Raw genomic sequence first — 144,179 nt, 5'->3', positions numbered from 1 at the left:
ACAGGGACCTTCAGATGAGCAGCTCTTGTCACAGCTGCACCTCATGACACAGCTTACTCATCTGGAGCTGTTGTCTCTCTCTCAGTCTAAGACAAAAGGCAAACTTCCATTCTCTGGTTTCTATGGAAACTCCACACAGGAGGACTTTTTTTTGGGCTATTTATGGGCCTCTCGACGGTGCCGTGAATCTTATGGGAGAGAATCATTCAGAATCCAGCCAGTGTCCAATTCTGGCACCCAGGGCAGTAGTGAAGTTAATGGGCTACCACCTCAAAGAGACAGTTTGACATTTTGGGAAAAATGCTTCTTTGCTTTCTGACCTAGAGTTAGACGAGAAGATCAATATAACTGTTCTCTTGTCTGTTTGCTAAACATAGGCTAAGATTACGGTCAACAGCAGGTTAGCAACTTTTAACATAAACACAGGGAACCGGTACTATGGCTCAACTAAATCCACATACCAGCACATATATAGTTCATTAATTACTAAAAAAAATAATTAATACAAAGTAGGAAGTCTTTCTATCATTATGAAACCTTTAGGGTTGCAATAATTAGTCCATTAAGCGATCAATTAGCTCTTCGAAAGGCAATTAATTTTGATAATTGATAATCAATTAATCCTTTCAGCAAAAATGTCAAAAATTTACTGTTTCCATCTTCTTAAATTGAACGATTTGCTTCCTGTTGTTGTCCCAAACCAACAATAAAGATCGACACATCAACAAATGCTTAAATGTTAAATTAAACTAAAAAGAACTTGTGCACTATATAGTGAGGGAGCTTTTCCAATAATCATCTAGTTGTATTTCAGCCAACAGGAAATTTTGTATATTAATGAAATTATTACTGTGTTATGGCAATATTGGATTAGCAGGATTAGTGCATCAGTGTGATAAATTACTTAATTTGCCAGGTATTGATTTCACTGGCAAAAAATATTTTTCCATTTGGTGAAATAATGAGCCAGAATCAATCTTTGCCTGGCAAGTTTCCATGTTCTTTGATGGACCATGCTCCACTACGCCAGTACCAGAATTAAAAAACAAGATCAAGCAGAAATCAGAATCAATAAAATCTAAGCAACACCCCGCCCATGTGTAGTGGGAATCATTTATCTACTTGACTGCATTTTGTAAGGAGGGAAATAGGCAATAAACCATTCAAGCTTTCCAAGAGCTTTACCCTCAGACAACTCGCTGTGCTTGTTTGTTTCCCTCACTACATAGCAAATGAGGTCCCACACATTAGTCTACAGGCACGAAAACACTCCGAGCAGTCTGGAGGCCAGATGGAAGTTGGATCACATGTGAGAAGAACAGGAAGTTTTCAAAGGCCCTTGAAACTCTCCTCCTGTTTCTCCTGATGTTCTTCCATCTTCCTAGGTCAGCGTAAGCATCTTTCAGTTAGCCTAATACTAACAATCTGAGAGAGACAATATCCTCCACACCCTTGAATGGCAGTTACAAAACACGTCTCAAAGGTAAACACTCACTGACCGCAGCAATCTACAAATTTAATGCCACCTTGTAGGTGTAGCCTGCAGGCTCACAGGGATATAGCTGCTAGAATATCTCAGCTCTAAGAGGTATGACTTTGATCATACAGTCTCTGCAAAGCTGGCATGTGCAAAACCAGGAACTACATTGAGACGTCTGTCTTGGTGGTAAGGTCTACAAAAACATTTCACCACATGGATACACAATCAAGATGTTTCTGAGCTGGGTGCACTTAGTAAGCTATAGATTAATCATCAGAAAGAAAGCATTTTAGCAGGAAGGGAGTATGGATTTATGAGAAAGCATATGCACACACTGTAGAGCTGTCACACATGCGGTTTTCATGAAGCTCTTGTGTTTGGGTGTATGTGTAGGCTCTACTGTGAAAATGCAATTGCACGAAACCACTTACACATGAGCTGGCACATCTCCTTGTGCAGCATAATGTGTATGGGCTGGTTTCTTTACCTGGCTGGCCTCAGATGAGGAGTGAAGGCTGGTTCTGGGTGGCCCTGGGATCACCCAGTCTGCTTGTCTGACAAAAAACTGAAAGAACACAACTATTGAACTCTGTGCCAGTTCATACACTGGGCTTAACTCCTGTTCTCACAGGAACTTACTCACATTTCAAGGCAGACAGAGGGAACAAGGAAGCTAGATGCAAGCTAGAAAGAGAACAGTGTGAGATTAAAAGACTGGAAAGAAAATGAGGCAGTGGAAGCAAGGCACTACACTGGGTCAGTAGCCCTAACTCATCCAGTAAAGGAAGAACAATTGGGAGAGGCAAGAACTGTGGTACATGTGATGGATCACTGAAGACAATCAGACAATTAAAAGTTTATCTTAAAAGTTATATCAACCAGATCAAGAAATCAGTCACACAAATGCAAGCTGTAAGTGCATGTTAGAGGACATCATCCGCCTGATATCTATTTTCATTTGTGACACTCTTTGAATTACACAACCTTTAACCAAACTGTAACTATTTAAATAGGCTGGACTGAAGACAGTGTTGCCTGCAATTGCACTACTAATGTTTTCATGGACTACACGTGGCAATAGCTGAGAAAGCACCTCACCAATCAATATAATATTTGGGTAATCAGCAATGAGACAGTATCAGAGTTATCTTGATTTGTCAGGTATCTAATAATTTGGATTAGCAGTGGGAGAGGAGTTGCACATAGTAAGTTAGCTTGTATCCAAGCTACAGAGGGATTAGTTCACAAATGTCACAGTATCTGTGTATTGAGTACCAGTCAATATGAGCTGAATACTAAGCATTTCCTCTCATTACTCTCCACTGTGCTGGTGAAAGCGTGCAGTGTCTGTGGCCTTTTGTTTCTCTTAGTCATTCAGGGTGAGCCACCTGCTCTGCTCAGGCTGACTTCGATTTATGTGGACAGTTGCAAGTTAAGAGGAGATTCAACAAGGAACTTTAGAGCTACCTACTCTATAACCAATGAATCTCAAATAAAACCTGCTACAGTCACTGCTTTGTTGCCTCCCAGTTATCTTCTGTCTGTTTCTATTGCCTCCGAATTTTTCAATTGTCCAGTGTTGCATGTGAGACTAGTGGGCAACTGAAGATCATTTGCTTGCATTGGCTGGTATTTGTACGCCTCTACAGTGGACAAACAAAGCCAGGATATTGACACAGGACTGGCAAAGGGCCAAAGCACAAACACTGCATCTGTTCTCAGACTCTAGAAGCAGCACAGCACTGACCATTTTTCACTTTCTTAAGAAAGTGTGTGAGTGTTTGTCCATTCCACCCTTGACTCAACCCAGATGTAACATGTAGCTGCTAGGTTTCCTTTATGTCCACTGAATGCCAAGTGAGGCATCACGTACCGGAGCAAGACTAGAGGAGAAAATCTGACGTGCTTAGAGTTAGAGATCCTCACTAGTTTCTTGTTCCACTGCCAAGGTTTGCTGAATGGTTAGTCCTCAACAAGACTACGCAATTAAAGCAGTTACTCCATTTAACTAGTTTGTGTCAGTCCTACTCAGAAGCGTCATGGTTATGCTTTGCAAGTACAGTTCTGTTTTTACTTCACACTTCTGTAAAGTGCCAAACTGTGTCAAACTGTTATTTGTGTTGTGCAGGAGTGAATCCTAAGACCTGGTTCTCTCATGTCAAACTGAATGTGTTTTCAGTTGAATGTCTGAAAGACAGTCTGCAGTTAAAATTTTAAGAGAACTTTATGTTTTTTTCTATGATATAAACTAAATCAGTCATTGCGGTAGTGATGTGTAAAAGTGTATATCATCATAATGGCAATGATATATGAATTATATAGCGCTCAGGTACTGTATGTTCTTTAACATTATATAATATTGTCCTCGATGCTTTGGCAATATTGTTTACCAAACATACACAGCAATGAAGCCAAATGAATTGAATGAATATCCCATATGTGAATTTTGAAGCTATCATATGTCTTAACACAGGTTGTTGCTAACAAGTGGCTAATTGAGACTACTTAGGTTGTCATTGAACATTGGACATTGAACACCGTTTGTATAGCCTAATGGTAGCTTCTAGTGATTGCATTTACGCTTCAAAAATCTTTCATTTTTCAAGATCATCTTGCTGAACAAAATGTGTCCTTATCATAAACTTTTGTTTGCCACAGAGCTTATTTTCTGCACTAATCCAAAATCCATGGAAAAAACCCATTGGCTTTTCACGGAGAGAACCAAAGCCATGCTAACTTACAGTTTGGCCTACAAAAATCCACCGTCCCTGTAGCAGTCTACAGAAGAAAGTATTTGTAAGGAATCTATGATATTAATGTCTATCATGGAGTAAAGTGGCTACTACCATATTGGCCATTGGAGGCAAATACATGAGCAGGGCTCATACGACTAGAGACATTTGACAGCCAGACAATTCTGTTGGCACAAACTCACATTACAAAAATCCAGGTTGCTGTGGTTACTCAGCCCACAGTAATACCAATAAGCACTGGGGAGAAAGGAGAGACAGATGATGGTGCCTTTTAAAACTAATCAGGATGTCTATATAAATGGGAGCTAATGGGCCTCTCCTTGACATGATCAGCGTAAAGATTACACCTTTCTACCATGGAGAATAAAAATGCAGGCTAGCTGGCACAAACCTGCGCTGACATTTCAACACAGTGTTGTCACGGATCTGTTTGTGTACTGACTACACACCTGTGTTTTTGTGGGTGTGCACTGTATGAGGGCGCTTGCGGATCTAAAATCAGTCTGTGACTCATTAAAACAAACATTGCCCTGGCTTGGTCAGGCCAAACTCACAGAGGACTAGGTTTGTGTTTGTGTAAAACAACTTGGCTCAAAGTACGTTTGCCTATAATCAGAACATTTATGATGGGATACACGTGTGAATGTAGTTTTCTAGCCAGTGCTTGTGGGTGGACGTGTGTGCAGACAGCATATTATGGATGAAAGAAACCCCAAGTCTTTGTCAGTGCTCACCTCTATTCAAGTCCACTTCAGTAATTAATCACACACTGTCAGCAAGAGACACCACACATGCAGAGTGACTGAAAACACAGGTTTTCAGAAGCTGGGTTCTCAATATTACGCTCTTTGTTTTACAAAATAAAATACAGATGACTCACTTTCTAACCATCTGGAAAAGAGATTAATCGATCGACACAAAATTAATGAAGTATTTTGATAATTATATTATTTTTTTTGTAATTGATTCCACAACAAATATTCTACATTCCATCTTCTAAATTGTGACCAGTTTTCTGCTTATCTGTAATTTATATAAAAAACACAAAACAAAACAAAAATAACATCTGAAGGCATCACCTGGGGCTTTAGAAAATTATGGCAGACACTTTTCACTTTTTGAAGGAAACTCCTAATTGAATAATCAAAAAAATAATTGCCAGATTAATCAATATCCATTAGATATTAGAGGATATGGGGATCTTGATTAAGTTATTCTCTTCAAAAATACACATTCCTGCATTTGAGTTTCCCATTTCAGTTCTGTAGCACTTTTACATCCAAATCACTTGTCACTTACAACTTGAATTTTTAAGTTATGGTTTAAGGAGCAGTCTGTAGTTCCTTTCGACTGTGACCACTGCTCTGACTACAAATAAATGTGTTGTGGTAACCTGCAGTGCATAAGATGTGGCTAGAAAGTAACACTGATTATAGCAGATATGTGAAAAATACTGCTTTGAATTTAAGTATGCAACAATTCATTCTCTGGGCTCAGTACCAGTTATCCAGTGTCTTCTCACAGCTGAGACAAAGATGTCACTCAGGGGACAAACACAGATTAACTGCACCTCTGGGCCTCAAAGACAAACAGGAAACTTCTCAGCACATATCAGAGCACCAAACACACACAGCTTACAGAAAAAAGCCAAAGATCTGAGGAAATAATTTAAAATATTTGATAGAATCATTTTTCCATAATCTCAGAAGGAGGTCTGGGACCACACATCTCTCATGCAGCAGCAAGGTGAGCAAGAGGCAGCCGCCACTGCTTGAAGATGCATGAAAAGCCAGTAATAGTTCCCAGGTCAGAGGTCAAACAACTGAAAACGAAAACTCCCAGCAAATCATGATTCTGCCTTAGGGATGGGAACTAAACACTTAACATGCCAGCAGTCAAACGGCCCATGGACGACCAGTCCTGGCCCACCAATCACAACACTGGGTGAGAGGTCAAACTGCTCTGTTAAGGCCAAGACAGGTATTAGTGGCAGTTTGGGAATAAAGGAGGGGCACAATGGGACACAAGTTGTCAAACAGCTGACAAAACAATCAAAAGAATAAATTCAACTGAAAACATTTGTAAAACAAAGTAGTGTCATCACTTAACACCCATGCCAGGAGACTAGGTGACATAAACATACAGAAATTACTGGCAAAAACTACATTATGTGAGAGGAATCACACTCAAAGTGATCTATTAAATAATGTATTAATAAGAGCTGGTTCACAAAACATTTTGGCCACTGGACCACACATATAAAATGAGTGCTAAAGACAGGCTTTAAACAGACCCCACAGGTGTGACAGGCAGTGGTAAAGAACGTCATGGCTGCTTCCCTTACTTTTGTCCTGCTGACAGACTTGGCAGGAGGTGAGATATGGACGGAAGAAGCAGGGGGCTGTGAGCCCTTAGTAAATGTGGCCTTTTTGGCAGGCGGACCACCCAGAACTTTGTGGTAAAACCACTAGAAATAACAACAAACACTAACACATCTCTGTTAACAAAAAGCTACACCATGAGGTAAAATGTTATCATCAGTCCTTATAAGAAGCTAGACAATCAAACCTGTCCAGAAAATTATGGCCAGATGGGTAGGACTTAGACAGAATATGAAAATATGTCTTGTAACAAGCTACAACTGCTACAGCTGGGTCTGCCCTGGGGGTTTCAGGTGCAGAGGCACATCATTGCAAGCATGTTATCAACAGAACTTCAGATGTTATGCATATGACAATCACAGGCCTCTACCATCCCTCCAAATCACCACATTTACCTCTGAGTCAAAGAGCAGCATTGCATGTCTAACAGAAAGTACACACAAATATGTGATAAGACTTATAGATGGTTTAGAAGAAGGTGAATGTGAGCAGGCAAGTGGGACGAGACTAGACAAGCCCAATGTTTAGAAGAGAAACAGTGACCTGCAACTACTCAGGCATTCCTCAGAGACACGCTCACTCACTAACACAAAACATCCTCCTCTGTGTGGGGGTTAAAAGAAGACTAAGCAAAAATCTTTCCTCTGTGTCTGGTATATCTTGAAAGCCCGAAAAGACAAAGACATGCACACACCCTTCGTCAGGGGAGCACTGTTACCACAATGAGGAGGACATGGCTGCACCTTAATCACATGATTAGGTCTTTTGAACTTTGGAAATATTCTGTGGGAATTTACTGTCCTCCATGTATGGATTTACATAACTGCCCCCTTGTTCATTCACTGTATGCTTTCTAAAACATGTGTTCGCCTATGTACGTTAGCAGTGCAATAGACTGCCAAACATTTCAAGGTGCCTGTCAAGGTACTCCTCTTGCTCAACAGAGGCAAAGTCCTTCCCCTACCAGTGGACCATCATGGGACCTTACTTTGGATAAAATATGAATAGTAATGAATGGCGAGAGACTAATAATTTTTTTCCTTTTAACTGGCGCTGTGAATTTAAAAGGTATTTTTACAGTCAAGAAAGTTGCAGTTTGTTGTAAAACTGTTGAAGTATAAGACTGAAAATTAAAATATGTAATTAGTAATAAGAAAGACTATACACCCAGAAGTCACGCAAGTGATGTCATGACTTTCTCTCCCCAAAAGCTAACATTAGCCACTTAAGCTAAAAATGCCTGTTTGATGTCCTGTCCTGTGTAGTTCACTGCATGCTTACTGATTGGTTTCACACATATCCAAACTATAACAAACTAATGACAAACTGTGACTTTCTTGCTTTGAAAAATAATCTTTTACATTGATGTGTAATTCATGACAAAATTTAAATGGGATCAAAAAATGAGTGGTCTCTCTCTTTTCCAAAGTAAGGTTACATGGGGCACGGGGGAAGGGGAGGGACTTCGCCTCACAATGCATCATCATTATGTTCCACGTAAAAGTTGGTGGTGTGAAACTCTCTCATTAACTACCTTCTTCTTTCTGCCACTGAAAAACTGCACTTGTCAACAAAGAACAAAATGACTTAAGGAGTATTTGAGAAGTGTGTATAAATGTACAGTGGCAACAGGAGATGCAGACACACAGGTTACTAATAACAACTATTTTGTTTCCTCAGAATGAGAGTCAGCAGTCAGCAGTAAGAGGAGAACGGGGAGCAGTGCCGACTCACTGTCTAATAAACTCTAATCTCATTAGACCTTTAACAGGCTCCAGCCTGGATTTAGACAGCAAAGAGGGAGGAGGTACGCAGCAAAAATATGGGAAAAATACAGTTTGTGTCAGTGTCTCACAAGAGAAAATTACAGGTGGCTCCCAAATCTCTGACACACACTGTCCAGAAGGTCACGGCTACTTGTAGACCTCCGTGGGAAATACAGAGGAGGCAGGAGAAAAGTGTGAGTGTGTTGAGAGAGCGGGAATGAATAGACCAAAGCCCTCTTGAAAAATTCCCAGTGGAAAGCAGTAAGTATGTGTTTGCCAGTATGTGGGCAGTGTGAGGGTGTAATGACGGGGTTCTGTCGCGCAGGCAGAGGTCAGCCAGCCGGCCAAGAGGAAAGGCTTCAACAACAATATGATGTCATCAAAGAGGGCCAGCGTGACTCATCGACCTCAGACGAGGGAGGTGCACAGGAATTTTAATGAGATACCTCTACATAAGGAAGCCATAAACAGCATTCTTCTCTGAAGAAATAAATCAAACTCAAAGGGATAGGACGAAACACACCACAACTTTAACTGGGAAACAAAATAAAATGGCAATGTTTTGGGGGTAATAGTACATTAGACAACTTCCTTCAACCAGCAACAAATAATACCAAATTAAAAGGCTGTGTTTTGCATCTTGTTTGTTTGGAATCAATTCAGTAGATTTAAAGATAATGAGAAATACGGCATGTGGAGTGGGCCATCAAATGTAAGAGGTCTATAAAAGGAAAAAAAAACCTTTCCTTGTATAAAGCTCTCATTACCAAAGAAGAGACAATGACCTAATTACACCCCCAAGAGCTTAGGAAAGAATAGTGTCTCATTTCCCATCAACTAAACACACAGACACACACACACTCACAACCAAAAGGTAGCTGAGTAAAGTTATTATTATTGTTAATTACCGCCTTATTTCATAAACACTATAAGCACATATTAGAGCCCTGGAAGGCTTAACTGTGGCTATTGTACAACACCATTAAAAATGAACACTACAGCTTTATACAGCACTTAAAGCTAAAGGTTTGTTTGTTTTTTTTACTTTTCTTGTTGGGCAAGTGGGTCAGAAATCTACTTGCCCAAAGTCAATTTTTACTTGCCCCTGTACAAGTTGTTTTTATTTATTATTGAGTATTAAAAAACAACAAAGACTAAAATTACTTGTCATGTTCAATATAGGGCTGCAACATTTATAAAATGTCTGAAAAATGTGAAAAATGTCCCTTCCAGTTTCACTAAGTCCAAGTTAATGTGTTTTACATGTCTTGTTTTGTCACCCTAAAACATAAGATATTCAGTTTAATATGATAAGCAGGAAATCTTCATACCTGAGAGGCTGAAAAAGCCATCAGATATTTTTGCATGAAAAATTACTTTGCCCATGAATTAATTATCAAAATACTTTAACAGATTTATTTCTTTTTACCACTTACCCCTTTGTTCAACTGAGTTGTTAGACTTACTAGCCCAACACGGCAGAGTGTCTGCCTTAGGAAAACTGGCAACTCTTGTAGTGGAGCTCTGTTCATGACAAAAACAGAAATTATAATAAGAGCTATATTTTAAATCCGGCGGAGTTGTCACCTTAGCAGGATTTACAACTTTGATACATTACTATTATTCCAAAAAAAAAACATCCCTTTTTGCCACAGAAAAAAGGGGGGAAGGGGTTCTAGCCACACAAACTAGGATAATTTTTTATTCTTATTTTTTTAATTAACAACCTGTACACAGTGCTGTTACAGAAAAGGTCTGTGCTGCGATCATGCAAAAAGGCAGGACAACAAAAACTGAACTTAACACATTGGTCTAAAATGAGTCCTTCGATCTTTTGTCAGATCTTAATAGCTTTTCTGTTACTTTCGATACTGTAATTAACAGATGCTGTAACCTTTTAGATATGGGGTATTGAAAAAGTATCACTATACCAATACTTTTGACAATCTTTGTGGGAGTAATGGCTTAATTCTCCAGAGGGCCATAATGATAACTGAAGACATCCACAGAAATCCTTCTTTAATTCTTCTCCCCTCTCCCTCGTTGGCTCCGACCCCTGACTGCCATGACTCCTGAACCCTGACCTTTGACTTCTAGACAGCTCCAATGGCTTTACTCGCTGTCACGCAAAAATACCACTGAGCTATCTGTGCTCAATCTGTGTGGACAAAATACTGTGTTATATGAGTCAAGAAGGCCAAGGGGGAAGACAAAACATCCATGTAACGGAGCACCACGGAGGTGAGTCATCAACCTGACTGTGAAGGGCCAGACAACCACAGCACTACATTCAAGACGCGCCTTTTCATTCCCTTCTTCAAAGAAATGCCATGGCAGAGTGTCAAACAACTGTTGCAACCCTGGAGATGGTAAGAGGAGGGGCAGAAAGCTGACTGTGCAAGGTTACACACCAAACATTTGTCCCTTTAGGTCGTGACGCCTTCACTTAACACTCATCAGCCTCTGTTACTGGTAGCCCTCCACACACACACACACAATCTCTCGTGGCCACTCTACACGTGTCGGTCAGTCAGTAAGATCAGAGGCGACGCGAAACAAAACCCTGTTGTGCATCTGTCAGGCAAAACCCCCCACCACCCTCCCCTCCTGGCCATTCTCTAGCCATATAAGAATTGGAGGTGGAGCTCTGCTTGAACAGGGGGCACTGCACCAGAGGATCTGCTTCGAGCCTCGAGATACCTCCCAAAAATTGGAGGACAGACGACAAACAATAAAGAAGTGGGACTGAGGGTGTCACCCGGGGGCAGTGAAGCGCTCAGTCCCCATGAAGCACCAGCCAGAGATCAGACTAGGCAATCAGCAACAGCTTTGATCTCTGCCTTTTATGTCCTGAAAATGTTACACCTGCACAGCCATTTTTTTCTTGTCATCATCATCAGCAGATGCCTTAGAACAGCAGAATAGACTTGAGAGACACTATTAGTCAATAAAATGACATTCTACGTAATAGTCGGAAACGCAAGGAAATAGAAAAAATCATTTGAATGCATGTCACACGTATACACACTCAGACAAAATGCTTTCATACCCTGTGTGAGTGGGGGAGGGTTGTACCCTCCATGCCTACAGTGAGGGAGATAATCAACTATCAATCATAAAACATGAAATAATATAGTAGTTTCAAGTGTCCACCTTGTTATCTCCAACAAACAGGCTTTTCAGAATTAAGGGAAATTCCACAATGAGCCAACAGCTTTGAAATGAGCACGGATCCTCTGAAGTGATACTATGGCAAATGAGGCGGGTCCCCCAGTAGCGATTTACAGTGAGGTCTCTGATCCTCATACCTGCATGGCTAGGCAGATACATTATCAGTCCTTTGACATTCCAGTGATTCTACACAGGACCCTGACATCTTTTCATCTAAACTATCCTCCCTACGTGAAGACCAGAGCTCCTCAAACAGGGGGCCCACACGTTTTCCACATTTTTTTGCTCTCACATTTTTTGGAGCCAGGTTTTCAACATGTAGCAATGTCAAAGAAGTGTGAAGTGCGATTTGGGTATATTTACAGCAAAAATGTTAAGAATCTCAAGTCAAGATAATATTAAAGGTTAAAAGCAAAGGTAGACTGAGTCAGTTGCTGATGCTTTGGGTTGTTAACGCTAACAACACAGCAAAATAATCAGAAAATAAAAAGATACAGGCAGAGGGCACGGTCTCTGTAGATACAGACATCACCACACAGTTCTAGTGGATTATCAGTAATAATTAAGAGGGATTTTTCAAATTTAATTTATTAATTTATTTTATTTATACTAGAGATGGAAAAATTTCATATCACGATTACAGTGAACAAAATCACCACAGTTACCATTATTATCGCAACCCTGCTGCTGAAAAAGGTAAAAAGAAATCATTTCGCCAACTTGAAAACCTCTTGACAATTTGAAGTGTCACCATGTCCTTTGCGATGTTAATGTCCTCACGGACTTACTAACAAACCCATGTTGCATGCTATGACTGTGTTTGGGAGATTGCTGCTGATTTGGTTAAAGCTCATTGGTATTTACAATTAGTTTGTCAAAGCGCAGAACTCAAATATGGTTACAATGATAATTAAAATTTCAAATGGTAACATTATTCTTCAAGACTTTTATCACGTTTAATCATGAAATACAAGGGGCAGTTCAAAGAAACTAGCACATTCACACAGTGTGATTTTTAATTTTCTAACTAATAAACTGATAGCAGCAAAAATATACAGAGTACTGACTTTCCCAGAAAGGCCTGTAAATAATAAAAGAAAAAAGCAGGTCTTGTTGAAAGGTAAAGGTTCAATAAATAACACTGAACTGACACAAAAACATTAAAGCAGGACATGCCGTAACATTTGTTGGCCTCAGCCCCTGCTTTTATCATGTATGGGTTTTCACATGAACATTAGGGAAAAACACAAAAAAAAAATCAACCTGTTTCCTTTAACTTACAAAATCTTACATAAAGATAAATCTAAGATATTATTTTCCATGTGTTTAAAAGCTCATCTCACTCTACCATCTGTTTATGTAAAACTGCTGAATCACAGGTCCCCCACATTTAACAGCTTTCTTCTGCTTCTTTAACTAGGCTATACTTTACAACTCTTCTCAGTACTGCTGATAAAACAACCACCCTGTAGTCCCACCCTCCATTTCTCACCTACATTCACAAGCAAAACTAAAGCAGGAATCTCAAGTGCAAGACAGACTTTGGCATATGGCATTGTCAGCAACCGAGAAAGAATTGACAAGCCCTCTTACAGGAAAGGCCCAGCTGCATTCAGCACAGAGCAGAATCATTTGTTGGCTCAACTATTAACTGCTCTCAATCACTGCCATTACTAATGTTGGGCTGTTAGTCAACTGGCTGGCTTTGGGATCACCATGATAACAGTTAATCCGCAGCAAAGATTAGAGAGCCAGTAATGCAACATGCTGCTTTTAATCCACACAGATTTTCTCTGTTTTGTTTCAGCTTGACCCTAACAATGGGAAACACAGGTTCGTGCTCACTGATCCATGCTCAGTCACAGTGAGTATACTAACCCGGACAAGGGTGCTCTTAGCCTGAGCTCGCTGGGGTTGTGCTCCTGGGGTGCCCTGGTCCCTGGTTCCACTGCTGTGTGCTCTGGCCACGGCTCCAGACGTACCATTTGTGCAGACTCCTGCCCCAGGACCAGCCCTTCGAGGCCTCTGCTTGATGCCATCCAATAGGCGCACAAGAAGGATGTTGCTGGGGAGTTCATCCACGGCACACTCCACCAACGTCCGGCACTCCGGGCAGCGCAGCTCTCCACGTGAGCCTAGTATGCCTTGGAGGCATCGGCGGCAGAAGGTGTGCTGACAGGGAAGAACCTTTGCTGAGGCATCCAGTCGCTCCAGACAAACAGGGCACTCAAGCAAATCCAACAATACTGACTCGTCCATTCTCTGTGTGTTCTGCTACTACTTCAGCAGAAAGTCATGATGCTGAGGAGACTTGTGTTTGGAAGCAGGACTAGTACTGTCACGTCACTCCCATACCTCAGCTGTGGCCATGGCATCTGCATCAGCTATAAAAACAGGGCGAAAACATGCAAATGAATCAATTCCACACATCATATATGGGTGAAACTGTTTGGTGTTGCTTCATTCGTCGAGCACAGGACATGTTACATTTCAGTAAGCACACTGAAAAACACATTGACTCCAAAATGGATATTGCAGGTAAGGCTATGTTCACATCGCAAGTCTTCACACTCAATTAGATTTTACTGCTTTGATCTGATTTTTGTTTGATTGTTCACAATATTTTTTAAATGTGGCCAATATCAGATTCCAGTGTGGACAGCAATGGTCCTGAAATGTGCTGTATGTGCAATAGAACAAAAACAAAGACTTCACACTGGCGGTATAAGAGAATATCGATACACTTGAGTATTGCAACATTATGCAGGGTTCAATGTTAATATTTTGGGGGTTTTTTTCCAGTTGCCTGACCAGGCAAGTGGACCAGAAATCTACATGCCCAAAGTCAGTTTTTTCTTGCCCCTGTACATATTGCTTTACTTAGTAGCAGTTATCAAACAACAACAAAGACTAAGGTTAATTGTCATGTTTAATCTAGGGCTGCAATATGTCCAACCCAGTTTTTTAAAGTCTAAGGTGATGTCTTTAACTGCCCTGTTTTGGCAATCCAAAACCAAAAGATATTCAGTATAATAATATAATAAACAGAGAAAAGCAGGTCATTTCCATATTTGTGAGACTGAAAACAGCATTTCCTGCCCATTTTACATGAAACATTAGCTTATTGCTTAATCATTTATGAAAACAATTGACACGGAATTTTACTTGCTTAGGACGAGCAGGCAATCCTTGTGGATGAGCCCTGTTATGTTTTGTGATACTGCATCGATTTTCATAAACACTGTATCAGGATATCGTGATACATATAAAGAATTTTGGCAGTGGTTCATTCTGTGCTGTGTGTAAACTGCCAGTTGCTAGAAAGCAGTGTTATTTATCTTGAGTTATGATTGCATAAAAAGTTAACTAAGATTTTATGCATATGGTGGTGTGTCTTTTATACTATGACAGTTTTCCTAAGATTAGATTAAAAAAAAAAACAGCAATATATCACCCCGCTTACAGCAAGGTATACTGCAATATATTGAATCATAAACCTTGTATCGTGATATGTATTGGATTACCAGATTCTTGCCTAATGCACACCCTTATTTCATATAAAGCAGCTGTTGTACAAAGTCACATTTACACTTTTATTTTAAAGTTGTTGTGCAGTGAAAGCCAGTAGATTCATGAGCAGGGGAGAAAAAGAGCAATGTTTTTTATTTATAGCTTTTTGAGGATACCAGGTTGAAGCCAGAAAAGATTTTATCTAAAATTTCATGATGTCAAGGGCTACTACATCTGTCTCCACAAGTCTTCCAGCAATAAACTTCAGGCGAGTGACTGATATCACATGAATTCTGACCAGTACCAATATTAGAGATTTTTAAAAATTACAATATTAATATATCAGCCATTACTCTTCATTTATATATATAAATCCTAAAAAATATCATGGTCTAAAACAGTAAACTTTAATTTAAATGATTAATAATAAATAACTATTTAAAAAACAAATCAAATATTCATAAAACAAAAAAATTTAAATATTACCTCTAAGATGTTCTGCAAAAAAAAAAATCTGACAACATATATGCTGTTACTATGTAGACCAATGTAGCTGTGCTCGGCCAATATCAGGGTGATAATATGGTCAAAAAGAGGGGAAAAAAGGAGCAAAATATCATCTTTGGAACACTTTTGCCTGCAGTCTGAACGCACCTTAAGTGATGAGCTGACAAAATAAAGCTACTGTCCAGGTGATTGCCTGCCACTGGATTAACGAATACGGGATTTAAGGACACGTTTAACTGACTTAAAAGCGGATAATTACACCTGGAAACTATAATCTTGGATCCTTGGACGGCAGAACATTTTCAACACGCCACCGCGACAAAAAAAAGAGAAACCTGCAGCAATGGTTCAAGAGTGACAGACTGTGATTTGTCTTTCAAGAGGGAAACACGGAGAAATACACCAAGAGTGCTTGTGAACTCACTTTGTCTGGATATTATTAGGAAATACTGCAGCTAAATCGGCTTGTTTTATAAATGCTGACATCACGAGAAGATATTTTAATGGCAAAATCCAAATATTTCGAGCTTATACAGCAATAGTGCAATGTTACTCCAAGGAAAATGTCAATATTACGTAACACTTAACAGCACGAAAAACGTGTACTGTCACCTATGAGACTTTTTATGACAGTAGTAGTCAGCGCAGTGGTGTTTTCTCGGTAAAGCGAGGAATTTAAACCACCAAACATGTAACTAAAGTAAGTTCGCTAGCAGAGACCGCTCGTTAACGTAGCGAGGAGCTACTTTAATGTCGCCACTTTCAAAGTAACTAATAGAAGTTTTTTTTACAGCATTCCTACTTAGAAAAGGGCGTTTCAGAAACTTCTCGGACGAAAGAAATTCATCTCTAACACACAGAAAAACATTCATCCACTAGTCTAACTGCAATCCAGCTTACCTCTTCCAAAACAGGACTCCTCCTCTTGTTGCCCCGTATCTCCCTATTTTTGCTTTCTTGCTAACGTTACTAGTTAGCAAGCTACTTGGAATATACTAGCCACTTCTCTGGAGTATTCGCCAAATACTACTCTTCCTCCAAGAAAGGTGTTCTTTAGATGCGTACAAGGTATAGTAAAAACATACCTCTGTCAGATACTGAAGTAAAACCGAACATGAAAAGGACACAGACGAGACAACGGAACTCCAACCGCACCGAGCGCCATGCTAGTCCGCTACTTCTGTTCTGCTGCTGGACTGTGCTGCCGCCGCCGCTGCTGCTGCTGCTGCTGGAAACAAGCAGCGAGGGGGAGGGAGTGTGTGGGCTTCAAGTGCTGTCGGGAAACGGAGAAATTACGGGAAGTAAGTAGTAATTATACATGAACGAGCCACCAAATTATACAAGCTGTAAAATTTACACACCCAAAATTGTGTGCAGTGTTAGTAATCGATACAATAACTGCTAACATTTAAAAAGTTATATGGTGAAAAAAAATTACCGAGTTGACACGAATGTCATCCGTGTTCTGACAGAGATGGACTGGACATTACTGTCACTCGCCATATTATGTCGTAATGAAAACCCATACAAATAATTACTTTATATCAATATTGAAAATTCTACATCATACCTGCTAACACAAGTACTTTAAACCCATAACGTGCTGAAGATTACCACAGTTGAAATGGGAATTTCCGAGGCCCATAAGAAGGCGTCGTGAACGTTGTCAAACGGGCGTGAACTAAATCGTCTAATGATACGTAATGATGTGTCAAAAAGTAGTGTCTTTTCCCAGACGGAGTAGAAAGTGACTTGTTTTTCATTTTATTTGGTGACACCTAAGGACGTATGCTGAAAGCCAACACTCCCGGAACTATAGTTAAACGGTATACCCACTTAAAATATCTCAGAAATATGTTTTTTTTTTTTTTTATCCTTTTGCAATTGAGCAGTAGGGCTATACTCTGTCCAGTCTGTTATAATTAAAATGCATTCAAAATTTCGCTTAAAAGTTCAAAAAGTACGCATGTATTTGAAGTAAAAGTATTTATTATGCAGACTGGCAATTATAATTATTGATGCATTCATATGTACATAACTTATATGATGGGGTATATTTCTTACTTTGCATACTGTCATGGAGCTTGTGAATTTCGCCAATGGGATCAATTAAATTATATCTTCATTCATACTGTAACTGTAATTACTGCACACATTATATTTTTGGGTTATTTTTATTACTTAAGTTATTGTGTAAATTTGTGTTTCTTATTAAGCAGTACAGCAGGTATATTATTTATATTTAAGTAGTAATATTTTTACAGCATCATTGAGTTACTTGTAAATTATTATTTCATTGTCGTTTATATTACTTTGTATATTGTTTCATGTTGTATGTTCATGTGCAGTGTTTGAGTAGAGTATTCCCTTGGTTGAGTTAATTGGTTCCTACCTGCCCTTGTTTTGTAGGGACAGGTATAGGTGACACACACAGAGAGTGCCTCATGCTTAACAGTGTAGAGATGTCGCTGTACCCCTAAGTTGGAGTGTGTTTTATACTGTGGTGCCATGTTGGTGAGAATTAAATGAGAGAAAGAAAGAAATATTGTAGCCCGCTTATTACCCACAGCCTGGAAGAACTGGAGAACACCAACAAACAAGAAAAGAGGATTACAATACTAATACATCATAATTCATTTGTTGATTATATTTTGTATTATAAATCTGTATCTGGAAAGTAACTAGTAACTAAAGTTATCAAAAATGTAATGGGTAAAAAGTACAAAATTTGCCTCTGAAATGCAGTGAAGTATCATGGCTGACTCAAGGAAGTACCTTAAAACTGTACTTAAGCACAATACTAAATAATGTACTTAGTTGTTTTCCAAAGCTGCAGTTTTTGAACTTTCGATGGAAGGATTTTGCTTTTGTTTGTGAAGGAGTACCAGAGAGTGAATAAGGACATCTAGTGGTCACATTTCCCAGTATTTTATAGTGAAAGCAGGTTGATTTTCTATATCTCACTATCTTTCTTCAGCAACAACAGACCCTACCCAGCAAACTAATACATGTCCCACATACAGGATGTTGATGCTGTAGTTTTTTAAGTATTGCTGCACAAAATTTTGTGTTTCATGAAATTACAATCAGCCATAACTCATTTAATATGATCTTTACATTGCAGAAATTGGATTATTCAAATAACATGGTTCTCAACTTGGGGGTTGGGACCCCCCGCATGGGCCAGAAGTTCATTTCTGGGGGTTGCCAAATGATTGTCAAGAAAAAAATGAAATAAAATATTGTGGCAAGCAGCACAGAAGGTGAGCCAGGAAACACCTCAGTCACCTTACTAAGGGTTAAAACTATTACCCAGTAAAAGAATGACATAACTACTTATGAACAGACACAAACACTGACAAAAAGTAACATTTACATTTTGTAACATAAAATAGCAAACTAAACAAACTACTCAGTCTAGCATTGGCATGATGGGAAATGAGACTGTATTTTAGACTGAGGAATGGTTTTGGTCTGTACCATTGCCTTAGAATATAGATTTTATAGAATATGTGATTATTCTGGGGGTCTGCAAGTTGAAAAGGTCGAGAACCTCTGCCCTAATATATGTTGCAACACATAGTACCCTGCTTTAGATGATATCATCCTGTGTCTCCTCTTGAGGCAAAAACAAAAAGATGGACCTGTCAGCGACTGATATAAAAATAAACAAAAAGGCCCATAGGGAGAGGGAGAGCACTTTTCCAAAGCTGCAGCTTTTATTGCAAAAAGTACATTTGGAATAGACCTTTGACTCCTAATAACCTTCACAGCCAAGGCACAGGCACAACACTACTTGAGGCAGAAGGAGAGCAGAGTGAGACACAGCCAAACAATAAACATGTGATTTATTTTTATCTCATTCGGAGGACACTGCATATTGAGCAAGCAGGAGAGATGAAGGGGAGGAAGAAAAGAGCAATAAAGAAGGAGATTTATACGGAGGTGGCTCTCTTCTGTCACATGTGATCCTATGGGAGCTGGCAGGAGCCCTCAGGTCATATTTCCTCACTGTGAAGAGGCAGCGAATCCGCCCCTCCACCTCGGCTGAGACAATGGCCCCTGCCCTCCTTTTCTGCTTGACCCCCATGTATTACCACACACACACTCACATTCTGCACACATTCCATGCTATTCAGCGAAAAAGGTTTCAGCAGACGTTGCTTCATGTTATTCAAAAAGGCAGAGGCAATGATTTGTAGACTTTGAAAAGCAATAATCTCCCGTAATGACTGCACCTAAGGGCAAAAACAAGATCGCTGTCCACATACACACACCCAGAAACACACACACGCCCTCATATGATGGAGGTGACAGCTGGGTTACTGCCTATAAATGGGGACAAGGAAAGCAGGAGAGGACACGACAAGACATATGTCCCAATTTCCATGAAGGGATAAACTTTGACAGAAATATTGCCCTCTCTTGTGCACTCCAGTACTGTAAATAGATGTGCAAGGTACATAGTGTTGAAATGCAGCAAATACCAAAGCGGAAGACCATTTTTAAAAAGCAAAGTGCAGATTACAGAGCTATCATTTATAGTGTTGTTCACAAGCTGACAATACTATAATTCACTTTTAAAAATAACAATGTCTGAATCTGAAACCAGACCAAAATCTTGGCGGCTTAATATGCTATTAAGATCCGGACGCTCACGTCCACTGATCTCCATTTGTATTACTTTGATAAGGCTTTCAAACTTACAAACTCAGCCTGAGGCAACCTGCTTTTAAATTAGATTAGGGACCATAGCTGAATGTCAATGAATGCTGCCTGATAACGCTTGAGTGCATATATTTCTCTTTTGGGTGATTTTTCCCTTTGAGAGCTGGGATCAAGCCAGACACAGGGCTTTTGGATAATTCAAACCAAGAATTGAATTAATTTAATCTCAAGTATAATGTCAAACAGAGAAAATAGGTGGGTGTATATGAGACTGTACCCTAAATCATATTCTGAACTGTCTTTTTGTTTTCGTCATGGCACTGTCTAATTTAGTGCAGTTACCATATCTAACATATTCACGAACAAAGAACTGAAGAGATCTGTTGCCTTCTTATAAAGATGAAATTATCGCTATTTATGTCTCAAGGCCAAAGAAACAAGTTGATACATTTTGGCAAGTCAAAAATACATCTCTGAATCAGTCATTTTTATAGTGAAAAGATGACATCCTAACAAAACAGACAGCAGTGGTGCTATACCATGGCTCCAAACTGAACATATAACGTCCTCATTAAAGGTCCAACATGTAAGAATTGACCCTTCACTAAGTCCTGTGCTCCTTAGTTACTGTTGTTATGTCTGCCAAGCTTTCCATTCTCACACCACATATTATGTAGTTTATAGTGATAATGGTGTAACATTGAAATAGAAAGTATTTTTTGAGCTAAAAATGGGTCAGCTAAAATGATGACTCTTACTAGCAGCTTTCATAGGTGTAGTTAGCTAATGTAAGATAATGCTAATGGTTGAACTCCATCTGACACATTTTAAAATGAGAACCCTGTAAAAGGGTCTGAAATATGTAGTTAGATAACAGCTGCATACATTATATTATGTTAATGCAGAAAGACTTGTTAAAGCGAGTTTACATCCCAGCAAACATTGGTGAGATGGTGAAATACAACAGAAATGCATATGACAAGCAACAGAAATACACTTATTAATGTTGGAAAAGAAAGCGCAGGGGTAACATTAAGTGCAACAGACCTTGAGACAGTCTGTCAGCCAGTCCAGCCAAACCGCCATCACCTCAGGAACACAGCCGGGACAAGAACTAAGTTAACCCAGCTGAATGGCAGAGTGATTGTCATTGTGAGTGTCATTGTCATCAGAACACTTTGATCGTGCTGGACATGGTAACATTTGCAATTAGTGCAAATAAATCCATTCCTCACACGTTTCCTCTTGTGTTTTACTTGTGTTTATTTGAAAGAACCCTATTAAGACTAAAAAGACGCCACTGTCCAAAGTGATGAAACAGAGTATCGTTGGTCTTATAGCCCCAAGCAACATGTAGTGAAATGCAAAGCTTGACAAGCCTGCAGTGCAACCACTAACAGCTGCTAACCATAGCTGCCATTAGCTAGTTAGCTCGGTTTTCTGTACCACTAACTGTCCTCTTAGCTGGTTTTAGTTTGCCTGGACCATAGATGTATCAGCCTGGATTGGAAGTTCAAAGCACGTGGGGAGCGTTGGTGTTCACGCCACTAGCACAGGAGCTTTAGTTGCTATTTTCTTTCTTGACATTTTGTGAGTTTTTTTTTTTACTTATTTATTTGACTTATTTGACTAAGCTAATAAAGCTTATGTAATGTAGCAAACTTGTCACACGAACACATTAACAAAGCTGAAACTAGGAGGGAAGCCTGACATATCTCGGACTACTACCTCTTGTGGTACAAAGTGGTATTATGAGCAGAACTGGTCCAGGGGTAGCTTCAATAGAGATGTCTACAAGACAATACATACACATCTAAACTACATAACGTCAAAACTACAATTTAGGAACTTTTAAACTACAATTCTTACATATTGCACCTTTAAATACTTCAGAGAAAGCCATAAGTATTTTGTCAGAGCCCCTCATACTCTTATCATGGTTATGAGCGGACAGTTGCCTAGCTTCCTCTGCTGTATATTCCCCTGAACAAGTAAAATGCAAATCAGTGCTGAGATATACTACCACCCATGCATAATACAAGTCATACAGTAGGACATAAAACAGAATGACTAACTCTGAAGTGGAACAACAAACAGTCACAACGCCACTACGCAGCATAAATATTAAATTAACTGCTCTGTTGTGTATGGGATGTAACGGTGTTAAGTGCTATTCCTTTCTGGCCTTCGACTAACAGCCATACAAAAAGGTAAGGGTGGATAGTATGGAAGCCCAGAACCAGTGTTTTAATGTAACCAAGTACATTTACTCAAGTACTGTACTTAAATACAATTGTTAGGTGCTTACACTTAACTTGAGCATTTTCATATGCTTCTTGTACTCCACTACATTTTGAAAGCCAGAACTGGACCTTTGACTCCATTGCCTTTATTTGACAACTTGAGTCACTTGTACCTTTTTAGATTAAAATTATTAATACAAACTACAAATCAACTGATAAATGATGATGTTTTTTTGGATTGAGATGACCAGAAGAAGGAAGAGTAATTAAAATGAGCTCCAACTTTACCACCTGCAACATTAAAGCGATGAACCTATTAATGCTGCACTAATTACCATCCACTGAAATATTTATTATGATAATAATATACTTCAGAAAGATTTTGAATGCAGGATTTTTACATATAGAGGCGTTTTTACACTTACTTTTGCTAAATATGTGTATTTTGTATAGCAAAATCAAACTTCTAAATACCACATTAAAAATGCATCATTCCTACCAAGTGTTTTCTTTTAAATAAGTTCAAATGCATTTTGCATATTTTTACATTATAATGCAGTATCTTACATTGCCATGTTTAAAATGAAATCTAATGTGAAATTGAATTGGCATTTGCATATTCACTATGGCATACGACATGCAAACTCAGTTTGAAAATACATTTGCGTATTTATATTTGAATTTAATCATGCCATAATTTTTGCACACATGACAGAGGGCATCTTCCAGTTGATGGTTTAATGTCAGTAATGGCAGATTCATGCCAGGGTTGGTGTTTGAAATCCATCACAGCTAGTGGGCGAGATCTAAATAAGTCATTGTGAGCTTAACAAAATTCCCATCCCCATTTCAGAGCTAATGTCATGGATAGATTCTGCTCCCCATTACCTCCAATGTCGGTGCCACTATCTAAAAGTTGGAATTATATTACTTTTTTTTAATGTTGTAATCATGGCTTTTTAATGAAAATGTACAACTACAGATGAAGTGCTGACTAGTTCATAGTTTGTGTAACTGCTGAGGACAAACATGGAAATAAAGACACAAATCGGATTAAAGTTGGGTTTTGTCACACATAATGACCACAGATATGTGAAAAGAATGTCGATGAGTTATGGACTATCATATAAAAGTCCTAAATTACTGCAGCATGAGCCATGAATGGCAGCAAAGCTCCACTATCAAATGTGTTTGTTTATTCTTATTGGAAGAACGCTACAATCAATTACTTGGTTATGTTCCAGCTCAGAGGAAACACACCGTCTCGCTCCTGTTACACTAAATCAGACGTGGTGTTAGAACGCAGGAGGCTCTTGTTATATTATTCCACAGGGATTGCAACTACAAATAAATCTTGCTGGCTGACAGATGGGTGGGTGGCCTGTTGAAGGGCTGTGTGTGAAAATAGTCTTGTGCACTCACCAGTCACACCACAGTCTGAGAACCTGTGAAAAGCAGAATTGTCTTCTTTTTGACTTTTTAGACAGCTAATTTGCATGCACTGATGTGACCACACTTAACAGTGGAGGAAATGGTAGAAAGAAATGGAAAACAAAGTCCTGAAGTTCTTAAAAAAGTGTTTATTTCATATAAAGATTTACAATATTTAATTTAGAATCAAATATGCATTATTGTTAACATCTTACCATTGCTTGCATTACCAGCTCTCACTCAACATCACTCTGACCTGCCCCACTACATCACACCCACCACTCTCATGCCTCACTCTTGCTACAGTACCTTGTCAACAACAAACAGCAGCCTCACAGAAACCTTTAATTCGGGTTAACTGAAACAGTAAGAAATGTGGAAAATGTATTAGATAATATTTAACTTCAAGTTTGGTGAAAAGAGTTGTAAGAAAAGGAGGTTCAAGTGGTTCTCTGTAGTAAATCTTGGTACTTTTTTTGTTTTGAGGGTGACCTGGTGTATGTTTTGAAGCTATGGTCGAGTATGTGACGATTAGAAAGAGAGCACCTGAGAGGACCAGATCTTTACCTGCCAGAATAAAATGCCACTGTGAATTCGGACTGAACCATCCACAAACTGAAACATGTTTTATGTTATTATTAAATGTGACGATACATGTGTTTCTTTAATTCACAGACACGGACTTGACAGACTTGCAGATAACTTTGGTTAATAAGAACATGTACTTGATAAAGCACTTTTGAATGAACACTAGTGAGAAAATAGTGTCAGGTGCTGATAGTCAAAAGTAAGAAACGCAGCCTCGAGTGTACTAGTTATTCATCATGCAAGTGTTCCTCAAACACTGTTAGATGCGTGGCTGCGACACCTCATGCATAGATCCCTCTGCCAATGATGTGCGTCATGGGAAGACATCAGATAGCTAGCAGATTGTCATAGCTGCCAGCAGCACCATTGCACGAAACATTATTCATCATTATCTAAAAGAGAGAGAGAGAGGACAGAGAATCATGTTGGGACAGCTGATTCATTAATGAGGCAGAGGTCACTGGTTAGAACATGTGTCCTAATAAGAAATGACAGAACAGAAGCAGATGGCTCCAAAATGTGAAATGACATATGTTTAATCCCACTGTTGTAGAATACAGTCAGTCAAACCAAACCTTTAATTTAATTATATTTAACATACATTTGAACAGTTTTTTAGCCATACTAATGGCATGGTTCTGTAGGGAAGGAGTTGTCAGCTGATAGGCAAATTTTTTCTACTCCCCAATATCGGAACCAGCCTCAAAAATCCAGTATCAGTCAGGTTCAAATTTTTACTTATCCTGTGAAATATCTTAACATATAGTTTATGGATTGACTTCAATCAGCCATCAATCATCAGTTTTTGAAAAAATGACATATTTCATTAACTCTTAGATGGATTGCCATTAAACTTTATGCCACATTCAGGTTCCCTGTTAGGTGAATTTAATAACTTTGGTGAGCCCTTCTTTTTCTATATACAGCACCATCATCAGGTCTAAGTTTAAAATTGTCTGATACTTTGGTTTATAACCAAATATCTGCTGTTCCTGTCAGCAGGGTTTTATGTTTAGTGTTAATCAGCAAATGTTAGCATGCTGTAAAGCTAAACTAAGGTGATGAACATCTGATGGTAAACATTATACCTGTTAAACACCAGGATGTTAGCATATTGTCATTGTGAGCATCCTGATGATATATTTAGCTGAAAGCACTTTTTAGCACAAAGCACTACTTACTGAAGATCAGTGAGAGCATGTACTTCTATCACACCGATGGGATTCATATTTGTTCAGTTGACCCTGCTCACTTCTTGATGTTTATTTCCTAAAACATAAATGCTAAGCCGACATTTAATGGGAACAACAGGCATCAGAACTGACCTAAAAACCATAGCAAAGTCCTCTCAAACTTGGGGCTTGGATGTGATGGATAGGTTGTTTGTGACTGGAGCCAATAGACTATTCTCCATTACCACAGTGCATGGCTTTGTTCTCTCTTAGACGCCTCTAAAATACTTCAAAATACATTGAGTGTTATTGCTGTATGGATGGGAGCCATAAGAAACATCACAGATCTTGAGATGGGTCCTCAAGGGAGATATTTGACATTTGCATTCTCTATTTCTTCTACTGAAGACAGTAAAAATAGAAAACAAAAGAATTGTCAAATTGAGATATTCAGTGAGAGACTTTATCTGAAGAGTGCTCCCATCCTGAGGGAAACCTGTCAAACTCAAAAGAAATACTCCCCCCCGCCACCTCTTTCTGTATCTGCTGTGGCCCCAGTCTGACAACTAGCTCGGCACAGAGCGAGAAAAAGCAGACAGACAGTGTTAAGGGTGTGTTTCACATCTACTTAGTTTCTTCACAGCCTGGTTGTAATGTGAGGAATGAATATCTGATTTTAGATATTAGATTAAAACATTCACTGATCAAATCACGTTGCCTTGTCTGGTGAGATCATGACATCATGAGAAAATCATGAGATTATGAGTTCCCACTGTGAAAATGGCATGGCCAAATGTCAATTGGTGGACACATTTCTACTGGTGCACGGTACATACCAGCCATTCTCTCTCTCTCTCTCTTTTTTTTTTTAAGTCTTTTTGGGCTTTTGTTGCCTTTATTGTGGTGGGCAAGAAAGAGGGAGAGAGACATGGTGACATGTAGCAAAGGGCCATGGGCTGGAATCAAACGCATGGCCGCTGCTGAGGACTAATGGTCCCAGTGCTTTTGCAAATCCAGCTACCTCTCAAGGTAACATGATTTGAGCAGAAGGACCGCTCACGACATTCTCATGTGACGTCAGAGCAACAGTTGGTGATGGGAATGCACCTCTAATAGAGGAAGAGAATGACAAGAAAACAGAGGAGCCCAATAAAATCGTAAAAATACAGAGCAGGAGGCATCCCAACCAAAGAAGCCAAAAAAGCTATTCAGTTTCCTTGATCACAGCCAGGCTGGTATTAATCTGCACCTGATAACCTTAAAACCTGTAACACTTTCTTGTTCTCATTTGTAACCTTAAAGCTTACATTTGAAAAGACTGTTCTACTGTTTTGAGTGTCAAGTCAACTCAAGTGCAATTTCTGTTTGTATGAAAGTTCCAAATAAAAAGAAAATAAACATGATTATGATCCGGTATGGTTAGTTCAGCTGAATTGTATTATTACTGTATTGTGATATATACTGTTAGGATGATATAAAATTACTTATACTGTGGTAGAAGATTTTGGCCACATCGCCCACCCCTACTGCAGAGACAGTGGTACTGCCCAATGTTTAGATTAATAGTAAATACATTTTTTTGTTATTTTCTTTGGGATATTTTTGAAATTTATTTGGGAAGGTGGTCGTCGTCGAAGTTTGAGAACCACTCACATATATCGTCATATCACCCAAACTACTTACTACCATCACTAACCTTCTTGGTATGCTCCGTCTGCCATCACTAGATGAAGGATGTTGGGATACAGATGCTGGTGCTCGGTTCCCAAAATGCTCAACACCAAACTGGAGCCCAGGTCAATATTCTCATCTTCATCTTCATGTATAGCCTAAAATGCCAAACAAGAAAACATCTGTTAAGAAATCTGTTCAACCAGTTTTTATAGTGTCAAAACTTAAAGTGATAAAAAACATTTCATACTTTAATCTTATTATAAGCCTCAATGAACTTCTCAAAGCCCATCTGCTGCTCCAGGTTGAAGCGAAGTTCTTCCAGGCGACTGAAGATGCTGTCATGATGAGCCGCCTCGACGCCTTGGTCATCTCCACTGCCATCTGCGGTGCAGCGGGATTTATCAGTTCTCAAAATAGCTGCTCAGTTTGCAAAACCGCTCATTTATTACACAGCAACTTATTAAAGACATGAATCACTTGACATAAATTATTCATTAAAAAATATTTTTTTTCTACAAGCGACATGTTTTTTGCCAGCGTTGTTGGTCTTGCACACTATTGTGCAACCGAGAGTTTGTCAGCAAAACTGATAAATTAATGTGAATTCAATTAAATGGAAATAAAATACTTGAATGTTTTCCTGGTACCTGAATGCCACTCTTCATTGAGCTGGCTGTGATGACTGTGGGTCTCCTCTCCCACACCGTTGGAAAGCAACTCCCCAGCTTCCTCATCACCAGGACTCCCATTAGAGCATTCCTCATCCTCGTCTTCCTCATCCTCGCCTTCTTCCTCCTCCTCTTCATCGTCATCATCATCATCATCATCGTCATCTACAGCCATCTGATTGTTGTCCTGATTGATCTCAGCTGCTATCCTGTTGAAAAGCTCTTGGTCTTCCCCTTCTGGAGGGTTTCCATTTAAGTCGCCCTCTTCTTGCAGCAGTCTCTCCATGGAGGCCCGGATGTCCCGCAGGTCTTCATCCTCATACGCACTTTATAAAGGGAAATATTGTGATTACAAAGTATGCAATACTGGATGTATTTATATTTTTTAAGGAAAATGAAACTGGTGACTTTTTCTAATGTTGTCTCTCATGTCTAGGAAATGATTGAGAGTATCAGGGTAAGGCATGATAACAATCACTGTTTAAACTACTGGCCATCTCTAGACTGCAGCAGTTTATGATTAGCCAAAATCTTACAATGTCACACAACATCTTTGCTTTTGAGATTTAATTTATGTTCATCTTACTCTTCAGGCTCTGACTGGTCATCATCTTTAGCTGCCTCATCCAGGTCCTCGATTTCAAGGTTGTTTTCTGGCGCAACAATAGCATTAGTCACTGCAGAGTCCTGCTGCGCGCTGAAGAGACGACTGAGGTCTGGTAGAGAGCACGTCCGCAGCATCTAACAGAACAATGCAAACAGAGCAATACATTATTTTGACGGGGCTAAGACAGGAAGTCTTGAATGACAAAATGATAATCAGTTGCAAGACATATTGTCTACAGGCTCTGGTACTGTGAAACAATACATGCAATAACTCTGCCAGGCAAAAGATGGTGAAGCACCTACTGCAATGCCACCACAACTGTCAGATGCAACCAGCTTGTTTTTGTATTGTATAGTTTCAGTTTTAACAGTTTTAACCGTCTAAACTTAATAAGGAAACAATAAACAGAATGATAAATCCAAACATCTCAATTCAAACATTGTCATTTATTTACAACACTGCAGCCACATGGCTTTAAAACAATAGATAGATGTAGGAATCTACATTTCTGGAATAACTCAGAAAAGATTAAATTCTAAATAATTTACGCATTAGATTGCATCTAGTAACCAAATTTATTTCTAACAAGCAGCCACTATCATGCACAATTTATAAAGTTTATGACAAACCAAATGTCATGACAATTGATTCAGAATTAAGCAAATTAGAGAGGATTTTTAACGAAGTCTGCATCGCTCTTCTGTTTACTAGTATATCTTGAACACATCAATATGGCAACCGTGCAGACATATAGTGGGATTGGCAATGAAGCTAACAAAACAGGGATTTATTCATCTTGTATCGTTTAGTGGATCATAACATAACCGGTTATCTGCTGTTGCTCCGGTTTACTATGAAATAAAACTTTTCCTTGGATGCCACGATGAAGACCAAAATGTGGCATGAAACAGAGTAAGTAAACCTTGTTTTTAGCCTTGCAGTTGTTGATGACTTGCAGCCCCTACCGACCGGTTTAGAGGAATGAGGAGTCAGCAGTTGGTAGAAAACATAGCAATCAATAAAATAAGATTTTCCACGTTTTTCAAAAACTGTGAATCACCGCAACCATGAGACATCAGTCGTAAGTATGCACAAAAAATATTAGGCTGATGGCTCCAGTACTATGTGAGATTAGGTGCAGATAAGCGCCAGTGCCGTTGGTCACTCACATAAATGGATAAAAAGCCAGGAACAACCAAACACTGACAAACCCACATTCATATTCTACGTAGTTCTTTCTGCGTTAAAAATGTTGAGCTGAGTTCTGCAGAGCCCAGTGTCCCTGATGAAGGTTATGAAAGATATAGGTTGATGGATGCTCTTTCTGTCCTATCAGACCCACTGCAGGTTCAGACTATGTGATTAATGGCTCTGGCTCTATTCCAGACCCTCTCATTAATAAAGAAGACTGAAAACCTACCTAAAAATACTACACAAGCCTCGACATCACACCAGCCACAAGAACAAGTGTGAATTTCCTCAACCTCTGCAAGAGCCACCTGATTATATTTAATAATGTCACTGATCTCATGATGCTATGAAATATGTTTTAATTACTTTTAGAATTTTCCTCATTAAACCATGTCATTCCCAGTCAAAAAACAAGTGTGTTTTTTTTAATTCAAGCTCTGCCAGCCATCACCTTGGGGTTGTTGGCATCAAACATGCCCGTAGAGAGTCCAATGAGGAGGGCGTCATGGTGTTTGGAGCGCAGAGGTGAGACAGAGCGTGAGCGAGAGGCCAGAGAGGAGGATGATTCATCCATGGAGGACTGGGCAGACAGGATTGCAAGGGCAGCAGTGCGTCGGTGGGCCGGGGAGCACAACTTCATAAACAGGGGCTCTTCGCACTGTGCTGAACCTGGGAGATGGAGGGCAGAGCAGATTTAATTAAGATAATAATCACGCTGAAAAAAAAAGAAAAAGAAAACGTGGCTTCGACTGACTAAACAGTAACCTCACCACAAGATTCAGCTGGTTTCTCTGCACTCTTCTCAACCTCCTTAGTGCCTGCTGGTCTTGTGATGCCCTCTGCTGGCCTACAAGAAAAGTACACTCTGTATGAAGTCTTGACATGTATTGAAGGAACCGTTCACTCCAATCAACATTTAATACCTCTACCATTTCTAACGTATGTTTTATCACTCAATTGTCAAAGATAAGTGGTTATTTGATTTTATTTTGAAATACAATGCTTTTTGGATGGTCAAAAGTGGATGAAAAAATGGTTTGATTTTCATTTTCTATTTTGCATGACAAAAAAATAAAATCATTAAAAAACAGAAAGCAAAAAAGGCCAGATGTGGTCATTCAAGACATTTTCTTTATAGAAGACATTTGCTGAAATTTTGAATCATATCCTGTTCAAGGCAACCCTATAATATATACTATATAATAACCTATAATAACAATGTAATATTTGGAGTTATTTTGCTGTATAATTTTTCAAAAATTTACAGGAAAGTCACGTCAATCAGGATTCAGGATTGAGAATTTCAGTTGAAACATGAAAAAAAGTATGAATAGTATAATGTAATTTGAGCTGGTCTTCCCTTTAATTTTCTATTTTGGAAATGTTTTTTATCTAATTTGGACTTATTTAATGACGCCACATTCAACAAGACTGAATCATGACGTGTAATATAACGTGACAAATGAATGCCATAATTAGGGATGTTAATGATTGATAATTATCATTACTCTATAATCACCATTAAGAATTTAACCTATTCAAATTTATTAACTGACAACAGGCTGACAGGCTTTGTGTACCATTCCTCCAGGGCTCTCAGGTTTTCTCATGATTTCTTTTTGTCTGTCTTGTTGATCTAGAAATGGCAGTAACTGATGTTGTTGTTTCATTGGGAGGAGCCATTTATTAGATGAGGACAGGAGTACAAGAGCTGCCATTTCAAGTGAGAGCCTTATTGTTTTATTATTATAATTGTTGTTTAGATTGTTTGTGCTTCATAAATTAATGTTTCAACATAACTAATGTGCTGCCAGAACTGTTATTTTAATTTACATTGATCAGTTATTAATGATTAATTGAATATCCATGTGTTCAATCATCAATTAAGGAAAATGCACAAAATTTGAAACCCTAGCCATAAGTCTTTATATGAGACTGATATATAAGTCTCTTGTCCTTTTTGACCACTCCAAGCACGGGTATCGTAACAGCATGAACAGACACACATGAAAATCCAAGTGATGGCTTCATCAGGTTTTTGCAAATTACGTCATTTTTAAAAATTTTACTCACCCCTTTTTGATCATGAATAAGAAAAACACCACATATTTCAAACTGAACATGTTGGAGCTGCTGACATTTATCTAATTTTATATTGAGGTCAGTGAAAAAATGACTATATAGAAAATGACTATTTATAAGTATAAATAGTATAGTAAAGATGAAAATTCACTTTCGCTGTTGGGCTTCCTGCTCCCATGCCTGTGCCACACCAGTTGGGGGACGTGAGGACTGTTTAGGTGCCTCTTCCAGAACCACTGACTCCACATCTGCTGCATCTGGAAGAATTCAGACCAGATGGGATTGTCTTATACTGAAAACATACTTTAAGAACTTAAACATCTAATCAACATCAGGTTTAGTGTCAAACACTGACCCTGTGTCTCAGTAAGGTTGGGTGGCAGTGTCTCTCTTTGTACTGCACCGGCCTCAGACTTCTCCTGATGTGAGGCCTTCGTGATCTGTGCAGCCTCCTTCTGAACCTCAGCAGATGGCGTCAGCTTAGACATTAATACTTCTTTGGGTGTCTGTACAATCTCAACTGCCGCTGTCCGGTTAGACTTATCTGAGGAGAATACGGCATCATCAGTAAGTGAATATACTCCAGTAAAATCATAACCATCCATGATTTTATACTGTGATGTGATTGGCTAGATTGTTTAGCAAATGCAGAGAAGAATGGCAAAACACTTTTAACACTTATATTAATGATGTCAAACTTAAAAATAAAGACCAGGGTAAAAATAGTTGAGTAATGCCTTCTGGTTTACACTATTTCTATGGTAGAGGATGAAAAATGAATAAGGACTAACCAGGGCTAGAAACGTCTTCGTCACAGATGGTGACACTCCCCAGCTGCTGGGTGAGAGGTTGAAGCTCTGCCTCCTGCAGCACTTTCAGCACCTGAGAGTCTGGACTCGCTCCCCACACCTTCCTCGGAGCTTCCTCATGTAGGCCACCCATCTGAATAACCTCACCTGCTGTTTGCTCTGAGACATAACACGTTACATAAATAGAGAGAACGAGAACGAGAGACAAAGGAGGCATATGTTTTTTCATGTGCTCACTGCAGATTGTTTCGACTCTTAGGAAATCTACATATGGCTAACTCACCAATGGTTGTGAAGCATGTTTGCTCTAGAGTTTGTTGGGCAACAGGAAGGACAAGTGGAACTCCTGCCTCCCACTTCTTCCTGTCTCCACCAGAAGCTGGTCTGTCTTCTGGAGACATGGAGGAGGCTAGTGACAGAATGTTGGAGGGAAAAGCTCAGCAAAGTTTATTCCAAAACCTGCAGATATAAGCACTAACATGGATAAATTCTTTCCAAACCTAATTTTAAATTGATCACAACATTTCCATAGCACAACAACTGGAATGTGATATTTAAATTTTTACTTACTACATAAATACAAACTAAACAATTTTGAAAGCTTTCAATTCTAAATCAGCAAACACTACAAAAAAATACACTAAGTGCACCAGCATGTACTTTGTCAATGTATAAAACACAAAATAGTGAAATTATTATCTTGTAAATGTAACTTCTGTTAATTCGTGAGAGGTTGTTTTTTTTTACCAGTTGCTGTAGCAGAGGTTTCCTCTAAGGTTTTCTGAGCCACAGGAAGTACAGGCACATCTCCTGCATCCCATTTCTTCCGGTCTCCGTTAGAAGAGGGACGTTTCTCTGTGTCAGGCTGTATTGGAGCAGGACTTGGTTCTGAGGGGGGTGGAGGCGACTCCTCCACCTCCTCCACTGGACTCTGGGCTTTCAGGTTCTGGTTGAGTCTGCGCAGAATCTGCTTTTTCTCACTCTGTTACGTGAAAAGCATTAAGTGATATTATCTTTGTAAATACTGACTCAGAGAAGATTGCACACTGTCACTTTTATAAGTGATTACAGATGTGTCATACACTCACCTGGATGACCGCAGCAGTCTCTGGCTCAGGCAGGCTTTCTTTTAACGGTGTAATCTGTCACACAAAAAGTAAAATTGATACAGTTTACGAATACTTACTCTAACAATACAATGACGTACGGTGTGGTGGACTTTGTGAATGTTTACTGACTGCTCCGACATTCTTCAGGGCAGCAGTCATGGATATAGCCGGGGTGGGTTGGGGTTTGGATGCAGGCAGGGCTGGAGCTTTGGCAGTCGGGTCTGGGAGAGAGGGACTGGGCTGCGGAATGGGACTATCAGAGGTAGATGATACTGCTACTGCTACTGCTGCTGCCGCTGCTACGTTTCCTGCTGCCATGCCAACCTTCACCCCCCGAGCTGCAAGCTTACAAAACACACAACACACAAGATCAGACTTAAACTAATGCACCAGTAAGGCCATACGATGGTACTGGCTGAGGAACGTGACAGAACTTACATGCTCCTCCCAGGCTCTCTTTTCTCGCTCATATGCTTCTTTCCTCTTCTTCTCTAGTTGCTCTTTCAGCACAGCAGCACGGGCATTTGCTTGGGCCTGGCAGGTGTATACAGTATATACAGACAAATGAACAAGAATGAGGCTATGGCCCAGCATTTTTCTGGACGATCAAAATAAGCTTAATGAGATGCTATTATGTCACCTCATTATGATAATTCACTGTTTCTATTCCTGTCTCACACAGACTTCACACTTCATCAGGAGGTAGAGCAGCAAGCAGCAGCGAGGCTTTGAACTCTCAGAGGTGAGATAAGAATAGCCCTGTTTTATTTTCTCTAGACTGGTTGCCAGGTAATTGTAGGATTGATTATAGGATTGTGCTGCTTGCTTACAGGGCTCATGCTGGTCGAGCATCTAGCTACATGCCTGACCTTCTAACCCTCATTAAAACAACCAAGACAACAAGTCACAGGCTGACGTAGTCAGGAGAGGAGCTGTCAGTCAGTCCACAAACCAGCAGTGATTGGAAAAGCATTGAGATCCTTAACTTCAGTAAAAGCACTAATACCACACTGTGAAAATACTCCACTACAAGTAAAAGTCCTGACTTGAAAAGCTTACTTCAGTAGAAGTATGTAAGTGTTATCAGTAAAATGTACTTTAATGTAGATGTTGCATTTTACTACAAGAGATGTTTGAGTTTGAGCTAATTTTAAACTACTTTATATATCAGGGATGTAGCAATATATCGAATATCACAATAAAAAATGTGACAAGATCTACTGTGACTTTATACAGTTAATTATTCTATTAGATTTTTGATAAAGGGCCTGCTGCATTGTTTTTCTTTTATAATTGAACATAATTTAATCATTTATTACCAAAGACAGTTGCCAGATGCCAATTATGTGCATATGCTGAAGGCTGGTTACTTTTATTTTATATTATTAAAAAAGGAAAGCAAAAGCACTTAAATTTAAAAAGAAAAACTATTTTACTAACAGAAATGCTGTACACATCAGATTTGTTATTACTCAAGCACATTTTTGCATCATAATTTTTCTGTTTTTTAATATTGTAATAAATATTGTATTTTGGACTTTTTATCAGTGTATTATTGTACTGTCACTTTTTGGCACTGCAGCATCCCTGTTATATACTGTTGGGTAGTTTAATCTACAGAAATTCATCATATTCTATAAGATCATGACATGTTTGCTCCATGGCTGTCCAGTGAGAAGCACGTACCTCTAAACAGTCAACTTTTCATGCGCACAGAAAAACAGTCTTTGGCTTTGTGACATTGTATTTTACAGCTAATCCAAGAAAAAGTAAAAACTACAATATCAACCTCTGATATAGAGTGAAGTAGAAGTAGGAAGAGGAATAAAATGGTAACACTCAAGTAAAGTACAAGTACTTTAAATAAATGTACTAAGTTACATTCCACCACTACAACCCAGGGGTTTGACTCACATCATATTTCACTTTTGCAGTAATTTTACTGAGGAGTCTTCTCTAATTTTTAAGGGAAATAAATGAATGAAAATACTCAAGATCGCTGAAATGTCATTTAAAATAAGTTTTGTCTTTCCTGTAATATTTTTATCCATTATCAGCCTGTAATGTGAAGACAGTGTGGCAGTGCTTGACTGCAGTCAACATTAAATTGTCTTATTAGGAATAAACCTGCTTCCTGCGTGAAATGACCATAGCTGAATGCAGTCAGCTCTCGAAAGCCTAAAATTTTTTGAGATGGTATGTGGTGTAAAGAGTTTGAGAAACACTGATCTAAATGTTGCACATTGTAAAATGTAAGACCTCTTTTTCTAGACAGACTCACTTTTAAAGCCTCTATCTTCTTTCTCCTGAGCTCTGCCTCCTCACTGGACTCCTGGCTGTCAGAGCCATCGCTGTCATACTGAAACACACACCAACAAGAGCCAGGAGACGAAACGTCAAATGAAACTGAAAAGACGCAGTAAAGGTGCTGTCAGAATCTGAGAGTGGAGGACTGTACCTTCTCTCCTCTGAGTCGGGCTTTGATCTGCTGACGCTCATTAAAGTTCTGCAAGCGGATCTGCCTCAGTCTTGACAAGTACTCCTGAGAACAAATACAGAAATGTTACATACTGTATGCTCAGCACACCTGCACAGACACAAACAGAGTGGAATACAGTATTGATATCGACTATACAAAACAAAAAAATGTGTACATTAATAGAATTTATAGAAAACAAGGTTTCACTTACAACACAGTATGATGTTAACATCTGGTACATTGACACATGCTATTCAGCCAGAATGAAAATAACACATTTTGCGGTTTACAGTGCAATACAGATGAATATATCCATGTATTCCATTCAAAGCAAAAAAGCTGCAAAACACAACTCAAAACTGAGGTGGTGAGGTTATTTGAAATGGGACATTATGCACAATAAAAAAAACAAAACAATGGTATTTACTGTTGTGAATAACAGCCATTATTGGGAGGCGAAATAAACAGTAGAGCAGCTCACACTGGACACTGGAACACCACACATTGTGCAAGGAGTGAGCATGGGTTTGAGCTGCTCGGTTGAATTATGGGTGCATCAAAGGGAGTTTTGTGCAGACACATGACGGAAAACGAGCCAAGCCAGACGTGCTATGAGTGAGGTGGAGGGTGTGAGTCTGGGAATTCAGGCCTGGGCTCCTACCTCCTCCTCTTTGTTGGCTCTGGGCCTCCTGCACCGAAGCGAACCAGCCCGGCTCCCATAGATTGCAGACAGGTTTTGGCGAGTACCCTGTTTACCGTTCAATTTAACCACATTTTAGAAGGACGCAGCCCCTAACATTTATCAGTCATGAGCTGGGGCCAGGAGGTAAAGTTGCAATATTTTTATATTAACACTGAATCAAATGCCTACATGTAACCACCACCACTGCAGATCTGCATAGTGTTTTAGCTCATTGCTCCGGCAGCATATGACAGCTGGTTTTGAGAAAAACAAAAAAACGCCCAGCACCATGCAGCATACAGATAGGTAGCAGCAAGCTGGTGAAGAAAGGCAACTCTCTCCACGGTTCTTAGTGGTTGGCAAAGACTAAACCAAGCCTAGCTGGATATCACAGTGAATTGTCAAATCGTTACACTTCATTTCCATATTCAATCAACTCAGTGGAGCGGACATAATCAAATGTCTGAACCCAGGCAAAACCAGGCCAGTAAATATTGGACTTGCATTCTTTGTGGCTGAAAATCATGTGTTCTGTGTTAGCAACCAATTGCTTGTGTACACATCCAGCTGAACCAAAGTGAACAACCATCAAATTTGAGTCTTGCTGATGTTTTAGCTGTGGCTTGGTCAACCAACTCATACGTCCATTTGTATTACTTTTTCTAAATGCTATTTCTACATGGCTTTACATGGGGGTGGAAGTTGGGGCTGTTGGATCTCAACCTTACAAACAAGTGAAATGAAACAATGGGCTGAGAGCTGACTGATTCTTAGTGGGTTTGGCAGAACTAGCAACCCTTTTATTATACATGGAGACATTTGGTTCAGTATTTACATAAAGAAAATGCTTAGAGAAGATTATCTGCTAGAAATCAATCAGTTTCACTTTTCATCTCTGTGCATATAAAATCATACCCAGTATGTGAGGGGTGTAATCACTATGGAGGAAAAGGTTGAGTATTTTAGCAACAGGACTCAGTATTTTCCCTTAAAGAGACAGCTTGGATAATTTCATGGGGGGGGGGGGGGGCTATATGAGGTACTTCAATAGTCAGTTTATTACCTCCAGTAGATGACAGCTGGCATATCCTCAGTTAGGAGAAGCAGGAGGAGGTAAAATTACTGTTTTTGCCAAAGGATGACACTTGACTTCTATAACTGCCATCAGGTAGCCTTTTCTGATGGGAAACTACAAAGTACAGCTGTGAACATATTCTAAATATAGAGTACATGATTTGATTATTTTTTTAGGTGGACCCTTTTTTCATTGCCTAAAATACACCACCTCCAAACTGGAGGTGTGTCGACCGCCATCAGCTGTAGATAACTGACTACCAGTGAGTACCTCATATAACTCCACTGCAAATAATAAGTCCCACTACGTACCAGCTGTCCCTCAGCACGAACTTTGTTGAGCATGGCTTCTCTCTTCCTCTGCAAAAACTCCTCAACCTGATAGGCCCGTGCAGGAGGCATCTGGCCGCACTGCCTGAAAATAGAATAACCTAATTAATACTTAAACTATTTTTCGCACTAAGAAAAGAAGGAGAATGCAAAGTTTTAATTTACTGACCTACTCAAATGAGCTTGTTTAGAAACGTACTGCAGCCTCTGCAGTTCTCTCTTGATTGCATCAGGGTTTAGGAGTCTGGCAGGGCCGTTGGGCAGCACTGGGCCAGCAGCAGCCGGCACACCTCTTTCACACAGAGGTAACACCATTAAAACATTCAATTAATACATCAAAATCACCTAAAATACAAAGACATTTGAACTCACCGAATGGGACTGCCTGGTCCTGCTGAGGATCCCTGCCCGCTGATGACTTTAGGCTGTGGTTTAGCCATTTGGTCCAGAGCAGCATAGTAGTGTTCATATGGGCTTTTACTTGGGACAACGGCGGGAGGAGGACCCTGAACAGAGCTGGAGACAGCTCTCTTTCCACCACCTGCATAACACTGAGTCAACAGGGCAAAAAGTAGTTGTGAGCCAGAGGGAAGAGCTGCATTACACTATGCAATATAAAAATGTGAAAATACTTAAAATGTAAAAGATGACATGAGTAAGACTTTGTATGATAAAAAAGGAAATCCAGTACCTTCCTCTCTGGGCTGCTCCCTCCGCTAGAACTCAAGACATGCTTCCAGCCTTGTTCTCTGGCTTGGTTTATACGATTGATCTGATAAAGATCACACATTCATTACTTTTTCTGTTTTAGATGCAGAATTGCAGTACCTTAACCCTTTCTAAAGTGTTTTCCATTCCAAAACTGGGGCCATATTACAGACACTTCCTATCTCAAGACTTAAGATGTGATGACATAAGATTGGATTCCTAAAGTTAGTTAAGTCTGTAATGCCATAGTAATACTGTAGTCTGTAATACCAAATTGGGGAAAAATCCATCTTAGACTCCTCCTATCTTAACTTATCTCAGGTTAGGAAATCCTAAATACTCAACCTGCCATCCTGATCCTCCTTTATGTCTGTTACCTCACAACTCGCACTACTTTTTTCATCTTGCCAAGCTAAACAACTTTACTGTTGTTTTTCTCATTATTGAAACATACCAAAAATAAATCAAAAACAACAGCAGGCACTTACATTAACTTCATGACACATGAATTAGAGTTGTTGTTAGAATCTGTAGAGATTTACACAGATATTGTTTTTGGGAATCTGACAACAAGCCTAACTTGGGGGATAAAAAAAGGAGGCTAAGATAGCAGATGCAGTCTCTGCTGGATTAAAAAAAAGTTTGCCAACACCACCTGGTGGAAGAGTGAAAGTTAGGACAGCTTAACAGTTATCCTAAATTTGAAAAGGCTTTATTTAATTTTGGGAGGTCAGGATGCTTGTGCAATGCACTTTTCCTTTCTTAAGTTAAGGTAAAAACAATGGGCCTCATGCATGAGTCCATCATATGCACATATTTCATCTTAATTGTTTGGAAACAATTTAAGAACTTTTGTGGCATTCATTAGCACTTTCTTACTTTGTTTGTTTTTTCTTTCTTTTTGCAGCCCTTTTAGCACTTTTTTCTTTTCTTCTTCTGAGTTTAATGTTACCTGTGAAATGTAAGTGACTTGTTGGTTTGATGTTTACATGTGGCAACTAAGTCTACTGCCCTTATACAGATTTACTGGGGCATTTCTATATGCCAAGTGCAAATTTCCTGGCATGCACAACCATTTTAAGATCAAATATTATTCATCAACATAGTCAGGTGAGAACAGGCTTCACTGTTCATGAATGTTTCATGAATTCCACGTGGAATTTTCTTATTCATTATTATTCATTCATCATTTATTATTCATTTATTTATTATTCTTATTTATTCTATTTTTTTTTTTTTTTCATCTTGCAGTGTTGTGCATGAACAAACAAGGGAGAAAATGAGAAACATTCATGCATGAGGCCCATTGACTTAGGAACTGTTCATGTGTAATGCTTGTTTCTTAAATCAGATCCTAACCCTAATTACTGTGGTTATCACACAGTTATGATACGATCTTCAAGTTAGGAAGTTCCTGTAATTTGGCCCCTGACACATATAAGAAAATAACCAGTGGTGGACAAAGTACTCAACCCCAGTACTTGAGTCAAAGTATAGATACTCCTGGTCAAATATTACTCAACTACAAGTGAAAGTTGCTCGGTCAAAAGTTAAAGTACTAGAGTACTTGCTTTTAAAAATACTTAAGTATGCAAAAGTACATGTTTTAAAAAATACTTAAGTATTCAAAAGTACAAATTACAAAGTACATTTTTTAATATCAATACATGCTGTATTGTTTTCATGATGCATTTAAAGAAGCTTGTAACTCTCTGAAACCATCTAATGATGCACTGACTTGCTTGTAGAACCACTCTGCTCCACAAAGTCTATAGAAACACCTAAAAACTTCAGCATAGAAATACAATCAAAAATAAAAGGGACAGTTATTGTCATTTTCTGATCTAAATGTATTAAAATCGCATCATAAAATTAGATTGAAGATAACTGTAAGGAGTTCTCCAAGTCTGTTAAATAACTTCAGAGGCAGTATATATACATAAATTATGTTGTATTTTTCACCCCAATAAAACAATCCAACTTTAAAAGCTACCTGGAATAATGAATAATTATAATAACATCTTGAGATTTAATTTTGTCTTTCTCCTGCTGTCACCATTACTGCTTTTTGTTTGAATGAAAGAGGGAGAGCTTGCTTGTTCTTGTTACAGAGAGCGCCTGAATGATCTATTTCCACTTTTACATCAGTCCCATTTGAGAGGAGCTACTGTGATTGTTTTCCTTCTGTGAGGAACACAGCATGTGACCAACTGCATTTTAGAAAAGAAAAAAACACAGACAGCTGACTTCAAAGCTCAGTCGAAAAGTAACAACAACCTTCCTACAAATGTAGCAGAATCAAAAGTACAATATTTGTCTTTGAAATGTAGTGGAGTGAAAGTCAGAAGTTTCCAAAAACAAAACAAACAAATACTCAAGTAAAGTACAGACACACAAAGAATGTACTTCAGTACAGTACTCAAGTAAATGTACTTCACTACTGTCCACCACTGAAAATAACTAACAATCCCCACGAATAACAAATTTACACTCACTTTTTCCTTCTCGTATCTCTTCATTTGGTCTGCTTTCAACAGGAACATCTGAAGGCAACACAGATCAGGAAAACACTGAAACTACTGAAGACTATCAGAAACTTTACAGAAGGACTAAACAAAAAGCACCCACCTGCTCTCTCTGTTTCCTTTCCTTTTCAATAAGCTCCATCCTTTTCTTTCTGATGCCGTCCTGCAGCATGAGGCAAAAACATCTCAATCAAAAAACGATATTTTAAAAGACAACTGCTTTCACGCATGAGGCAGCTGGACTGCTCTGTCGCTGGGCAGGCAGGTGAGGAGGTAAAGGTTGGTTAACAGAGAAAGCTGAAATCAGGCACAACACTCAGAATGAGCTGAGAACAGGTGAATGAAGGGGTCAAGCGTAATGAGAGGGAGGAAAACTAAAAATGCTGGTTTGGAGGGACCTTCATATGTGAGTAAATGTGGAGAGAAAAGGGAGGGAGATCTAATAGTAAAGTCAAGTCATGTGGGGCTCTCAGCTGTACCTCGGGTTTTTTCCTCTCTTCCTCCACTTGACTCACTCTTCTCTGGGGGGCTGCTGGGAGAGGGGCCTGAGCAACATATGACACTGGGGTTCAGAGGTAGCCAACACACAATGATGCAAAAACACACTCACTCACACACACAGATGAGAGAGGCTTCCAACATGCCAGAGTAGGATCAAATAGAGCTCTTTTTCTTTTCTTTCTTTTTTTATTTTATTTTACACACACAGAGCAAAGAAAAAGTGAGTGACGCTAAAAACAAAAAAATCACTGCAACTTTTCATCAACAATCTACTAACTGGTTTGTGCTTCACGGCTGGTTTCCGCTCTCCAGGCTTTTTGGCTGCATCTGACACCTTTCTCCCACTTAAAGGCACTCCGTATTTGCTGGCTGGTTTGGTAATCTTCTGGGCTGGGGCGAGTGGTATGGAGCCAGGGGCAGAACGCTTGGCTAATCACAGAAGCAAAAATATAAAAACAAAATGTGCAACTAGCTAAACCCATCCACTACTGTAAAGCCACACTTCACTGTTAGTTCATAGGTTGTAGCGGCCATAAGTAGTAGCGTGTTTGGATATTAGTTTGAGTAGATTTACAAGAGAGTGTGATTTAGGTCTGGTTCATACATTTCTCTCTCTCTCTCATTCTCCACCCCCTGATCTAATATTGTGGGTGAGGGAGGCGTGGGTTGAGGTCAACAGTCCTCTACAGCCCTGAATCTCTCTACAGCTTCTGAGCATCTAATCAAATCTGAACAATTTCAACAAATCCTCCTCATAACTACCCCACCCACTTATTCAGTTTCACATGGAAGTACATCATGCTACTGCTGTTTAACTAGGATCTGATGTGGATCAAATAATCAAGTTTTATGTTTTTTTGGTGGGTGGGGTTTGTTTATATTGGGTCTCCATTTGTTTATTCTCAGTATGCATCTCTTTTTTTCTGTGTTAATGAAAATACCTTGTTTAAAGCAGAAATGTGTAATAAATTCACTGTACTAAATCATAAATCATAAAGTGTCATCAAGGATTAAGGAAACATGCTAAGTTTAAATATTGGCTTCTCCAACAACAAAGATACAGCCAGTATGTTCTCCTTTGAAATTTCTATTTCTCAAATTTTTGTTTGCTTGATTCATGTTCAGTAGAATCATAATTAATGCCGAATGTTTGCCGAATGGGTTTGTATTGATTTATGAGTTGTAGGAAAGCAATCGGATTTTGTTTTCAGGATAGCATGCTTAACTTTACATTTACAGACAATTTACAGTTATAAACAGCTGATCACCTTACATTATTGTAAGACTTGTGGGACTCATTCACTTGTCATTGTTCAGTTATCATGTTGTGCTCGTCTTCTGCTCTCTGTCCCTGCAGTCTGCCAGGAAGCTGCCTGAGCTTCGAGTCCGGGGAGGAGAAGGCCGGGTGAAATAACTCGCTCCAACCATAAACCTTATATTAAATAGGGATTCAACCTTTTTAATATAATGTTTATAGCTCCAACTTGCTATTTGGACCTCAGTCATCATATTTGAATGGTAAGGTTTTACATATTTCTCCTTCAAAATCAAGTTTTACTAATTTAAACTGACTGCCTGTTTATCAGAGTATTTAAACATAATGGATGCCATTTTCTTTCCACACATTTGACCCCTGTGTTTAACACTTCAAAATAAGTGGATTCATTGATTCCCAGTCGTAGTATCTAAAGAGGAAACTGTGGTGGTGGTGTTGTGGCATACCCATATTGATTTTAGAAAGTCTTGACAGCAAAAAACACTACACATTATATGCAATTTTTTGCAAATCAGAGCCAAGCCACATTTGAAAATGGTCTGAAATCTGATTCTGATCAGATTTCTACACATGCATCTCAGTCCATTCGCTCTGGCAGTTCAAATCCGATTTCAGTGTCTTTCACGTTACTTGCAACTCGACAAACAGCAACTTCAAACCCAGAGTGATGGAAGTGCATCAGAGCAGCTGATGTGAATCTATGCTGCTACTGGCAGGTAAGGAGAACAACAGTGTGTGGACAGATGGTTTTCTTGTGCAACAGAGAAGTTCTGCTCTGCTAAACAACCGCGCAATTGTGTAGAGGGCAAGATGATAGATTACTTTCTTTTTCTCATGTGATGGAAAACCACATCACCGGTGTATGTTTTTATTGATGACTGGACAGACAAATCTGATCACTTGCAAATAACAGGGTGGAGAGTCCATCTTAATTATCTGATTTGAGAAACAAATTAGATTTGCCTGTAGTCTGAACAAAGCCATAGAGTTTAAGTGCATTTCCCATGGGTCCAGGTTACCCCATTTTAATCGTGCCAAACCAGGTCATGATGACATGCATTTCCACTACTGCCTAACAGACGGGGACAGTGGTGCTGAGCTGCTGTGAACTTTGCTTACCTGGTGGCCCCTGCACCGCACCCAGTTTAGGCTGCTTGTGAAGAAAAGTATGGCGGAATTCCTGAGCAATGATCTGGAATCAGTAGAGAGTGCATGTTTGATTTTTAAATAACACAGTTTGGTTTATGTAAATTCAATCTGTATCAAAGATACCTGACTGTGTGCTGTACCTGTGGTGTGAGGAACCTCTCTATCCTACAGGTTAGGAAAGGTTTGTCCAGTATGCTGCTGACTGAGGGCCTCTCTCGAGGGCTGCGTTTAAACAGCTGTGCCAAGAGAGAGCGCAGTTCTTGGGAGTAGTGGACAGACACGGGTGGGTACGAGCCACGGATGATCTTCAGGACGAGGTTCTTCATGTTGCCAGCCTCAAACTAAGGAGAAATACAAGGAGAACAGGTTTGTAACCACTGCAGAGAAATTACTGAGGACAATCATACTTGATCATAAGCAATGACAAACTAAAGCAGGGGTTATTGAAAGGGACATTTCATCCCTAAATAGTACCCCCTGGTGTACTATTTAACCTTCTAGATAGTTTTAGACCTTGTTTCATGTAGGAACTACTTTATTTCTACAGTAGAAAGTAAGTACTTCCTACATGAAACAGCTAACAAAAAGGTCTGTGGATTATCTTCAGTAACTAGGTCATGGTTTCTTGAGAAATATTCTTTCTGAGATTTTCAAATATATTTTTTGGAATTATGAGCACCACAAGCCAACTGCCATCTAGTTCCATTATATTTGAGAAAAAGCAGACAACCCTACAGCCAATATCTCCAAAACTCTAAACTTAAATCAAACCAATCTGGATGGATAAACAGTGCAACAAGCCAGAGGAAAAACAGATATTTTTGATTGCTGAACTGTTCCTTAAAGGAGTGGCAGAGACTTGGAGAGATACAGATTTGATTATGATACTCGGGAAAAATTACTCACTCTTTGGAATCTAGTTTGTCAGCCATTACATACTGGGATTCAGTATGCTACAGAGCATTGAAATGACGCATAAGATGTACATTAAATTCACATCTATTAGCAAACAACTCACACACAGAATACTTACTGCATGCTTAAGAGTGCACATTTCATATAGCACACACCCTAGGGCCCAAATATCACTGCAGAGGGAGGGACATAAGGGAAAGTGAGAGGACAGAGCATACAAATGGACAGGCAGGGATAAGGAGTAGGGTAGTTTTACAATTGCTGCGATGCTTTTCCTGTCTTTATCAGTAACAAGAGTAAAAATGACTTCATTGCTGAGAAAACTCCATTCTGAACATTGAGATACTGCTAAATTTACTCCATTGGTTGCAACTTAAGTAGATTACATTACATGCATACTTAAAATAGTTAAAGAGGAAATCAATACCAGCTTCCTGTTGTAGCCACACACAAGCAGGTTCACTCAATAAAGAGGGGACATGATACCTTTATGTCACCCAGAAGCCACCACCTAATCCTGCATGACTCTGTTTGGTGAGAAAGATCTTGTCCTCTGGATTATTATAGAATATTAATTTATACTACAAATGTGACATAAACTAAAATCATATTATTCCAGAACATCAAATTAGTACCTTTTGTTGTTGTACGGTTTGTTTTCGCAGATCTCTGGTGACAGATAATATGGTGTTCCTATACATGTTCTTGCCAGTTCTACAGTGCTGAAAGTGAGAAGAAAATTGTGTTATTTTTACTATTCCCTAATCTGGGCTTTATAGAGCTGCATATAATCAGATGACATTTTAACATACCTGTTCAACACCCTTGCAATTCCAAAGTCTCCAAGCTGTACAGTTCCATCTTTTGTCAAAAATATGTTCTGTGGGATATTATGAAAAGACGTGTTAATAAGGCAATACATGGCCCCAACAAACTCTCTGAGGGACGAATAACCTGTTTTTGAAGTCACATGAACCGAAATGTATGGATCTGGGGGATTTTAAAACGGCTCAAGTTATGTATAGAGCAAGAAATAATTTACAACCTGACCAAAATCTGTTCTTGGTCGGGGGGTGGCGGAGGTATAACTTAAGAGGCAAATTCAATTTGAAACAATGTTGTTTTCACACCACTCTGAGAAGTACGTGCATATCAGTTTGTGGGGTGAGTTTGTGGAACGCACCGGCTGAAGAAATCAGACAAAGTAAAGATATGAGACGGTTTAAAAAGACGTACAAATAACTGTATTTCCACAAGATACAAAAATGATTAGAGGGAAGGTAAAACACACTCAGGGTGATATTGTTGTTGGTTTTCTTTTTTTCTTCATCTTGTATTTTCATATTTGTTTTATACATGGGGTAATATTGGTTATCTAGTATAAAGAAGTGCAGTGGTGTAAATGTGGGTTTGATCGATGGAGAGGAGAGTTTATGTATGAAATTGTTTGATTAGTGATGGATTAGTATAGAGTGAGAGTGGGGGTAGGACTGGACAAGCATGTTTCTTCTTCCTACTCCTTTTCGGACATGAAGCATTAGTTTAGGTTTCTCATTGTAAATGTGTTCATTATTTATTGTTTTGTCTCTGTTTTGTCTGTTTTTTTCCTATACAAGATATTTTGTTTTTTTATTGTTTGAAATAAATAAATATCAAATCAAATTTTTTAATGCACAAAGCAATACCTGTGATTTGATGTCCCTGTGGAGGATTTTTCGATCGTGTACGTGCTTCAGTGCCAGGCAAATCTGCACGAACCAATCCAAGATCTAGGAAAGGGAGAAGATGATAAAGCCACATTATACAGTATCAACTTCTTATCTAGATCAGCATGAGTAAAATGCATTTCAAAGAAGAAGACAAATATATGGAATAGCACCAGTTAACATGATAATTCAGTCCATGTGCTGTATGTCCTAAGCATGCATGATTGTCTCAAATAGTTAGTGGCTTACTTGCTCTTCTGAGAACAGTACTCCTTTCTGAGAGTTGATCTTCTTGAAGAGGTCCCCCCCTTCACAGTAGTCCATCACAATATACAGGCAGCCCCCCTCTACAAAGAATTCCATATGGCATTCAGAAAAAGCAAAATCTTGTTTAGGGCCACCAAAATCCTAGGGCCGGCCCTGATCAGATATAACTGCAAGAGATAAACTCTGTGATTCTTTCAACAGATGGATAAAAAGTTCGGATTATGTGAATACCTTCAAAAGATTCCTTATACTGGACAATGTTGGGATGACTCATGTTGGCAAGAACTGCAACTTCTTTTCGAGATTCCTGCCTCTCTTTGCTTGACATCTGTGAAAATAGAGAAACAGAAAGTGTTATAGAAAAAGCTAGAAAACAGGAGCTCACATTAATATATGAAATGGAAAGCTTGTGTATTACGCATGGGAGCTTACTCCAGATATGCCAATCTCCTTGATGACATACTGGCGTCCATCCTCTTTAGATTTGACAAGGACGGCCTTTCCAAATGAGCCTTCTCCAATTTTCTTCACCTTTTCGTACTTGTCCATGTTAGTGCAATGATTGGCTCCTCATGCTGGGTCTGCAGAGAGATCAAGGAGAATAATGCAAAGGCATGCACGAGCTGATAATGCTTTGATCATAAAGCCAAGGGTTTAATGACAGTAGTTTTTGTCAATTTCAGTACCGATTATTGTGAATCGTCCTGTAATTATACAATGATGTTAGCTTAATCGTAGAGTATTGTCAAGACAGAAAAGGCTGTCTTCACTCAGACGGGCTGTGATGCTGAGACAACACACGGTACATACAGCTGGTAGCAAGACAGCTAACGTTACCATTACTGTTACATAGTAGGTAGCAGAAGATGGAAAATGAACACCACAAAACAGGAAATATTTGTGTACATAACACTGAGTGATATAATTAACGTAGTAACTAGGTAGCTGTATGTAAGTGCAATTACGTGGCTAACACTTGGCTTACCATTAGTCTCTTTCGCTGCTGTCTCACGGCTCTGTCTGATACTTGTTACCGCCCTCGCGCTCTCCATCTAACTACAGTCTCTTTTTGCTGCATTTTGATTGGCCGTCGTCATATTTATCGATTGCGGATTGGTTGATACTCTTGTCTATCATCTTTTACTGTGAATGACAGCTCGAGTCTCCACCCACATTGGGACCGTTGCTGTGGACGTTTTCCATAGCAACCACAAGCCGGTTGTGTCTAGACGGGAATCCTTGATTTGCAAACCTCTCGCGAGAACTTTACGCCTTGTTTCTTCATTGGGCATCTTGTCAAATTAATTATGTTTAACAATGTGACAAACCTACGATTTAAATTATGGGTTGGTTTAGGGACGGAAAACACTTGGTTAGGGTTATAGCAAGATCATGATTTGGGTGAAATTATCACTCTCGCGAGATCTTTCGTCGTTCTGGAGTTCCCTTCTTCCCACGACACCCCAAAACAAACCATAGAGTTGTAGAGACTGGAATATCTGAACATTTGATATTTGATGTCTTGGCCATTCAGAAACATTTTGTTCGTAATTCGGAGAGTGTATTGTCTTACTTTCTTCTCCGACTGTTTTGGTATTCACTTACCCAAACATAAAGCTTTACTTTACTTGAATTAATAATGTGTAGTAATGGTCAAAAAATGTCTCGCGAAAACAATATTTAGCATTAAACGTACCTTAAAACTAAATTCACAAAACAACAATTTTAACTGCAACAAGCAGTACTTTACTATAGAAAAGAGAATATGAGACAATGTGTAGGCAAAGAATAGTCAATAGACATTTTTCACAGCAGCCATGAAATAGTAGGGTAAGCAGGTGTTACCAATGATGCTATAATGTTACCAATAATTAAGGTCTTGTTCCATTCAGGGCGGAGTCAGGGTGCTGCTGTTTTGCATGTTGGCTCACTGGCAAGGTTCTGCTTCACTAAATGGAATAGGACCTTATTTAAATTTGTATTATTAGTATCACCTGTGTTTACCCCACTATTCCATAACAATGTGGCTGCCTTGAAAAGCGTCTATGAAAAAGAAAGACCGTAGATGCAATTTAAAAAAAAACAACCCAAAACATAAAAATGTGAAAAGCATGACACTAAAACTAACAACAAACAAACATGAAGCCCCTGCCTGATAACCTGAAGCCTGATAACGAGCAGATCATTTGAATCAGGTGTGTTTGAGCAGGGAAACATCTAAAACATGCTGGACAGTGAGCTCTGAGGACCAGGATAAGAGAAACACTGTTATATCCAAATCTTTTTCCCCATAATAATAATAATAATGATAATGATATATATTTTTCTAAATCAATTAATTAATTAATATGAAAACATTTTCAATCAGGAGAAAAATAACATAATTGCATTCATAAAAGAAACATACAGTCGTTTCTGTGTCAGTATTTGAAGCTTAGATAACATTTTGTCCACATTTATAACTGGTGGTCACGTGACTGGCTTGTTTGCTTGTACCGCTGTGTCTGGCTGAGCAGATGACGCACTGATCTCCAATGTGCGAAGATGGCTCCCTTTCCGGACGAGGTGGATGTTTTTACTGGCCCACACTGGCGAATGAAGCAGCTGGTGGGCCTATACTGCGAAAAGGTTTGTATGAATAAATGTCGGTCATTAATTTGGAGTTTGACAAAAGATACATTGCGGTTTATGGCCAGTGGATGAGTGAACGCCAGTTAGCACGTCAGCTAGCTTGTGTGTATAAGCTAGGACTGAGGATTGAGTCAGGCGAAGCAGATGAACAGTCGGATGATTGTCTCACGACTACAGTGGGACCGTTTGATAGCTCCGCTGTTTAATTTATGGGCGTGAAGTTAGCATTATATATGGGTGTTTACTTAACCAGCACTTTGAATCATATATTGGATTGCTCTTAGTAAACTTAAAATAACCCAGCATCTAACTGTACCCAGCTAAGGTTTGCTAAATAGTGTTAGCCAGCTAGCTTAAGTAACTTGCAAGATAGCTTGTTATGTAACATATTTTAAGTATCATCACGCAGTGTTTATTGTTCCCACAAACCGTGTAAAATATTGGAAATGTCCAGACTGGCTGTTAAAAGTTCAGTACATGTGAGATAAGCTACACTAGCTAATACACGGAGGGTGTGTTAACGTGAGCTACGTGCAACCTACAGCTGCTGTAATGTTAGCTGTCTGACTTTACAGTCCCTGCCTTACCGCAGCAGTTGTGTTGGGTTATATAAAGGACAAGCCTATGCAATTACTTTTTTCTTCCACTTCATTAGCTTTCACAATTGGGAAAGAAACATGATGATCTAAGCACAGAGAAAAATAAAGCACCTGTGTAATCCTAGATTAGAAATGGCCTGTTTTAATATACGCAATGTTGCATTTAACATGTTGTTTTTTTCATTCAGTTTGACTCCTAACTTCCCCCTGCTTCGGCAACTTTTTAAATAACGTGTTTCTGTGCTTAACAACACATAACCAGAGAATTTGATAATTGGCTTACTAATAAAACGATTATGTTATAATAAACTGTGTAAACACCTATATAGTTTTAGTAGATTATTGAAATAAAACCACAATAATATATATATTTTACGTTTCTAAGTAATCAAAGGGCTGGATTGAGATTATTGAAGGGCCAGAAGACTGCCAATTGAAGAGACTTGCTGTAGACTACCAATTATTATGACATAATGGTGCCAGCAGAAGTGCTGATGATTATATTTATCACATGGATCTCAGTATAAACAAAGACTATGAAATAACAGTTTCTTTTGTTTTCCCACAGCTGTCAAAGACCAACTTCTCCAACAACAATGATTTCCGCTCATTTCTTCAGTCACTGTGCGCCACCTTTAAGGAGTTCAAGATGCATGAGCAAATAGAGAATGAGTACATCATTGGCTTGTTGCAACAGCGTTGCTGCACTGTGTACAATGTGCACTCTGACAACAAACTCTCAGAGATGTTGTCCCTCTTTGAAAAGGGGTTGCACAGCGTTAAGGTAAATATGCATTTTATTTTTATGCATTTTATATTTATAATATGTGTGTTTTAAAGTATAGTTTATTGTTATGCCATAGCTCTGCATGGCAATTGTTGCAGAAAAAACTAGGCTTTACTTAAAGAGAAAACATGCATGAAATCTGCAGAGCTCAGCTGATACTTGATGCTCAATGACAGGTTAACATGCTGTCATTAGAATAACTATTATGTTAGCCACACAAAGATTACAACAGCAGCAACACCAGAGATTTTCTTTTTCATGTATCCATGCTAATTGTAAAGATGAGATTATATTCTGTATGTCTTTTCATTGTTTGTGTGTATATACGAGGCCCTTTCACGAGCAGTATCCATTTCATATTAGATAAAACCAAGATTTGTTACTTTTGTATGGGGTTACAACCTGATATTTTATTTATTAAGAAAAGGCCAGAAAGAAGTGGACTAAATTGTGTAATAAGGGCAGGGTTGTTTTTGTGATCTGCTTAACAAGAGAGAAGAGTTATTGTTCTCGCTCATGGGCAAACCCAAAAATGAGCTTTCCAGAGTGATGCAATTGTGTAAATCTTAACTTCCGCTCTGCAATCAGTTTGTAAAACAGAAATGAACATTCTGTTGCACTCTCTCAGGGGCAGGATGTTTCTTGTAAGCTAAATGATATTTTGTTGATTTTTTTTTTGGGGGGGGGGGGCTTTTGCCTTTATTTTGGATAGAGACAGCTGAAGATATGACAGGAAAGGGGGCAGAGAGAGGGGGGATGACATGCAGCAAATGGGTCACAGGTGGGAATCGAACAAGCGACCGCTGCAGAGGAGTAGTTAGTTTGCTAGTTAGGGGATCATATTTTGAATTTTAACAAGAGTGCAGAATTTTAGGTTTGTGAAGATTATACATTATAACTGCCATGTGTAATAATCTAGCTACTAAAAACAGGCAAATGCATGTTTTGTAATTCAGTTATGAAGAGACCAGACTGTTAGATGTCGTAGATGGGATGGTAAAGAGATCTGCCATGTTTTTTAAGGGATTCCATGAATAAATGATTGTTATGTGTTTTTAGAGTGAATATGAGCAGCTTAACTATGCCCAGCAGCTGAAGGAGAGACTAGAAGCTTTCACACAAGACTTTCTGCCCCACATGAAGGAAGAAGAAGAGGTATAAGATGTTCAAATTTCATTTATTGTTGATAGAAATATCTTTTAATTAATTGATTACCTAAAAATGGGTAAGACTAAATTGTGTTCATAATCAACAAAGGCTAAAGCATAAAACAAAGGAAAAGTTTTTAAAAATGTGTTTGTTCATACCCCAGTGAACTTGACTGTTGCAAGCTTTTTATAAACTAAGGAGATTCGTTTCAGGTGTTTCAGCCTATGCTCATGCAGTACTTCACCTATGAGGAGCTCAAGGACATCAAGAAACAGGTGATAGCACAACACTGCAGCCAACAGCAATGGGACTGTGCCGCTGAGGTGCTGAAGGGCTTCAGTTTGTGGAGCCAGGCCGAGGAGCTGCAAAAAGCCTTTAAATATGCCGATCACGAGAAGACAGATTACGGTTAGTGGGTATATTCCTAACTGTTTTTATGCAAGCAAGCCAGATGTCATAAGTAATTTGAAGAAATGCTTCATATGCTTCATGCGTCCACATACCTGAAGGGAGGTTATTGCATATGTGAGCCTTGAAGGAAGCAGTTGGTACATGAATGACTAGTTCTCCCAGTACGTTTGTGTATATTAGGCCCCCAAAGAGGAAGGTCTATATATTTTTCAAATGTAGATTCATAGAAAAATTTGTCACACAAATGCAAACAGGGCTGGGGACTAAAACTTAAAGCTGCTATGAGGTATTTTTAACTGGTCATGAACCAGTCTGAGTTTGATATGGATGTCTCTTTATCTGACCTACATAAGCAAATGAGACCATTCATCAGAAGATCAACAAATTTTATATAGTTGTTCTTAATGTCTGCCACCAGATCCTCCCTGAAATCAGATGAAACAAGCCTTTGTTTACATTTTCACAGGCAAAGTTACAGTGAGGGGTATGTAAGCCAGTTAAAAGGAAGCAGAAAGAGAATTTTGTGCAGATAATTTTATTTTCGGTGTTATATTTTGTGGTTATGGTGGAGGAAACACTGCCACACAATATGCAAGCTCCTTGTATCTTTAATGACAAATTTAATACTTAATTGTGTAATTTAACATGTCAAAATACAAAATGCACTTCAGCTTTTTTCTTAATACTATTGAATTATTTGAGTATGGGTCAGTCAAAATAAACATCTTAATGATATGTCTTCTGGCTCTGATTATTTGTGAGTGCCATTTGTATTATTTTCCACATTTTATGCAATAACTCTGATTTAAAAGAAATAATTGGTTAAAATTAAGTTATTGAAACCCATAGCAGCTGATGAAACAGCAACTATGAAACATCAAAATGTCGTCTTCTTCTTGTGTCTAACCAGTGGTGTGTTTAGTTGTTTGTTATGACATTTATGTCAGTTATAAGCAAAGCTGTTTTGTTCTCTTCCTCAGAATTGGAAAAGAACGGGAATTCTTCAACCCACATCTCCCAGCTTCCTACAGAAATCATGCTGAGGCTTTTCCACTATTTGGGCCCTGAAGATCTGTGTCGCTGTAGTCAAGTGTGCAGCTCTTGGTCAGAGCTGGCCAAGACTGGCTCTCTGTGGAGGCACCTCTATCCTGTGCGCTGGGCCAGAGGTAGGCTGCCGATAGCTGCTTATTACCTGAAGGAACAGAATATTGTTTACTTAGCTGAATTTTCCCTGCAAAAAAAGAAAAAAAAGACTTAATTGCATGAATTTAAGTATGTAGTGGTGGTGCACAGTTGACAAATGTTTTTGTGTCTCTAATGTAGGTGATTATTATAATGGTCCCCCTGGGGATCTGGACCAGGACCCAGATGAGGACTGGGTGAAGAGTCGGCAGAATGAGGGTCGTGCCTATCAGGAATGGGATGAGGATGCTGATGTCGATGAGTCTGGTGAGGTTTTATCTTAAGCAGTGTTTAGTGACTGTAACTGCTGTTATCAATGCTCTGTGGTATAAAGTATATGTCAAAGATTTGTTTGCACTGGTTGACTGAAAAAGGAGGTAAATGTCACAAGCATCAAAAGGCATGGGTGTTTTTGACATTTCTAGTATTTGGTTTTGAAAGTCGAGTGAAACAAGTGCACAATAATTCTGGCTGGTTATCTTGTTGATATAGAGTAATGAAAACATATCATTATAAAATCTAAATGTGTTTGCTCAAGATCTTAAAGCAAGGTACTCCACATTTGTTCACATGCTCTTACTATACTATCAACTGTATTCACCTTTTTAAGAGTTTGGACTGAAGCCTTCCAGATCTCATGCTTCACAATGGCATAAAGGCAGGCTGGGCTGTGCCTAGTAGTCCAGTCTTTGAAGGTGAAGATAAAAATTAGTTTTCTATCTAAAGGGAGTAAATTGTGTCTTCCATGTTCCTGTTTGTTGTCTTTTTAGATGTGTCAGACCATACACAGGGCTCCCTGGCAATAAGCAATGCTCAGCGAGAGAAGAGGCTTCTGAACGGGATTATCCAGAACCTCCTGCCAGCCGTGGGTCCGTCTGTCAAGTCCATTGTTCTGGCATACAGTTCTACAGTTTCCAGTAAAATGGTACGCAGCGGAAAATCTTTGTTTTGACACCGTAATCGCACAATACCCGACTATGAAGATCTTGTCTGAATTGTCATACTTTTGTCCTCTTTTCAGGTGCGCCAGATCCTCAGTCTTTGCCCCAACATCACTCACCTGGACCTGACCCAGACTGATGTTACAGATTTTGCATTTGACAGGTAAATATTAAAACTGTCTCTAAAATGAAAGGTAAGTTATTTCTGACATTGACAAAGTTTATGTATGGCATCCTCAGTGGATTACAGTTTTTAATACTTGCTAATACAAGTGTTTACATATATGTAACTCTAAACACAGTAATGCACCTCCATCACATAATTAGCCAAGTAATTAAATTTCTGCTCAAAACCACATTTTGTTGATTAAATACCTACTCTGCATTTCAAAATGCAAAAACATGTGTTCTCTCTGGAGACAAGTGTATCAAAACATGCCAAAGCTGGCACAAACACGAGCACATTTCTCTGTTAGGTAGTCAACCAACTACTTTCAAAATACTGACAGTTGAGAACTTTACAAAAACTGCATTACTTTTCATGTTTTAGTTCTGCCCAGATATAATGGACAATATGAAATCCATTTTTCTAATAATTCAGTTTCCTTTCACTGCAAAACACATCAAGCACACCAACACATTTTTTGGTTGAGTGTCGCATGTGTGCATTTTTGACAACATACTATGTAAAAGTGAGTTTTTTTTATGGAATGTGCAGTAGAAAAATGTGTTAGAATTGCTATGGTAAAGGCTTTATTCACAACAAAAATCCACCATACATGTCCTTTGGTTCCAAATGTGTAAAAACAAAGTATACAAACTCAGTAGAAAAAAAACAAAACAACATTTGGCCACATGTTCCTCTCCACTGAGGTGCTGTTACTGATTAGATGTGTACATCAGTGATCCACAACCTTAGTTAACTCTCAGTTCCACAGTTCAGGTCAGTCCTGCTGCTTTCTGCCCCTTATACTTTATTTAAGGTTTTTAACATGTTTTCATTTCCTGCATGCTGTGCGCAAGCATTTGTAAATAAGACATGAAAGATCCATAATTTTCAAATTCAGTAAGCTTGTATGTAAGGAAAGCATTTTGGAAATGGTTTAATTGACTGCATATTCTGTGAAAACATGAATTGTGTTAGTGATATGCTCCGGATGTGCGCTTATTGTATTTTGAGTTTTGAAAATGTGACTACAGATTTGACAAGTGATGTAAAAGTGACTGTAAGAAACAGTAAGATGAGTTAGTTTTAATTTGCCCTGGTCACTTTTTTATGTGGAGGAAACTCAGTACTCATCACTTGTTTGCTCTCCTTTCTCTTTCAGCTGGTCGTCACTCGGAGCCTGTCTCTCTCTGGAGCACCTGGATTTGTCGGGTTGTGAGAAGATTACTGATCACACCCTGAAGAAGTTGTCGGTCGGGTTGGGTGACCTCACGTCCTCCACCAGCTCTGACAAACGCTCAGACCGACGAGCCAAGCTCCTTAAAAGTTCCCCAATACCCATCACGCTCATGGAGGAAAGGAGCCTGCATCCAGTGGAGCGGAAGCGGCAGGCCATCATTTTCAAGCAAGGGACCAGCCGCTGGGGCGCTGCCTGCACCCCCACGCGAGTGTGGGTCTTGGACTCTTCAGACCTTGCTGATATCGAAGATGCTGCAGAGTGGAGCCGTCGTGATGGGATGTCTCATCCTGAAGCAGAAAGCTTTGTAGAGACACAGCTTGTGGGAGTCTCATGCTGCTGCAGGAGGAGTAGGAGGCGCGGGCACAGGACTGGCTCAAATTCCTCCTATTTGCATCAGCAGTATGCCAAGTCTGGAGAAATGTTCTGCGGTCACTCCACCTGCTGCACTAATGACATGGCCCTCAGGACTTTTAGTGGGCCCCAGTGTGAGTCAGGCCCCACCAGAAGCAGCACTGCAGAGTTTTGGACTAAATGCTCCTCGTTTGGGAGCCTGCAGTGTGTGGGACGTGAAAACAGGACTGACCAATCAGAGGCAAAACGCTCACTGAGGTTTCTCAGTCTCTCTGGATGTTATCAAGTCACAGATTTTGGCTTGAGGTAAAGATCATACACTCAAACAAAAAACAACACACTATTATATTTAAAATAGCTGGCTATTTTAAATATAATAGTAGGCTGGGTCAAATTATTTTGAAGTGTAGTCACTAAATACAAATGACATTGCACTTTTTCTAACTACTAACCTAATTCATTGGATTACATAAATGTAACCTAATGGGAATTGTTTTGGATTACTTCAGAATCAAACCTTAACACTGCCAAAAAATTGAGTTTCAAAAATACTTTTTAAAGATCAATTAAAATAAAAGCGTTTTTGCATAGGGTTCTGTTTTCTGGAGCACTTGTCTCAGAAACGAGAAAAGAGCACTTGTTATTATAAATGTCAAGTGCCAGAATTTTTAAAGATGTGATCAAGTAATCCTTGACAATGTAACTATAATCTCATTACACGTTTTTCAAATCTAATCTGGTCTGATTATAGTTACGTAGTTTATAGTTTTTGTAATCTAATTGTGTAATCCCAATCACATGTAACCTGTTAGTACACAGTCCTGGAGCATGATTTCACATACAAACCCGGGTTTACATGGATTTTTTTGATTGTGTAGTGTCTTCAGAAACAGATGAGATGAATGAGTCATCTTTGATCAGCTGACGAATATTGCAATATTTGGTCATGTTGCACTGATGCAGTTTCAAAACTCCATGTACGTGCCGAGTGCAGTTGGTGTCAGTGTCAGCTGAAAACAGAAGAGGGTGTAATAGCATGTGTGGGTGTCGTCATTTGTGTGAAGACTCTCCCACTTATCTTGGTCAACTCTTCCCTCCCGTAACCTTTCTTATGTACACAGTTTGGGTGAGATCCAATCTGAATGGTCATTCACATGGCAAAAAACACAAAACTGTAAGGTAGAAATACTGATTATTAGAGAAAAGCATTGTATATTACATTTGTTGTAGTTAACAGTATTTCCTTTTATTAGACTGGATTATCAGTGCTCATCATCTCGACTCTCTCACTGCTACTGTGCATGTTTCTGTGCCTATAACAAAGTTAAACTGTGTGTGTTTCAGGGCTCTGTCACAGCGCGGCGGGCTTCCTTTCTTGGAGCATCTCAACTTGTCGGGCTGCCTCTTCATCACTGAGGTGGGGCTACAGGAGCTGGTGTCAGCCTGTCCTTCCCTCAATGATGAGCACTTCTATTACTGCGACAACATCAACGGTAACACTCATAAGTGAAACTGTTAAGGCTCCTTTTCCTTTTAAAACATACATTTATACACATTGATGATCTTGTGAGGTGCTTTGGCTGTGTTGTGTTAAAGCCACTGACACCCAAACCCACAATAGCCTTCTAACCATGTCATTTAGGGTCTTGTGTGCAAATTAGTAAGAATTTAAGTATTGAAATATTGTCATCTCAGTTTTTGTACACTTTTGTACACTAGAAGAAGCACAAAATGATGGCTGATGACATTAAATGAATGGCATTTTTCATTGCCAAGGCAATATAAAAATCAATATATTAACTGCAAACAGTTTACAGTACAGTAAAGTATATCAAATCACTTAACATTCTCATAACCCAACTACAATAACCTTACATTTAATTATGAACGGTTACAGTAATAATAACTGCAAAATAAATGTGGCATTATGCAGTTGGGTATCCTTGGCATTCTGCGAACTCCAGCTTCAAATTTCAGCAATTCTTTTGCAGAAATATCATATATCTGCAAAACTGAGGAAAGGCTGTTATCATCATCATCAATGTTCTCCCCATCACAGATATAAATGCCAAGTCATCGTAACACATCGCGTCTAGTGTTTTATTTCTATGCTTCCCATCTCTGGAACCAGGGTGGCCCACACGGCCGCCTAATGTGCACAAACAGTCAACCCTGATGCATCCCGTCTTCTTATCTGTCACAGGCATCACCCGATGGTGGAATCTTTTTGAGTGAAATACAGAAACTTTAGACCCTTTACCTTGGCATTGTAACTGTGTTTGTGGTAGCTACGAGCTAATGGAAGGCTACCTGCTGCCATAATGTTAACTAGCGGTTGGGCGATGTGTCTATAACATCCACACCATAGGGCAACTATGTCCATAGACAGCTCAGGTGTGTGGCACCAAAAGGGGGCATCGTAATATGCATGATGTGGTCCAGTAGTTACCAGTTGTATAGGAACCGGTGCCAGATTATTACCGTGTTTTGGTACTTGACTTAAGATAAAACACCAATGTCACAAACAAAATAAGAGATCAAAGCAGCGGTAGCCCAGCTATTCCTGTGTTTTGTGAGTTCAGTTTTTTTTTTTAAGAAGTCTGGTGGCCTTAAAGACAGCATAGACAGCAGCTTCAGTTTTCTGTCAGAAAAGGCTGTCTGACAACAACATTAAAGCAGTGAAAATATTCTAGTGTAGAATTAAAATGAGCAATTTTTATTTTCAAGGTGTCCTTTTTTAGGTGGCTAAAATATTTTTTGCTGTTTCCCCTGTTCACAACAGTTCAACTCAGTGTCTGTGCTGGGTGTCAGTCAAACATGATGTCATGCCGACACGTTCTTGAGAAATGGTCTGAACAGCAAAATGAGCTGGGCCAGGTTTTCTAATAGTTATGATTCTTTATTTTCACTCAGATTTTTGTGGATGTTTAATGAGACGCTCAACCTTCATATCATATATGCATTTTTACCATTTCAACCCAAATTTCCAGAGCTTTTAAACTGTATGTGAATATGTCATTGTAAATGTAAAATATTTATTGCAACATGTGGCAACTGTATCAAACTAACCCCACCTGCATAGCATGTGTCCTAGTGTAAGTAACAGATGCTACTGAGGTGGAAGGTAAGTGAGCATCACAGGAGCCAGCCAGTATTCATTTCATTTTATTCATTTTCCTTAAAATATGATAATTTGTTTGGTGTTGGTTGTGCATACATGAGATTTTTCACTTCTCTCCCAGCATGCACTTCATTGGATGACCACTGTGTGGTGTTTCTCTCCAGGTCCTCACGCAGACACGGCCAGCGGCTGCCAGAACCTGCAGTGTGGTTTCAGGGCCTGCTGCCGCTCTGGAGAGTGATCCTGCCAAGCAACCAACTCTCCTAAAAATGTCACGTCTCCTTTGTATTGCACTTTATCCTGGGAATACCGGTTGCTGTATTTCGTGTCACTTCAAAATGTTTCTGGATGAAACTGTAATTCTGCTCCTGTTGTTCCCATTTCCATCTATATTAAATGGAAATAATCTTTTAGAAGAGGAAGACATTAAAGGGGTAATAATGGATTTGAGGTGTCTGAAAATGCACATTAGAGTTCCTTTTTTTTGGATGTGAACAATTAAAAACTAGAGAAGCATAAACACCAAGTACTTTGTGTTTTCTGTAGTTAAACCCTGTTTCTTTTCTCACTAAAACTATACTGATTCACATAAGTCTCCCCCCCCTGCTGTGTTTAGTTGATCCATTTATAATTAGCGTAGTTTAGACTGACAGATTTCATCAGTGATGTTTTACTTTTAAAAAGAAATCTTAAACAAGCTTTGTCATTCAAGAGGTTGATGAAACAGGAGTGAAATGATCACTGCCTCCACCGAGACTGGAGCCAATTATTGTGGGTGGCTGTCACGTTTTTGACGGTTACAGGTCTGGATGATCTACATATAGTCCAGCTTTTCCCTTACCTTGATGTTCAGTCCACTGCTTATGCTGGCACAGCTACCTTTTAAGTTACTGGGACACCAGTAAGGATGTACAGACATAGGAACTGGTACATGATGCTTCAGTGTAGTCTTAAACATTTTGTCCCAACTTTGTGATACCAGATATTCAGTCACCAGAACAGTCTCTTTGATTTTTATTTTTCTTTATGCACTCCAATGTTGTGGGCAAAGAAATGGACCAATGTTCATGTAAGAGGGATTTTAATATGCCCAACACTGAAGAGCTTTTAGAGAAGCTGAAAGGGGGATTCAGAATAAATAAACCCTCCGACTGGGAGAAGCCTACTGTGTACTTGGTCAGTTTTCAGTAGATTGTGCTTCATTTTTAATCATTCTGCAGCAGGATTGATTTATTTGCTTGTTCAAGTCTTGCATGAGGAGTTCTATTGGAAATGTTCAATTCATAAACCAAACAATAAAAGTATCTTGGGGTTAAACGCTCTGTTGTTGAACATTTATTTTGTGGACTCAAATGAGAAATGTAATAAACCCTTCTGTCTTTTTTGATTTTATAAAGGTTGTAATCGAGTTTATGTTAGTGTTTTAAACTGTTTGGCATATTTCAGATTGTGTAGTAGTCGTGGTGTTTGTCAAGTCAAACTGTGATCCCCATAATCATGCAGGGTAAAGGACAGAATAAAACAAAACAATTCAAAACGATTGAGTTTCAAACAGGCCGTCACCTGATTGAAGCTGGTGGCGGCCTGTTAGAAACTCTCACGAGACATGTGCAACTGGAGGCACCAACAACAGGAGAGAGGCAGCCAGTAAGACGGCAGGACTAGAAGCCTGTGCCAGACAGACCCCACTTAAGTTTAATACCTGAACTCCCAAACCAGTCAGTCAGAACTGAAGAAGCTTCTTGAATGAGTCCAGTTGCCTACTACAAACCTTGATACGTCTACTGATGTTTTACATTTTGATCTAGTGCACACAGCCTGGTCCAGGTCACTTAAGACTTTGTTTGTTCTTGTGTTTTATAGAAGGACCCAGCTGAACTACTGAAATCTTTTCTGGAGAATTAGGCTCTAGACATATCGTGTGAACACTGGCAGACAGACACACTGTCCAGCACGAGCAGAAAGAAGCTTGTCAAATTAAGCATTCGTGACCTTGTGGAGAAACATTGATTGCAAGTTGTTCATACATATATATATATAATAAATGACTTCAGCAAAACTTTGTGTTGTGCATGCTATTTTCTAAGACAGGGGTATTCAACTAAAATTCAAAGAGGTCCAGTTAGAGGAAAATTTCCTAAAGCAAAGGTCCGGAACATCCTAATGTCTAACTTGTGTTATGAGAGTGATATATACTGAAGTAGTGTAGTAGTTGTATCAACGTCTACATCAGGGGTGTCAAACTCATTTTAGTTCAGGGGCCACATACAGACCAATTTGATCTCAAGTGGGCCGGACCAGTAAAATAAAAGCATAATATATCATTTATTCTGGTGATTAATCGAGTAATCAGATAAGAAATATTGCATGTTATGCATTTTTTTCCTATTACATTACTTTTGCTTTATTTAAGAACAAAAATACTCAGTAAAGTAACTTTACTTTTACTGTAGATTTACTTTTACTGTTTTTACTTTACTTTCTACTTTTTTCCAAGTACAAAGGTAAAAGTAAAGGTAGTAATGTCTGCAGAAACCACAAACAGAAGATGAAACTAACTCTTTTAACTGAAACAGTCACCAGAATGTTTTGTTCACATGTTAAAATCACAACATTTTTCTTCTGGAGCAGGACAGATGCTCCCAGACCCCCAGAGGACAGGAGACTGGTTTACCAACGTGACACCTTTTTCTCCTCTTATGAGTTTGCAGGTCTGTATTTAGTCATCAAAAAATACCAATAAGAACACCATTAAAGTACAACAACAGCAATAAAAATGTAAAAATCAACAACCTCATCACGGCTTTGGTCATGAAGCTCATCAAAAAGGCCGCTGAGTCCATGGAATGCCTTCATACAACAGACATCAATGGCCTCATCGAGCGTCTGTCAAACAGGGCGCTGGATGAGATAAAAATCCCTCAATCTGCTGTTAGAAAAACCCAAGACAAGATGAAAAAAATAAACAAAGCCATCATTAAAGACCTTGGCCAGGAGTTTGGCCCTCCAGAACAGCTGCTGAAGGCCGCAATGGCATCAAACAATCCATCTTTTGATGATGCTGTTGTGAAGTATTTGAAAATCCATCTGGATGCCCTCTTCAATTCCCCAAAGAAGTCCAGATTTGCCAGGTTCTTTTCAGTGGTGGGTAAATCTCTAACCAGCATCTTCAGGTCTTGCATTGCATGTAACTGCGACAATTAAATGTCCAGACAGCATAGATGATCACTTAATTGACCATCTGCTGTAAGGAGTTTCTATACTCCTCCGTGTCGGTTTTCTCCGGGTGTTCCGGTTTAGGTCTAGTGACGCCCCTGAGTCACACAACAGCTAAAACGGATAAAATAAAATGGTACAGAGCAAAATAGGAAGGTAAAAACATTTTTAAGAAATAAAAATAGTGCACAACAGTTCAAAATGTTGAATGTAGGTGCGACACTGACAGATGTTTTTTTTTCCACCACTTTATTTACAACAAGAAAGTACAAAAGTCCAATGATAAAATCTTTGGGCAAATTAAACAAATCTCTTGTTCAGAGTAGATTCACACCTCCAGAAATCTTGCATAGTGCAGTATAACACATTCATCTTTGTGCAAAGCCACAACAAAGAGATAAATAGTAAACAAAATAAAAAAATATATGAAAAATATAAAAAGAAAATAAATAAATATAAATATAATAGATATAACTAATAACCTTAATATATTTTTTTCCAAGTTAAGTAAATCAAATCAAGGATATTAAAACGATAGTTCACCCAAAAATGAAAATTCAGTTATTATCTTTTCAACTTCATGCTGATGGAAAGTCAGGTTTAGGTTTTTTAGAGTTTGAAAACTGGTCACCCTTCACTTCCATTGTTTGGGAGCTTCTGCCACAGTTTTCCTGTGAAACTCCACAAGTGTTTTGTGGACTAAAAAAAACTAAACCCAACCCTCAGTCGGCACGAGGGTGAGTAGATAATCACTGAATTTTCATTTTTGGGTGAACTATCCCTTTAAGGTACTGAGAAAGGGGGCTCTAACAGATGTTGTCAAGAAACAGCAACATCCTGCCTGATAAAATCACTGCGTTTCAGTAACTAAATCTAATTCAGTACGTAAAAAATAATATTCATCGTTGTTTTTGTTAAGTAAATATTGTGTATTTTGGGTGTATCTCTGTGGGTCGCGGGGGTGGGAGGAGGGGTGCATGATGTTTGACAGCCTCGCTCGCGCTGCATGCCGGGATATCTCGCGCCGTTGTTTACAAGATGGTAGAAGAGGGTACAATGCTCTGACTTACAAACAAAAGTATTACGGCTTCCTCACGTCGTCGCGCTTCAATATTTTTGGGCTACGTGTCGTTAAATAAACTGGCGGTGTTTTAAAAGGAGCGACGCAGACTGCAGCGGACTGAATGTGTGTGAAACAGCAGCAGCCGCTCTGACACACTGAAGAGGCTTTTTGCACTGTCACTGACACACACACACACACACACACAGACACACGACTGTAACGATACCCCTGTTCAAATCACAGGTCAGTACATGAGACATGACACTGAATTTAACAATGTTGTTTCATGTTGTGTTCACATACTCAGCTTGTTTATAATGTGATATTAAGCTAACAAGAGGCGGTGACAGAAGGAAAGCACCTTACTGTTAGTTGTTCCTATAAAACAGTGCCTTGTGTGTGTGCGCGCGCGTGTGTGCTCGCGTGTGTGATGTGTGCGTGTGTCAGTAGTCAGCTGTCATGACCACTGAAATGTTGCTAAAAAGTAGGGGAGACATGGGGCAATTGTAACATTTTTTCATTTTTCTTCCATAACTCACAGACTACTTAAAATACACTAGTCATATTTTGATATAAGACAGTTTGTGTGTGCACTAATTAATAATATAATTGATCTATTTTCACTATTAAGGAAAAGTCGACCAAATTATTATTAGTGGGGCCAATTGTAACAATGGCATGTCATCGTATAGCATACAGTGGGTTATCATCATATTAACTCACTGTAAGCACACCACAAATTAATCACAAAAAAGTTCTCTTATTCAAGCTTCTTAAATGTGAAGGTTTTCTGGTTTGTTTACTCCTCCATGACATTAAACTGAATATTTTTTGTTTGTGAGAAAAACAAAACATCTGAGGAGTCCAACTTAGGGCTTAGGAAACATTGATCAACATTTTTCTCTTTTCATTTTCTGCTGTTTTGTAGGCAAACAACTATTAATGGATTAATTGAGAAAATAATCACCTGATTAATCAACTGTGCAAATAATCATTAGTTGCAGCCCTAATAGTATCTAATGATGTTAGCTAAGATTTTTTTTTACATGTGGTTCAAATTCTTATAGATGTCAGACATTACATGCATTCGGAGTAAAAGTCTGTTTCTAATTTTGCAGACAACTAGGAAACTATTCTAGTGATAACAATATCTAAATTATTTGAATTGAGTTGAAAGTTTATTTGCATTTAAATATGTAAACGTGTTCATTTTCTAACAGAAAAGTATGTTAATATAAACAAACAAGGTGTTTACATTGGGTCATGTAACCAAGATAAAATTGATGCAATTTTAAATTCACTGTAATATAAACTTTAGACAGAAAAAAAAAATACTGAACATCCACAAAGAAACTTTCTTACCTCCAAATCACTGTTTTTGCTGAAAACATCCTGTTCCAGCTCCATAGGCAGAGAGAGAATTACTCTGAGCATGTGCAGAATAGGTGTCATCTCTCTGGCTTGTTTCTGAGGAGGAATTTGTGTGTTTCACAAACCCCTTGTTACAGTTGCCCCTCTCCTGTAATACATGTAAATTAACCAGACTTAATATAACCTATTGATAAATGAGTTTTGTTTGTGTCAGGAAAACATCTGAGCCCAAGTGTGTTTTTTCCGCCTCTGAGATTTTTCCATAAACATTACAGGAAGTGTAAGAGCCAAGCTTTAATGGCTAATGCATGACTTTGGTTTGTGTGCGCACACACAGACGACACAGTGCAACATTACAAAAAAAAAAAAACCTTGTTCGTTGAATTTAGCTTTTTGTGCACTTTGCTGAGTCTTATGTTCACGTCACTGAATAATATGTTTATTATTAATTATTAAATACCTGTAGCCTTCACACTGCAGCAGCATGACATAAGTGTCTCCAAATGAAGAATGGTAATTTTTACACACGTGGCACAGCACTGGCACCTTTATTGATTATTTGTAAGGGATGAAATTGTGGAGAGGGGAGGGAGGTTAAATCTCAAATAATACCCTAAAAATAACTAGCTATATATTGGATCAGACGATGTTGTAGCCTGATATGCATGAAATCAGATATCTGGCAGCCTGTCATAAATCAGAACTAATTACGTAATCCCTAGTTGCATGTCCAGTCCTTTTGGAGAAGTTTCTTCCATACAGCTGGTCCAAAAGAGTGCACAGTTAAATGTCAATATGCACATTAATCCTGTCAGTAAACTGAAGTTCAGCACTCACTGATGTGCAGAAGAGAAAGATAAAGCTGTATGTTGATCAGTAAGCTCTTTTCCGCACAGTTCTTTATAGACGATGACATGAACTGTTGCTACTGCTGTAACTGACTGAGTGAAACAGGCACAGGCACCCTGGAATCAAATTAATACAAATAAATATGAATTAGATTAGATTATACTGTGGCCTGATACAGTATGACAACTGATATCTCATTCTAATTATCTGGCTAATTATCAAAAAAGCAACAGCCTTCTTATAATACAGGTTTTATGTACACAGTAGGATAGGGCTGCAACTAAGGATTAGTTAACTGAATAGTTGTTTGGTCCATAAAATGTTTGGAAATGGTGAAAAACGCTGATTGCTGTTTCCTAAAGCCCAGGATGACATCCTCCAGTGTCTTGTTTTGTCCACAACCCAAAGATATTCAGTTTGCTATCACAGAGAACTAAAGAAGCCAGAAAATATTCACATTTGAAAAGCTGAAATCAGAGAATTTGGACATTTTCTGTTTTAAAAATGACCGAAAATGAAAATTTTTACAATTTTGCTGAACTTTTCTTTCAGAGCACTGTAAATTGGGCCCTCAGGAGGATACCTGAATCCAGCCGAATGTAAGTCACTCTGTCTGCTACTGCACTCAACTAGGTAGCTAAACTAATGTACATGTAATTAGTTAAACTAATATTTCTATCTGAAGAGCTGCACCCTCTGATGTTCTGTATCTGTGATTCTGTGTCATTATGTTTTAGTCTTTTAAAATAAGAATGTAAAAAAGCGCTTGTTCAATATTCAGCTCTGTTGGGTAGCGAAATTCATTAGATATGTTTTATTATTTGCATTGCAAGAATGTGTTTCTGCTTGTTTTTCTAACCATAGATGACTTCTACGTCTGACTTCCTGTTTAAATATCTTATGCAGGAACAGAGCGGCTGCAAAGCATCTAATTGAGCGCTACTTTCGGCAGTTAACTGAAGGCTGTGGAAATGGCGACTGCACGAATGAGTTTTGCGCATCATGCTGTAATTTTCAGCCCTTGGATAACAATTCAGCAGCTGCCAAAGCACTTGAGCTCTTTAAGATTAATGCCAAACTCTGCAATCCTCACCCCTCCAAGAAAGAATCAGACTCCAGTGCCAACGACAACACTCATCTGGACAGTAAGATGAGCGAAACGGACCTCTTTCCCCCCAAGGAGGACTTCTCAGGTAAAAGTTGGACACTGACTATGAACAAATTCACTGTGGGGATGCCCATGTTTATGTACCACCAGTAGTTTTTTGGCTGAAGGTCATTAAAAAAATCTCATTTGGAGATTGGAATTGATACTTTCTTGTTGCCAATCGTGAAAACCGATCAGTGACCCAAAGAATTCAGTTCTCAGCTGAGTTGGTGTCATTGTTGCATGGTAACTAACCTAAAGGAGGACTTGATCCGCAAAATGATTTTTATATCAATTAATCACCCAATCTTGCCTTTAATTCCTGAACGATTTTTGGTACCGCTTTATTTGAAGGGGTGTGCATAAGACTGTCATTACGCTGTCATAACCATGTCGTGACACCTGTCATGCACATGAGGGAATCTTTATGAATGTTTATGACTGTTGTCATTAAGTATCATTCGGTCAATTTTGTAATTTTTAATGTAAAGGTAACATTGTTTGGGATGTCTTTGTTATGACAACTTGAAATTAATCAAGCCAATGATAATTTGACATTATTCAAGACAGTAATGTCTTTGACATCACTTGACATTATTAGACTTAAAGAAACTGTTTAGCTTTATGTTTTAACATGACAAACTGTCATATGTTGTTGGTTTTGACACTGGCCATCATGAGACCACCATAAGTGTGTCATGAATATTTTCCTGACCTCAAGTAAGGTGGCATATTTTGGACTTGGAAGATGTCATTAAGTTTTATTTCACTGTGACATGCTTATGTAAAGGTGTCATGAATAGTCTCATGGACTTCAACTGATGTGAGTCAGGGGCCTTTTTAAGTGAGTGTTGCAAGGACCCCTGATTTTGCAGCCATGATAAAATCCTGTCTGCATAAGCTGTTCATGTTAATTTTCAACCAATAACCTAAAGATAAAATTGATGTAACTTTAAACTCTCAGTAATCTAAATTTTAGACAGCAAAGGATCATAAACATGTCATTAAATGTTATAAGGCCACTTTGACAACAGAGCACAGTACCAAGGTGATTTATCTTAGAGAGTTGGTTAATGAACAGACAGTGGTTAGCTAGTTTATTTGCTGCTGAAGTCGGTTAACCGTCTGCTGTTATCTGTAGCTGGTGTTAGCTGGCTAGCTCGGTTAGCTGTCCACCTAGTTGCCTAATTAGTTTTCTCAGCCATGCGGTGCTAGGAACCAAATCCAGCAAGAAAACCACCTCTGTACTATATTCCCCTGTTCCCCTGTTGTCTTGGTTAATGTCAGGTTGTTATAACAAAGTCATTATTGTAAAATGAGAATTAACATGAAGACTCCTTCGTGTTCATGACAGGTGTCATGATATGATTATGACAGTGTAATGACAATCTTATGAACACCCCTTTAAGTTTTTTTTTTTTCCCTTGCATGCCAGTGCCTCCATGTGAATGAAAACAGATCAGCGTGACTCATAAATAATCGTTAATCAGGATCAGAAGGAAAGAAACATGATTGGGTCATTCCTGTTTCATTGTTTTAATTCCATCTTTCTTGTGCCATTTGGTCCAGATGTTCATTACCTCACAGAGAACACTGTATGTATGATCCTGAGTTTCTGCGAAGAGAAAGGGGACTACTCTGCTCTCATCCGCATCATTGGCAGGATTTTCTCCAACGCAGAGGCCCTGGTGAAAAGCTTCCGGACGGATGAACCCAACACCACTGAAAACCTTGACTCCTTAAAACCAACAGATGTGGACAAGCGTGAGAAGCAGAGTGAGCGAACCTCAGAGAAAATGGGAGCTGCGTCTGCTGCTTTGCCAGATGAAGGTCCTACTGAAACGTCCAAGCCTTGTGAGGTTACCGTGGACATCTGCGCCGTGAGGAGGGTCTACGACCGACTTCTATCCATCGACCAGGTGGAGGCAGCTCTTGTAAACGCACTCATTTACCTCACTCCAAATATAGAACTTGACCTGGAATACCTTGATGTGTACGAAACAAACCCAGATTACCTGAACATCTTCATCATCGTGATGGAGAACACTAACCTCCACAGTCCAGAGTACCTGGAAGTGGCACTGCCGCAGTTCTGCAAGGCGATGAGCAAACTGCCGGTGACTGCGCTTGCCAGGTTGTCAAAGCTCTGGTCCACGTATGGCCTCCCACACATCCGCCGTATGATGGAGACCTTCCAGCAGCTCATCACATTCACAGTCGTCAGCAATGAATATGACAGCGAAAATCTGGTAAATGACGATGAGACTGTGGTGGCCGCGACCCAGTGTTTAAAAGTTGCCTTCTACGCAAGTATCCAGGCTGGCGATATGGATGTAGAGCACAACGAGGAAGATGAGGAAGATGAGCAGTCCGATGAGCTCACCCTGCATGAGCTGTTAGGTGAGGAGCGGCTCTATAAGAAAGGTCCGCGGGTCGATCCTCTGGAGAAAGAACTGGGTGTCAGACCTATAGATAGCATCAAACCCCTCATCCCCTTTGAGGATTTTATTAATGAGTCGCTCAATGAAGTGGTGGAGATGGACAAGGATTTCACCTTCTTTAAGGTGAATGCTGAAACCAAGTTTTCCTTCCAGAGCTGCCCCTTCATCCTCAATGTCATCACCAAGAATCAAGGCCTGTACTACGACAACAGGATCAGGATGTACAGCGAGCGTCGCCTCACAGCGCTCTACAGCATGGTCCAGGGCCAGCAGCCCAACCCCTATCTCAAGCTCAAAGTCCGCAGAGATCACATCATAGACGACGCCCTCGTTAGAGTGAGTTACAGCGCGATATGTTGCATGAGCATGGGATGTTAAAATTTAGCTTCAGTGCTGTGTTTGTCCTTTAATTCAAAACACTCTGTGTTGCAGCTGGAGATGATCTCCATGGAGAACCCGTCTGATCTGAAGAAGCAGCTGTTTGTTGAGTTTGAGGGGGAGCAAGGTGTAGACGAGGGCGGGGTTTCAAAGGAGTTCTTTCAGCTGGTCTTGGAGGAAATTTTCAATCCTGACATAGGTGAGGCATGAACAAACAGTTTTTCTTTATGTTAGCTTCCCATGCATCGTGATAATTTTATATCATATTACTGAACTAGCTAGACATTTTGGATAATATGCTAATTCGCCCTCTTGTCCAGAATTAGATGAGAGGACCAATACCATTGACATACACTATAAACCCCAGTTCATCCATTACAACATTTTAGTGTCCACACAAGTGTTCAGGACTGTCAAAATAACAAGAAAATTTTATGTTCATTCAACACAAACACTCATCCTTGTAGGATTGACAAAATATATGTATGTGTGTATATATGTATATATATATATATGTATATATATATATATATATATATATATATATATATATATATATATATATATATATATATATATATATATATATATATATATATGTATGTATATATATATATATATGTATATGTATATTTTTTTTTAGTTCATTTTACTTAAAGCCATAAATCCGATAAAAATCGTAATTAGTTCAAGACATATTAACAATACATACATTGCACACTTAGCGTAAATTTTGATAGTTGAATTAACTAAAAATTTTAAGATTTTAAAAATGTACTCTATGTTTTTATGTTCATATGGCATATAGTCACTTTCTTGTTCATTAAAACAAATAATTTGTTTTCATTTAACATAACAAAAACATACTATTTCAACAAAAGTATTAGTGAACAGAAAAATGTTTTGCTGTTTCACATTGAACTGCAGAAATTTACCAACTCATTATTTTCTCGTGCATGCAGTTTAGTAAAAATGAGCCAAATGACTCTTTTTTAGAGTGGAGGTGCAGCATTTTAGCAGACTTCCCAGCATGCATTGTGAGAGTTAAAACTCTCCTGAGACTGTTCTTTTTTGTAGTTTGAAGTAAACATAAATGCTGTATGTCTCTAATATTTTTTTAGATAAGTCAGAGTTGTTTGTTTTGACAATAATTACAACATTGTGAACTATGACGGAAGTTAGTATAAGTCTGTATCCCCACTTAAAATTTAAAACATTCACTGGGAGCAGTTTCAAATATTGTCTTTATGCCAGTGCTGGAACAAAGTAGCTCTGACAGGAGCAGCTGTAAGTTCTCTAAGTTGGGTTAACTTAAATAAAACTTAAAACTAATTATTCAACCTAAGTTTAATAAACTTTCATTTTTAAGTTGAACAACTCAGAATTATTAACTGTGCATATGAAAAGTTTTGTGTCCCAGCTGTTTACAATAAACTTTTAAGTTCAGTGAGCAAATTGGCATTTACAGTGAGAGCTTAGCTTAACATTGTGACTGGAAGCGACTAACTCTGTCCAAAGGTACAAAAAAAATCTGCCTACCAGCACCTCTAAAGCTCACAAATTATCACATTATATTTTTCTTGTTTAATTCATACACCACTTAAGTGTAAAAAGGCAGGTTTTATGAGGGGTTATGTGCAGGACTAGGTCTTGGGCATGGTGTGGCCACTTCCTGTTTTCAGCTTATTGCAACAACAACAGCACAGTAAAGGCGAAACTACAGGAAATGTTTTGGTCTGATCAAACCAACAAGCTTCTAGTGAGCTTTAGAGTGCCATTTTTTAACTTTGGACAGAGCCAAGCTACCTGTTTTCCCCTGTTTCCAGTCTTTGTGCTAAGCTAAGCCAATGACTTTCAGGTCAAGTCAATTTTATTTATGTAGCAGCAAATCAAAACAAAAGTTATGTCAGGGCACTTCTCATATAGAGCAGGTCTAGGCCATAATATTTTTAATATTACATACAGAGGCCCGACAACTCCCACCATGAGCAAGCACTTTGCAGCAGTGGTGAGGAAAAAATGCTTTTTAACCCGCAGAAACCTCAAGCAGAACCAGGCTTTGAGTTGGCACCCACCTGCCTCGACCAGAGACTATAGCTTCATATTTATTGTACAGACAGAAGTAGTATAAATCTTTTTAACTCTCACCAAGAAAGCAACTACGAATTATCACAAAATTTCACAAAATGTCTTAACTATTCCTTTAAGTGTTTCCTTTTTCCATATGTGTGATTCTCTCTTTCTGCTGGACTTTCTGAACAGGAATGTTCACCTATGACGACGAGACAAAACTTTTTTGGTTTAATTCATCCTCTCTGGAGAATGAAGGGCAGTACACTCTTGTTGGACTTGTCCTGGGGCTCGCCATTTACAACAACTGCATCCTGGACGTACATTTCCCCATGGTTGTCTACAGGAAGCTCATGGGCAAGAAAGGGACCTACTTGGACCTGTCAGACTCACATCCAGTACAGTAACTTTCCCCACGGTTAATGTACAGTCAAAGACAATACATCAGTTCTGTTTTTCTAAATTTAGAGACAATAGAAGGAGACACCTTCTATTCCTGAAGATGTAGCATTAAGCTAAATCTTTATTTACTGTAAGAAACTTTTTTTTGCATGTAACAAACTGTAGCGATGAGGGAAAAGTTCATTTGCTTTCTTACTACGAGATGAAAAGATTGATACCTCTCTCATGTCTGTACGCTAAGTATGAAGCTTAAACCAGGACACTATTAGCTTAGCTTAGCATAAATGCTGAAAGCAGGAGGCAACGGCGAGCTTTGCTCATGTTGTCATGCGACAGAGTGGAATTGATCTTCTCATTTCACTCTTGACAGGAATGTAGTAAACCATATTTCCCCTAAACCTCCAGCTGTTTCTTTAACAGCTGGTGTTTCTTCTTTTCTTCTCGCAGGTTCTCTACCAGAGTCTGAGGGAGTTGCTTGAATATACCGGCAATGTAGAGGAGGACATGACGCTTACCTTCCAGATATCACACACAGACCTTTTTGGAAGCCCGATCTTACATGACTTAAAGGAGCAGGGAGACCAGATCCCTGTTACTAAGGAGAATAGACAGGTGAAGAGTCTAAAATACTTAAAACCACAACATTGCTCTGTATAAACAATGATTGTATTCATTTTTTTTTTCTAAGTTAAAGAGCTGCAGTAACATAATCATGGTAGGCAAAAGACAGTGGTTTGAATTTATACAGCTGCTTGATATCAACTTAATTCTACTTTTTCTCACTGAATTAAACAGTCTGACACATGTTAAAACTGACAAATTTTTTGTTCCTCTTTTGATTTAAATGTATATTTTGCAAGCACAGCAACAGGAACTTGAAGTATATAAAAATAGCTGTACAAGATGCAGTTTTACTGCCATTGAGAGAAAACGTTAGTTAAATTACAAAGATTACACCGACTCACTGGTGGGCAAAGGAAAGTAAATAATGAGCTATTGCTGTGCAGCACATTTAACAGATGTTTTTTCTTTTTATATGTATAATTCACAGGAGTTTGTGGACCTGTATGCTGACTACATACTGAACAAGAGTGTGGAGAGACAATTCAAAGCCTTCAAAAAGGGTTTCCTAATGGTCACAAATGAGTCCCCACTGAAATATTTGTTTAGACCTGAGGAAGTAGAGCTGCTAATCTGTGGAAGCAGGGTAAGAAAACAATCCTCAGTTTTGACTTTTGTTACTTTATTGCAGCCGGTGTTTTATGACTTACAGAGCGAACTCTTGGGATTTCACAGAAACTTGACTTTGAAGCACTTGAAAAGACAACAGAATACGATGGAGGTTATAGCAAAGACAGTCAAATCATCAAGTAAGTCTGATTTATCTTTGTCCCATTTAGATGTCCCACCTGTCAGATCATTGCTGTTTCAAGTCTTTTATTTTCTGCGCAGAGATTTCTGGGAAACGATTCACTCGTTTGGAGAGGAGCAGAAGAGATTGTTTCTGCAGTTTACCACCGGCACAGACAGAGCACCGGTCGGCGGGCTCGGCAAATTAAAAATGATCATCGCCAAGAATGGCTCTGACACAGACAGGTACACAACAGGCAGCTTCTTGAGGTTTTATTTCTATATTTTCAAGCACAATAGATCAGTTTAAGTGTTCTACTAATTATTATTTTCATTGTTGATGAATCTGTTGATTATTTTCGCAATTTACTGATTAGTTGTTTGGTGTTATAAAATGTCAGAAATGGTGTCATTGTTTCCCCAAAGCCCAAGATGACCCACAACCCAAAGATATTTAGTTTTACCATCATGAAGGAGTAAAGAAACCAGAAAACATTTACATTTAAGAGGCTGGAATAAGAGAATTTTGACTTTTTTCCCTAAAAGAGTGAATAATCAATAATCAAAATAGTCAACGATTAATTAATCACAACTCAAATCACAAAAAAGGTTCATTCCCAGCCTTTTTCCTTAAAGCACACACAGTTACAGAAGTTTGTGTTAAACAGCAATTGGGTTGAAATTTGAGCAGATTATTTCCAGTGAATGTTGCATCAGAGATGAGTTTTCCTGATACTTTTAATGACTTTTTATACAATTATCTCTCAGTATTATTTAATGTTACAATATTTTTATCAATCATACATACTTATAGGTTTCTTCTTTGACAAATTTAGTGTCTCCTTCTCCCTGACACTTGCTCATTGTTCCATAAGTTTTCTGGTTGTTTTAACTGCAAACTTTTTGATGTAGGACGAAGCTGTTTAGCAGGGAGTAAAGGCTCTGTGAATATAGCCTGTGTTCAGGTCTTCACTGTGCCCTTATCCTGTGAGATTTTCTTTAAGTTTATATCTAACATAATAATCTGAACTGTAGGGCTGTACTAAATGCCTTGAAGCTTCATTCATTGCCATGGTATTTGAATTGCAATAAGTATATGGCTATTCATATTCATATCCTCCTCGCTGACTGCCTGGGTGTCTGTCGTTCAGCTGATGTTTTGTCGGTCTGTGTCAAGCTCATGCTGAAGTTTCTGCTGCTTCCTCTGTCCGTGAGTTTCCATCCTGCGTGCCTCCTTCTCTCTGTTTGTGTCTCATAGCATGCACTCCTGTAGCAGCTTCAGCGCGAGCTGGACACACCGCAATTACCTCAGACTTGTTTCTCCTCTGACAGACGCAGTAGCTTCAGTGCAAGCTGGACGCAGACCGACAAAACACCAGCAGCACAAGTGATGTCGATGTTGGGATGCACAACTCTGCTGTAGCCAGCATGTGTGTTTGTTTGAGAGAAAGTGACAGAGTTATTAATAAATAATTGATATTTTTTCTGTTATAAAAGCAAACATTTTCTAATTGCACCTCCCTCCCACAGGTGTTACTTTGAATATTCACTGTTGATAACTACCAAAGCTTCGAAGCCAAGAATGTGACGTTCAGGACAGCCCTACTAAAGCTCTCACTTTTCATTCTTTCTTTCAGGCTACCAACCTCTCACACCTGCTTTAATGCACTGCTGCTCCCAGAATACTCCTCCAAGGAAAAACTGAGAGAAAGACTCCTCAAGGCCATCACTTATGCCAAAGGATTTGGGATGCTGTGACAGTTTTCTGACTGCATCTTAACAAAAAAGGGAGTATCACAAAAGAAAAATAGGGAGGGAAATGTCATGAAACAAAATGCTGCAATAACCCTGTGCCTAACCAACTCTTATCAGTCATACTCCACTGTCGGCCTTTCTCTCTGAGGCCTAACTTCCTTTGAGATACACAGTACTTTAGGTTTCCCAAAGAGTTTAACACAGCAGTTACATAATTCGTTTTTTTCTCTTGTGTGTTTTGTTTCTGGGCAAACATAAATGATATTTGATTTGTGAAGCTGTGAAAGTGCACTTATACACAGGATTTTAGTGAATGCCAGCACAGAACAGTGTATTTATTGATTTAGTTTGAATTTTCTCATGTTTTTCAGTTTTTCACGGTGTAGCAGTGTTCAGTCCTCAGGCTCTATTCCCACAGCTGAGTGGACTGACCATAATGGTGCTGCTTGGTTATGATGTCATTGTAGTATATCGAGGTGAAGCCTTTTATATTACTGCTAACCCAAATAGCCTCACTGACAAGCTTATATTTAAACTATTTCCTGTCAGTGTAAGAGCAAACTCACAAGTCACTCACAAGTATTTTTGTGTTGTGCCTGTTGTATTACATAGAGAATGAATACTGTGTGTTGTGAAACAGTGAACCTGACCAGATTTGTGTGGTTTCAATGCTTGCAGGGTTTCAAAATGTACTTACTGGCTGGTCGGTTCAGATTTTCACAAACTGAAGGAAGCGTTTCTCTTCCCTTGGTTTGTTTGCTATTAAATGTTTGTGATTGCACAATTTGTAAGTGCAGTTGCCAAATGTGCAATGCCTACATAAGGAAAAGAGTCACATGAAATGTTTTATTTGGCCAAATATCTCAGGTACCTAAAGAATGTGCAGATAATGTGAAACTCTAATGTAAACCAACTATTATGCAAGATAAATAAAGACAAAAAAAAAAAAAAATCCATTAAATTTGTCATGAATGTACATAAAGAGGTTTCCATCAACAATATATAGTAACATATTTTCTTTAGTGAATAGTCACCTGGAAATAACAATTGTTGTGTTTTCATTACCTTAGAATGAGCCATTATATCTACAGAGGGGGCAGGTCCTCGGTGTTGCACCACCATCTTTGTGCAGTAGCCCAGACCACACAAACCTGCCCTAGATATGGCCTGTCACATTTTAGTAAGTTTTGCAGTCACTGTAGTTTCTCTAACATGCCTGGAAGGGAAGGGTGAGGCAAAATTCTACACACTGATCCTTGAAAGCTGTTGTAGTCAGTATTTTTATATTAACAGTGGATCACATGACTGTGTAATGTGAAAGGGGTTCAATCATAGGGGCAAACCCCAAAAGGATTATCACTCAGTCCTGTCTCTCAGCTCCATGTAGCTTTATAGCATCTCTCAACTCACTGTTTTGTTTAAGCAGTCCTCAACTTTACTGTTTTGTTTGAGTCTTGCCATTTTTATGTTGTAGGTTTAGGCTGCAGCAGACTCCTGTTTTTGGCTCTAAAAATCTTGTATACAGCTTCCCAGCACCAAACTGCATACAGACAACATTAGCAGCTAGCTAGTGTTGTTGGGAGCCAGATATTTTTCTCAGGAGTCAGTTTAGACCAAAAACTACAGAAATGTATTATTATTGTAATGCTGCCACGCCAACATACAAACTAATCACTTTGCAACAAGAAGCTTTTCTTTTCATAACAATGTACCATTTGTCTTGTTGTAACGTGATGTACAACACTGTTATTATGTTATAAAAGTAAACATTTCATGTTATAACAATATAAATAGTTTACTGTTATAATGACAAGTTTCTTGTTATAACGTGATGCGTTTGTATGTTGTAATAACATGAAAATATCTTATAACATGACAAACATCTTGTTATAACAATTTTTCTATGTTATGACATAATACTGATCTGGTTTTCCTTTACTGGCATGGCAGCAATACACTTCCATAAAAGACAGAACAAAAGAGGAGCAAATATTGGCAAAAATGGAAACATAACTCCAAATAAGTGTTAATGTTGCTCTGTATCTGCTGGATCGATGTAAAAGAGGATAAGATGTCACTGTTGTCAGCTTGTTTCTGTTGCCCTCAAGTGGCCAAAGTTAATGCAGGTTTAAAAACTGATTTCCCCAGTCAGGGTCTTCAGATGACTCATGATATCATCAGGGAATGAAATAAGCACATGCCAAACACAGGATGAATGTCTGTGGCGGGTAAAAATTTCAGGTCACCGGCCACCATGGCACATCAAGATTTGAACATTTAGATCAAAATTTGAAAGCAGTTAGTGGGTTGTTTGGTCTCTGTCAATCAAATCTAATCCATGCAGTCCTGATGAAGCAGATTCATTAGTTTTTGATTGTCTGTTTTATAACTGATTGTTGCTTATTTAGTCATGAATATTTATAATATAGCTAGATATACTTAGGATCTGAAGCCAGGTTCAGGGGCTTTAAAGTCAGTAAAGACAGTTTAAGACTCACTGAGAAACAATCAAAAAAGTGCTGCAGGAAGGATCTTTAAACTTTTTTTCCACAAAATGATGACCTAGACACATACAATATATGTTATATGAACATTTAATGTTTATTCACATATAACATTGAAATTTACAACTGATAATATATGCTGATAACAACTTATAAACAGAAATGCATTGAGTTTATTTTGTACATTCACATACAGTATCAAATGGTCATTGCAGTTGTCTTATTACATATTGTAGTTCATACTGTACAGAGAGATCACATTTTCTGGGAAAAAATGTAATACTGATCAGGAAAAAAAACATTCCTCATTATACTAAGGCTATGAAAAGCCATGTTTTTGCATACATGAGTGCATCTGATCAACATACTCATGATAACATGAAACTGGCTGTCAGTCAAAGCATACACACAAAAATATGTATTTGCTGCATACACTGTACACAATTTGACACATTATGATGATGATAAACAGATGTATAAATAGATATAAACATGGGCCTTTTAAAAAGTGTCACTGTACTATTCTAAATGAAAAGTCCCGTCTTGTAAAGTCCTTGGGCATCTCTCATATTACTGCACTTTTTTGTCTTTGTCAGCCACCACTTCCGACAGGTCCTCTGGTCGCATGGATTTCACTTTTTTCTCCATCTCGGTGACCCTCTGCTTCATCCTTGTCTGGCTGGAGGTTATCTCTGCCATCAGCTTGGCGAACTTGGTCTGCATGACGTCCATGTTGCTCTGCAACTTGACTATCTTCTCTTCCATGTCTTTGGGGTCGGCACCAGCATTGGCAACCGCCTCATCGATCAGGTTGTCTTTCATCAGGATGGCTTTCCCCTTCTCCTCCAGAGCTTTTTTGGCCTCTGGATACTCAGTGAGAGCCTCCATCAAGTCGTCCTTGGACAGGGCAAAGAGGTCCGAGTAACCTACGCTTCTGATGTTTGCTGTTCTCCTGTTGCCTGCTTTACTGCCCTTGATACCCAAGATACTGATTTCCCCAAAGTATGCGCCATCACTGAGCACTACAAACTGAGTGACACCATCATCAGCCACCACAGCTAGTTTCCCCTCTTTGATGATGTACATCTCCCTACCAATATCCCCCTTCTTACAGATGTAATCACCAGGACTGAACACTTGTGGCTGCAGTTTGAGCACCAACTCAATCAGCAGACCGGCTTCGCAATCTTGGAAGATACGCACTTTTTTCAGCGTATCCAAATGGACGTTGATGGCAATCTCAGCCTTGAGCTTGTCTGGAAGGTTCTTCAACACTTCCTTCTCATCGCAGGTCTTCTTCTCAGTCCACAGGTAGTCAAACCACTTGATGACCCTGGCCTCCAGGTCTTTGGTGACCTTTCGGAACTGCATGTACTGCTTTATGGAGTCGATCTTGGCCTGGAACTCAGCACGAGAGGCGTTCATGTTGGAGATCATCGCACCGACGTTACCGACAATACTAGCAAAGATCAGCACACCGGTGAGAAAGTCGGATATGACAAAGAGGTATTCGACATCCCTGACGGGTGGAGGCGTCTCTCCAATGGTGGTGAGAGTCAGCGTGGACCAGTACAGGGAGTAGATGTACTTTCTGGCCAAGCGTCCATGCTCCGGGTGGCTGATATTGGGATATACCCACGTGTCAGATCCAAAACCAATGGTTTTCGAAATGGCAAAGAACATACAAGCGTTCCAGTGGATAATGACAAGGATATAAAGTACGAGATTGCTAATACGAAACATGTTTGGGAAGCTGGTTCTGGTTTCAGTCCGCTCAAAGAACTCAAAAAGCCTTGAGATTTTGCAAAGACGATTGAACCTGAACTCTGGGTTGTTGTATCCGAATTTGAGAAACAGTAGATCAGTGGGTATCATCGAGATCATGTCGTATTTGAACTGAGACGTTGTTCTGTATTTACTTCTCAGTTTCTTGGCATCTTTTACCAACAGGCCTTGTTCCAGATAACCTGAAAAGACAAACGAGAAATTAGGAGCCAAATTCCAAAATGGGAATGGACAATGGACACAAATCAGTGTACAAGTTCTGTCTTACGACATTTTCAAAAATCTGACCTGTTCTTGATCTGACGAATGTATCTGCGTAGTAGATGAAGTCTGAGCTGTAGTCCAAGACTATCCAGAGCTTTGTGTATGTGTCCTGGAGGTCATTAAAACAGGCTCTAGAAGACAAGGAAAATGTCTTTCAAACATAGATGGGAAGTAACCAAATACAAATACTATATTACTGTACTTAAATAGTTTTCAGGTGTCTCTATTTTACTTGAGTATTTATTTTTTCACACCTTTTTACTTTTACTGTCTACATTTTAACACTAATATCTGTACTTTCTACTCCTTGTATTTTCAAAACAGGCTCATTAGTTTAGTTTAATGGATTTATGTTTATTTTTATTTTGCATCATGGCAGCTTCCTAACATCAGGACCGATGTGACACTAAATGGATGGGACAGTAACACAGAAAAAAACAATTCCTTGGTGTATCCATCAGTGCATATCACACATGACAGATATAACAAGACAAAAATTATCTAAAAGATGTAACAGGATGAAAACAATGTAACAAGACAGAAATGACATAACAAGATGCAAATGACAAAGTCAAAAAGTTTTGAAAAAAGGTGACAAGATAAAAATGATGTAAAAGATGTAACAAGACAAAAAACATGTAACAACACAAAACAGACAAGAGAGGGAGACTCAACTGTGAACTTTGCACAGAAATGTCCTTCAGAGGGCGACTTTTTACTATTACAGTTCAGAGCCTGTACTTTTTTACTTTTACTTTCACTACTTTCCAGTACTTTTATCAGTCTTTTTTACACTAATGTATATACTAATAATTGAGCAGCAAGTTAAATGGACAATACCTTGTTACAATCATTATCAGGTTATAAAATACTGGGCCTGCGATGACAGTCAGCCATCTGTAGTACTGGTCCGCAGCCGGATCCATGATCCAGATTTCTTTCCTAAAAACAACACAATATTACTTGGTTTTATTGCAAGATTTAAATTTTTTACACACAGTAAGTATGACAGGATTTCTGTAATTAAATTTCCCAGCCTCAGCTGATGTACTACATCTAATGGTATACTTACGGTGGTTCCTCTTTCTTTTTATCATCTTTCTTATCATCCTTCTTGTCATCTTTCTTGTCATCTTTCTTCTCATCCTTTTTCTCATCTTTCTTCTCATCCTTCTTCTCCTCTTCCTTCTTGTCCCCGTCTTTCTTCTCGTCTTTTTTCTCCTCCTCCTTTTTATCGTCCTTTTTAATCTCCTCTTTTTTGTCCTCTTTTTTGCTATGGACCACAGGTTTAATTTTTTTTTATAATTGTGAAAATAGGACAGAGCTGGTCTATGAGGGTCTGTCAGAGGGCTACCAGACTACATGAGGGGTGTCTACTGAAGGTTTCACAGCTTGGGATTCAAGGCTTTGTTGGAAGATCTGGTGCAGGTTGTACATTTGTCCAGCAGATGGCAGCCTAACACAGGTAAGTTTCCATGTCTTCTTCCAGTTTACCTCTTCAAAAATGCTATCAGCTAGCTATCAGAATATATCTGTACATTTTATATCTAGATATTCTCCTAAAGAAAAATCAGTACAACCCACATCACAACTTGCAACACAAAATTCCTCAAGCAAGCAAAGGCAAAGAGATTTTTTTTGTCTGTCTAATGCAGGAGGAAACACCAGAAAGGAGTGGGGATTTGGGAGACATGATGTCTCTTCTTTAAATGATGCTATTTACTGCAGAATATACTACATTATCTACATGGTACACACACTGTCTCTAATGTCTAGCATGATCCAGGACTAATTTTCCTATTCTATTTCTATTTTCTGACACAGAAATGCACACACTTACTCGTCTGTGTTGTTGCAGTTATTCATGTTGTAAGTAGCTAGCGGCCACTTACTGGCAAGACTTTGGAAAGAAATGAAGGACAAGATTTTTGCACAGTGGACCCTCACAGTTTAAGACATTAAAGCTTAAAAGACCAACTGAAATGACCAAATTCTAATCCCATGTCCTGTGTTGGTTATTTATGTACCTCTTGTTACATGATAAATGTAAAAATATTTTTGACTTTCCCTGTACGCATGTTCTTGGTGACTCATGTTGAACTCTTGACAGCCTTGAAACTTGAATTGCACAATCACGCCAGTGACTTGCGACTTCACTTGATCCTTGAGCCTCTTGACTTGAAAATGCATGATACCCTCCCCCAAACCCAAAGATTAAAGAGTGTGTCATGAAGCAATTCATTTCCCTTAATTTCCTGAGTCAGCTAACATGATCACTATTCATTCTCAGTAAACTGACTTTTAAATCCCCCGATCCACTTTGTTTGAACTTTGCAGCAATTTGACAACAAAAAAAAAACCAAACAAACAAAAAAACAAAAAAACAAAGAAAGCTGCAGCAGGGAACCATGATTAAATAACATTACGTTACTTAGCTCTTGATAGGTGGTCAACAGAAAAACTAATTGCAGTATGCAAATCGTGCAGTTCCAAAATTACAGACAGGGGCGCAACAACTTACAACTTTGTTCAACATTTGAAGTAGCACAAAGAACAAGTCGAGGCTAATATCAACATTGTTGGTTAGCTAACATCAGCCTAACAGCTGACTTGTTTAGGACTTGGAACTCAAAGTTTAGATCTTGTGACTTGACTTGGGACTTTTCAGTCTCGACTTGGGACTTGAGTGCAAAGACTTGAGACTTGTTTGAGACTTGGTCTCACCTCTGCTAGCTAACACTGACATCCATAAAACCACACTTGACCGTTAGCTAGTGATTAGCTAGCAGAGTAATATCATAGTCGGAGGTTTAACAATGCAGGTCAGGGAGGTTTGTTTGGCAGCCAACAGTCCTCCACTGCTCTGTATCGTGCTTTTAACTAATAGATAGTTACTCATGACCACTGGCAGCGCTGCTACAGGGTCCAGTACTTACTTCCTCTTACGGACTGTGTCGTTGTGGCCCACAGACTGGGCATTGCTCTCTCGACTGGAGATGTCTTTGAGCTCAGGGCCTCTGAAGCGCTCAAGGAAAGAATCATGTCTCTCTGCTTCAGGGTTCCCTCTGTGTGACGCCCAGTTCCATAGCATGTAGAAGAAGTAAGAGAGCCTGGAGGATTAACAGGAGGTAACACAGAACAAAGTGACACCCGTCTAGTCTAGGAAAGAGCTATTCCTAGAACTATTACTGTCATCTAACGTACTATGTAAATACCAGTGGTGGAGGAAATATTCAGATCCTTATATCAGTGCGTAAGAAGAATTTTACTGATGTAGCTGGTGGAGGGACGGATAGCTTATCTGCGTTATTTATAACACTAGTTTAGTCCAGTGGTTCTCAGCCTGGGGTCAGACTGCCTCAGAGAGTCACAACATGAGTCTTAGGGGTCATGAGATGATTAATGGGAAAGGAAAGAGGATCACTTCTATATTTCTGATTTTATTTTTCTGGTTCTGTTCTGCATTTCTATTTATTTTGGGAGAAATATTGAAAACTGTTACTTAAAGGTCCAATGTGTAAGATTTAGGGGGATCTGTTGGCAGAATATGGCAGAAATGGAAAATAATATTCAGAAGTATGTTTGCATTAGTGTGTAGTCACTTGAAAATATTAATTGTTGTGCTTTTGTTGCCACAGCTACTGAAGGTTCTCTTACACAGGGGAGGGTGAGACTTTATTGGTATGACATCAGACGTGTTGCCAAAGCACAATTACAACACTGAAGTCAATTGAACAGAATGGAATTAACAATAATAATGCAAACAGCAATAGTTAATGAAATAAATAATGAAGCATAAATTGAATAAAATATAGTACATAGGTAACATAAGTAATTATCAATTATCAAGTTATTAAATTAAATCAAGTTATTAGTAAAATCTAAATGTGATTTTAACAATGAGAATGAGAATGAATAAAGAAATGCTGTAAAAGCTGTAATGAATGTAATGGAGTAAAAAGTACAATATTTCCATTCTAAAATATAGATGAGTAGAAGCATAAAGAAAAGAGAGTGAAAAGAGTAAAATGGAAAAAACTCAAGTACCTTAAAATTGCATTCAAGTACACCTTTTGAGGGAATATTCTTTCCACCACTGGTAAATACCAACTAAGAACTTTAAAGTATTACAACAGAAGTTTACCTGGCCATTGCCCCAGCACCTGTGAATGTGTCTCTGTGGGACACAGAAGAAGCCCTGGAAGACAGCAGGTGGGAAAAAACACAATGACATGCTCAAGATCATGCCATGCAAAGTGTACCAGGGGTTACTTTTGGCTTCTCCTTAACAAAACATTGCATAATTTGTTAGCTAGATAAAAAGTTAACAAAACATTATATAGTTTGTTAGCTAGCTAAAAACTTACAAAACAGTACATTGTTCTCAACCTAGCTAATTTTTTTTTTTTTAAGTTACATTGTTTGCTTGCTAACTATAAAGTTAGTTAGCCTAGTTAGCTGACTCATGATGGCTCTGCAGGACAGTTTCTCCTGCTTTGAGAAAAATTTGTTGGCCAAATTAATGGAGCAGTATGGCAAAGGAGATTAAAAATCTGATGTTAGGTTCAAATTTGCAGTGATGTTTACAGATTTGGTTTCACATAATTACATTTAAAGCAGGTTTAGAGTGAAAACTAACCTTAAAGAGACCTAAAGGTTTGAGGTTTAAATGTAATCTTTCTTAATTTTAAGATAACTAAAAAGTTTGGACCCGCATGATTTAAATGCAAACCACAATTTACACAGGATCAAAAAGAAATCCTTTTTTTAAGCAACCCTGCCTTAGAAAACGATGCAAAAGTAGTCAGAATCAGGGCTGGACAGACCACTGAAAATCTGTACTCAAGTACAAGTACTGTTACATTGCTGAAATATTACTCAGCTACAAGTAAAACTACTGGTATTCAAAAAATACTTAAATAAAAGTACAAAATATTCTTTTCAAAAACTACTCAGAGTATTAGCTACTTTTTAACAGTTGATGCTTAACATATTATCAATAACCATAATTCAATTAAAAAAATTAATTATAAAGTAAATTATAATTCCTGCTCTGTTCTACTTCAGTGGTCACACTGAGTAGAACAGAACATTTTTCCCTTTTTTGTCTGTATTTGATGGTTTTCATGGGCCTGTTTACAATTGGATAACTTTATTGGCTACAAAAATGCAGTTGGAAGGTTTGGTTATTCAGTCAAATCATGGGCCTACTCAGCAGCGATGATACTGAGTACTCTGTTATGATTCTAAAAGTAACTAAGTAAATTTCATAGTGTAATACATACTTAAGTGTGAGTAAAATTACTCACTTGAAAAAATACTCATAAAAGTACCCCCCAAAAAACGATTTAATTACAGTGATTTGAGTAGTTGTAATCAGTTACTTCCACCCATGGTCAGAAGTTCCCTATATCCTGATTTAAAAGTAGTGAACAGTGACTTTTTGAATTCTAATCATAAGAATTCAGTGGTAATATCAGACCTGCTGTCTCCATTTTCAATGACAGCCAGCTCTTCATCAGGTGTGTTGGTGGACAACCGCTGTCTGGTTAGAAAGGAGTTTTCAGTGCAGATTTTTGCCATGTTGTCGCGTCTGGCTCTGCTGGCCTGGAGCACACAGAGGAAAACACTGCTGTTAGACTGCAACGTTACGACACAGACATCAGATTTTACAAGCCGGCAATCACACAGCACAAACCATTCATTTTCCTCATGAGAGCTGTGTTGTTGATGTGTTTACTGAACGCCACTCTTCACTGTCTGTCTTAGAGTAGCAGCAAAGAATACATCCTCATTATGTCCTTAACACTAAACAGGATCAGTGCCCTCTCTCTCTCTGAACCATCAGCTGGTTTTTAAAATAACTAAGCTATGGCTTACAGTAGACTGGAGTTGCTATATCCAGTCGTATATACAGCACGTTAAGTCCATTAGGGCACCACTTAAAGAACAGGGTACAACTGAACGTGGCCGAGGGCAGTTCTAGGTACAGTCTGGAGAAACAGCCAGCTCCGCCATATGCTTTTGTAAAGCCTCTAGGAGCTGCATTCAAAAAATGTAGATTTTCATATACAGTCCAGATGGTTTTTATGGTTTTGAGAACATTTATACCCAATTAAAATTCTAATTTTAAAAAAGCAAAGTGAGGTAGGGCTGCAACTGATGATTATATTCATATTAGATTGATTGGTCAGTTACTTTCTCGATTAATTGATTAATAGTTGTTTGTTTTAAAATGTCAAGAAATGGTGAAAAATGTCAATCAGTATTTCCCAAAGGAGTAGAGAAAACAAAAGAAATCACCTTTAAGAAGCTGAAATCTGAGATTTCTGACTTTTTTTCCATAAAGAATTACTCAAACCAATTAATTGACTATCAAAATAGGTGGGGATCAATTTCAAAATCAATTAATAAATGATTAATTAATCAAATGACTTTTTGTCCACTGAAAAATAATGACTCACTGATCTCTGGGGAAGGCCAATGGTTGTAACACGTGCACACATGTAGATTAGTGCTAAGACCAAGGAGTTAACCAACCCCCACTAAATTAAATCACACTGGCGATCGCCAAGAAGCTGAACACTCCAAGGGTGACGAAAGGTAAAGCCAGGGCTGCTTCTGTACACTGAACATTAGTTACATCATCATTTATGAGCCACACAGCACTTGTTACATCCTGAATTATAAATCATACAGATTTATGCAGAACTGTTCATGTAGAGAGGAGAGGATATTAGAAATCATATTGTAATGTGATTTTCTTTGTTTTACCTTTAACCTTTCAAACATGACAGCTGCAATTAAGCCCAAACTAGATGATCATGGTGTCAAAAATGTGCCACTTTCTAAATTATGTTGAACATATCCTCCATTTTAAAGTTTTTTTAAAATCATGCTAAAGTTCTTGAAGAAAATTCTTCTGATTATATCCTTGAATTCTAGCAAAAGCATGTTTTTTTTTTATATTTGTTGGAGAAATTTTTATAAAGATAAAAAAAATTAATTTAGTGATGCACAAAACCTGACTCATATCTGATATTTACTGTGTTGTAAAAACTTGTTTAGCAAAAACAAAACGTAAAAGTAAAGATATCTTGCTACAATATTACTGTAGTGAAAGTCTTCCCATATGAATGCTACTTGAGTAAAAGATTTAAGATATCTGATATTAAATGTACTTAAGTATCATAAGTAATTTTCTGGTAATAAATGTACTCAAGTCAAATACAAGTCAAAATTCTACATATATGTATATGTATATCTACACTGTATACATATTTACATAGAACATATAATACTTCAGTTTATCGCAAACATTCAAAAAATGAAAAATGGGATTTGAAATGTAACCAAAGCTGTCAGACAAATATAGTATAAAGTACAAGTACCACACATTTGTTTTTAAGTACAGCACTTGAGTAAATGTAATTAGTTACATCCCACCCCTGGATTTTTTTTTTTTATATAATGACGATACTTGAAAGGACTGTCAGGCAGCGTCTGAAATATCTGATTCAGTGGTATCCTATGTAATTGTATAATTGTGTGTCCTCTGTTGTAATAAAATCAGTGTTTAAATGATAAATGTTGTTGCTGGGATTAGTTGTTCAGCTGCACTCAGGTGTCAAGACTCAGTAAGAGGCTTGAGACTTGTGTTGAGGTTACAGTATGTGTTTATTCCATAATATACCCCCAGCACCCCAAGAGCTCATTATCTTCAATAAATCCAGTTAAAAATATGAATTCAGTTTTAATATTTTCTTTATAACATTATAATCTCTGATGAACACATCTCAGATGAGCTGATAGGTGCTGTTTAACCAGTAAATTCACTTTATATTGGATACATCTGATATAAACCAACGCTGTATGACACTGGAATATCTTGTATGTGCCTCCATGTATCTGTGAAGGCTCAACAAGTGTCGTTCCTGTAATCTGCAGTGTGTGTTTGCTGTAAATACACATTTATAGTCATTTTTTTAACACCATTCAAGCCTTGTCAGCTTTAGATGTAATTTATCTGAGCATGTTTGACAACCTCTACCTGTTGCAGAGACAGACTGCAGAACATCTGAGCGTCAAAAGTGGAAATAAAAAGACAAAATCAGACAGTGAAGGCTGTAATTCTTCTATAAAACAAGTCATGTCCACTAAATGTCAGTAAGAACAATGCAGTAAAGTTGTAGTAATAATGATAACTTGTCTGGCTCATCCTCCCGTTTCAAACCATTTCAGATCCCAGCAGGCAGAAAACAGTCAGCTCACCTGTTTGAAGCCTTTTCACACTGACTTTTGAGAGGCGGCTGTTCTTCCCCTCTGATTGTTTCTGTATAATCCCATTTTCAAAACAGAAAAAAAAAGTCAAATATTTTTCCAGTGGGGGAATATATTTCCGATCGTTTAGTCCGAGCGCAGCGTCACCATGAATCCCGATCCCGGCTGTCCATGATGGTCAGTGAAGCGGCTCTGCTGGCGGAGCGGCGTCAGTCCCACATCAGAACAGACGAGGGGAGGAGACCTGAGCATCACTGACCACACTGTTTACAACTCACAACACTGACATCAGGACGGTGAGGATGCATGTCAGTATGCTCATGTGTAACCGACAAATTCTGATGGTATTATTACATTGAATACTGGTATTTTCTTTCATTGGGGAAAACTATTAACCAGTGTTTAGAAGTGGAAGAGTGTATGGTGGCAAAAGTTCATTCATTCCTCACTCAAGTACAAATACTACAAAATAGACTCATGTAAAAGTAGGAGTACTGATTCAACTTATTTATTCCAGTAAAAGTGACACAGTACAGGCTCTGAAAAGTAGTAAAATAAAAAGTAGCAGTTTTTCCCGTTATTTTTCGTCTTGTTACGTCTTGTTCATCTTTTAATGTCTGTTTTGTATTAAGTCTCTTTTGTCTTTTTTTTCTCTTTCTGTCTTGCATAGTCTTTTACATTGTTTTTACGTCTTGTTATGTCTATTTCTTGTTATGTCTCTTTTGTGTTGTTACGTATTTATGTTGTTTTTCGTCTTGTAACATCTTTTTTTTGTCATTTTAAGTATTTTTTGTCTTGTTAAGTCTTGTTTGTCATGTATATTCTTTTACGTTGTTTTTGTCCAGATCTTTTTCATCTTGTTATGTCTTTTTTTGGCATGTTAAGTCTTTTTTGTTATGTTAAATATTTTTTTTGTTGTATAGTCTTTTACATTGTTTTTCATCTTGTTACCTCTATTTCATCTTGTTATATCTCTTTTGTGTTGTTATGTATTTATATTGTTTTGTGTTGTGTTACATCTTTTTTGTCTTTAACATCTTTGTCTCTATAATTCCCCCAAATCCATTAAAACTAAAGAAACTAAAGGAGTAGAAAGTACAGATATTTGTGTTTAAATGTAGAGAGTAAAAGTAAAAAAAGTTATCAGAAAAATACTTGAGCAAAGTACAGATACCTGAAAAATCTACTTAAGTACAGAAACAAAGTATTTGTACTTAGTTACTTCCCACCTCTGTACTTGTGTAAAAAAGACTTGGGAAAGTACTGATAAGTACAGCTTCAACTTCTTTACTCACATAAAAGTGGAAAAAGTGCAAATTGTGAAATGTACTTAAAATATAAAAGTAAAAAGTAGCCAACTGACAGACATTTCTACTGGCTGTTTCCCTGCAAAGCTAACTGAACCTCAACTCCTCTCTGCGGTTGAGTCTCCCTCCCTTGTCTGTTTCGTCTTGCTATGGCATTAATGTATTTTTTTTGTCTTTTCACATTGTTCTTGTCTGGTTACATCTTTACATTCTTTAATTAACCAAGAAAATAATCAACAGATTAATTAACAATGGAAAATCATCAGTTGCAGCCCTATAGTTTAGTCCAGTGGTTCCAAACCTACAAGTTGGGCTCCTCTCAAGTGTCATAACATAAATCAGGCCTATTTGTAATGGGTCGAAAGCATGAGAGCCACTGATATAATCTTTAATCTGAAAATAAATTGTAACAGCTGTCAGATGAATGTAGTACCATCTTGAAATGTAGGGGAGTAGAAATATAAAGTAACATAAAATGGAAATACTCAAGTAAAGTACAAAGGACACTGGTATTGTACTTTCATGTAAGTATAGAAATTTTTTAACTTAATTTATGTTGGGGGTTTTTTTGACAAAAGCACAACAACAACAGGTGAAGTGAAATGCCTAACATGTAAAACAAAAATGAAATGGATCTGGGTTACATTGCAGTATCAAAATCTGCCCTTTGAGATCCTAGAAGTCTTAATGATCCATGACTTTCATTTGTGCAAAGAGTATTTCTTAAGGAGGGAGGTGTCTCCCGTTCATTTTAACTCAAAAGTCCATTCAGTGAAGAAAAGTACAGAAGAAAATTAAGCAAATTTCTCCAAACAAAAGTAGTATATGAAGAAATAACTTCAGGTTCAAATAGGACTTTAATTTTTTTCCTTTATTTTCCATATTTCAAAAGGCAGTTGTTATTTGTTGCAAGTATCTGAAATTAAAATCAAGCTCTGGGCTGATTATAGATCTGATCTCTGTTAATCCATCCATCCAATTGGAAGAAATGTGAAGATGACCAGCAGACACATTATCACACATTCTCCAACACCAACACTGGAGTTAAAAAACATAAAACATTTTTCCAGGTGATTTAAATTCACAAATCTGAGTTTGATACAGTAGACATTGTCCTGCATATGTTTAATGAGTGAAAAACCTCTTAATGTAAATATTAGATTAATGAGAAAAGGCCAGGTAACATACTGTACCCACACATAAAATGTCTTTGTAAATGGGTACATTAACTGGAAGTCAATAACTTGTGTGATTTGAACATATTAACGGTAGTGTCTTACATCTCAGTGTTTCTCCTGTCACCACATCAGCTCAGCAACACGGCGTGGCCCCGCCCCCCCGCCTCCACATCACCCGAAGGCATAAGGTTAAAAGAGAAATCCCTTGGCAGTATACGGAGCTGCGCCACTAATCCCAGCTTAGACTTGAGTACCTATTTCAGCCACCTAATGCTCACTCATGGATGTGGTCATTTAAAGATGTGTCACTTTTGAAGAACATTTTACTTCAACTTCTAATATTTTTACCCTAAATTCATGAACAGTCAGACTGATCTAAGTTATCCATAGTCACCATTTTGACGTATGGTCTCTGACTGGTTATTGTGCGTTCACCTTTAGATATTTCTAACAGCCTTCTGTAGAAAGTATCCCTGTAATTCAGGTATAAATAATGCTCCTGGAGACTGTGATCGTTTTTGTTTTTTGTGTGTCTGTGGTTATCTCAACCTGAAGGGAATTAGCACTGTAATAGACTTTAGGATTGTCCTCACTCAGAGTGGGTTTAGGGCGATCCATTAATAGAAACAGTGTACTGGATACACAGAAAAGGTGCTTATATATAAAGAGTCAATGGACACTAATAGCCTCTCCAAATATTGTGTCTGATTTAATTATAATCCTGCTTTCACTTTAAGAGCAGCATGTCTTTTGTCGCATCTAATGTTAAAGTGTCATTGTTTAAACCAATTTAATATATTAAATATGTGTTCATTTTAACGACTTATATTTCAGTAATGTCTTATTTCACTTAGATACTGCTGTGGTAAAATAAATTCAAGAAGTGGTCGACCAATCACTCTCCCCTTCTCCAAACCTCATTAGGTTTAGGAGCGTCTCCAGGTGCATAGAGATCTATTGAAAGCCTCTTTACATAGCTGCCAGAAGGCACAGGGTAATTACTGCACCCTAAACCCTGGCTTTCCCAGAGTGCAGTGTGACACAGTGCAACAATTGTCTCCTGCATGCTGCCCTCCATGTACATTTCCAAGTCAATCAGACCGTGCAGCCCCTTCACTTACGACCGTGAGCCGTTCAACAATGAGCAGGCTTGGGGAGTAACAGATTGCATGTAATGAGGTAATGTAATCTGGATACAGAAAAAAGGTAACTGTAACAGCATTACAGTTACAGATTAAAAAAACAATCATATTACAGATACAAGAACAATATACAATATCATACACAGTACACACACAGTTGCCAATTCATTATCATGGCCTCAATTGAAAAAATGCTTCACTGGTCAGAAATTCTACCATTTTTCTCAGCTGGACAAACTAATAAACTTAACAAATAAACATAAAGCACTATAGTTAGTATAGTAATTGATTAATCATTTTGAGTCATTTTTTAAGAAAAAAGTCAAAATTCTTTGATTTCAGCTTCTCAAATGTGAATGTTTCCTGGTTTCTTTGCTCCTCTCTGACAGTAAACTGAATATCTTTGAGTTGTGGACAAAATAAGACATTGAAAGACGTCATTTTGAGCTTTGATCAACATTTTCACCATTGACTGATGTTTCATGAGCCAAACAACTAATCATTAATTGAGAAAATAATCGACCGATTAATCGATCGTGAAAATAATCATTAGTCACAGCCCTGGAAACACTATAGGGTGTGTTAAACCTGTGGTAGATTTAACATACACTAAACCAAAAGATCCAAAAGATGAATTCCTATTTTTCATTTAAAAAAAATGTGCAAATAATGGCTGTATGGACAGACCATACGTGCCTGTAATGTAAAATCCGAGCATGAGCTACATAAGTGGGCCTTCAGATGTGTCCTGGCGGCTGATATGAGTGTAAGTGGCCGTGGCTCCGCTGTGAGTCCTCTTGTGCTGATTAGTTGGACCCTGTTCATCAGATGCTGCAGATGATTAGTTGTACCTTGTCATTGTTTTATACCAAACAGAGAGCATGATTTATCCTCCATCAAACACTTACACAGGGTTGCTATAACAACCTCAAGGACACATTAGTGAGCCTTTGCTGCAGATGTCGAACACAACACTCCAGACCTGAGGAAAATCTGAAACTCTGCTCCACAGCCCCTGCATTAGTGGGTCTTTCCACTGATTTGTTGTTTGTGTTTGTTTCATAATCCTAATAATCATAATCATAATAATGCAGTTATTTAACCCATGCTGCAATCAACCATAATTGTGTTGTTTGTTCCTGTTCCCACTTGTAATCAGTCAACAGCGCCAGTGTTCGTGTGTGTGTGCTCTTCTCCTTTACAATCATATGCACATTGCATTCTTGGTTTCAACAGTGTGATAGACTGCTTGACTTTTCTGTTGAGCGTCCCAGCTCACAGTTTTATCTACAGCACCATGTGAAGCTCTTGAGAAACACAAAAGAATGAACAGAGGGTCTAATCGGAGTTAACAGAGGATGGAGGAATAAATAAAGACATAGGTAATAACTAAATAAGTAAAATCCAAATGAGAAATTAAACTAAAAACCTAGAGCCAAGGTCTTACAGTGCCTGGTAATGCTGGTGCATAGTTAGTGTGATTCTCCTGCATATTTCATCATGTACTGATATGACAAGGTGCATTATTTAAATTACATACTGTATATCTGGGCTGCTCAAAACGGGACCTGCACGATATAAATTTTGACCAGTCTCAACTAGGATAGGCTGCAGCCCCCTACCCAGGTTTAGGGAGTAACTTATTCCATGTAATGGGATTATGTAATTGTTTTGAGGCATTTTTTGATTAAAATTTTGATTTCAGCTTATTAAATGTGAATATTTTCTTTCTTTATTTTCTTTCACTACACTAATAACTGGTTTTCACAATTTTCTGACATTTTATGGACCAAACAACTAACTGATCAATGGAGAAAATGATCGACAATGAAATGATAATGAAAATAATCGTGACAGGAAAAGCTGTTTGGACCTATTTTTCAACTGACAAGATTATGACAGGATTGATTTTTTAACTGTTTAATGAATTGATCATTTTTAGACATTTTTCAATTAAAAAACATCAGAATTCTCTGATTTCAGCTTCTTAAATGTTAACATTAATAAACTGTGTTAAAGCGCAGCTTGAAGACATAGAACATTCAGAGAACAAAAGGTACTGATCATAACTTTCAAAAGCTTTATGGTGCTATTAACGACACAAACACAGCTTTAATTTATATTTGATCGGTTTGATGAATTATTAATAATAGATCCACTGTCAGACAGTTAGTGAGCAAATCCAAATACACGACTGTTTTCTGGCGTAACAGTTACTGAAATACCTGAACAAAACCTGCTCTGTGGGACCCATTCTAGTGAAATTCTGCCCTCTGCAGGTCACTTGCAAAATTGCACCTACCAGACCAGCAATGTGCCCTAAAGGTGGTTTAATGATAGTTAATAAAACTCTCTCACAGAAATGGGGGTCTTTATCCAGATGCAGTCTCCATCCAGACATGTCTGGATACAGATTTCAGTTTAATCCCAGAGCAGGAAAAGCACAGGAGCACATAAATACCAACATTAAAGATGGCTCATGTCATTAAGGTGTGGCAGTGAGCTAAGGTTCTGTACCTGCCACAACTACATGATGCAACACAAGCCATGAATGTCAATAAAAAAAAAAAAGTGAGCCAATTTAATGTGTTGACTCAAAGATATCAATCTGATTTGAGATTTAAATGTGCTGATTTTTCTTCACATTGAAATGGGCTAAATTGTTTTTTTTTATTAACCAGAGCCCTGTGAAGGGCCTAAAATTAATCTGGAAGGAGGGCCGTGGGCCTAAAATAAATGTTGATTATTAAATAATGATTAAATTGCATTATATTTTATAGAAAATGCTATTTAATCTGCGTAATCATGATTTTATTCATTTGCAGAGATGATCAAAAAAAAAAAAAGCATCCATAAACTTCATTTTGGGAGCATGCATTTAAAAAAAAGACACCTTTCTGATAAAAAGTGCATACAACTCATGGTCCCTTTAAATGAAGTTGAACAGCTTTGTAAAACAAGAGTGGAAATGTGACTTCGGCTGGAAAAATGATCTTGATAAAAATATAAAGTTGAGCATCATAGTGACAACACTGAACAACAAGTCAGTATTGGATATTAAGTTTACACCGAGCAACGTTTAAATTACACATCATCATAAAATGTCTCCATATTACAGACTTTATACTGGAGGCCTTGTAGAGTAATTTATCACTTTTTATATCATTGAGAGATAACTTAGATAAGATAATTAATAATAATAGCTGCTGTACATTGCAGTAAAACAGATTATGTACGTTTTAGCTGCACAAAATATACGTTTCATAGTCGTGACAGTAAGGATTTTACAGCAATTTCAAAATGAAAAGAATAAAAGCATGAGCTTGTCAAATGATATGGTGGGCCAAAACAAAGGGAGTGGCCCAAATTAGGTGGCTGTTTAACAATGGTGTGCTCACTCATACACTTATGTAACTTTACATAAGTGTACTCCAATTATAATTGATGTGTTCATAAGATGCTGCAATACCAACAGAGCTTGTTGGCAGAAAAAGTTGCCACTCCATTGGATAGTCAGACAAACACATAGTATAACACGAAGAGTGTTATACTATGTGTTTGTCTGACTATCCAATGGAGTTCACATAGTTCCAAACAGTATGTATACTTAAAGGGACAGTTCAACCCAAAATCAAAAGCACATGTTTTTTCCCTAGCACCTAGTGCTATTTATCCATCTGGATTGTTTTTTGTGTCAGTTGCAGAGTTTTAGAGTTATCATCTGTAAAGTTGCTAGCCTTCTTTCCAGTATAATGGGACTTAATGGCCCTCAGCTTGTGGTGCTCAAAGGGCCAAATAATACATTTGAAAAATGCAAAACCAGGAAAGAACTACTTTTTTTCTATTAGAAAGAAAGTAGTTATGACATGAAACTGCTCACAACAAGGTGTGTGGATTATCTTGAGTAGCCAGGTCATGAATTTTGTAAAGAGACACTGGTTTTTAATTTTTCAATTTTTCAATTTTTTTATTTTTTTATTTTTTTGTACTTTGAGCACCACAGGCCAAGTGCCATTTAGTCCCACTGTATCAGAGAGAAGGAGACATCTCTACAGCCGATATCTCCAAAATTCTGTAACTCACACCAAAAAAAATCCAGACGGATAAATAACACAACAGGGCAGGGAAAATGAATGAGCACATTAATTATAATAGCAGCTACCATGTTATTATTTTGCAGGTGCATCAAAAAATTACATAAATGTATGAGCGAGCACACCACTGTTTTGGTCCTCCATAGCATTTGGCAAGTCATGCTTTTATTCTCCCTATTTTGAGAGTGCAGTAAAATCTTTACTGTAATTACTACGAAACATAAATTTGGTGCAGTTAAAATGTACATAATCTGAGTGATCGGAGAGAAGGCAGACATTTCTATGGCCAGTATCTCCAAAACTCTGCAACTCACACCAACAAAATCTACATGGATCAATAGCAATACAGGCCAGGGGGAAATTATGCATTTTTAATTTGAGGTGAACTGTCCCTTTAATGTTTGCAGCAAAGTAGTCAAACAATCCCAACTGTTCATTCTGCTTACAAGTTATTTCAGGCATGACACACACAGCCATAAATCCACTCCGAAATGAGTGCTGTTGCTTGAGGTGCTCTGCTGGATGCCTCACAGAAACTTGAATGTGAACATTCCTCTATACTATTGCTGTCAGATGATCCGTGTGGCCTCAGATGTTTACTTGAACAAGTTCTTAGAAAGATGGTTCTTACTGGGTTACAGCCCTCTGGCGATGTGCAGGTCTGCTGTCAGGTAGAGATCCAATTTCCCAGGTGCTTCATCCATCAGGCCAACAGCAACAACAGCAAACACGTAAATATTCTTCAAGCCCAACATTTGAACCATGACAAAATTTGCCTCCCAGGAGGCCCCATGGCAGAATTTTGTTGTATCAACCCCCACTATACATGGCAGTTTCATTATCACTCATCATAGCTCAGCTGAATAGATCCACTGACACAAATTTAGCAGCAGTTTTGATAAGTGATTAATCATTTAAGCAATCTTTTTTAACTTGACTTGATGTCTGTCTGTGCCCAGCTGAGAGGTGGTCTCTGGGAACTGGTTGATTCCATTCAATTCCAGAAGAGAACGGAAAGTGTCATCTGTGCAATTTGGGAGAGATTGAAAATGAAATGCACTTTTTGTTCTCTTGTCAGTAGTTGTCAGTTTGTGTTAAATGCCTACCAACAGCGCACAGCGGCACTTTTTATTTGATGTGTTAAAAGGCACAGTGATGTGCCTTAGATATGCTCGAGGTATCTGGGTGTAATATATGAGAAGCAGGTCTGAGTTCTCAGTATTTGATTTAACACTGTCATGTAGGAAGTGTTTCTTTTGCTTTCATGACATTATGATATTTACTCCTGTTTTGTTTTGTTGTTTGTTGTGTCTTATAAGCCCATGTGGGCTGAGCACCTATTGCTGCAAGACACTTAATAAATTACCCTACCTTACCTTTTTTTTAATGCAAAAATGCCCAAAATTCACTTTTCAAGATGAGATTATTTGCCAAATCCGCTGGTCTGGTGTGATAAACTCAGTCTCGTCAGATTTTTGACTGTTGGTCTATTTGAATAGCTATTCAAAAGCTATTTGCATAGGTCAACTTGGGCCTCAGAGAATAATGATGGCCATCTTGACCTTGTCTTCACTTAACAACTGACCCTTCCTAAGTCCCACCTCTTGTCACTCTCCCTTCAAATGACAGTTGAGCATGTCTGGTACCTCGTTCAAATTTCCCCTTTCCTGTTTCCTGGTCGTAGGTAATGCTATGAAGCTAGGCTCATCCATGTTGAAAAGACACCCACATTTTGAAAATGGTTGCAAGGTTTTGCTGGGTGACTTGAAATAGCAACATATATATTCACATCTTAAGTTGGCTAATGTTACCTAAAGTTAGCCATTAGTCATTAGCCAGCTTGTAAGCCAGAATTTTTCTAGCATTAGCTATATAGTTAGCTAACATTAACTAGTTTAAGATGTGACCCTATCCCTTTAAGAGGGAAAGTTAATGGAGGTAACATTCACTCAACTGTTACTGAAGCACAGAACCAAAAGAGGCGGGACATAGGAAAGGTAAATTACTTGATCATTAAAGAAAATAACTGTCAGATGTATTAATAATAGGAATAATAGTTGGTTGCAGCCTTTAAGTACTTCTATGGAATAATACTATCATACATTTGGTTTCCTGACTGATAAATACTTAACACACAAATCTAGAAGATCAACAACAAATGAGCATGATGAAAACTAAAACAAATAAGATCTTAAAACTAGAGTTTGACTCAAGGTCCCTTTACAAGACAGCATCACCAGATGGGGGACAGAGGACATGTCACAGTTGATATTCTACTTCAGTGGTGTACATTTCTTCCAGATTTGCAATTAATTAAATCATCTAAGCCCAAATGTCAATGATGTAAATAAACCTGGGGCATCTGAGACCCCTGGGGACAGCTTCAAAAAAAGGAACTCACATTTCCAAAAACAGCCCTACATAAATGACAGTGCAGAGGGAAATGGGCTGCCATTATTCAGAGCATTGACGATCCTGAAGTTATTTAACTCACACTTCCTTGTGCCTGCCTGGCTGACAGAATGTTGAAGTCACATACCATTTCAACTCAGACAGACAGATGAAAGACCAGTTCAGCTCAACTCAACTCAAACTTTATATAGCACATTTCATACACATGGCAACACAATGTGCTTTACGTTTGGCGATAATACAGTCTTGAAAAATGCAAGTGCAGAAGATGAGATACATTTATCTGTAGTTACACAAGAGTCAGTGCCAAATAACATAATATTAAATTGTTCAGTGTGGGGACCTCTGTCAGGTCCTGAGGGAGGCTACGCCATCTACCTGGGGCAAAGATACAAAAGGCAGTCTAGTGTTAGTGTGAGGAATGGCTAAAAGACCTGAGAGTTATATACATGTAGCATGCAAGTAGAACAAAATGGAGATTTCTATATGAGCAACATTTCCAGAGTTGACTGCCACTGTGAAAAAACATCAAAAAGATGGAAAAAATACTTAAACATTTTGACCAGTACAGGTGACACAGTGCCAACACAACCTTTGATTTAGGTGGCACTGACCAATTTGCTGACACAATAACTGGGTTTTGAAGGATGAATGAAATGTTTTGGGGAAGTTATTACCTTTTACAAACATGCAATTAAGTTTTAATGCCCCATGAAACAGTTGTGACAATTGCACTTGCAGGCTAAAGAATGTTAAAGGGATAGTTCACCTCCTCCGCTAAGGATCTACAGTGAAGATTCAGGAGTAAAGTAAAGTAAACTTGGCATGTTGGGGCTTTAGGAGACTTGGATTACACCAGACGAGCAGTATGGAGGCATTTTATGTTTAGTTGTTTTGTTTTTATGTTTGAAAACTGGTTACCATTCACTTCCATTATTTGGAAGTTTTTGCAATGCTGCTTTCCTGTGAAACTCCATCAGTGTTTGTGGACTAAAAAAACTGAACCTGACCTCCAGTCAGCATGAGGGTGAGCAGATAATGAGCATTCAGCTGCTCTGCTCCCCAGCTCTGGATCTCACTCCCACCTGACCTCCGTAACACAGACTCACTACCACATTTCAAATCCAAACTCAAAACCCATCTATTTAAACTGGCTGATCACAATTGCATTGTCTAATTTTAAACTGTATATTTGTATTTTATTTTTTATTGTCTCTTTAATATTGTGTCTGCTTTTATGCTTGATGATGTAAGGTGACCTCGAGTGTCAAGAAAGGCGCCTATAAATAAAATGTATTATTATTAAAGACTGTTGAGTCAAAACGATCACACACACACACACACACACACACACACACACACACACACATTTCCTAAAAATCCCTCATTCGTCTAATTTATTTATTTGGTTTGTTTAATAACTGTTGGTCTGGTCCTTTAAAATGACCAGTATTTCTATTTCTGCCGTTATTAAGATAACGACAGAAATAACAACGTTATTAAGATTTGCTTTTCCATTAGTCACTTGTCAACTTTTTGATTGAGGCTAGTCTGATTCATTAAGCTATTTATGATTTAACATTTTTCAGAATTGTTTTTTAACTGCCTTTATAGGCCACACCTTGGATTGTCGTCAGTACTTCCTGAAAATGACTTCAAAATTGTCAGTGATGACTAATTCTATGTCCATTTGACAGTACCACAATTTCCTAAAAATGTGACTCTGGTAAAATCCAAAATTGTATTATCAATATCTAGTTTTGTTTGCTCTTAACAGTTGAGAAGTCCTCAAAAACCCTATATTTAGTCATAAGAGAAGTAAGATTTTGTTTGCAGGAGAGGAAAAAAAGAGTCACAATACACACAAAGAGTGTTACAGAGTGTGTTAATACATAATGACTTGTCTGATGTAGAACTTCAGATAACTCTGGGCATATATAGTAACAACATTATTTTAAATAAGTGATCGTCAGTAATGGGGCGGAGGCAGTAGCAAAGATTGTCCTCTGTCTTGGTAAAAACAAATTTATAAAGTTGTACTGATAAAGAGAAGAGACTTGGCACCCAGTGGTAAACAGCCAACCTTTGTCACCCTTGTAATTATCAAACAAGTAATAACTTCGTGAGTGTTATCTCACTATGAGTGCTCTTTAGTTACATGATGTACTGATGGCGGATGTCAAAAATAGTCCCTAATTGTTGATGCTGTAATAAAATACTGAGGAGCAAACATTAATAGGGTTTCTTGACTCCCACTCAACATTTTGTATTCTTTGGTTCACCTAACAGTAAAGGTCAAATTTCATTTGAGCCCCGGACCAAATAATTTACAGAGGAGTCAACAAATAATTAATTGTAATCAGCTTTAAGAGACAACATAAAGAATAGCATGGCTTATTATGCTCTATAGGGTTGCTAGTGTCATGTTATCTTAGTTTATCTTCAACCTTTTCCATAAATTTCAGCTATCAGCAATCATCTGGCTTTATTATTGTCAACCATTAACCATTACTCCAGTTTATAATCCCTGCAGAAACTAAGGGCTGTCTTATTTGTCTTGATTTCATTCTCTTGTCAGCCTGTGTAGTTTTATTGAAATCCCTCGGTTCGGTCTCTCGGCCTGCAGTTGTCCACCGTGTCTGTTTGTGAATTCTTTTCAATATTAGCCTTCTATTTTGGACCCAAGGGAGATTAGCAAAGACAGGAGGAAGCTAACTGGGACTCAATAAAGTACACGACAATTGGGGACAAACAAAGGAGTGATAATGATGGCTTAAAGTGTAAAAGGGAGGAAATAGGTTATTCAAGTAGGCTAAAGTTCAAGTAGGCCTACCACTGCTTAGGTCAGTGGCTCTTAAACTGTGGGGCCAGAAGGGTAGTCACCTGTCCTGTGTAATGCAGGATTGTCCTGTACTGCAAAATAAAATGCAGTCCCTTACTGAATCAACACAGGTTGCACTTTGTCCCTTATTTTCGTGCACATCCTACTCTAACGCATAAAACTCATTTTCACATACATGGAATGACCTGAGAAATAATAAAAGTTTCATGAGACACAGTGGAGAATTTTTAAATGAGAATGACATGCAAGTTGTCTGTCACTCAATGTCATTCTTGCCCTGGTTACGGAAACTTAGACACATTTTTTTTTTTTTTTTATGCCAACAAATGTATTTAGCTCAAGTCCAAATACAGATCTAAATGGCAAACAGACCCTGAGTAGATCAGTCCTGTCAATGAGAGTGAGTACAAGACAAACTCTTTAGTTTACCAGCGTATTTTCTGTTGCCTATGGTGGACTGTCTGACCTGGAGTACAAGTTCAAGAGCAGAGACCCAGAGTGGAGTTATGATGACAGAACAAACATTTTGCCCCATGTTTATGATTTGATGTTTGAATCCCAAATATAACTGATGCAACTGTACTTTACTCTTTTTAATCTTTATTTAATTTAAGCTCAGAGTAGTAGATGACTTTGAAATTGATTACTAAAAATTCACCAGAATGCAGGAAATAAAATGGAAATTTCAACATAGCTCCTCTCTCGTTAGTTGTTTCCCAGGTATGAACTTTTTTAATTTTTAAAGGGGTGTAAGCCAGAAAAGGTTTGAGAACCACTGGCAAGTTCCCATGCAGTCAAAATCATGTGTTTTTATCACATATGTATTGCACAATATGCCACCAAGTGCTATTTTCTACTGTAAACGTCAATCAAGTCCCTCCTAGCTGTGCCGTTTTACAGGACGCATATAGCCCATAATTACTCTGCTGGCCGTTTCAAGGGAATTTTAAAGGACTGGTGTGTAGGATTTAGTGGCATCTAGTGAACGCCAGCCGTCAGCTGTGTGTGTGTCTGTTTTGTCCCTCCTGTCTCTCTTCTTTCCCCCGCTCCTCTCTGCACATTCATAAAGTAATTTAAATTACTCAGGAGGCAACATGGACAGAAGCTGCAGTCTGACCCCGGCTCTCAGCAGCTGTGTGTGGACTGTGTGTGCCCCAGCTTTGCCCCTAGTGGATTATAGCACAGGGGCATGTCCAGACTTTTTTTGACTGGGGTGGCCCAAGTGAGACACTGACTTATACAGGGGTGGCGTGACGTAAATGTATGTGCATGCAACACTCACATTAATGTACCCATATGTCTCATATCTACTTTAATGACTAATGTTACAGTATTACAGTTTTTGCTTTTAATTTAAGATGAACAGTCTTAAGCTTCTGTACTTTATTCTTTAAGGATTCAAAAAGAAATTGTAACTCCTTTCTACGTCTTTCCACAGGATGTGGGTGAAATATTTTGACCATGGATTGGGTAGACCTATTTTGTATGGAAATTATATGAATAATATCTTTAAATAAAGATCCATAATGATATGTTTTTAGCCAGATCCTATCAAACTGACTCCAGGCCAGATTACCACATACATACATGCACACACACGTATCCACTCTAAGTATATGATTAAACTGGGGTGGAAAGAGAACTGAAAATCTGTACTCAAGTACAAGTACTGTTACTCAATTACAAGTCAAAGTACTGGTGTTGGACAACTACTTAAAAAAATACAAATAAGCAATTAATCATTAATCATTTCTAAGATACAGAACATACATCTTTTTTCATACATTACTGCCATTTATAGACTATTGTTTAAATATGACTAATACATTTTTAATTGATTAAATTCTTAGAAGTGATTAATGATTAACCACTGACATCCTTATTTCAAACCTGTGCTGCTGCAGTGTTTTGTTTTTGTATTTCCTCTTTTCATTGGCCTGTTTGCAATCAGATCACCTTACTGTCCACAAAAAACCCAGATGAAAGGTTTGAATATTAATTCAAATTGTACTCAATACTCAACTATGATTTTAAAGGTAACTGAGTAGATTACAGGGTGTAATGCATACTTAAGTACAAGTAAAAGTACACTTAAAAACCTACTGATAAAAGTACAAGTACCCAAAAAGCTACTCCATTACAGTAAGTTGAGTATTTGTAATAGTTACTTCCTCCCCTGTGATTAAAATATTGTGAAGTAACATAATAAGATGTCTGAGTTGCAATAAGGTATTGCATTGATTACAGTAAATGCAGTGGTGGACAGTAGTGAAGTACATTTAGTAGTCGTAGTAGTAGTACTGTACTTAAGTACAGTTTTTGAGTATCTGTACTTTACTTGAGTATTTGTTTTTTTGGAAACTTATTACTTTCACTCCACTACATTTCAAAGACAAATATTGTACTTTTGACTCCACTACATTTCTAGGAAGGTTGTTGTTACTTTTCCACTAAGCTTTGAAGTCAGCTGTTGGTGTTTTTCTTTTCTAAAATGCAGTTGGTCACATGCTGTGTTCCTCACAAAAGGAAACCAATCACAGTAGCTCCTCTGGATTGATGTAAAAGTGGAAATACATCATCCAGGCGCTCTCTGTAACAAGAACAAGCAAGTTCTCCCTCTGTTATTCAAACAAAGAGTGGTAATGGTGACGGCAGGAGAAAAACAAAATGAAATCTCAAGATGTTATTATAATTATTAATTGTTCCAGGTAGCTTTTAAAGTTGGATTGTTTTTATCGGGGTGAAAAATACCACATAATTCATGTATATACTGCCTCTGAAGACAGAAAGAAATCTCTGTTATTTAACAGACTTGGAGAACTCCTTACAGTCGGCCTCAATCTAATTTTCATGATGTGATTTTAATACAGTTACATCAGAAAATGACAACAGCTGTCCCTTTCTGTTTTTGATTGTATTTCTATGTTGAAGTTTTTATAGGTGTTTCTATAGAGTTTGTGTAGCAGAGTGGTTCTACAAGCATCAGTGCATCATTAGATGGTTTCAGAGAGTTACAAGCTTCTGTAAATGCATCATGAAAACAATACAGCATGTATTAATATTAGAAAATGTACTTTGTAATTTGTACTTTTGAATACTTAAGTATTTTAAAAAACATGTACTTTTGAATACTTAAGTATTTTAAAAAACATGTACTTTTGAATACTTAAGTAGTTTTAAAACCAAGTACTCTAGTACTTTAACTTGAGTAAAATTTTGACTGAGCAACTTTCACTTGTAGTTGAGTAATATTTGACCAGGAGTATCTATGCTTGACTCAAGTACTGGGGTTGAGTACTTTGTCCACCTCTGAGTAAATGTACATGAAGTAAAAACAGCACATTTATGTTGTATAGGCAGGCAGGGAGAAAGAGAAGAGGAAGAAACTGAAAAGACAAAGCAACAGGTTAGTTTGTGTTCACAGCTATATTTTATTTAAGATAATATACTCTATGTAATTACACAAGGCTGTTTAGGACCTAGGTGAAATAACTGGTTTGGAAAAATTGCTTTTTATCTCTGGCACACTTAACATTTATGGTGCTGTTTTGTAGATATAAAACATTTTGCAATGATACCAAGGCTGTTGGACTCTAAACGTGGTGTGTATGGTTTTGTATTTGTATATTCTGAGTTCTGGTATTGAGCTGGTTTTTGTGGTGGATTTATTCGCCCTCGGGCAGGTTCTGAGTAGCTATGTGGCAGTTTTTGTCACACACACCTGACAACCCTGATGTCGACCCCCGCGGTCGCTCCGCGGCAGCAGGCAGCGGTACACACCGCTGTGGCGTGAAGCCGTGACGCGGCAGCACACATGAAGCGGAAGAGGAAGAGAAGAAGAAGTGAGGCCACCGTCCTGTTCAGTGGTTAGCTTCTGCGCCTGCGCACTTCAGTTGGAGTTTTTTTTCTCCGCAGCTATGATTGACAGAGTCAGCAGAGGTTTACACGGGCATGTCCGCACACTCGCTCGGTTGTTATCGTAACAGAAAGATCTGCAGCATGGCGAGTGGAGAAAGAACCCAGAGTTATCGCCACTCTCACACGACAACAAGAACGCCATGTATCGGATTATTGAGGATGTTATTTATTGCTTTTATGCACACGACGCGGGCCAATAATCAAGGTTTGTAACTTAGCTGGCTACGTTAGCCTGCGCTAACTTCCGTAGACATTTCCACGAAGTGTGGGTTGAGGATACCTCTACGGGCCAACTTTATCACAGCTAGCCCGCTACCGCGCTAACAATAATATCTTTTAAACGCCGCTAAAGTATAGCTGTTGTCTTTGTCATTAATTAAAATTCACTAAAAACAGGCACGAGCTCAGCGTCAGTTCAGAATGAAAGTGCTACCTTTAGTTAGCTAGCTAACTTCTGTGTGGCCTTTTAACGTTACAGTAAACGTTAGCTTGGTGTACAGCTTGTTGTTATGTTGTCATCTCTTCCATATATGGATAAGTTAGGCTAACACTCTGCACAGTAAACATAGAAAACAGTACAAGACAGAGCCGCTTGTTAGCATCACGGCTAGTACAAATGGTAGCTCACATCAGCTGCTGTATGATCTTAATGCATTAGAATTAAGAGATAAGTCAACATTAATGGCAGCATTGCCTCCCTGTCGCTGGCAGAGCACCTAACGTTACTTCCTCATACTGGTCTCAATTAAGGAAATGTTTGAATCAGTCAGGTGACTGTAAACGTGGCTGACAGTTTTGATTTTGACCCTCCAACTTGGCAACGATCGCTCCACGGGCCAAATGACAGCCGCGTGTTATTTATCCAGCGGACCGGGGTGTCCAGCTGTCAGATCCACTGATCGTGTCAGGTCACAGTGACAAGTCCACTGGTCGTGAGTGGACAGCTGCAGTCCACGTTCAAGATAAGCTGTGCCAACTCTGAAACGTGTCCGGTGCCCATAAATTGTTTACATTTGGTTCCATAAACTTGTAACACAGTCTTAGCATTTATCTGTTAGGACTTGGGTAAAGGAGCATTTCATGGGGTTTTATGGCAAATATTGTGAAGTCACTTTTTGTCGTGCTTCTAACCTAAGTCAACACTGCAGGCTAAGCAAACTGAATGAGTGAGATCACTGCTGGTTGTGCTTGACTTGCTGTACTGTCTGTACAGATTTACACAGGCGCAAGCCAGAAAAAGTAACATGTAATTTAAAGGAGAGAAATGATAAAACTTCCTGATTCCTTTGAGTTTGGCAGTCGCCAAGAAACCCACAATTGTGGCCAGTAGCCTTACTGTTAATGCATGCTTTATACAGATTGAGGACCAAAGAGTATATTTGTGGAGAACATTTTGAATTTTCTGCAATGATTAGATGTTTTATTGATTAGTTGATTCAAAGAAAATCAGTTGCCAACTATTTTGCTAAGTGATTAATCACTTCTACCATTTCTCAGACAAAAATGTCAAACCTTTGTTGGTACCAGCCTCTTAAATGTGAGGATTTGCTGCTTTTCTCTGTCATTTACGATAGTATATGGATGTTGGACTGTTAGACAAAAGACGCAATTTGAAACTGTCCCTTTGGGTTCTGGGAATATGATGAGCAATTTTTCCACATTTTTTCACATTTTACAGACTTAACAATTGATTCTATTAATCATGAAAATAATCTGCAGATTAATCGATAATGAAAATAGTTAGTTGCTGCCCTTATTTGTTGTTTTGATAGTGGTTTTCTGAATCATATGCTGTAAAATGAAAAGTAATGCTTCAGAGTGATAGAAAACGTTCAAGTTTCACTTTGAGTAGACTTGCATTCAGTCCAGTCTAACTTTCACTGTAGTTGTCCTCTATTCAGTCACTAAGATCCAGTGTGAAAAGTTGTCTCTTTCCACTCTGTACATACCAAAAAAGGTGACTTTCAGGCCAACTCTGACCGGAAGCTCACCCATGGCAGAATCGCTAACACTAGCTGTGTATGATGTAGTTGCTTTTGTAATGTCAGTCGTGAAACCTAAAAAGGAAATGAAACTGAGTTGTTGCAAGTGATCAGATCACCTGAGTCTGCTGGGGTTTTTTCCATCTAAAACATGCTATATAGCCAGCAGCAGTTAATGAATTGCAGCAGTTTAATTTGTCAGTTTGTGCCAACGTAATAACAGGTATGTTTGCATGAAAGCGTGCTATGAACATGATCTGCAAAGGCTCGTCTTGCAGCACAAGCTGTGGGATTTTGGTGGTGTCAGGTGAAAAGCTTCTCCGTAGAGTGAAAGCGTGATAAACGCTGAGTGTTGAGTTGAATTTTAGGCTTTCTAGGCTTGTAGATTCATACTTGGGAGTGAGGCATATGACAGACAATGCAAAAAACAGCCAATCCTGAATATCCTGTTGATAATGGTATGATTGCTAAGGATTTACTGCCCTTTTAACACTCAGCTAAATAATATGAGGGTGTACTGAGTTAAGTTAAAGGTGAGCCTCATACACAGAAATGCCCTGTGGACTGACACCTTACAACATCCTGAAACAGACAAGTATATGAAGTGTTCATGGTGGCTGATGAAATATTTCTTTTTGGTACAAGAAGGGTTAGACACCAAACCTCCAAACCAAGTGGAGCATGTGAACACAGATCTCGTGCCAGATCTGTCGTGTCTGCCCTGAAAGTACAAGAGATTAAAGTTCAAGTAAGGAGTTATCTTCACTAGTAATAGGCCTATAACTTTGTGCTCCAGGGAGATATAATTACTGCTAACAGATGACTTTTGCTTGAAGATCTGAGAGGAGGAGTTCATAACAGAAAGCAATTTTCAGATGTCCAGTTCTGCAATAGCTAAGTAATAAATGTTCAAACCTCTGCCTAAACTAGGAACAGATTGCTCTTCTTTTCAGTTATGGAGGTAATACTCATAAGGTTTTCCTGTTGTTATTTTTGCAGCATTCATCCAGTCAGACACAATTCTAGAAGTTTTACATTTCGATGAGGGAAGACTTTTACAGGTACGTGGTATTAATTTATCTTTTGTTGTTGCCACTGAGATTGAATCGTTACATTGTTACTGCTACATCTGAATGTAATATTATCTGTGCACACTTGTTTTCCACTATTATTCAGAATATGAACATATTCTTAATTTGATACAGGTCATGTCAATCCTATATTCCACTGGGATATTCTAAATCAGGCCTTGCTCTCAATGTAACATTTTCCGATTAAGACATGGGATGTGCCGATATTATTGGGGTTTTAGGAACATTCTTTTGACATGTATACAGCGCATTTGGAATATGCATCTCAATTGGGGATTTTACCACAGTTTGTGACACACGGCCTCTTGCCTGTTTACACTTAACACTGGGCGTTGTAAACAAACCAACCAGCCAACAGTTTGCGAGGCTGGGGTAGAGATGCAAGCACAAAAGACAAGCTCACATTTCTGGTCGGAAGGAGAAACGCGCCAACTTTTAAACATTATGAAAGACATGGATTTTGGATATGTGCAAATACCGCAGCACCGACGTATTCAAGAGGGTGGTTGAACGAATGAAAGAGGCAGGCTGTGTTTGCACGGTCAAACAAGTCTGCTACCAGTGGAAAACTTTGAAAACATGCTATTTTGATGCAAAGAGGCTAAATGGCTCAAGCTGCTTCAGCCCTTCCACTTTTTATAATCAGAGTATGAATGGCTGCATGTAAATGAGAATAATGGATGTATAATATTCTATGCATGTAAATATAGTCAATGTAATATAGTAAAATCACATTTAAATAATTGCTTATGTCTGTTGTTTTGCAGGCAGAGTCTGACATTGATTTTAGTTTATATCATCAACAAAGGTAAGTTTTTATTTTTCACTTCAGAAATATCTTTCCCTGCTTTTCAGCAAGATCTCCAAACAAATGTGTGTTTGTGTAGTTTAATGGCATTATATTAGTGTGGGTGTAGTCAGGTAGGCAGCTGCTGTTGTTGCTCAGCTTCTACATTAAGCATATACTGTATAGTGTAGATTGCTTTCTTCTAAGTGTAGCCACAAGGTAAATGTAAAGTTGAGCTTTTATGGTGTGTAGATTGTGGAGTTCTTGACCTGAGTTGACACAACAAAACAAACACTTTATTACGCCTCTGGTTTTAACATGAGCAACAATCACGAACAAAGTAGGAAACAACAAAGGTGCTGCTGAAATGGCAGTGTAGCAAATTGTCAAATGCATTATCAGACACTGTGACCATATGAACGAGCAAGTACATTTTTCTTCTCAAGGCTAACAAACCTGGGTAGGAAATTTTATTGCATGTGGCAGCCTACAAAGTATCAGTTCACAACCAAAAATAAAAAGCTAGAGCATCATCATCACAATCTGCCAGAGCCCACAAGGCCAGACGACAACTTGTAGCTAACACTAACTGGCTAACGTTCAGTTAATAGCATGAAATCAGTTTGAGACAGAGAGGTGCAAAAAGCTGTTTTCCTGACATCACACTGGTAACCACTAACCCCCTCAGCTCTCTGAGACGCGTGCTGTTGGTGACACCAGTGTCCAGGGAAACTCTCAGTCTGTGTCACCTGTTGTTAGACCAGACCACAGCGTGCTTCTCTGCTGCCACGGCTTCTTGGAAAAGTTGAGCCCAGCAGGGCAGACCGCACAGACAGCTAACTAGACAGTTTGTGCCTACACTGACGAGGAGCAGACGGGCAGATGGTTGTGTTTTTTTTTTTTTCATTACTTCAACCAACTTAGCCTTACAAGGGTCCCTGGTTAGGTCACATTGCCTGCTAGTCAGGATTGTGCAAATGCTTTAAGCACAGAGATAAACATAGCTGGCAGAAGAGTGTTTTGAGGAAGGTATAGTTTGCTTTCTAGTGTTAGTCACAGACAGACATCAGACTGTTATATCTTGGCATGAAGAGAACTATTTGGATTGTCTAAAAACTGTATAATGACTCCACTAAAATGCTTGGATACTGCACAGATTTAGCAGAATTAAGTGTATGTTTTCAGTCTGTGACTGTCTGGAAAGGGCTGTGTGTTCCACAGGTCGAACAGCTCCAACAAGTAAACACAAGAATACACAGGGAACATGTAAACTAAAGTCATTTGAACTGTACATCACGTTTTTGTATCTCAGCCTCCACATAACATCAGTACACTGTCCTTACATTACACATGTGTGTTTTGTCTTCGTGCAGCCCTCTGCCAGCCTTTACTATTTGAACAGTATGTTCTAATCCATAAAAGGGTTATCTTGAACAGGCATAGCCTGACCACTCCCCTTAGGGGGGGGGGTTGTATTTTGCTGTTTAACTGTGTTGATTCAGGTTTTTTGAAAGTTGAACTTCCCTTTTTACTCAGTGTTCGTGTGTGTGTGTGTAGTGTTTGGAAATCATTTTGCTGTTAATTATTATCTCTCCTCTGTTACTCAGAAAGCTCTTCTTTTGTGAAGAAAATTGTCAACATGCCAGTCACTTCCATAGGAATTAAAATGCTTTTCATTGTCAGTATGTTATTTTTTTATGCACTCATCTTAAAGGGATTGTTCAGATTGTTTAATGTGGAGTTTTATGAGATACTTATTGATAGTCTGTGTACTACCTTCAACAGATGATGGTCAGCACATCCACAGTTTGAAGATACAGGCAGGGGGAACTGCTGTAGACAGGGTCAGCAACAAAACATATTTTAACCACACTGAAAAGGTCTACCTAAAAAAAAATCAATGTCTGGTTAAGTGTATGGTATGTGTTAAGTGTATAAAACTATAAAAATGTCAAATTCAAGACATCAAATATTTTCACCACTTTACTTTGCTGTCAAACAGCTTTTTCTGGCAACAAACCATCATCATATGAGGTAAATACTGCTTTCTTCAAAGCAACCAAACTCCATAGGCAAAATCATTAATTTTACATAAGAACACGGGAGTTGCCAGTCTACCGCTGCCTCGATCTTTTCATTTGTTTGTGTTATTCCATGATCTTAGTGAGTCCAAACTATTCTTTTTAAAACACTAAAGTCACACAACAACACAAACAAGCCAACAAATTGAGGCAAGGGTGGATGAGAAACTCTTCTGTTCTGCAAGTTAAAATTACTGATTTCATCTATGGAGTTTGGTTGGTTAGAAGAGAGTGATATTTGGCTTATATAACAAGGGTTCTCATTGGAAAAGGCTGGCTGATGGCAAGGTAAAGTGGTGAAAATAGACTAAATATGGCACACACTTAAACTGATATTGTTTTTTTTTGTTTGTTTTTTTCTGTCAACCTTTTTTTGACGTGGCTAAAATACCTTTTGTTGCTCTCCCTGTCTGCAGCAGTTCATTCCCTAGTGTCAATGCTGGTGCCCCTCTTTTCTTTCTCCAAATTGAGGGTGTGCTGACCGCCATCCTCTGTAGGTAAAACACTGACTTTTGATAAGTACCTCATACAACCCTACATCAAATAATCCAAACTATCCCTTTAAGGGTAGCCTGACACAGGACATATGCAGGTCTGAGGCCAAGAGGCACGGCCTTCCACCATGATCTCCCCCGGCTACTCCAATTACACACTGACATTCAACACATTAGCTCTGAAGCGGCGAGCGAAAGGCTGTGCAGAATTCACAGCCAGGATCCATTTGAATCCTTAATCCCACAAGAATTTTGTCAGTAGTTGTTATATTAATGAGAGAAGTGAGGAGAAGCTGGAGATGACAGATTATCCAGGAGGAACAGTGCATGGTCCAGGGCTCTGTGTGGATTACTGTTCCCCTCAGGGGATGGAAATCCATCCCTGTCTCCAGCCAGCTCTGCTTTTGGAGCTCACTGCTACAGCCATTGTTCGCCCCTATACGCGTAGGCTTGGTAGTAAATTGGTGAAATTGATCTCTGGTAAATTGTCAGACTCCAGGGTAATGTTAGCATGATTACAAGTGAGTGATGTATTAGTGGGTGGTGTTGGGCACTACACACATACATTTTGGTGCAAAAGAAAGGAGAATAAAGCATTTCAGCTATAGTGTTTCCCTGCATGTAATATCTATACATCCATCTTTACCTCTCCACAAATGGTTCTCTTTACATTCTTGGAAAACTGAGCATGTTACTTTCAGGTGTTTGCTTTTGTTCAACCGACAAATGACTTGCAGCAGCATCGCTCATATACCACGCCTGTATCACTGATCAACTTCTCTTTCCATGAGATTTAAATAAAGGCTCTCATTACATAGTTCTGTTGTGTATCACCACTGCTAAAGAAGAGCTGCTTCTCTTTAGGGACGGCCTTGTCTATTGTTAAGATACACCTGTTGTTGAACAGGTTTGGTGAGTTATACCTGCGCTGTGTTTTAACCAGGCGGGTGCAAAAGTTGTTGCCTTTGTTTGAGAGAGACACCACACCATGCTGGTGACGAGAAGAGATGTGTCTTTTTAGCTGTTGTTTTTTGTCTTCAGTCTATGGATTATAATGGATTTTTTACATATGGAAAAAGTGCGCTGCAATGGGAGCGGTCGCCTACAGTGTTAGAAAAACTCGGGCTGCGGTGTCCTTTTTTTCTGTTAAGCCTTTCATTTGTTTGAAATGCACACAAACATGGACACTATTTTTCCTATCCTGCTGGTGCTGCTGCTGTCACATCTTCCTGTCTCTCACAGCACGTCCCCGCACCGTGGGAACTGCCGACCTATACGATTTGAACCTCCAATGTTGGACTTTCACGAACAGTGAGTGTTTGATATATTTTCTCACACTTAATTAATATGTTTGTTTTCTTACAATCTGTGTTTTTATTACATTTCATATTGTTTTAAACACTTATTATTTTTATTATTTCTATTTCATGGTTCCAAATGTCTTTTTTTCTCCTAAACATGAAAATATATAAAAATAATTCATCAGAAATATGTTTTGTTGCCTGGATTCCCCACAAATCTACAAAGCCATTGTTTCAATTTGCTCTGGCACACATTTTTTCCTACGTTTACATAGTATGTATCTCAAATCTGACCAAAACATCATCTAATATGCAAGGTGCCAAATTAACCTTTTTGTCTACAGGCCAAAGAGCTTTTGAATGTACAAATGTTACCAGCCTCTCAATAGATTTTCCTTGTGTTTTTTTTTGTGAAGCCACTATCAGTCACTTGCATATTTCAGCTGCATTTGGCTAGTAGGTGGTGCTAATAATGCAGTCAAAAGTATCAGTTGTTAAGTACTATTTCTATACTACATGTTTCACAACAAAACAACACTAACATTTGATGGTATCAAAAGTCCCAAAGCTATGAAAATAGAAGATCCAAGTGCTCATACAAGACCTCAGTTCAGTCTTTGTTGTCCTGCCTGAAATTTGCTGCAAAACCAGACAGTGTTCAGTGACTTTTTCTGTGCCAGCACACTGGCAGGTTATTCATTTAAAAAAAATGCCATTGTATTGAAAGAGGTATCAAGTATCTTTTTTTATGCTAGCATGTAGGGCTGGCCGATATGTTAAAAAAAAAAATATTGTGGTTATTTTGACAGATATTGTGAGTACAGTATGCCTCACAATCAGTGGTAATTATTGCATCACAATTTTTATTTACACAGAAAAAATATATAAAATCGTGATGATTTGATATTTGAGGTCTTAACCAAACAAACGTTTTCTTATATCTAGAGAACAAGATTTGTAGAACAGGGCGTCTCCACAGCACTGCAGTACTTCACTGTAGTGCTGTTTTTATTACACATTTTGCCTTTATCAAAAAAATTGCAGCTTCTGTTATTTGGCCATATTTTGGTTTTGTTAATATTTCAGTTATGCTGTACTGATAATGATTTTCAAAACTCAATGAATAGTGTAGTGACTGGTGCTCAGTCATTATGTCCTATAGCGCTCCATTATGCCAAGTAAAACTTTTGAGTTACTCTGAGGTGACCTCAGTCTGTCAACAGTGAAGGGACTGCTGATGTAGCACTTTAAGCACTTGACAAACCCACATTCTTTAACTCCAATGGCAGCACCACGTAGCTCCACATAGTTTCTTTACCTAGCTTCACCCATACCAGGCTTAATAGATTGCATTCCATCCACTCTGACAGTAGGTGCACGCCTACAACACGCCCATGTTGTAGGACTCAGCTTCAAGTGTTGCCTACCTTAACCAGCATGCAGTAGAAGTGCAAACGGTTCGGTAGCTTTCAGAGAAGCAGTGACCCCTACACCAACTCGCAGCGAGAGACCCAGCTGTCTCAGCCTGCCTTCCCCTGCCTGACTTCCTCAATAAACAATCCACTTAGTAGCTGTGAATGTTTTGAGGGCATGAAAATGAAAGCTTGGGAAATTCTCACCCTGTCTCTAATTCACTGGAAACAAAGAAAGAGCTCTTAATAAACCAGCTCAACTTCAGATGCGCTGCATACAGTATGATATTAAGATGATGGACATGTTTACTGCCTTACTTGTGCTGGAGGAACCATACAGTTCTGCCTCTTTATCCACTTTGTTCAAATGACCATGTTTTCAGGTTTACTCGGTTCACCTAGAAATAATCCATCAGAGTGAGCATGTAGTGGTATTTTTTCCTATAGCTAAAGTTACTTCATCATTGCAAGATTATGCACTTGTGAGCAGTGAGAGTCATAAAAACTCTTACAACTTCAAGTCTATGCAAGTTTATTTGCATACCATATTGGGGTGAAAGAAACCACAGACTGCCTGGATGGTAGGAAATCAAAGCGTTTTATGATATGCTTTGGATATGAGTTATCACAATAGCAGAATTTTAAGACTTCTGTACAATGCTAGTATAATACTTGTTACCTCTTTTGATTCCATGGCAAAAAGAAAAAAGTCTTAGGCACACAAAATAGGATAAATTATTTATTTTTTCCTTTATTTTAATTATCCTGCACACAGTGCTGGTATAGAAAATGTGACTGAACGCTATCTGGTTTTGCTTCATGCAAAATTTCAGGTAGAACAATTAAGGCTTCACTAAACTGAGGTCTTGTTGAGCACTTAGATCATTTTTTTTACAGCTTTGCTATTTTTGATATTATAATTAATGGATGCCGTATCATTTTAAACATGCAAATTGAATACTTTTACAGCCTTATTGCAGTATATAAAATGAAGTGGTTATAACATGCAAAACCACTTGTCTGTGGTTAAAGAGGGACTTTGTCTGTCATTTTACTTTTGAAAAACTCTCAACCCTCCAAACTTGCAAACCTCCTTCAAGATTCCTTTCTCTCTTCTGGTCCTCACTGTCTGAATTAAAAAAAAATGAACATTATTGATCTATTTTAACAGTTAAATTCTTCATCAAACTTGTTTACTCTGTTGAAATCTGTACCATTTTTCCACCTTTGTGTCCATTTTCATGTTGGTGTAAGAACTGTATTAGAGGTTCTATTTTTGTTACATCCGTATGTTCTTCCACAGTTGGTTTTTAATTTCTGATAAATATATTGTTGTTTACTTGCTCTTACAAAGGCTTTTATTCTTCATTTCCAGGCCCGTTGGGATGCCAAAAATGGAGAAAGTTTATTTACATAATCCTAGCTCAGAACAAATTAGTTTGATATCAATATCAGCAACAACAGCACATTTTCACGCGTCCTTTTTCCAGAATAGGGTAAGTACACATCACTTTAAAATCACTTTTTAAATACTCATTTAAAACATTAACCACTTGTCACAACAAATTTAATACTTATCCAGTAAGAACACTGGGAATGCAGAATATCCTGTCATTATGTTCCCTTGATCTTCAGTCACATGGCTGTGTGTTGATCTCACCGTGTCATTTAATCATCATGCTTGAGGCATTTTTAAACATTAACCAGTGTGATAACCTGGCATAAGTATCGTAAACAAGCGACACTGGTCAGGAAATATAATGTGTCCCTCAGCTGTCTCTGAGGTGGCATTTGCTTTCTTTTTTGCTTTAAAGTAGTCAGTAAAGTAGGAAACCTTTTCAGGCATCCGCAGCAAACAAGTCAGCAGCAGCAGCACATAGCCGCTGACAATAAAGTGGGAAGACCCGATGCAAATGACACGTGTCATTAGAGCATGTGACCACACCAGATCTGTGGGGACTGTAGTCTCCAACTGTTTTTTTTTTTTTCTGAAGACAGTGCATACAGATGAATGGCAGTGTATAAAAAGCCAGTAAACGAGTGGGAAAAGTAAGCAGCAGTATAATCAAGTTTTGGTCTACACTGTCTGTAAACATGACACATACAGTTTATTGGCATTTATTTAAAAAAATACTGAAATTGTAATCTAAACCCACAGGATGCAGTGTCTCAAGAGGATCGGTCCAAAATAACTGACATCTTGACTCTGCTAGGAAGATAAACTGTGTCTGTTCCTCACCGTGTATGAGAAAAATCATTGAAGCGAAGGGCCTGTTGACCTCATACAGCCAATCCAGTCATTCATTTGTCCCACATCCCGTTTTGTCTCTTAACTTCCCCTTTTCTCTTACTGGCTATAGCAAACACAAGTCCTGTTCATTTATTCATTTATTGATGGGGACAGATACAGTATGCATAAACAAACCAAAAACAGTCATCTGATGCAGTATTTGTAGTGGATGCTAATTTGCAACAGCCATCCCGAGAAGGGCTTTTATGAAAATAATTTCTCAAAGTTGAAAACCCACCTTCCACATTAATGAAGAGGTCATGTTACCTGACACCACCATGCGCTCCATCAATATCTTATTAAAAAGACTATTTTTAGCAAAGTCACCTGCAGCATTTACTACCTCACAGCTAACCTACTTAATGCTGCAGTAGCTGTTTTTTATGGTGAACACATGAGCTCTGATGTTTAATTTATCAATACAATGGTGGACATTATTAGCATTATTTGTAATCTTCACAAATGTTAATCATTTATCATATTACATAGTATAATAATAATATTTCAGACCAACAAAGAAAAAATCTGCTGTTTTAGTCTTTTACTTTGGTGGTCTGGGACCACTTCACCCTGCTATGTAATTTGATAAATATATTATTAATATAATTTGGAATAATTTAACTTCTTACACAATAATAATCCTGTGTCATGGTAAGATTGTGTTGTGCAGTGAAACAGTGTAACTAACCAAATGAGTGTTTACTGTTCACTTTGTGTTGTGGGTGAAGAAATATTTTCTTAGCATATTTTAAACAGCCACTCAGACAGTTATGACATCATTTTATTAGAAAATCTTAATAAGACACATACCAATATTATACATTACACATTACAATAGTATAACAGTAGTGTGATCAGTAGGGAAGTATTGTTAAGAATTTATTAACCGATAATATACCAGTATCCAATAATATGTTTTGTGTACCATTTCACTAGAACTCACAGGTTTTGACACGTTTGGTTTAGTTTGCCTTGTTAGTATAGAAATGGCAATAAATATGAGCCATTTCTTGAGTACAGGAAGACAAATGCAGCCATTTCAAGTGAGAGCCTTTGTTATACTGTTTGTTTGAATTGTTTGTGTTTCATGAATTAATATTACACAGAACTAATGTGCTGCTAAAATTTAACTTGAACTTAAACTGAGCATTTTGAATTGTATTTATTATTAACGATTAGTCGGTTAATCAAATTAACACGTTCAAACAAAATCTGTAAATAGCGGTCAGTGTCGAACTGTTGTGGTAGAAACCCCCAGTTTTTACCAGCTGTGACAGCTCCTCACACTGTATGTTATGTTGTGAAACTGGTCAGATGTTTGCTAAAATGCAGTTGCAGATTGATGCAGCACAAGTAACGGAGTCAGAGCACTTCCCTGTTGCTGGAAGTGAAAGATCAGTAGGATAAAAGTCTTGTGCTTTACATTGTGATTTGCTGAAAGCATAAATTAGATGCTTTTCCAGTTATAGTTTTTCATATTGACAAATTGGCACGTGTGTGTGAAGACTCCTTTCACGGGAAAGGCCTGTTTTGTCACTTTTGACACAGTTGCTGCAAACTAAAACATCTACTTGATAAAAATGGCACTAGGACACTGTAGCTTTACCTATGTTTTCCCCTGAGACACTGATCATATGTTTTCAAATAATTAACTGATCAACTTCTTTGGTTTTTTGATGGCATGTAGTTTTATGGCATGTGTTGTGATTTTTTTCCCCCTTGTGTAAAGATGTGATCAAGCTTTTGCAACATAGACTGATTCACATATCAAGAAAGGACACTCAGAAATTATAGAGACAATCTTAAATCACAGTGAAATTGACAAAAGTTAAGTTTTTTCACAATTGAAGACAAATCTTAGTTTAAAAAGGCCATATAGAGATGATCAAGGGCTTTATTGTGCCTGTCGGTGGTGAATATAAAAATAATTTCAACTTCAGAACATGAGAATTTAGTTCACAGAAACATTCAGTGGGAGGGAAGTCGGTGCGGTTTTGAAGATAATAACCTGATGCCTCTAGTCCTCTGTCACAAGACATGTTTGTATAAAGGCTCTCTACATTAGGGTAGACAAAAAACATCTCCAGGGAGGTCCTTCATCTCAGAGTTTTTTTTTTATTATTAATGACCTTATTAGATATGATTAGTTAGGTAAGTCAGAAGATGTTGGATGTGTAGTTTTATGTGGTAATCAACATAATTTGACATTGATGAGTCTGACTCAAAGATCCACCAGATTTCTATCAATTAATTTTTGTCGACTTTAAGAACAGTTAAGAAAGTTGTTTGCAGTTCAGTCAAACCACTCAAATTCTTCTTGCTTCAAGGTCCAATTTACTATCATAAAAAACACAGATAGGAGTATGTCAAAGGGTGTTATTTTGGATCCATCCTCCTCATCTTTTGGTTTCAGATGGGTGTTTTTCTTTAATAAGTGCCAAGTACATACAAAATTTACATGTAACCAACATATAGCTTGTATCTACTGCTGTGATTTTCCCACATGTTATTTTACTCATGTGTTTCTGTGTTTTGGCTTGTCTATTTATACAGCAGGATTCTTCCGTGTACTCTAGCCCATATATAGTTAAGAGACTACATTCCCTGGAGATCTCTGCTGTGTTCACATCTTCCAGTGGCACATGTTTCGCATCACAACTTAAGTGATTTTGTTTTTTTTATCAGTTAGTAGGCATCTATAGCTTCTCCATTTCCTGTATGCATTGCATTGTGGTACACTTGCAAACTGATATCTTTGAGTGTGTGGGGAAATATGAAATTACCAGTTGTTCTACTTCACTTCGCTCCAGTTATTACCGTGCGCTCACAGCTATAAGCTTAATGAGGCGGCAAAGCACAGAGCTCTTAGTAGTAGATGCAAAAGGATTATCTATAATCACTATCAAGGAAACTAAACATTATTTTAAATAGGGTTAGTGCATTAACAGCACAACAGAGGTTTATATAGTATTATATAGTTACATAATGTTATACTCGCAATTTCTTTTTTATCCAACGACCATGTAGAGAAAGAGGAAGTAGGTTGCTATGAGCATATATAAATGCAGGATATATATAGAGAGACACTTCTGAGACCAAACCTACACCCTCAGTATGCAGGTTGAAAATGTCACAGCTTGCATATGGTTTCTTGCTTGAAATACTTCACTTAATAAATGAATAATGCTCAGGTTAGAGAGAATGTTTCCCATTATTCTTTAATCTTTTTGCTCCTGTACTTCCACCAAGCCTTTATCTGGTGAGCAGTAAATTTCTCCTGCTGTAGTGGATGTTTAAAAACTTTGTCTAAATTCCACTGCCCCACTCCTCCCTCCGCTATCAGCATTTCTGATACTCTCTGAACGTTCTGCAGCAACAGCGACGATACAAGAGGATCTTTTCTGTCCTGTGCTGTTACATGAGTGCACGAGATGCTTTGGTCTTCTGTTCTTGAGCTGCTACTTTAAATTGACTCAGGGCAAAAACCACTGAACAGACACTACTTGCAGCCGCAGGCACCACCAAAATGCTAAAGTTAGAGTGTAGCTGTAATGTTTTCATAGCAGCAGACCTTTAGGGTCAGGTGTTGTGGGAGTCTGTTAAGATCTTTCAGGTTATTAGCCCAGCTGTTCAGGGGTCAGAACATGTGAATAACTGTGAAAAGCTGTATTCTCCTCTGTCTGTTTAAAAAGTGTTCATTGTACTGCATCATCATAAGTATTGTGTATTTTTAGCCACTTTTCTTTTCCATTTGTTTTTCTGACAGATAATTCCACCTGGAGGGAACACGTCATTCGATGTTGTGTTTCTTGCTCGAGTAGTTGGGAATGTAGAAAACACTTTATTTATTAATACATCGCATCATGGAGTGTTCACATACCAGGTATAGACCGAAATAAACAATACTTTGTTTTTGTTAGTTGGATTATTATATTACCAGAACACTAATTTTGCTTCTCCCTCTCTGCCCTGAAGGTTTTTGGGGTTGGGATCCCAAACCCCTACAGACTGCGGCCCTTCATTGGGGCTCGAGTCCCAGTAAACAGCAGCTTCTCACCTCTCATACACATCCACAATCCTTACAGTGAGCCACTGCAGGTAATATAGAGTGATTCAAATCTTTAAATCGTTAAATTTTATATAAATGTTTGCTTGTTTTTGAGTGGATGAGTTGATCAGTGTTGGATTGATTTGATATTTAGCTGGTGTGTTCCTTTCCTGTGTCATACTCCAGGTTGTTGAGATGTACTCCAGTGGTGGGGATCTACATCTAGAGCTTCCCACGGGTCAGCAAGGGGGCACTGGAAAATTATGGGTTAGTTCCATGTCTTGGTGTTTTCATTCGTTCCAGTGTTTGTGTCGAGTCTTATTTTGATGGTCAGAGTCGAGGCACTGTCACCCATGCTGACCTTCTCCCTCCAGGAGATCCCCCCTTTCGAGACAAAGGGGGTGATGAGAGCCAGCTTCTCATCAAGAGATGTCGACAACCACACGGCTTTCATCAGAATCAAAACCAACGCCCCCAACGAGGACCAGTTCATCATCCTTCCTGTAGAGGTGGAGGTCACATCAGGTATACTACCAACCCCTCTGACTACATTTGATATTATACTCCTTTTTTAAAGAAGCCCTTTTATGCCAATGTGATTTTTTAATATCTCAAAATAATGAGAAACAAAAATATCTTAATATCTCAAAATGAACTAATATCTCAAAATAATGAGCATTTCAAAATGATATGAAACTTTCTCAAAATAATATCTTAGTATCTCAAAATAATGAGTTAGTTTCCCAAAATAATGTGTTAGTATCTCAAAAATAAGAAACCTTCTCAAGATATCTGAAAATACTGAGTAAACATCTAAAAATAATGAGTTAGTATCCGAAAATAATAAGTTAATATATCAGAATAATGAAAAACTTCAAAATATGACATAGTATCTCAAAATAATGAGTTAGATATGTGAGAGACATTATATTGATTGGAGGATCATTTTCATCACATTGGCACAGATGGGCTCCCATATTTTTTTCCTGTCAGGTAAACATTTATCTGTTTTTTGGTTTTTTTTGCAGCCCCTGGTATATACTCCTCCACAGAGATGCTTGACTTTGGTACGCTGCGGTCACAAGGTATGGGGTCCTACAACAGAAGCTACATGTTGCAGTTTTTCATTATTCTCCAGCCTTCTTTCCTCACTCTCTGTCCGCTCTCTTCCACATTGCCTCACAGATCGTCCCAAACTGCTGAATCTACACCTTTTAAATTCAGGGACAAAAGACGTTCCAATCACAGTAGGTATCCTTAGCAGCCTTGTTAAATCCTTAAACGCGTATCTTAAACACTTATGTAACCGCATCCTTTATTTATGCTTTACAGAGTGTACGGACAACACCATCAAATGAAGCAGTCACAATAGACTTCAAAGCAGTCACACTGAAGGCAGGCGAGAGCAGATATACCAAAGTTGCAAGTATTAGTTTTGATGGTAAGTAATGTTTTTTTTTCCTGTGCTAATATTTCACACTTGATCTGCTGAAATTAGAGCTGTACTGAATCTATGAATAATGAATATTTTAAAGTGTGATCATCCTAAAAATATCCTTGAACAAAATCCTCAATTTGAATTAAGTGACTCATGTGATTAAATATGTTCATCTTTTTTTTTTTTTAATTAAAACAATTTTCTTTAATGAGTCAATTTCGTCAATATAAATAAAGTTCATGTTTGTGTTCATGCTGTCAGACTGCTGTTAGACTGTCCTGTTCATACAGGTGCATGCTTCTTTTTGGACATGGCAAACAGAGAGCAACCAGTCCTTTGACCATAGTGAAAGTATTATTTTTGAAAGACTAAACACCAACAAATATGGATTATGAAATTTAGATTTCTTGACTTGACAATGCTCTGGAATTATTGTAAATATTTGGATCACACAAGTTGGGAACAATCTATGCAGCCACCATTGGAATCAAATTCTACATATTGTATAATACAAATAATACATATCTATCCTAATATGAACAAATAAAGAACCTTAGAGCTATAGTATATTAGTGTATTTAGTAACAAATAAACACTCAGTAGACCTGATAAAAACCTCCTAATACAGTCTAAGTCTAATACAACAGTCCTGCAGTAAATCCAGGATATGATGCAGATGTTAACATAGCAAAGTTAGCCAAAAATATCTTGTCTTCATTGTTATTTTAAAATAGTACAGTTAGATGCACCATTTCCACTGAATTCAGGTTCTTAACCAGGAAGTTGAGAGCAGTCGGTTATAAGGTGTGAACTGCAAAGCCTGCATAATGTCAGTTTCCTCCCTTTAGTCTTAACTGGTACACAGATGTAGAAAACTGATCTTAACAAGAGGCTCACAGTGTGGTCTGCATCAACTTCCTCATTAGAGTTCTTTCATTTTACATCCGTTTTAGGTTTATGTATATACCTGGGAGAAATTTAAAAAGTAAATTAGTCAGAAATCAATATATTTTCCCCTCGTGTGTATCTTTCTAATACATACCGACTGTATATCTGGACATTCTGTAGCTTTAAGAGTTTTATTCGATGTGTTCTTACTTGAGAAATTTGTCACACTTGTTGGTTAAGTGTTGCACAACTTCCTCTTGTGGGGCCTGGTATCCTTTTGCAGCGACTTATCCACTGTTTTGATCTTGTTTTTTCTCTGCAGCCTCAAAAGCAAGAAGACCATATCAGTTCTCTGGAAAAATAACTGTCAAAGCAAAAGAAAAGAGTTACTCCAAACTTGAAATCCCATACCAGGCAGAAGTTTTAGAAGGGTGAGTTTTCTTGTAGGTACAAATGGAAAATAGGTTGTTCTGTTTTTTTTACATAGAATAAAAATATTAATGCAAGAGTTTCTCTGGTTTGTCATCTCTCCTCTCAGCTACCTGGGCTTTGACCACACGGCCACGTTGTTCCACATCAGGGACAGCCCTGTTGACCCAGTGGACAGACCCATCTTCCTCACAAATGCCTTCAGCTTTGCCATCCGGATACACAACGTGTCCCTGCCTGAAGAGGCCAAAACCATGTTCAATGTGAGCGTCGCCAGAATCTATTGACAGAGGTCGCTCTGATCACAAAGTGTGATATGTATGTACAGAGTTCAAAATGACAAAAGTTTTTCTGTTTTAGGTGCAGAACTTCAGCGCGCCCATCGTTATCCCCCCACATGAGTCACGTTACATCTTCTCCCTCCTCTTCAGACCAGTCCGACCCTCCATTCACATAGACAGCAACATCCTGCTCATCACAAATGCATCAAAGTTTCACCTGCCTGTCCGGGCCTACACAGGCTTCTTGGAGGTATACACTTGACATACAATTTATTTTGAAAAAAAATCCTAATAGTTTGGTTAGTTACCATTAAAATGGTTCTGAACACAGAGCTAATTAATAAGACTCTCATCCAAGTGTTCATGACATTGACAGTCTGTATTCTTCCCACAGGTGAGCTGGCAAACTGCATAGCAGACAGAAATGTTGTATAAGTTTAATTTTAGATATTTATATGGTGATTATTTTACACCAAACTCTTACAGCCAAACCTACATAATACCTAGAAAAGTAGTAATGCTGATAATGTTCACAGTAGGGCTGCAACTAACGATTATTTTCATTATTTTGTAATTTATCATTTCACGATTAATTGATTAATTGTATAATCTATAAAACGTGAAAAACACTCATCATAATTTCCCAGAGCCCATAGTGACATCTTTAAATTGCTTCTTTTGTCCAACCAAAAGTCCAAAACCCAAAGACTCTTCATTTCCTTTCATAACTGACAGCAAAAAGCAGCAAATCCTCACATTTAAGAAACATGAACCAGCAAATGTTTGATATTTTTGCTTGACAAATTACCGCAGCTCTACGCAGTCTACTGATAAAACCTGTTTGAGAAAACACTCATTATTTTGAGTTTTAGTTTGTAGGAATTGAATGTATTTCTGTGTATGCACATCTTTTACCATTAAAATTTATACTGAAATCAATATGATGAATTAATTTACAATGTAAACGTGATTTAACAAACAAATTACTTGAATTCCAGTAGACTCAACAGCTGAGATGGTGAGGAGTTAAGCTGTGTTGTTTCTTTTTATCATAATTAGATGTAACTGCTTCCTCATTTAGCAATCTGGAATCTGGTATTATTATCTCAGTCTATAAAAGTAAATATTTGTTGTTTACAGTGAGGGAAAAATCAACGAGTATGTCTGGTTTTAGCTTTTGATAAGGCTGGCCATGGAGATTTCACCAGCTGACTGTTACAGGATATAGCTCTCTTGTTTTAGCTGTGTAGCTGGCATGACAGAGTAGAGACAGAGGAAGTGGTATGGTGTTCGAGAGGCCACAGTTTAGCAACTGACTACAGCCTGGGCAGCTGTACAAAGTAACACTAACTACACAAGTAGAGTGCATTTATTGCGGTCTGGCTGGTTTTTATTTCTGCAAATTTCAAAAGTTGTTTTCTATGGAAGCCCGTCTCTGCCAGTGTAAAAAAGGGAGAAAAAAAAATCCTCAAAGTCACTACAAACAGGAACTTCCTCAAACGAGGTAGTTCTCTAAATACTGAGTTAGTATCACAATATTACTTCAAGTCATTATTTTGAGATATGAACTCATTATTTTGAGATATGAATTTGTTCTGAGATACTGAGAAGATATTTGTTAGATATTAAGTCAATGTTTTTTTGAAACAAAGCAAATATTTTGAGAAAACTTCCCAATATACTAAGTCATCATATTTTAAGAGAGAGTAAGTCATTATTTTGAAGATGTTTCTCATCATTTTGCAGTACTTTCTCATTATTTTGAGGAACTTTGTCATTTTAAGATACTCTACTCTTGTTTTTGAGATACTAAGTCATTTTGACGAGTAGTATTACCATCTCCAGTGTCTCGGTATTTTGAGAAAGTGTTTCATTTTAACGACTCACAGGATCTTTCTTTTTTTTTTTAATCACACTGGCAGAAACAGCCTTCCACAGTTTACACAGAAATCATTGTAATGGCATAATAATTTTCTATATTGCTAAACAGATGTCAAAAAGTTGTATTCAGGTCTTAGCTAAATTTTAACCAAACATGTAGTCACTGTATGTGTCTGTGTATAATATGGTGTTTGTATTTTTTCGCCTGCTGTGAACAGCCACTGGTCCTGCCTCCCAGTCTGAAAGAGAACGTCTTGGACTTTGGTGTTCGCAGTGCAACACACACCAGCAGCATCATATTTGTGGTGGTTAACAGTAATCCTATAGAGGTGAGATTATGCAGTACACTTTAAGTATTATTACATATGTAAAACAGTACCCAATTATGTGACAAGTGTCAGATTTTCCTGGATATTTTGTAAGTACAGAAATGATAATGGGAAAAACTTACTTGGTTTTGTGATTATCTTTCCTGTTCATTGCCCAATACAGTATTAGGTCCATTGTGTAAGGCACTTCTACATGGTTTTTGAATATGCTGACAGTTGCTTTCAAATATTTTTACACTTGTTGCAACACAAACCTTTATGCTAACATATCCATTTCCACAGAAATAGTTGATAAAGTGTTTGAGCAATTTAAAGGACAGTCAAACAATGCTCAGCAAAAGGACAGAAGTCCTAGTGAAAAGCGTTTTGTACATGTTTGTCCTTTCATTCATTTTCAATCTACTTCCTGTCCTCCAGCTTGAAATCAAGTCCTGGCTGGTCACAGGAGACAGTCTGTCCATGGAGCTGCTGAAGACAGAGAAAGGAAACACAACAGTGGCTCTGAGTCGCCTGCGAGAGCTGCAGAACACTTCAGCCTCCCATCACAAAACAGTAAGACCTCCACAGTGTCACCACAAAGCTGTGTTTGGTTTTATGGTCTGATCAGTGTGACACTGAATTTAAATACCAGACTTTGTCACTGAAAGTCGGTGGTGAGAAGTGTCAACAGACTAGTGCAATCCAGTACAAAGGCCTAGCATTTAAATCCCACCTTTATGAAGCTTCTCATGTTTTGTTTTTGTTGAGACTGTGTCATATGAGCCACATGAGGTTGTGTTCTTGTATTTCATTACACTGCAGATATACAGTTTTAGATACATACAATTTGAAAGTCTAATCATAAATTTTTCCTGTGACATAATTTATAAGTCATTAAAGCTGTAGTAGGTAGAAAGCATAAAAACATTTGATTGTTGAGCCTCATCTGAGTTATGTTTCGTTTTCTCCGTCTTGAACCCCTCCTACCATACAAGCAGCACACGCTTATGTGCACATGCAGCAGTTTTCCGAGGCCATTGAGAGTGAACAACAGACATCAGCTGTGTGTAATAAAGCAGATACATGAAAATACAAACAGCGACAGAGGAGAGAAACTACATTTCAAAGCACCAAAATTCAGTTAGAAGCTATAGAAGTACTGAGAGCTGAACATAGAGACTTTCTTTCTGCTCTCATGAACACATACATCTTGGTGGCATGTCAGTTTTGCTAAACGGCTGCGGAAACTTTTGACTCTCAAAACCACTAAGATCAAAGATAAAATCTAATATAAGGTCACAGAATTGATGATGACTGCAAAAACAAAAAAAAACAAAAAACAAAAACAAGGTACTTTAGCACTAACTCCTTCCTCATGGAGAGAATCTGCAGCTGGGGCAACATGAGATGCTTTTGCATTTGAAAAAAAGAAAAACTAACGCACATATTTTTGTCTCTACCAAGGTAATATTGGCATCTGGCTATTATGCAGCATTTCGAGTGACGCTTGTGGCCAAAGCGCTGGAGGGCATGTATGATGGAGCTGTACATATAACAACAGATTACGAGGTAGGTGACCAGTCATTTCTGCCTTTCTTTGTCAAAGGAATGCTCAACCAGCATTCAGTCTAATTGTGACATGGTTATTTTTTCTTTTCCCTCAGATATTAACCATCCCAGTGAAAGCTCTCATTGCAGTGGGTACATTAAGCAGCTCTCCCAAACACATCATTTTACCACCTTCATTTCCAGTAAGTAAGATTTGACACCTGTCCTCCGTATCTCAGCTGCAGATGTCTACTTTCCTGTGAAATACCTGAGGTGTTGCAGCTCTTGACATGTCTGCAATATATGTGTTTTTCTTCAGGGGAAAGTTGTTCATCAAAGCTACAGCATACAGAGTTCTTTTACACAAAAAGTGAGGCTGCAGCAGATTCGCTCCCTGACAGAAGATATACGTTTCTATTACAAACGGCTCCGCAACAACAAAGACGAGCTGGAGCCCAGACGTAAATCTAAGGTAGCCCTCCTCATCTCACGAGTGACATCAGTGAGCCATACGCGTCCTTATAGACACAAACTTATTTACTTTCCTCCATCTTTTTCAGGTGGCAAATATTTATTTTGACGCCAGCTTGCAGTGTGGTGATCACTGTTATGTGGGGCTGCCATTTGTGCTTAAATGTAAGTTTTTTTTGTTTTTTTTGAGTGTGTGTAACATTCAAATCTCACAAAACAGGAGTCGAAACTAAAATCTTTTTGTTTCACAGCTGAGTCCAAGCCTCATGGGCTGGTGTTACAGGAGGACATCTGGGACGCCGATGTGGATCTCCACCAGAGACTCCTCAGACGATGGAAAGAGCTGAAAGAGCGCTCTGGCCACAAGTAAGCATATTAGGGGTTTAAAGGATAGTCTGGATATTTGCTGATATTGCAAAGTCTGCCACACAATTTCAATTTGATTCAATTTAAGGGCCTGTGACCGATATGAGATAATATCATAAGCATATATCATATATTCAATCAGTTCCAGAAGAAGCTGCCACGACTCTTTTTTCTGGTTTTGGCCATAAAAGAAAAGGACAGCATATAAAAAATGTAAATAATTGTAAAAGGTCAAGTGCAGTAAACTTACTTTATATTGACTTCTCTAACACATATAAACATGGCTAGTCACCATTATTAATTAACTTAAGCCTATTGTATTTTACATTGTATTACTTTTTCTTACTCACCACTGGTTAAAGTCCCTGCATTTCCTGACAGTTGACTTTCAGCCTGCTTGCAAGTATTTTCAGCCTCAGTTTCTTGAAACAGAGCTATTAATATTGCCACAGCAAGAGCAGCAAGTTAATGGACTGCACATTGAGATGTCCTGTTGGCATGTGCTTTGTATGCTGATCCGTCCGATGATTTATTCTCAAGAGTGGAGCAAATATCCTCATTGACTTTTTCTCGGCTGCTTGCCATTATGTGTTTGGATGTTTGAATGTTTAAGAAGAAGGTGCGCTTGGATAGAATCAGTGACACAAACTAAGGCTGCACAATTAATTGCCATTGCAACAAAATCGCAGTGTGGCCAAATGCAATATCCAAATTGCTAAACCAAATCGCAGTTTTTTGAAAAAGGGAAAGTGTGTGAGAAAAGAGCATTATAATGAAGTGATGTAGTGCTGCATTTAATAAAAATCTTGTTCTTCAGGTGAAAGAAAACATGTTTGTTTGGTTCAGACTTCAATAAATATCACATCATCATGATTTTAAAAACAAATGAAAATGAGAATTGTCTTGTAAAACCGATCATTTCCATTAATCGTATCGCAATCGCTGTTTCAGTCCAAATAATCACAGTATGACTTTTTACCAAATCATGCAGCCCTAACATGAACATGCCATGAGATTTTCAAACTAAAGGCATATCTTACTGATGATGATAAGGATCGATGTTTTCATTTTCCATCCATGATACTGGATTCATGACTGTTGAATTGATATATGGATCCAGACTGATAGATCCCTAAAGTCAGTGTATTACCTATAGTAGATATTGGTCGACATGCCTCCAGCTTGAAGAAGCACAAGTACCAGCATGGAACTTAAACAATGTACTGCTGTGGATAGGGTCGGCAACAAAACATATTTTAGCCACTTAAAAAAACAATATAAGTTTAAGTGAACACTATATGCATTGCCTTGCAATCTGGCAGCCAGAAAACCACCTTATATAAGCCAAAATATTGGTTTGTCTCGCCTAACGAGACTACTTGGTGAAAATCTTCTCAATATAGTGTGCGCTTATACTGATTGATTTTTTTTAATTGGTAAAATGTGTTTTGCTGCTGACCCTGTCCACTGCAGTACATTGTTTAGGTTCCAACACCTGCTACGTCCCCAATCTGGGGGTGTGCTGACAGCCACCTACTGTAGCTAAAACACTGACTATAGATAAGTATCCCATACAACCCCACACACAAATAATCAGAACTACCCCTGTAAAACTCAGTGATCTTTGGGTTTTGTTTATCAAATTTAGCTGTTTTGCTATTTACAGGATGTCACAAGATGTTTTCTTTTCTTGCTTAAGGGTTGAAGCCGTCTTTGAAGTCAACACGGACCTCCAGAAAAACGTTCAAGCTAAAGTAACGGCACAGTTCACCTGGCCCACAGTGGTCAACTCCTCTCAACAAATTATGTTTCCTCTGACCAACACAAACAGCTCCTCTGTGAGTACAAACAATCCGCCCCTTGTTACCACATGTGCACAAAGACAGAATTATTTTAAGGTGCTGTTCTGCGTGTTAAAGTGAGGTGGGACATCTTTCTGTGTTTATGCAGGAAGAGGAGGTAATTCTGCAGAATCCTGCCGACGTCCTCGTCTATGTCCAGGTTCTCCCTTTGGCCCTGTTACCCAATCCCTCAGTGTTTTCTGGAAAGCTTGCTGACCGGTGAGAAATCTGCACGATCACAGCACGTTTTTTGTTTTGTGGCCCTGCCCCCCCGTCTTGCTCTGACAGTCTTCTCCTCTGATTTTATTTCCCAGGCTGCCATTAGGAAATTTGTCCAACATCAACATTGACACAAACACCTTAGAGTTTCAGGTTCACAGAAATCAAGTGAGTGCAGCGAGAGTGAGATGCACCATTATTCAGGAATTCAGAGAATCAGCTGCTTGGTATATAATTGCATTGCTAATCACAGCCCTGCATGTGGAAGCTGTTTGTCTCTAACAGGCCCTGTGTTTGTTTGGCAGACATCTCTAATGAAGAGCAGTACAGGGTTTGTAGAGGGATCAACCAGACCCTTTGTGTACAACCTCCTCCTGCTGCCCGGAGAGGTCAAGTCATTCAACGTGAGGTTCACTCCCGTCAGCAACCACAGTGTCTCCTCCCTCCTCATAGTCAGGTAATGTCACAACTAACCAAACAATCTCTTAAGTTAAAAAAGTGTCTCTTTTCTGAAATTGTGTGCTTCATTGGGAATTTGTTTTAGGAACAATCTGACTGTGATCGACACAATCATACTTCATGGCCGAGGTACGACGGAGAGCCTGAAAGTTGCAGGGAAGCCTCCGGGACAAGGCAGCTCACTGAGGTTTAAGATGACCGAGGCCCTGCTGAAAGACTGCACAGAGAGTGAGTTTGTGGCCCAGATCAGTCTGACCATGGGGCCCCATTTACACTTCCCTTTTCAGGTGTCTCATATCCAAATAAAATCCTGGTTTAAGATAACTTCATTTACATTAAAGACCATATTTACACCTGGTATTAAAATGCAGTCTATACCTAGACATATTATCCAGAAAAGGAAAGATACATCAGTGTGTGTAAAAGGAGGTAGTTCAGGTGGACTACTTGGAGGTAATCTGGCTCACATTGTGTTCAGATTGTAGCTAAGGCAATCTGTACAAGATGACATCCATACAAAACATACACACTGATACACATATTTGTTTTTAGCTGGCTTCCCACCCAGATCAACTTTTCAAATCATTTGAACACATAGTGAGAGACCTTCTGTGTGATGAATCTATGTCAGTAAGGTGAATAATTATTATAACAAGCTTCTGCACAACCAGAATGTCATGACGCATCTTAACAGAATTTGAGGCAATTTTCCAGGACTAGATGCACCTTACTGTACAAATGCTGTTTCCTTGTAATGTCTCCACATTCCAAAGCCATCACCAGTCTCTCATTATTGTTCAGTCCTAATCTTTTGGTCAAAGACAAACAAGAAGGGAATTGCAGCCTATGCCTATTCTTTTTTAGCCCAGGAATCTCGCTGAAGATAATTATAAAACAATTCTCACATAACTGTGTATCATGTCTGAAAGATTAAAAAGTAATATGACAAACACTTTTCTGTCCATTAAAAGTTGTCCCTTCATGTGTTTCAGAAACAAAAGTCAAGGAGCCAAGCTTCACTCTCAAAAGAACCTTCAGAGTGGAGAACACAGGCTTGCTCCCGATCACAATCAAATCAGCAGAAATCAACGGACAGGCATGTGAAGGATATGGATTCAAAGTTCTCAATTGTCAAGAATTTGCACTTAAGCCAAACGCTTCAAAAGACCTCATCATACTGTGAGTGAACAAACATGTTATTTCTCTTTGTCCATGAGTATTCTACTGTGCCTAATTTGGACCTTCAGTTGACATAAGAATATGGGTAATGCATGGGAACGTCAGAGATAGTATGTGTGTGTTCTCCCATCACCCATGAGCTCTATTAATACTTGTCCTCAGCCTCTCTGGCTGAGTAAGCCCTCAGTAAGAGGATGAATTGGCTCTCTGTCTCTCTGCAGCCTCTGCTGGCTCTCCCCAGGTCTCATTTTTCTTCATCTCTTAAAGTTCAACTCTTCTCTCAAAACTGAAGCATATTCACCTCAAATGTTCAAATCAGGATGTTTTTTCCTCATTCAGGCTTCACTCAAAAGTCAGAGTGACACCAGCTCTGGAGCTATATATTGTCTGTGGCCTCTCTGTCTGTAAATTCTGATGTAATGTGATGTTTGTCCAAATTCCTCGTCCAAAATCAAAGACACTGTAGTGTTTGTAGGTGAATGTAAGCAAACCCCACCCCCATCAAGTATTCTGACATGCAAGTGTTAAAACTGTGACTTGCTGGTTTTCTGTCAGCGATATCATCATTCTAACAGCAAAAGTGTGGTTCAAAGTGCTTTATAAATACCACAAGTTTAAGGGTCATTTCTACTATTAAACAACTATATATGAAGTTGCTCAAATTGTAACCTGAGCACCATGTTTTAAAAACCCTACACAGCCATGATAAACCCTACTGATTACACCTCGCCAACAGATTTTTGGATATCGCTGACAGAAACCCCCCAGGTCAGGGGCAAATCACTGCTTACCCCTATGAGTGAGGAAGTCCAAGACATAATCCAGAGCTTGGTGAGAGCTCGATGATGCCCCGCCGACATTCAGACGGATATCAAGCAGGTTTAATATTGCTTCATATCGGGGAAGGATCAAGAAGCCATGCACACAAACCCACACACAAATACTGGAGAAGAGTGATCCAGTTAGTTTAGGACAGCAACCTTTTACTATCAGAAGAGCAAGAAAAAAAATCTCTCTCAGTTATTGAGCTCTCTGTCCTCTGAGAGTTTTCTTTTTTTGGATTTGGCATCCATAGCTAGATGAGGGAGACTTAAGACTAGAGTCATTGATGTAGACTGCAACACACCTTTTAGTTGTTGCAATATTTTTTCCTTCAATTTAGTGTATAGGCTACACATTTTTACAATTACAACTTTGTGGACTACTAGCCATGCTAGTCGACGTACAACAGCAGTCCACCAAGCATGCATTGCAGCTGCAACTAATGATTATTTTTTATTGTTGATCAATCTGTAGATTATTTATGTAGTCTATAAAATTGTGAAAAGTGTCGATCAGTGTTTCCTAAAGCCCAAGATGACCCTCAAATGTCTTGTTTTGCCCACAATCCAAATATATACAGTTTACTTTCATAAAGAGTAAAAAACAGAAAATATTCACATTTGAGAAGCTGAAATCAAAGTTTTGATTTTTTTTTTTCTTTAAAAAACAAAACAAAAAATGATTAATTGTTGTAGCTCTACATCACATTTATAATCTTCCCACTCCAACATCTGGGCAGACTGCAGTGTAACACTGAGTATTGCACATGAGACAATAAATGCTCCCTGTAGAGGAAATGTTGCAGAAGCAAATCAAGTTTGTCGTTACCAAATTTTTCATTTTTGGATCAAAGCTTGTTGAAATTTGAGAGAAAAAATCTCAACCTTTGACTTTTCTCATGGCAGACGTTTTGCCTTGTCATAGAAGGAAAAGCAGATGTGGGACTAAAAACAACAATAGTTTTGGCTTTTGGCAAGTGTCGCCCAGTAAACCTGTTATCCAACATGTGCAGTTTCATAGCCCTGGAACTGGCACGGCTGAATAAAATGCAGTCATTATTAATGTCATTAACTGCACCAGTGCCTCTTCCCTCCTGTCACATGTCAGAATGTCTGACCTTTCTGAAAAAGGCCTATTAGCAAATATGTTTGTCTACTAATTTCTGATTAATCGCATAATACGAGACAAATATTTGACCACAAATTTACCACACATCACATGATAGGTTAGAAAATTAAATTTGCACATGAGCACGTACTGTCAACTGTCTCTTATCAGTCCAGACCATCAACAGAGTAAACATCCTCTGTGAAAGATATGCACTTCCTTCAGTTTGTGACTAGTGGGTGTTGATAAGGATAAAATGCAACTTGGAGCTGCTTTTTCAAACAGGTTTGCTGCCTGCTTCGCCTCAGGAATGTTCATTTTAACAACAGATTGTCTGTCAGTCAGTGAAGGACATTTACTGTGACTGTTGAAAGAAAAGGCCTTGAAACCGATCACAACCGATCACAACCGCACACTCACCTTCACTCATCAGAGCATTTCACAGGTCAGATAAGTCCATCATGGTCATTTACAAAATTAATTTCAAACACGTCTAAAAGGTTCATTGATCCCTGAATCACTCTTCTGTCCAAGTAGGACTACAGCAAATGATTATTGTCATTACTGATTAGGCTGCCGATTATTTTTCTATTTATTGTTTAACGTAGAAAATATCAGAAAATTGTGAAAAATGCACGTCACAATTACCCAGAGCCCAAAGTGACGCCTTCAGACTGATTCTTGTGTCCAACCAACAATCCAAAACCAAAAGACTTTTCATTTATTGTAACAGATGATGAAGAAAAACAGCAAATTCTCACATTTAAGAAGCTAGAAGCAGCAAATTACATTGACATTTTGCTCAAAAAATGAAACAATTAATCAGTTATCAAAATAATAGGCAATTAATTTTATTCTTAATCGACTGAGCCTCAGACGTTCAAACTGTGGTACATATACCACTGGTCGTATGCAAGTTCCCTCTAGTGGTAGAGATTTTTACATTTTTTTTCAATGAAATAAATAAATTTGAAAACATAGAATACTACCAAATTTCAAATGAAAATACTTAAAACAAATATAGTTTTTCCTGTATTTTTGTTTCAAAGTCATCTAATAATTATCGGTAGATACAAGTTAAACTGTGGTGGCAGACAGTACATTCAGAAGGAGAATAAATCAAGCAGCCATGTTTAAAATGAAGTGGATGACAGTGAACAGAGTACAAAGTGGCTATTTAAGAAGCACCAGTGAAGTGTTGACAGAACCTGCTAGCACCAAATGTTGCAAAACACTAACCATGGTACTTGGAGAGTATGATGTAAAAAGTTTGAGAAACACTGGACTAAGCAATTAATTGACTAAGTGTTGCAGTTATAATTAGTAGTCTTACTTTGTGGCAACATCAACAGACCACAGGTTATGTCAGATACAGATTATTATGGTTTTTGTGTTGTTCCACACAACCCTTTAAACCTGTTTACTTCTCTCGTAACAGGTTTACACCCGACTTCACTTCATCTCGAGTGATCCGGGAGCTGAAATTGGTGACGTGTGGAGGCTCTGAGTTTGTGTTTGTCCTAAACGCCTCCCTGCCCTACCACATGTTAGCTGCATGTGCAGAGACCCTGCCCAGGCCGAGCTGGGAGCTGGAGCTCTACATCATAGTCTCTGTCATTATGAGGTGAGTATCGCTCTGTAGTCTGCAGCAGATCATTAAGACACCACCACAAAAACATACACCATTTAATTTTTTTTTTTTTTGTATCTCAACTGAATTATTTGTTGTATCTGCCTCCTCTTCAGTTTAATGTTTCTGTTGGTGATTGCCACGGCCTACCTGGAGGCTAAGAGCATATGGGAGCCTTTCAAGAGACGTGTGTCAGTGGAATCCAACTCCACCTTGGAGACTGGGAGACCATTTAATCTCAGGGAAATTGTGCAAATTCACAGTGATTCAAAGTAAGTGTGACATGGAAAGCGCTGAATTACATCTCATGCAAAGGTTGATTGAGCAAAATGTTGGTCAAACCATATGACATCATCAATGCACAGAAAGATATCATGTTAATCTAATGAAGCGGAAGATGGATAGAATATTAAAAACAAGTATGCAACGTTTAATTCATAATCCATAGTTTATTAGAATTCACTTAAAAATAACCCAAGTTTGTCTGTTAAATGTTGTTCAAATGGCTAAAGTTTTAAAATAATGTGTCTTCATTGTGATTGATTAGGTTGTTGAAAGGGCTCTGACAGAGAAGACAGTGAATGTCAGTGATTAGGTGTCTGTGGTTAACCACTTGTTGGCCCTTATCACTGTTTTTTCTGGCAGCTTTGCATGTTTAACCTGACGTATTTGACGAATGAGAGCTATCTGATTGGCTGTTTAGCCACCTATTTAGTGAAGCTTCTTTTTCTCTTATTCTATTTTTTTTTTTTTTTTAACTTTGACTTTTTAAATTTTATATTATAATGTCTTTTTATACTTAAATGTACCCACTCCACTGAGTTGGCTCTTTCTCTGAGTGTAACTAGTAGGGGTGTAAATCACAAACCTCATCTCAGTACAATATTATCATCGATTCTTTGGACAACATTACAATATTTGCTGATATCAAAGTCTGCCACGACTCCCATGAGTCTCAGGGTCTTGAGATCGATATCAGCCAATATCACATGTTCATTTAACACATTCACTCACATTTATGTCAGCACAGAAAAAGCAACTAAATCATGATTTGACAATTTTATGACTGAACTCTTCCAGACGTGAGTGACACAGATATGCCTTGGGAATTTCAAAATAAAGGTATTTCTTAAAGGTGACAATAAAGATTGATATTTTCACTTTGCATTGATCATATTAGATCACTGAATCAATCCAGATCAATGCATTGTTACACCCGTAGTGATGAGCTGACAAGTCAGTCTGATATAAGGCTAGAGAAGCAATAAATCATTTTAATATCAGACTGATTTGTCAGCTCGTTACACTTCATTTTCCAGACAAATCGCTGTGCAATCAGTGGGATAATGTACAGTTGAAGTAGTTGTGTGAAGTAAGTCCCTTCAGGGTGATTCTGGTCCTTCACCACCCTGTCGGGGTTTATTCTGCCATAATAACCTGCTCACTGTGCATTATCCCTTACATTATGATATCCACAATCAAAGACGAGACCTAGTTTCATATAACAACAGCCATATGTTATCAATATTTTGCCCAGGCCTAATTTCAGCTATTAATTTGTCATCAAAATATAGGCATCTGGCTAGACCACATGTTGTAGTCTTGTGGTATGTCTAAACAACTTTTAATAGAAGACATTAGATGATAAAAACAAAACAAAGCATTTAATCAGTCAGTCAGCTTTTGTTGGCACTGCTTATGTGAAGTCAAATTGGTGTGTCAGAGGCCCGAGGATCATTAGGTCTTGTATTTTAGCTTTGTTGAACTGAGATTTAGATAAAAAAAAAAAAAAAGTTGAGCAATCATTTCAGGAGCTTCACTTCTTTCTGAATTTAAGTTGGTTTAAGTGGCAGAAAATCTAACTGCAGGGGGCAGCTGCAGCATTCACACTGTTAAAGACTGTTCTTTCACTGCACAGGTTAAATGATTATGGCGACTCACCCCAGAACTCCAGAGGAGTATATGCGTCCAGCAACGGAGCAGCTCGGGTTGGAGGCAGACAAGGAAACAGCCGCACCTTATCCGACTCAGACAGCCAAGATAAGAGGTCCAGGATCGGCTTCAGCCGCCCATCTATGCAAGCTACTTCCTCCCAGCTGAGCAAAGGAAGTACAACCTCAGGCCAAGAAGGCCCTCAAGCTGCCTGTCAGCTAACCAACCGGAAGGCTCGGAGTGCCAAACAGCTGGATCTCCAGAGTCCAAGTTTAGCCGGGTCATCATTGCCTCACAGGGGCCTTGGACCTGAGGATGCAGACTATGCCAACCTGATAGGAGCCATGGACAACGACCTCGACCGTCCAGAGTCCCTCAGTGGTGAGACTGTACAGGAACAGAGCTCTCAGTCAATACAAAACAAAGGTACTACCCACATCTGTTTTTATCAGATCAGAAGGCTTCTGTAATCATTGACAACAGTTTGAGGTTTATTTTAATATCGTTTGCAGTGTTGGAATCCAAAGGGAAGCTGCGGGGCAAAGCAAAAGCCCAGAGGAAGAAGGAAGAGAAAGAGAAAAAATCAACAGTAAAGACTCAGGGAGACGAGCTCAAAGATAACCTGGCTGACAACGACGACAGCTCCTCCACTACTACAGAGACCTCCAATCCAGACGTGGAGACAAACATCAAAGAGGTACACTGACTACACTGTAGTCCCACTCACATCCAACACTTTAACCACACTTTGCCTCTACCAAAGCTGGAGACTTGGACTCTGGTTGCAAAAAAGTTGCAGAGACTTAACTTTGTGATATGTAGGCATTGAAAACCCAACAATGTGAGTAGTTTTGCTTGTGGGGCCCTGCCAAACTGTCCTGAATAATAAATAAAATAGCCAGCATGCACACAATGTCTCTATAACCTAATGCACACTTGCAGCTACAGGCAACAGAATTAAGTGGACAAAGTTCTGAATTCAAATGAAAGATTTTTTGAAGCATTCTGTCTGAATGGAAGGGGGGCAACTGCACCTGCCTAAGGAAATGAAAACATGAGCTTGACATATTTGTCTGGTTCCCAGGCTAGCACTCTACACTACACTGTAAAAATTGTTATTTCAATATGAAAAATGAGACTGACTGCCTTAACTATATTGACATTTTAAGTCAATTGAATTAGTACTGACAAATTAATAAAATGTATTAATTGCTTATAATGTTGAAGAATTGAGGAGTCAACTCAAAACCTAGTTCTGTGAATGACTGTTGAGTTATAATGACAGGAGTTGCTTGTTAAGCTTAACTTCCAGTTATTTTTTCACCAGTAAAGCAGTTTCATGTCTGATCCCTAATGCACAGTGGTGTCACGGTTCAATTTGAGTTTCGTTTTTTAGATCTTTTCAGCAACACAGTGTCATCGCTGGACAACACAAGCAGGCAGGGATGGAAAGAAAAAAATACTTAGATAATCGCAGATTCTGCCTCTGATTTTGCATTATTGACATTGAAAGCTCATTGTGATAGATTTTCAATTTAATATTGAAATTATGATACCTCTACTAATGCACTATGCTCCCTTATTATTATAGCTGTGGCTGAAAAGCCAAAGCTTGAATAAATTGGCAGCATAATCACTTTTAGGATCAGGACTGATCCTAGTTTTAACGTGACTGAGCAGAGATGTGTTCAGATCAAATCCAGGAGCAGCGATGTACAGAAACAGACCGTACAGTTGCAACTCATTAAACTATGTGACACAATCAGTCTTCAGTTAATCCTTCAAACCTGTTAAATACCCTGTTTCCATTAAAAAAAGAAATATTGTATGTAATTTTGGCCATTGTTTCTTATTAGCATTGACAACATATATGTTCATATTGACTTGCAAGTCACAACTTGAGACTTGTATTGGTTAAAAAGACTTTAAGAATTGCTCTTTAATCTACTACTATTGGGATGGCACAATAGTAAACATGCTGTTGTTATACCTTTTCCTTTGATTTCTTCCAGGAACCAGTGAAAAAGAAAGGAAGGACAGTAACCCCGGGAAAAGTGAAAGAAGAACCTTCAAATTTCCTACTCAAACCCAAAACCAAGAAACAAGGAACCACAAAGAAAGAAAACCAAGCAGAAAAATCCAGGTCTGTTCATTTAATCGCAGGTGACGGCTATACACTCTTGTTTATTGCTTTATTAAAACTCCTTTTTTAACACAAATCTTTATTGTTCTCAGTTCTTTGGAGCTGCCATATGTAACACCGCTGGAGAACAAACAACGCAAGACCTTCACTTCTAAAGCTCTTTATCCTCTCACCAACATCCCAAAGACAAGACCTGTGCCGAAACAGAGATGTGAGTTACTCTAATGTTAACTTAAATGTTGTCACATTGCTCTCTGCTTCACTACCAGATGTGTTTGTGACACGTTTTGTTCTGACAGTAGATGGAAAGCTGGATGACGGGCGCCCCTCTCTGTTGGCCAAATTGTTCAGCGGCTCAGTGCCGGAGCTGGGCCACAGCAGCAGCTCTGAGGGGGAGAAAGAGTTTGCATCTCCAGAGTGGGATGTACCACTTTCCAAAAACAGCGTCCGTAAGTCACAATCTGAACATCCAGGGTCTGTCCTGTTTCAGATGCTCACATATCAGCCTTTAAAAGATGTGATTTTGTCTTGCTCTCCACATGCAGAAGCTGATAGTCTTCAGCAGATCTCCCTCCAGACGTTAAACGCAGACCCTTTCCTGAAGAGATCCGTCACAGCCGGGACCTGCTCCCCTCCACCGACCTCACCCAGCTTACTGTCCAGAGGCACCTACAGTAGTGTGCTCAACAGTAACAGGTATTCATTTGGTCAAATGTGCAGTGAATCGGCTAATAAAACCATGCTTGTGTCATTTGAAATACTGAAAGGATTCATGTCTGCTTATTAGGGCTGAAAATATATCTAATTGGGATTATTTTGACTGATTTGCAATATCAGAGAGAAAATACTTTGTACATTATTCAACACTAATCCTGATTCTTGGTGAATTTATTTCTAATGTTTGCAGTGAGGGAAACCAAAAGAAGGCCCCAGGAAATAAATTGTCTGCAGCCACCCCACTCCCCGGAAAAAATGGGAACCCCACGTTTGCTGCTGTAGCGGCTGGTTATGACAAAAGCCCAGGTAAGAATGTAACGACGAAGTATCACTTGATCTTTCTTGTGCTGTTTTGCATAAGAGATAACACAGATGTTTTCTGTGCCCGTCAGGTGGGTCTGGCCCAGGCAAAACTGACAGCCAAGGAAAGAGTCTGGCACACATGACTTCAGTGGAAAGTGACAGCTCTGACAGGTAATGTGAGAAAATTGCAATATTTATTTAGAGCCACACATGGCACCAAGATACAATCCCAGTGTAATAATACTTTGTATATATTTTTCTCTACCATAGCTCTGGATTATGGAGTCCCATTGATACAGCCAGTAGCCCAAATTTCCATCCTGCCAACTCATTCTCTGCTTTTGGACCCAACAATTCCTTCAACCTGACAGGAGGTAATCTGTGTTGCTGAGGTTTCTGAACAAAAACAAGAATGTAGAGTAACTGGTCAAACAGTTGATGGTTGGCTGGCTGCATTCAAACTGAAGTGTGTGTGTGTTTTTAGTTTTCAGTGGAATGAATCTACCAAAGTCGTCTGAGCCTCAGCAAAGCTGGCCTGAGTTTACCCCTCCTGTACCCTCCTCCATCTGGGACATACCAAGCAATGACTCTCTGCACTCCTGGCCCAGCAGCTCCAGCTCACCGACCGCCCCAACTGCAGTAAGAGCCTTTATCTGTTTTTTAAAGGGATAGTTCAGACTTTTGAAGTGATGTTGTGAGGTATTTATTGATGGCCAGTCAGTCAATATTACTTACAGCACACTTCCCCAGTTTGGAGAGGCAGAGAAGAGTACCAGCACAGGAGCTAAGCAGTGTTCCGTTGTGGACAGGATCTGCAGCAAAATGTATTTTAGCCACCTAAAAAAAAAACAATATCAGCTTAAGTGTACACGACATTCAAGATATTTTCACTGCTTTTCCTTGCAGACAGCCTTTCCTGACAGGAAACTTCTGTTATGTAAGACAGTGTATCTCCAAACCAGCCAGACTCCTTCGGCAAAAATTTATGTAATTTTACCTCACAGAACAGGGGAGTTGCCGGTCTGCTGCTGTCTCGATCAGTGAGCTTATGTTATTGTGTGACTTCAGTGCATCCAAACTAATGTGCTAAAACACAAAGTCACATAATAACACAAACACTCTAATCAAACAAGGCAGCAGTAGACCAGCAACTCCTGTCTTCTGCAAGGTAAAATTACTGTTTTTGCTAAAGGAGTCTGGTTGGTTTGGAGAGAGAGTGATATTTTGCTCATAATGATGATTTCCTGTCAGGAAAATAAGGCTGTCTGATGGCAAAAGCGGTGAAAATATTCCAAATATAGCATGGACTAACACTGATATATACTTTTGGTTTTAGGTGGCCTTTTTGTTTTTAGCTGATAGATTTTGCTGCTGTCCACAGCAGTAAATTGTGTAGTAACCTACAACAGTACTCCTGCTGTTTCACCACGCTGGGGGCGGGTCAACTGCTATTCACTGGACTTGAAAAATTCCAAACAATCCCTTTAATCCCAGATATTCCTCCTGCTCATGGTATTATTGTTAATCTTTCCTTCTCTTTTTTTTGTTTTCTTCAGTCACTCCTGGGAAACGGCCGCAATCCCTGGTCTACAACCATGCCCTTCGGGAACTCCATTTGGTCAACAAGTGCAGATTCAGCCTTACACCCTTTTCCTCCAACAACCAACTCAACAACTCTGACTGATCTGGTCAGCAGTCCCGCCCCGTCACCACCAGCTTCTACAGAGATGAGTCGCACCTACAACCCATGGAGCATGTGGCGCCCCACCCTGAGTAGGCGCAGCTCTGAGCCCTGGCCTAGCTCCTCTGACAACGGCAATTAAACAACACATGACTGCACTTAACAGAAGCACGTCATGAATTTGATGTATTCTGTATGCTAAATCAAAATCTTTTATAATCAGAGATTCCCAACAGAAAGCATTGTTACCTGAAGTGTAATGCATTTGGTAACCTGGTGCTGTAGGTTACCAATCCTGCAATTTAGTTCTCTGCAGCTTTTTATTCATGGGGGCAGAAATGCTACGTTTTTATTTGGATTTCTTTTAACGGGTGCCCCTAAATAAAAAATGTTGATAGCATGGTATGCTAATGCCAATGCAGCCATTTTGCTGTTATAGAAAGGCTGGTAATGCTGCACTCCCTCTCAAAGTTTGGTACATGGTGCAGAATCTCGAAAGTTCAGTATTAATGTTGGAACACACATCTTATTTTAAGCCATGTGTTTTCACAATCATTTTGGTTCTTATTGGTTTTTTATAGAACTTGGTTTGAAAAGTCAAATTTGCATACATTTGCATTTAAATCGTTGCATTAGGCTTTTATTTGGCAGCAGGGATCTTTCAGAATCTGAAACATGATTCTTCAGAACACCAACGACCCAAAAACTTGAACATGAACGTTCATGTTCCCCATGTTAAAACGGGTTCTGCCCTCAAATTATCAAAGCCTTCTGTGAGAATAAATTGGTCGAGTGATCAAAGAACACATAAGTTTGAGGTTTGTATTGTACATTGCCTCTATTTGTCAGCAAATTTAAATAAAGGACTTCAGCAAAACATTGTGCTGTTCATGTTATTTTATAGGAGACACTATAAGCACCCAGGTGTCAGAGACAGACCATGATCTTTATCTAAACCAAACCAAGCAGTTCTGCTGTCGAAATCAAACCAAACTGCAACTGAAAACTGAAGTGAGCTGGATATAAATGACCAAACAGCTGTTTCATGGCTACTCTCAATCAACCTGTGCAAATAGATGTTATTTTTCCATTTCAACCTGCAAGAGCTGATTTCTTTGACCAGCAGCAGAAACCCGTGAACACCATCCATCCATTTTCTGTAACCGCTTACTCTGGAAGGATCTCGGGGGGCTGGAGCCTATCCAAGCTGACATTGGGCGAGAAGCGGGGTTCACCCTGGACAAGTCGTCAGTTCATCTCAGGGCTGACACATAGACAGACA

The 144,179-nt window shown here is 38.5% G+C and overlaps 6 protein-coding genes across 13 annotated transcripts in view; 3 read left to right on the top strand and 3 right to left on the bottom strand.

Moving 5' to 3' along the window:
• sh3rf1 (SH3 domain containing ring finger 1) overlaps positions 1-16,809 on the bottom strand; it is a 37,290-nt gene extending 20,481 nt beyond the window's left edge. For 2 of the 3 annotated variants that reach the window (XM_084722672.1, XM_084722675.1), the window contains exons 1-2: positions 16,469-16,809; positions 13,430-13,935 (exon numbers count right to left, since the gene is read on the bottom strand). In XM_084722672.1, coding sequence (XP_084578798.1) covers positions 13,430-13,810 — 381 coding nt within the window. In that variant the 5' untranslated portion in view covers positions 13,811-13,935; positions 16,469-16,809. The remainder of the gene's footprint in view (positions 1-13,429; positions 13,936-16,468) is intronic. The other variant, XM_084722674.1, reaches the window with a different exon arrangement.
• Positions 16,810-24,509: 7,700 nt separating this feature from the next.
• Positions 24,510-47,998, bottom strand: nek1 (NIMA-related kinase 1). Of its 3 annotated transcripts, XM_084722669.1 has the most exons (35): positions 47,855-47,998; positions 47,654-47,750; positions 47,405-47,502; positions 47,135-47,218; positions 46,262-46,329; positions 46,085-46,171; positions 45,568-45,622; positions 44,675-44,875; positions 44,505-44,577; positions 42,387-42,538; positions 42,088-42,153; positions 41,712-41,771; positions 41,579-41,626; positions 39,067-39,147; positions 38,748-38,926; positions 38,545-38,667; positions 38,358-38,460; positions 36,951-37,037; positions 36,269-36,352; positions 36,092-36,169; positions 34,249-34,344; positions 33,940-34,155; positions 33,790-33,843; positions 33,449-33,683; positions 32,985-33,110; positions 32,684-32,860; positions 32,248-32,436; positions 32,044-32,149; positions 30,581-30,657; positions 30,262-30,479; positions 28,599-28,753; positions 27,992-28,338; positions 27,592-27,725; positions 27,367-27,499; positions 24,510-24,890 (listed from the first exon to the last, which is right to left on the bottom strand). In XM_084722669.1, the coding sequence occupies exons 1-35, from the start codon at positions 47,969-47,971 to the stop codon at positions 24,877-24,879; spliced, it is 4,218 nt and encodes a 1,405-aa protein (XP_084578795.1). In that variant the 5' UTR covers positions 47,972-47,998; the 3' UTR covers positions 24,510-24,876. The 3 variants fall into 3 exon arrangements, with proteins under 3 accessions (XP_084578795.1, XP_084578797.1, XP_084578796.1); XM_084722671.1 differs by lacking the exon at positions 36,951-37,037; XM_084722670.1 differs by lacking the exon at positions 42,088-42,153.
• A 1,898-nt stretch (positions 47,999-49,896) lies between these two features.
• fbxl5 (F-box and leucine-rich repeat protein 5) lies at positions 49,897-61,317 on the top strand. The gene is made up of 11 exons (XM_084722668.1): positions 49,897-50,050; positions 51,221-51,436; positions 52,499-52,594; positions 52,801-52,996; positions 53,980-54,165; positions 54,323-54,448; positions 54,952-55,106; positions 55,203-55,285; positions 56,451-57,185; positions 58,224-58,372; positions 60,165-61,317. Exons 1-11 carry the CDS (start codon positions 49,967-49,969, stop codon positions 60,239-60,241), a joined length of 2,103 nt encoding a protein of 700 aa, XP_084578794.1. The 5' UTR covers positions 49,897-49,966; the 3' UTR covers positions 60,242-61,317.
• Positions 61,318-64,226: 2,909 nt separating this feature from the next.
• On the top strand, positions 64,227-76,095 carry LOC146323622 (ubiquitin-protein ligase E3A-like). 2 transcript variants are annotated; one of them, XM_084722667.1, is made up of 11 exons: positions 64,227-64,522; positions 67,052-67,098; positions 67,602-67,692; positions 69,216-70,423; positions 70,520-70,664; positions 72,728-72,933; positions 73,385-73,549; positions 73,989-74,144; positions 74,234-74,307; positions 74,390-74,533; positions 75,925-76,095. In XM_084722667.1, exons 3-11 carry the CDS (start codon positions 67,650-67,652, stop codon positions 76,043-76,045), a joined length of 2,262 nt encoding a protein of 753 aa, XP_084578793.1. In that variant the 5' UTR covers positions 64,227-64,522; positions 67,052-67,098; positions 67,602-67,649; the 3' UTR covers positions 76,046-76,095. The 2 variants fall into 2 exon arrangements, with proteins under 2 accessions (XP_084578793.1, XP_084578792.1); XM_084722666.1 differs by having other exon boundaries at positions 67,406-67,692.
• Positions 76,096-78,620: 2,525 nt separating this feature from the next.
• Positions 78,621-89,098, bottom strand: cnga3a (cyclic nucleotide gated channel subunit alpha 3a). Of its 2 annotated transcripts, none has more exons than XM_084722664.1 (9): positions 88,867-89,098; positions 86,078-86,202; positions 84,740-84,793; positions 83,532-83,705; positions 82,436-82,495; positions 81,668-81,868; positions 81,436-81,537; positions 80,620-80,726; positions 78,621-80,513 (listed from the first exon to the last, which is right to left on the bottom strand). In XM_084722664.1, exons 2-9 carry the CDS (start codon positions 86,176-86,178, stop codon positions 79,117-79,119), a joined length of 2,196 nt encoding a protein of 731 aa, XP_084578790.1. In that variant the 5' UTR covers positions 86,179-86,202; positions 88,867-89,098; the 3' UTR covers positions 78,621-79,116. The 2 variants fall into 2 exon arrangements, with proteins under 2 accessions (XP_084578790.1, XP_084578791.1); XM_084722665.1 differs by having other exon boundaries at positions 83,532-83,660; positions 88,867-89,096.
• Positions 89,099-105,757: 16,659 nt separating this feature from the next.
• Positions 105,758-143,774, top strand: tmem131 (transmembrane protein 131). 2 transcript variants are annotated; one of them, XM_084722663.1, is made up of 41 exons: positions 105,758-105,973; positions 108,750-108,811; positions 109,609-109,649; positions 113,446-113,514; positions 116,292-116,412; positions 120,973-121,089; positions 121,182-121,304; positions 121,441-121,521; positions 121,629-121,779; positions 122,283-122,339; positions 122,440-122,501; positions 122,587-122,695; positions 123,903-124,011; positions 124,119-124,272; positions 124,370-124,540; positions 126,390-126,500; positions 126,918-127,052; positions 127,944-128,048; positions 128,144-128,230; positions 128,347-128,499; positions 128,588-128,663; positions 128,750-128,864; positions 130,564-130,702; positions 130,815-130,924; positions 131,020-131,092; positions 131,230-131,381; positions 131,469-131,611; positions 132,376-132,562; positions 135,930-136,115; positions 136,238-136,393; positions 138,040-138,479; positions 138,566-138,750; positions 140,066-140,196; positions 140,289-140,407; positions 140,499-140,645; positions 140,742-140,892; positions 141,104-141,219; positions 141,306-141,387; positions 141,487-141,590; positions 141,701-141,855; positions 142,773-143,774. In XM_084722663.1, exons 1-41 carry the CDS (start codon positions 105,802-105,804, stop codon positions 143,037-143,039), a joined length of 5,424 nt encoding a protein of 1,807 aa, XP_084578789.1. In that variant the 5' UTR covers positions 105,758-105,801; the 3' UTR covers positions 143,040-143,774. The 2 variants fall into 2 exon arrangements, with proteins under 2 accessions (XP_084578789.1, XP_084578788.1); XM_084722662.1 differs by having other exon boundaries at positions 140,496-140,645.
• The last annotated feature ends 405 nt before the right edge of the window (positions 143,775-144,179 follow it).

Source organism: Lutjanus erythropterus, chromosome 7 (assembly GCF_056507025.1).
Source record: "Lutjanus erythropterus isolate fLutEry1 chromosome 7, fLutEry1.hap2, whole genome shotgun sequence".
NCBI lineage: Eukaryota > Metazoa > Chordata > Actinopteri > Lutjaniformes > Lutjanidae > Lutjanus > Lutjanus erythropterus.
Note: the sequence above shows the minus strand (reverse complement) of the source record. Positions and strands in the feature narration are given on the sequence as shown.

Bases quoted from the DNA above. Each gene is read 5' to 3' on its own strand.
- nek1 (XM_084722669.1), bottom strand. From the start codon at position 47,971: ATGGACAAGTACGAAAAGGTGAAGAAAATTGGAGAAGGCTCATTTGGA. The intron at 37,038-38,357 runs GTACGTAGTGGG...AACGGTAAACAG, and splicing joins TTCGTGCTGAGGGACAGCTG to GGTACTCGCCAAAACCTGTC. The intron at 34,345-36,091 runs GTGAGTCTGTCT...TACACCTGCCAG, and splicing joins AGAAGATAGAGGCTTTAAAA to GCCCAAGCAAATGCCCGTGC.
- fbxl5 (XM_084722668.1), top strand. From the start codon at position 49,967: ATGGCTCCCTTTCCGGACGAGGTGGATGTTTTTACTGGCCCACACTGG. The intron at 51,437-52,498 runs GTAAATATGCAT...ATGTGTTTTTAG, and splicing joins AGGGGTTGCACAGCGTTAAG to AGTGAATATGAGCAGCTTAA. The intron at 55,286-56,450 runs GTAAATATTAAA...TTTCTCTTTCAG, and splicing joins ACAGATTTTGCATTTGACAG to CTGGTCGTCACTCGGAGCCT.
- LOC146323622 (XM_084722666.1), top strand. The intron at 70,424-70,519 runs GTGAGTTACAGC...TCTGTGTTGCAG, and splicing joins TAGACGACGCCCTCGTTAGA to CTGGAGATGATCTCCATGGA. The intron at 74,145-74,233 runs GTAAGAAAACAA...GGGATTTCACAG, and splicing joins TGCTAATCTGTGGAAGCAGG to AAACTTGACTTTGAAGCACT.
- cnga3a (XM_084722664.1), bottom strand. From the start codon at position 86,178: ATGGCAAAAATCTGCACTGAAAACTCCTTTCTAACCAGACAGCGGTTG. The intron at 84,794-86,077 runs GTCTGATATTAC...GCTGTCTTCCAG, and splicing joins ATTGAAAATGGAGACAGCAG to GGCTTCTTCTGTGTCCCACA. The intron at 82,496-83,531 runs GTAAGTACTGGA...TTCTTTCCAAAG, and splicing joins GACACAGTCCGTAAGAGGAA to TCTTGCCAGTAAGTGGCCGC.
- tmem131 (XM_084722662.1), top strand. From the start codon at position 105,802: ATGTCCGCACACTCGCTCGGTTGTTATCGTAACAGAAAGATCTGCAGC. The intron at 126,501-126,917 runs GTGAGATTATGC...CCTGTCCTCCAG, and splicing joins TTAACAGTAATCCTATAGAG to CTTGAAATCAAGTCCTGGCT. The intron at 130,925-131,019 runs GTGAGAAATCTG...TTTATTTCCCAG, and splicing joins TCTGGAAAGCTTGCTGACCG to GCTGCCATTAGGAAATTTGT.